The sequence below is a fragment of the Trichomycterus rosablanca genome, chromosome 24 (assembly GCF_030014385.1).
Source record: "Trichomycterus rosablanca isolate fTriRos1 chromosome 24, fTriRos1.hap1, whole genome shotgun sequence".
Taxonomy (NCBI): Eukaryota; Metazoa; Chordata; class Actinopteri; order Siluriformes; family Trichomycteridae; genus Trichomycterus; species Trichomycterus rosablanca.
This window is the reverse complement of record NC_086011.1, coordinates 11,792,374-11,934,859: the sequence shown is the minus strand read 5'-3', so window position 1 is coordinate 11,934,859 and position 142,486 is coordinate 11,792,374. Positions and strand designations below refer to the sequence as shown.

The following is a 142,486-nucleotide window of genomic DNA, read 5'->3' as shown; positions in this document are numbered from 1 at the left end:
CACAAAAAAACTACTTAAGTATAGTAACTAGTTACATTTACTTAGTTACTGTCCACCACTGCTAATGTATGCCTTAATGCAGGAGCAATATATTAATTATTTTAGTAACTAAGGTACAAGTGTCATCAGTTATTCATGAGATTCATACAGGTCATCAGGATAACCATCACAAATATTACCTCATGTCATGTTTGTGGTGCTTAAACTGAAAAGTTAAATATTCCTTATTTAATAATGTTCTGTTGTGGATTAAATAACTGAAGATCTGTCATGAAATCACTGAAAATGCTTGCTAAGTAGTGGAAATGAATGTGGCTCTATGGGTTGAAAGTCAATGTTTGGAACTATTCACAGCCCCACAACCTGGAAGCTGCGCAAGGTTAATCAGTTCACAAGGTTATATCGAACACAGTCATGGACAATTTTGTATCTTCAATTCACCTCACTTGCATGTCTTTGGGCTGTGGGAGGAAACCGGAGCATCCGGAGTAAACCCACGCAGACAGGTTGAACATGCAAACTCCACACAGAAAGGACCCGGACCGCCCCACCTGGGGGTGGACCTTCTTGCTGTGAGGCGACAGTGCTACCCACTTAGCCACCGTGCCGCCTGCAGATTGTTATCAGCAACAACAAAAGTCAGGGTCTGTCATGGTATGGGGTTGTGTCAGTGCCCTTGGCAAAGGTAATTTACACTTCTGTGATAGCAGCATTAATGCAGAAAAAGTACATTAAGATTTTAGAGCAACATTTTCCCTTCAAGATTACATATTTTCTTTGGATGTCCATGCATGTTTTTAACAGGACAATGTAAAACCACACGCTGCACACATTACAAAGGCATGGCTGTGTTAAAATAAAATAGAGGTACTAGACTGGCCTGCCTGCAGTCTTGACGTGTCCCCAACAGTGAATTTAACTACAACCCTGTACTGTTGCACACCTAAAGATATGTTTGCAGAAAGAATGGGACAAAATAACACCTAAAACACTTTATTGCCTTTATTGCTCTGTGCCAAAACAAGTTGTTTTGAGAAGAAATGGCAACATTACAGAGTGGTAAGTGCAGTTCTGTTTTGTAAAAGGGTGATATAATGACATGACTGTAGAGGGGAGAAAATTATGCTAGGATAAAAAGTGTGCCTGAGAGTCAAGTGTGACTGCACATACTTTACGTGGACAAAAGCATTGAGACACCCCTTCAAATGACTGAACTTGTGTGTTTCAGCAAAACAATTGCTAATAGGTGTAATAAATCAATTATATAAAGAAAATTAGATGCAACTTTGCAGCAACAGTTTAGGAAAGGCTTTCCTGTTCAAGCACGACTGTCCCTGTTTTGGTTTAAAGAAAGCCCTGAGCTTAGCCCCACTGAACAGCTTTGGATGTTCTGCAACATCAGGTGAGGCTTTCTTGACCAACACTAGTGTCCAGCTATACAAATGTTCTTTTGAATGAATAAACACATTCTCACAAACATACTTAAAGTTTTGTAAGAAGCCTTCTCAGAAGAGTGGCTGTTGTTATAAATGAAAAGATCATATAGATGACTAGTCTATTTTAATACCATTTGTTTTTTAAATAAAATGTTTAACAAGCTCATGGCCTGGTGTCCAAATATTTTTGACCATACAGTGTACAAACAGCTGCTGGAAATATTCTGTCTCCATCCTGCTTTCTTTTATAAAAATAGTGATTCGTAAAGAACCCCACACTTAAAGTAGTAATGACAAAAGTGCTCTTCAACCGATGACCTTTGCTGATCGGGGCTAAATCAGGGACTATCCCCTGAGGTAAGGAACATCTGGTCACCCAATATCACAAGATGTGCTCTACACATGTGCAATTACTTTTTAACATTTACAGATTGTTTTTAAATTTACAGATTAAAAATAGGATTACAAAACATCTTTGTAAACAATGGCCTGTGCTAACACATTTTTTTTTTTAATTTACAAATTACAAGTCAATCGATCAATCTTTATTTTAACTTGAAAATACATTAAGGTAGAGACAAAAAAGAAACATTAAAAATAAAAATAAAACAATAACAGACAAGTGAACAATTGCAATAACAAATAATAACAATGATGTAAAGCTTTAGATTTTTCTGCATGTTAATTTAGGTAACATGCACAATGAGTTAAACCGGATATTCCAAAATAAGTAAAAACATCCAGCACCTACACTAATTCAGTCATTTAAATGTGTAAGGGTAGGTCGGTCCTTCAAATCCAGTGAAGTGGGTCTGTCTAAAAATCTAGTGAGCTCTTTACATAGACAGCATTTTACGTCATCCTACGCGAGCTCCTGAGAAAAATGCTGTCTAAATTCGTAGATACCTTAACATGCTGCCTAATAAGGTGCTTCAATTCTGAGTAATAATATGACTGAATAATGAGAGGGCAGCCAAAGCTTTCTTAGCAGTAAAGGAAATGTTAGCATTCAGTGTGGCATTACTTTTCTCACAAAAAAATTACAAATATGGCGGATGAATGCAGAGCAACGAACGGAGTTCTTCTCAAATGTAAATAAATTCTTATTGATTTTAAATGTGTAAATGTATTTACATGTGTAATTTATTTACAAATTCTGGCTTGTCAGTGACAATCTAACCATTTTCGGTACACAGAGGGAGATGTTAACTGGCTGACGTGTAAGTAATGCGACTAAATAATCTGCTTTATGAGTTCATTGTCATTAGAATCCTCTATATTTAAACAGCTGCTTAAGTAGCAACCTAGCAAGGCTGCTTATTAGGTTTACAGACACACCCTATGACACCTTCAAAATTGAGAGACACCACAATGTTTAGTATAATAATTAGCACCAGTAAATCTTAGAGCAGAGTAACAAATGGAGTACAAGTGTCTGAGAGCTGAAGTTGAAGCATGCATGTAAAAAAGGTCACAAGACTTAGTAAGCATCCTTTTACAATGCAGAGGGAAATGTTTCATTGCCATTGCTATAAAAGAAACAATTCATCCCTTAACTGCTCACAAGTTTTGTCAGATGACATTTTGGATTTATCAATCCAAATTTTAAGATACTTATACAGTGTAGCTCCATAAATATTTGTACTATTTCACAGCATGAAAGTCCTGGGTTTGATTCCCAGATGGAGTGGTCTATGTCCTTTCTTTGTGGACTTCGCATGTTCTCCCCATGCCTGTGTGGGTTTCCTCCAGGAGCTCCGGTTTCCTCCCACAGTCCAAAGACATGCAAGTGAGGTGAACTGGAGATACAAAACTGTCCATGACTGACATTCAAGACTTGAACTGATGAATCTTGTGTAATGAGTAAATTACCTGTTCTGGTATGAATGTAACCAAAGTGTGTAAAACATGACGTTAAAATTCATAAATAAATAAATCCTCGGGGAGATCCGGTTTCCTCCCACAGTCCAAAGACATGCAAGTGAGGTAAATTGGAGATACAAAATTGTCCATGAATGTGTTTGACAGTAAACTTGAACAGATGAATCATGTGTAATGAGTAAACTACCTGTACTGAATGTAACCTAAGTGTGTGAAACATGACGTTAAAAATAAACATTTCTGGTAGAGATGGTGAGATCTTTATAAGCGGAATCTGGAGCGTGTTTATTTCCAAATTCAAACACCTGGCCAATGATCTACTGCGCTACGTTTACCTGTGCAGGCTTGTTGTAGCAGCCTATAAAATAGAAACCACACCTATATGGCAAAATCGGCCCATGTGCCCTTAGGATACTGGAGCGTACCCTGTGTTGATTTCCAAATTCAAAAACACTTGGCCAATCAACTACTTCCCAACAAGTGACGCAACGAACTTGACCAATAACATTACAGTGAACGAATGTCATTTGAAGTGTACTGGTCTTTTAAGAATTGCAGGGGAGTTTACCTTTATTTACAAGCAAAGGACCGTGGAAGACGTTTTGCTGCAATCCTGATAACTATGGCTATGTCGCAATGTCTAGAGGACTCACCGGGCTGGCGGACACCAGTAACCCGACAAAATTCAAATGTTAAAGAATTGTATAATGAAAGGCACCGTCTCGCACTGGAAACGCTGATTTCCGATGGAGTGAACTGCTTTGTGGACTTTCTGAAGAAGGAAAAAATGCCGAATTTCCTTTCTGATGAAGAGATGAAACGAATCTTATGTGCCGCAGTTGTTCCGAGGTGCGTTTCATTAACTGGAGATGATTCGCACTTTGAGCAGTCCGGCACTTTGGACTGTTCCTCTGTTACTTATTTTCCAGAGATTTCCGATGTGGAGCCCCCAGTTTTAGAGCTGGGTTGGCCCGCTTTCACGACAGGTTCGTTTCGCGGAGTGACGCGTGCTGTGGCTTATTTTCAGCCAAGTTACGGCGAGTGTATCTACAGCTGCAAAGAGGCAGTTAGAAGGATGATCAAAAATGCGAAGGAGGTAACAATTTTTGATTTGCTCATATTGGTGAAATCCCAATAGTATTTTCCCCACAAAACAGATGTTGCACAAAATCATGTTACCGTTTGATTTTAAAAGGCACTGTTTCGCAGATTCAATCACAGGAACAGACACACCACTCCATAACTTTTCATTTCCCTGAAAAACACACTTAACAGATGTTTTATGTTTTTGGTGTTATATCCACAACAATATTATTTCTGCAGCCTGGGGTAAAAAAGGAAAATGTTTGGAATTTTTTCCAACTTAAAAGCTTTTACTGCCAGGAGCTAAGCGAAGAGCTGCAGAAATGCCATAACACACACCGTCAAATGTTAGATTGTACAGTTTGACATATATTCTGAATTGCAGCTTTGCTGACATGTTGGTTTAAATGCCAAGTTTGTCAGAAGACCGTTTACATTTGCTGCTTTTAGCAGAAACCTTTATCCAGAATTTTTAACAGATGTATTTACTAGTAAAGATTTGCTTAGTCCAGTACAAGTAGACAAGTCTGAGAACAAAAAAATATTGAAACCCTGTTAGTACGAAATACAGGTTAATGAACAGAAGGGTTTTTTAATCAGCAGACAATATTAAATGATAGTTTCTATTTAAGAACGTATTAAAAAGGTGGGCCTTTAGTCATTTTTTGAAGATGGCAGGAAATTCAGCTGCTTGAACAAACAGGAGAAATTAATTCCACCACTGTTTCCACCCATTAATTCCTGGGTGTTAGTAGAGAATAGAGTCTTGATGCCTGTCTTGCTTCAGTTCTAAGGAGTTGGATCAAGATGAGCCAGACTGTGACTGGGGGTATAAAGTACATAGCAGAGTTTGATATTGTTATTAAAGCTTATATCTGGTTTTTAACATACACAGTTGTTCAGTTTTTTTTTTCTTATTTCGTTTCCTTGCCCATGGTAAATGTTTCCTCTAATACAGGGGTGTATACGGCCCGCGGGCCAGATCCGGCCTGGCAAAACTCTCGATCCGGCCCGCCAAATGAAGTGCTGATGCATTTTTAAATAAATGATGCTGTCACTTTAAATTCACCGGGTAATTCCATGAACTTGCGACTGAAAAAGTAAATGATGTAAATACAAGTTACTTCAGCGGCACCATGTGTTTGTCCAAACCAAGTACGAGTAAAAAAAAGAAAAGTGGATCTCGAGCATATGAAATGTAACCCTGAATGGACAAACAGGTATTTTCTCATGTCTGCTGTGCTTGCGACCACATTAATCAGTTAATGTCAGAAAGACGCTGCAGTATCTCCCACTGACCAACACATTTCTTCTAACTACTTGATGTTATGTAACTGTATTTAGTGCTGGGCGATTTTCACGATTAATTCTGTTAGTTAGAATGAACGTTTTCACATGATGTTAGAAATGTGACAATCGCGATTGTTTACATACTTTATATTTTAATTAAAATACCAACATGTCACGAGGCAGAAACTGAGCAGACGCTCGCGGAATATAAATCAGGGAAAGTTTAATATTAAATGGGCAAAAACAGTGTACAAAACCCTGCAGAGTCCAAAAACAGAGGATAAACAGATAGGCAGGAAACGGAAGACAGCAAGGATTATACACGGTAATGGTTAGATTCAGAAATAAAGACACAAACACGATCAGCAAAACTTCACAACGAGACTCAAACAGAAGAGTTTAAATAAGATTCATGGAACCGAACACAGCTGAACTGAATCAAAACTCCTGAGACGGTGAGCGCGATCAGGATTGGCTGACCGGGGACATGTGATAGTCACGTGACAGTCCAGGGGCTCATGGGAATTGTAGTCCATATGGTTAGACGTGCAATGTGCCCCCTCCATCCACCCCCCAATCACAAGAGGACAAAGCTGAGCTGAGTGCTTATTCGATGTCCCCCAGTGTAGATACTGATACAGACTCACTTATATGGCGGAAACAGTAAACAGGCTCGAGTTCCTTTTAAAAAAACCTGTAAAGAACTGTTTGTGGACAGATCTGTAAAAATGAAATGTGTGGCCCTCTGGTTTAGGTGTTTGTGTGAAATCGGCCCTTGGTAAAAAGAAGTTGTGCACCCCTGCTCTAATATTTCTGGGCACAATGCTCCATTCACCCATGTCTTTGGACTGTGAGAGAAAACCTGTGCTGCCAAAAGAACCCCTGCAAACACAGGGAGAAAGAGCAGGAAATGAAAAAGTGGATCAACTAGCCAGAGAAAAAACAAGACAAAATACAACAAACATCAGAATTCCCCTGACAGATATACAGTGGGGAAAATAAGTATTTGATCCCCTGCTGATTTTGTAAGTTTACCCCCTTACAAAGACTTGAACAGTCTATAATTTTTATGGAAGGTTTATTTTAACAGAGAGAGACAGAATATCAACAAAAAATCCAGAAAAAAAACATTAAATAAAAGTTATAAATTAATTTGTATTTAATTAAGGGAAATAAGTATTTGATCCCCTACCAACCAGCAAGAATTCTGACCCCCACAGACCGGTTATGTGCCCATGAGGCACACAAATTAGTCCTGTCCCTGTATAAAAGACACCTGTAACAGAATCAGTTTCTTCCATTCAAATCTCTCGACCACCATGTGCAAGACCAAAGAGCTATCAAAGGACGTCAGGGACAAGATTGTAGACCTGCACAAGGCTGGAATGGGCTACAAGACCATCAGCAAGAAGCTTGGTGAGAAAGAGACCACTGTTGGTGCGATAATTCGAAAATGGAAGAAATACAAGATCACAGTCAAATCGCCCTCGCTCTGGAGCTCCATGCAAGATCTCACCTGGTGGGGTAAGAATGATTCTGAGAAAGGTGAGGTCAGCCCAGAATTACACGGGAGGAGCTTGTCAATGATCTCAAGGGAGCTGGGAGCACAGTCACCAAGAAAACCATTAGTAACACACTTTGCCGTAATGGATTGAGATCCTGCAGTGCTTTTGCACTGTCCCTTGAGCAAAAGTCCCTTTGCTCAAGAAGGCTCATGTACAGGCCCGTCTGAAGTTTGCCTGAATGATTCAGAGAAAGCTTGGGAGAATGTGATATGGTCAGATGAGATCAAAATTGAGCTCTTTGGCATCAACTCCACTCGCCGTGTTTGGAGGCAGAGAAATGCCCAGTGGGGATGGTGTTCTTGGGGTCATATCCAGCATTTCTCTGCTCCCAGCTCCCTTGAGATCATTGACAAGCTCCTCCCGTGTAATTCTGGGCTGACCTCACCTTTCTCAGAATCATTCTTACCCCACGAGGTGAGATCTTGCATGGAGCTCCAGAGCGAGGGCGATTGACTGTGATCTTGTATTTTTTCCATTTTCGAATTATCGCACCAACAGTGGTCTCTTTCTCACCAAGCTTCTTGCTGATGGTCTTGTAGCCCATTCCAGCCTTGTGCAGGTCTACAATCTTGTTCCTGACGTCCTTTGATAGCTCTTTGGTCTTGCACATGGTGGTCGAGAGATTTGAATGGAAGAAACTGATTCTGTTACAGGTGTCTTTTATACAGGGACAGGACTAATTTGTGTGCCTCATGGGCACATAACCGGCCTGTGGAGGTCAGAATTCTTGCTGGTTGGTAGGGGATCAAATACTTATTTCCCTTAATTAAATACAAATTAATTTATAACTTTTATTTAATGTTTTTTTTTCTAGATTTTTTGTTGATATTCTCTCTCTGTTAAAATAAACCTTCCATAAAAATTATAGACTGTTCAAGTCTTTGTAAGGGGGTAAACTTACAAAATCAGCAGGGGATCAAATACTTATTTTCCCCACTGTACATACATTCCCTCCTAATAAATACCTGCATCAGAGAAAAAAGGCAAATTGAATGGAACACTCAAATGTGGAACACACAAATGTGTTAAACATGGCGTTAAAATCCAAACAAATCTTTTGGTATTTGTTGTAAATTCTTCATAATTGTCTTAACTTTAAAGTGAATGCAAGTGCAATTAATTGACATTTCTTTTTGCTTTTTGTTTGCAGCATTTGTAACTAGATTTTTAATGTATAAATACTTTTTATCCTATTAATTATTTAAGGTTTTTAAACATGTTTGTGCTTATTAATGCACAATTTTTCTTCATGTGTTTAGGTACAAATTCATTAGACATTGTGTGTAAATTAAAAATGTACATGCACTTTTGTTTTTCCTTTGCTGTGTGTTACACCCTTTTTTATCCATCCTTGATTTTGTATAGCCAAAATTTTGTTTGATTATAAAAGTAATTTACCATATTGTTATTTTTTCCTTTTTATTTGCAGGTAATTGCCATAGTAACAGACTCACTGACAGATCTGGATATTTTCTGTGACCTGCAGGAGGCATGCACTCGCTGTCGAATCCCTGTGTACATCCTATTAGATCAGTCCTGTCTTCCATCATTCCTTCAGATGTGCAAAAATCTTAATGTACATCTGGAGGACCTTCAGGTAGATGTTGGAATAGAACAATAGTCATTCTATCAAAAGTTTAAAGTTTTGTAAAAATGCAAGTTTGAGAATCTACTGTGGTATGTAAAGTCATTTGCGTCTATTAGTAAAACTGCCATATGGCATTAAAACAAGTGCTTATTTAGGTTTTGCGGATGAATTGCTTTAAAGGGGGATATTTGACATACTTGCCCTTTTGTTTGCATAATTTTCTTAACATTTACATATTGATCAACTGACAGGGGTGTGGTATGTTGAGTGACATCATAACAAAGATTGTTGAGGATCATCCTCATTGGTGCCTACAGGAGATATGACAAAACTTTCTGTACACCATATTCAGTTCTGTTCAGTGAGCTGTTTAGACAGCATTTGGCACAAACCTCAGTACAAGAGCAATAAACTCTGGCAGATTGTGCAAGAAAAGGCATCTTTAAGTAGGAAATTAGCAAAAACTGAAAATTAGTCATAAGACTAGCATTAACTATTAAGTACATTCATGGGGGTCTACGCAGCTGCAGCCACAGTTAAAATATAGTCGATATTCTGGCACACAGATATTAAGTAAGACAGTACACATTAAAAGCTAAACACTGTAAGGACTGTTGTAAATTTAGTTTAATATGCAACATTCATTTGACAGTCAGCATTTCAGTCCCACTTGTAGAAATAACTACTAATTTTACAATTTTGTAGGCAAATAAAAATGGTCAACACAATCCAATTACAAATTTATGTAAAATTACATTTATTTATTTTAAAAAATGGCAGTTCAAGCTCCCACTGCTGCCAACGAGTTATGGACCGTTGAAAAACAACAGTATACTTTGTTGATAGTGACATTGCAAATGCATTTTGAGTGTCAGACAAGCTCAAATAAGCGTTTTTAAGCACTTAATTGTTAAATTGCACAGTTTTTAAGCACAATTGTTAAATAGGTTAGGTACAACCCCAAATCAGACAAAGTTGGGACAGTATGAAAAATGCAATGTTTCTTACATTTTGTTTTATTGCAGACACTATAAACCCAAGATATTGCATGATTTGTCTGGTCAACTTAATTTCTTCTGGTAATATACATCCATTTCTGCATTTCAGGCCAGCAACACATTCCAATAAGTTGGGACAGGGGCAATTTAGGGCTAGTAAAGAGGTAAAAAATAAATAATTATGTGATTTCAAACAGGTAATGTCAACAGGTGATTGTAATCACGATTTGGAACAAAATTAGGTATACAAAAGTCTTTAAGGAGCAAAGATGGACAGAGGATCTTCAGTGTCTACAAAAGCATAAGAAAATAAAATGTGTAAAATCAGTGTTCCTTAACAAAAGATTGGAAGCGAATTGCACATTTCTCTCTCTGTGGTGCATAATATTATTAAACAATTTAAGGAATCTGATGAAATTTAAGTTCATAATGGGCAAGGGTGCAAGCCTAAGCTGAAAACCTGTGATCTCCAATCCCTCAGAACATTAATCAGTAGCTGATACAACCACATGGGCAAATGATTATTTTTGCAAACCTTTGTTAAGCACATCAATACAGAGTTACAACCACAAATGCCACTGAAAACATTACTGTGCAAAAAAAGAAGCCTTGTGTTACCCATATCCAGAAGCTGTGTCAAATTGTCTGGGCTTGAAGGCATCTTGAATGGACCAGCACACAGTGGAACTGTGTATTGTGGTCAGACAAATCAGTATTTCAGATCTTTTTTGAAAGCCAAAATGGGTCTGTTATGGTATGGGATTGTGTCAGTGGCCTTGGCAAAGGTAATTTACACTTTTTTGATAGCAGCAATAATGCAGAAAAGTACATTGAGATCTTAGAGCAACATATGCTGTCTTTAAGCTGACATCTTTTTCTAGGACATCCATGAATTTTTAAAAAGATAAAGCAAAATCAAATGCTGCTGTCATTACAAAGGCATGGCTGCGGAAGAAAAGGTTATGGGTACTGGACTGGCCGGCCTGCACTGCAGTCTTGACTTGTCCTCAATAGAGAATGTGTGGATTTTGAAACAAAAAATGTGACGACACGTTTGTAGGAAAAATGAGACAAAATTACACCTGAAACACTTCATCGCTGTGCAAAAGCATTTTTTAATCTGTTGTGGGAAGGAATGGCAAAATTACAAAGAGATGCTTTACTATCCCAACTTTTTTGTAATGTGTTGAAATGTACAGTATATTAAATGTATATTCAATCATGAAATTAAGTTAACCAGGCAAAACATGAAATATCTAAGATTCATATTGCAGTGAAACAATAATCTTAGAAAATGTAAAACATTTGCATTTTCCATCCTGTCCGAATTTTTTGAGTTTGTAACTTGATTTGGGGTTGTAATTAGAAGCACCAGGTATAGCCACAGATTACCTTAAAGGGCTTTAACAGCAGACACCAATGTGTTTGCATTCTTCTACATATCCTGAGCAGAGGGTAAAAGCTGGGCCAAGCAAGTAGCACTGGAGAGTGAGGATCGCCCAGGGGTTTTTGTAGCACTGGAGAGCAAGTAGCACTGGAGAGTGAGGACCGCCCAGGGGTTTTTGTTCATGTATCTGTTGGTCCTGGATTCTGTAAAGTTGCTTTGAGACAATGTCTATTGTGAAAAAGTGCTACATAAATAAACTTGACTTGACTTGACCGCCCACTTCATGGCAGAGCTCTGCTTCTCTGGTGTTGCACTTACTCTTTTGCAACAAGAGTTTCCTCCGAATGCATAGTGCTGGCACGACCTCCACCTCTTGGGACAAAACAGCCCTCTGTTTGATGTATCTAACTGCAACACAAAGTGGGGATAAAGGTTAGGGCAGATTAAGGGCCCCCAGAAAAAGCTGCTTTAATGTTTATGAACATTGACACTGCTCAGTCCACTGCACTGGATCTGCTGCTGCCTTTTATTAAGGCAGTGGGCTGACAAGGTCATAGGTAATAGTACATCTCCAGTCTCAGAAACTGTCTCACCTTCTTGGACATGGGTTATGGGTAGGCTGTAATAGCAGCTGTTTTGCCATTTTGTAGTCACGCCTGTCCCTGCCCTAAGTGGAAGTCGAGATACCGCACCTTCACCCATCTAGTTTAACACTTCTATGAAATTTTGGTGAGAATTGCTAGTATTTTATGACTGCCCACTTATATTGCACATGCCGCTCTCATTCACTGCAATAGATGACCGCCCACAGGGGTTCATCAGTGTATGCTGCAGCATATGCTTAGTGCAGGTGCAGGGCCCTATCCAACAGCTGTTGAAACCTGGCTGGTGCCCCAAACAGTCTGAAGGAAAGCATGATAAACTGGAGCAATCCAAACTGGGTGGAGATTTTTTTTTACCTTTGGACTGAGGAGATAAGGGAATGTGCCAATAGTCAAGTCAAATTTATTTGTATAGTGCTTTTTACAGTGGACATTGTCTCAAAGCAATTTTACAGAAACCAGGACCTACAGACCAAAAACCCATGTAGAGCAAGCTGAGGGTGACAGTGGCAAGGAATAACTCCTTTAAAATTACAGGAAAAAACCTTGAGAGGAACCAGCAGGGACCCATCCTTTTTGGGTAGCCTGGAGAATAATTCAAATGAATAGGATTTACACAAATCATACATACACATTGTCTGGTTCCTCTTAAGGTTTCTTCCCATTTATGATGGTTGGTATTGTGCTGCAAGCAGGCTGGTATTATGACTTGTTAAATTGTTGTTAGATGGCTGTAATAGTCTCCAAAGCTGTTGCTAGGGTATTGTAAGCTGATTGCTAACCTGGTATTCCAGTTGTTTGCTAGAATGTTTCTGGTTGGCTACTAGTATTCCAAGTGGTTGTTAGGGTGTTACTACATGTTTTCTAGGGTATATTGCAAATATTCTGAATCTCAGGCAAACTAGTGAACTAAAATCTCTCAGAATAATAAAATGTTAAAAGAAAAATAATATAAGCCAGATAAGAATAGTAGTGAGCATTACAAAGCACTCAGTCAAAAAATCTTGATCTGTTTTTAATTATTATTTTAGCAAACGCCATAATGTCATATTAATGTCAAGTGGTTGAGTTACTGGGAAAAAAAATTCTGTGTTGATAGTTTGGGTTTTGCAACTAAAAGTCACATAAACAGTGTAGATTTACACTTCCTAAATGTCAAGAAGCTAGATATAAAGACTCTTTTGACAGGCAACCAAATAACTTAAGTTATGAAGTTTATTGTGGATGTTAGTAGTTCACAATAGCAAATTGTGAACTTTGCTTAGAGCGAGATTAAGCAGAAACTTCTTATAATTTGAAAATATTGCTGTTGACCAAGGCAACGCTCCATAATCAATTTTGCTTTTAGTAACTCTGACATTTGCCTTCAACAGCATGTTAACATTTGTATTGAAAAAAGTAAAAGGCAGCATGAAATGGATGAGTCATAAAGGCCACTATTAATGTAAGGAAAGTTAGATGGGCAGAATGATAGTTGTACTTGTCCGATTACAAGGTATGTTGTGTAGTATCTGTTTCAACTGAAAACATACCAATGCTACAGATGGCATACATAAAAAATGCGCTGTTGCTGTAGTTGTGTGTAAATGATCTTTAGAGCAGTGCTTTACAATAAGAAAGAAGAAAAATTCACAATAAGAAAGACACCAGGCAAAAATGGCATTCATGGCAAAGTTAAAAGGTGCAAACCACTGCTGAACAAAAAGAACACAATTACTCGTCTCAGGTTTGCCAACAATCATCTAGGTGACCCTCAACCATAAATGATGCTTTCTATCAGAAAATCTTAAAGGAGAAAATCCATCAGTCAGTTTGTGACCTAAAGCTCAACCCCTTTTAGGTCATACAGCAGGACAATGATCCGAAGCTTGCAAGCATGTCCAACTCTAAAGCTTCTGAAGCACATATCACAGAAGCTTGGTATAAACACAATTCAACTCTATATGCAGCTTATGCAGAAACAATTTCAGGGTTTCTCTAAACAGAGCCCTGAATTCTTCAACCTTCATTAGTTTTTGGTGTTGTTAAAATAGTCGTGTGTTGGCATGTGGAAAGAGCTTTATTATATAGAAGTGTTGCTTAGTGAATCTTACAAACACGTGCAGACATGGGAAGAAACAAGTTAGAACAAGCATTTCAGACAAAGGTGTTCGATTGCAATGGAAAGTCTCAGGCAATTTCAAGCTTTTTTGAGTGAAAGGAAAAAGTATAAGTGCACAAGTTCAAACATTATAAAGATCAAACATTATAATTATCTGAAACCCAGACACAACCATTTTGTTTTATGCTTTTAAAGTAACTGTGCTGAGCATTTACACAAACATGATTGGCTATGTCTTGAGGATGGATAGACAAAGCCCCCTAATGGATCCAGGGTATTACTGCCTTCCACCCAGTGTTTATTGGACATTGGAATTTAAATAGCAGCTGATACCATGAAATGGGAGACTGCTATTTCTCAGAAACTTGCCAGAAAAAATTTACAGGAGAGCTTGCAGAAGAGAGCCACTAGTATCAACTAGTATACTGACTTTACAGTAAATGTACACATGGTTATTCTTGACACAATGTAAAACATGTTGTTAAAATCCTAATAAATAAACAAACAAACGATCTTGACACTAAAGGGTGATAGTTATTGTAAGGGTCTAGAAAAGCAGTCAGTTCAAGTGAAAATGGGCTTTCTGTCTCGGCTCTAAAATAAATAAGCAGATTTTGTCCCATTTGATGCCAAGCATAGCCATGGGGGAAAACTTGGAAAAGGTCTCCTCAAGTTTTAAATTATCCATAGTTGGTAACATGCAACAAGAAGATGAAACAATAATTTATAGAGAAGTAGGCTACATTACTATTGAGCAAAACACATAAAAATTCAAGCCATTTGTGTTCATCTTATTCCCACTTTTAATTAATTCCCAAATTGTGATTGGGTGTTCCTACAAGTTTTGTTACCTCTTTTCTTTATATGGATAGCCTGTAAGATGTGCTCCTTATTATTTAAGTGTGTAAAAACAGATTCAGAAGCGTTTTAACCTCGGGGCATCTGGAGGCCCAAATGCTCATGTGCACCAATAGTAAAAATCTTGAATTTGCAAATTGGCTGAGTATTACTGTAAATTGCCAGTAAATTTCTTCAGAGACAGTACACTACTCAGATGTTTGTCAATGATGTAAGAAAGGTTGTCTTCAGCTGCAAAGCTGTGTTTGTTTGTCATGTTGTATTATCTCATTTTACTTCCTAAGTATCCTTTATGCATTGACTTTTACAGGGCTACAATGCTATGTCTTAAAGCAACAATACAGATGAAATGTCTTTATTTGACTTATAGACATACAGTTCTGTCAAAAAGTATTCGCCCACTTCCCCGTTTCTTATATATATATGTATATATATATATATATATATATATATATATATATATATACAGGGGTTGGACAAAATAACTGAAACACCTGGTTTTAGACCACAATAATTTATAAGTATGGTGTAGGGCCTCCTTTTGCGGCCAATACAGCGTCAATTCGTCTTGGAAATGACATATACAAGTCCTGCACAGTGGTCAGAGGGATTTTAAGCCATTCTTCTTGCAGGATAGTGGCCAGGTCACTACGTGATGCTGGTGGAGGAAAACGTTTCCTGACTCGCTTCTCCAAAACACCCCAAAGTGGCTCAATAATATTTAGATCTGGTGACTGTGCAGGCCATGGGAGATGTTCAACTTCACTTTCATGTTCATCAAACCAATCTTTCACCAGTCTTGCTGTGTGTATTGGTGCATTGTCATCCTGATACACGGCACCGCCATTGGATGCACATGGTCCTCCAGAATGGTTCGGTAGTCCTTGGCAGTGAAGCGCCCATCTAGCACAAGTATTGGGCCAAGGGAATGCCATGATATGGCAGCCCAAACCATCACTGATCCACCCCCATGCTTCACTCTGGGCATGCAACAGTCTGGGTGGTACGCTTCTTTGGGGCTTCTCCACACCGTAACTCTCCCGGATGTGGGGAAAACAGTAAAGGTGGACTCATCGGAGAACAATACATGTTTCACATTGTCCACAGCCCAAGATTTGCGCTCCTTGCACCATTGAAACCGGCGTTTGGCATTGGCACGAGTGACCAAAGGTTTGGCTATAGCAGCCCGGCCGTGTATATTGACCCTGTGGAGCTCCCGACGGACAGTTCTGGTGGAAACAGGAGAGTTGAGGTGCACATTTAATTCTGCCGTGATTTGGGCAGCCGTGGTTTTATGTTTTTTGGATACAATCCGGGTTAGCACCCGAACATCCCTTTCAGACAGCTTCCTCTTGCGTCCACAGTTAATCCTGTTGGATGTGGTTTGTCCTTCTTGGTGGTATGCTGACATTACCCTGGATACCGTGGCTCTTGATACATCACAAAGACTTGCTGTCTTGGTCACAGATGCGCCAGCAAGACGTGCACCAACAATTTGTCCTCTTTTGAACTCTGGTATGTCACCCATAATGTTGTGTGCATTGCAATATTTTGAGCAAAACTGTGCTCTTACCCTGCTAATTGTACCTTCACACTCTGCTCTTACTGGTGCAATGTGCAATTAACGAAGATTGGCCACCAGACTGGTCCAATTTAGCCATGAAACCTCCCACACTAAAATGACAGGTGTTTCAGTTATTTTGTCCAACCCCTGTATATATATATGACTATATTGACTATAATTGACAAATACATAATTAAAACAGCTTAATCAAAATAGTTACAACTGGCAGCATTACTGAGGTTGTCCCATCGTCCAGAGTGGGATGGTCAAATAAATTAATCTTCAGGGATTAAATCAGTTGCACATACAATCTCAAAAACACCAAACCCACAGTGAAGTATGCAGATGGGCTAAATATGACAGCAGTTGAACATGTAAAGAGTGCAAGGTCATTACACATTATTGAAAGGTAAACATGCAATTAAAGTCCATTGTTCCCTAAATAGCCTCTGGATCCAAATTGTTTCTTATTATTAATATTATTATTTTTAATTCAATAATCTTCCAGAACTGCATACTCTTTCTCAGAGTCTTTGTGGGTTGTGAGGGAGTAGTTTTCATGTTGTAGGAGGTGGGAGATAATGTACTTAAAGAAAAAAATGCTTGTCCTGAGTTTGACTATCCTAAAATAATATTAGCTTTGTTAATAAATATTGGAAATATTTGTTTTTGTAGCTGTGTTGTAACACAATTTGCTTTTCTTAAAGCATATGAGAGTAAGGACTATAACAGGTTCTACTTACTACATGAGATCTGGTGCTCGAATTACTGGAAAAGTTCATGAGCGATTCATGTTGATTGATGGAAACAGAGTTGCAACAGGCTCCTACAGGTAAGGATAAGACTCTGTTACAATTATTCACATTCACTTTCTTTGGGAAACAGATAGTAACTGTGTTTCTACATTCTTTTGTTTTCTGTTAATTTTTCCCATTTTAAAAAGGTAATTGTAAAGGTTAAAACCTAAATCTTTAAAACCAAATCTGGCTCCTGACAACATTACCAACATTACCAAGCGACCTTGGGTTTTTGTGAAAGGTGCTATATAAGTGTAACTTATTATTATTATTATTATTACTGAAACTAACCATAATCTTCTGCCAAAATACAATAAAGATTTTTTTTGACACTAACAAAGCTTTTTCTTTAGTAAATGTGGACAATTTACTGCAGAGTATAGCTCATTAGCAATCATTTTATGGTAAAATTTGATTGTCTGGTCAAACCTGACAGATTGGGGCACAAAATAAGGTTGTGGTGTTAGACAAAGGAAATGCATTTTATAAAACATCATGGAAACAAATCCTACTTTTGGTATTGCTTTGGGTGTGTTATATCAACATTTGCAGTGCTTATATTTAGAGGAAACAATAAGATAATTCTTAATTTTTTCAACTTTAGGTTCAACTGGACTGATGGTAAAATCAACAGTAGCAATTTAATGGAGCTGTCTGGCCAGATCACAGAGAACTTTGATGAAGAGTTCCGCATCCTCTATGCCCAGTCTTTTCCACTGAACACAAGAGCTTTCATTACTGTTGGAAACTGCGGCAACTATGACTGCCTACTCCAAAAGCCCCCAGGAATTCCTACTTCCCAGCTTGCAAGGGCAGCCATTGTGTCTGACCAGCCATCATCGTACCTGACCAGCACACCTAACAGATGTCAGGCCACAGAGATACAAAAGCTTGGTAAGGAAAGGAAGAATGAGAGCAAGAAAAGTTGTTCATTTTCTGATAGTTTAGCAGTTGAAGAGAACTGGATGGAACAAGGTGTTAAACAAGATCTGATTACTGATGAACATTCTGCAAAAACTGAGAAAGTTGATGACATAGCTAGCACTCAAATCTTTGAAACTAGTGCATCTTTAGTTGTCAAGTCCCGCCACACCTCCACCCAGACCGTTTGCCTGATTTCAGACAACATAATGCAAACAGAAACAGACACCAGCCCTCAGCATTTCTTACCCATATCCCCAAGCTTCTCTTCTAGTGATAATGCTAACAGCTCCAATGATTCCTCTTCCTCAAACTCCACACTATCCAGGGATTGCCCGGTCTTATTGGAGGTAAACCACTGCCCATCCAGCCATCGCAGCACTCTCTCCACAAGCAAAAACATGAATGAGTACTTTTGCAAACTGACAAAAGAACGCCAGTATCATTACTCCAATATCCGCTCCAAGTTGGACAACATGATAATGTTGCTCTCTCACAGGAGGGAGCCGATGGATCTTGCTGGTCTTGTTTATGGACCTGGACTGCACAGGGGCCAAAAAAGTCATGCAGAGGGCAGACCGCTCTGTGGCATAAAGGACAGTGTGTTTATGGGGACTTGGCCAAGGTCAAGGGGTCTGCAATGATGAGCATGTGTATACAGCATTTTTGGTGTTGGGCTATACATTTGCAGTGGTTTTATCATTTGTGCATCAAATACGGTTTAAGGGTCTTACTCTCAAATGCCTTATAAGTTAATAAAATATATTTATGGTTAGATATGCAGCAGGGAAATGTACTTCTAGTTTCTTTCAAGTGAGCTGACTTAAGTAGTTTAACATATTTCGTTCTATTTCTCATTCATTTAACAAAAGCTACTGCCTTTATCACATTTGTGTTTATTTTTGTTACCAGCAGTTACTAATAAATAATTAAGTACAACTTTTGCTGATTGCTAATAATTTATGAGCCAGAATACCAGGCTTTAGCTGGTCAGGTGTACCAGGTATAAGGTTAATTGTAAGACTGACCTTACTGTAAAAATAACTTGTATGGTGAACTCATTATTATCTTCATCAGATCAAAAATCCAATATGTTTAATCGTAATACTATTTACCAGCCATTGGGCCCTCATTCTGTGTGAAAAGGTTTTTTCAAGAATGTGCTCATTTTTTCCAGTTTAATACTGTCAACCATATGTAGGTGTGGAATTTAATACTGTTGGACAGTTATTTGATTAAAATGTACTTGAATACACACATTACATATCTGAGTCTTTAACCCCAAGTTTTGGAACACCCTAGCTTCCACTTGTATTTCCTTAGCAACTGAATGGCTTTATCATCTTATTAACCATGTGAAACACCCTAGCAACCAACTGGAACCCTCAAAGCAACCATTTATTTGCTGTAGCAATAACCTAAGATACCATAGCAACCACCTGACACATAGTAATCACCAACAAACACTTATCAAAAACATTTCACCCCACACATTTGGAACACCCAAGCAATCATCCATCATCACACTAGCAACCACCTAAAATTCCATAGATAACATCTAGCAACCACCTAGCCACTCAAACGATAATTAACCCTTTTTAGCAACATCATGCAAGCACCATGTGTAATGTCAGTTGAGCCACAGAGCTGGAGGAAGTACAAAAAAGTGACATTACACATGTTTACACACAACCCCACACATACATACTTACATACAATCACATATCTAACCAAAAGTATTTATCTCTATACATACACTTTTACATAACTAACTAAAAGCAGTCACCTCCACACATATAAATTACATACACCTGCTTGCATGACTGACCGAAAGTAATCAATCCCACCCATTTAGAATACCCTAGTAATCATGCAAATCACCAAAGCAACCACTTAGCCAAACACCTGGAACACTATGCTAACACCATAGAAACCACCTGAAGCAACATACTGTAGCAACCACCAGAAAACCAATGTTTGTCATATCTACCAAACACAAGTGTTTCAAAATTCTTCACACATTCTTTATTGGGGACAGGTCAGGACTGCAGGCAGGCCAGCTCAGTACCCGTACCTTCTTCTTCCGCAGCCATGCCTTTGTAATGTGTGCAGCATGTGGTTTTGCATTGTCTTGTTGAAAAATGTCCCTGGAAAAGATGGTGACTTGAAGGCAGCATATGTTGCTCTAAGATCTCAATGTACTTTTCTGCATTAATGCTGCCAACACAGAAGTGTAAATTACCTTTGCCAAGGGCACTGACACAGCCCCATACCGTGACAGACCCTGGCTTTTGGGCTTGCTGATAACAGTCTGGATGGTCCTTTTTAACTTTGGTCCAGAGCACACAGCGTCCATTTTTTCAAAAAAAAGACCTGGAATGCTGATTCATCTGACCACAATACACATTTCCACTGTGTGATGGTCCATCCTAGATGCTTCCAAGCCCAGAGAAGTTGACGCCGCTTCTGGACATGGTTAACATAAGTCTTCTTTTTTGCACAGTAAAGTGTGAAGTGGCATTTGTGCACGTGACTCCGTATTTTATTGCTTGACAAAGCTTTGCCCATGTAGTTATATCAGCCACTGTGGAGTGGCGGTTCTTTATACAGTGATATCTGAGGGATTGAAGATCATAGGCGTTCAGCTTAAGCTTGTGCCCCTGGCCTTTACGGACTAAATTCCTCCCGATTCCTTGAATTGTTTAATGATATTATTCACTGTAGAGGGAGAAATATGCAAATCCTTTCCAATCTTTCTTTGAGGTACATTGTTTTTAAACATTTCAATAATTTTCTCACGCATTTGTTGACAAACAGGAGATCATCTGGCCATCTTTGCTCATCAGGCTTTCCTGGATGCTGCTTTTGTACCAAACCATGATAACAATCACCTATTGACATCACCTGTTTGGAATTACATCATTTTTTACATCATTTAGTTTTTTTTTACCTTATTACTAGCCCTAAATTGCCCTCATCCCAACTTTGTTTGGAATGTGGTGCAGGCCTGAAATGCAGGAATGGAGGTATATTAACAAATTAAATGCAGTTAAGCAGACAAAACTTGAAATATCTTGGGTTCAAACTGTCTACAATCAAATATGCAAGTCAAAGCAAATTCATGGAATAATGCATTTTTATTTTATTTGCATTTTCCATACTGTCCCAACTTTTTCTGATTTGGGGTTGTACATATGCACCATAAAGTAAAACAATTACAATGGAAAATATTTTTTTATTTACTGCATTTTGCTTGCAAAGTACTGCAACACATGCTGTATATACTGTATGAGCAAAAAATAGGCTTGTAACTGACAAAAAATTAGTGTGCATCGTGTCCTTTATTTAAATCTGGCCACAAGATCTCATTGACTTTACAGGCGATAGACAGCAAGGGAAGGACTGTCTGGAGTGACGTATCCACCCCTGGCAGGCTCCCTCATCAATGTCACCACAAGCTTCGTCCATGGCCTGGAGAAGGGGTATGCGCTGGTGGGATTGGTGATCATAGACCTTCTACCTCCATACCTGTACACAAGGACGGATTAAGGATAGTCTGGGCCCCTGGGCAAAGAGTTGCAGGGGCCCTTGATCTAATGGTATGCCCTGCTCTTCTCTAGGGCCCCCTGGTAGGGGCTCTCATAACCAGGGCCCTCTAAAAATATGCCCCCCTCTTTCCTAGGACCCCTAATAGCCAGAAGTCGAAGTCAGAGCAGTGCCACAACGCCTCATCCATTTTCATAAGGGGCCCAAAAGCATGGCTAGGGCCCCCAAAAGCATGGCTAGGGCCCAAAAGCATGGCTAGGAGCCCCAAAAGCATGGCTAGGGGCCCCAAGAGGCCCTGGGGTCAAAGTCCCTAATAGTCAGAGGATCCTTAAAATGAAGGGCCCTCGGAAATAAAAATATATTGTATCATAAATGTTGATAGGCGTCGCAAAATGTTTTGGGCCAGGGCCCCCCCGGGGCCCCCTGACCTCAAGGGCCCCTGGGCGCTGGCCCCACTGGCCCGGTCAGTAATCCAGCCATGCCTGTACATAATCATAGTGCAGTTGTTTGACACCATCAGAGTTGCACTGAAATAGTACCCTGTATAGCTGCTTCATGCAAACTTGATGTCTTTTCAGGAGATGACCCAGAGCAAATAAGCTCAACGGTTGGATGGTTTACTGACATTGTCAGTAATGATGTGCTGTTGTAGTTCTCGTAAACGTATGCTATTGTTCGCTCTGGCCATGTTTATTTGCCATGGCGATTAGCCATCTTACATAATTACAATCACATTCCTAATCAAAAGTATTTAACTCCACACATACAAACTTAAATTCACACCTAGAGTGTTCACCATAATTTATGTACCCTGGTAACCACCTTGGTTGCCCTAGCAAACACTTAAACACCATAGCAAACACACATCTCACCACCACCTCAGCAACCAGCTGAAATACAATGGCAACCACTGGAAAACCCAGTTTTCAATGCCATGTTAGAGGACAACAATAACAGTGACAATAACTAGTATGGCTTTAGCAACCATAGAACACACCCTAGCAGCCACCTGTAACACTTAGCAATGTACAGACCAAACTGTAAGTCATACGAACATGAAACTTGTGTGAACTGATGAACCTTGTGAATGAGTAACTACCGTTCCTGTCATGAATGTAACCAAAGTGTAAAACACAACGTTAAAATCCTAATAAACAAACAAACTCAAGTCAAAATTCAAGTCAAATGTATTTATATAGTGCTTTTTACAATGAACATTGTCTCAAAGCAACTTTACAGAATCCAGGACCAACAGAAAAAAAAACCCTATTGAGCAAGCCAAGGGCAACAGTGGCAAGGGAAAACTTCCTTAAAATTACAGGAAGAAACCTTGAGAGGAACCAGACTCAGCAGGGACCCATCCTCTTTGGGTAGCCTGGAGGATACTTTAAATAAATAGGATTTACACAAATCATACAAACACAAAATTAAATTGAACTGAAAGTTGTAACTAGCAAAAAAATAATTGGAGTTCTTCATTGTTCAGTCCAGTCTGTGATAAAGTCTGTTGTAAATTCTGGACATTTTGGTGCAAACACGGCAGGTTTCCATCCCATTTAGTAGGAGCAGCATTGTTGGCAATGCAGTCTCGATTTGCAGTCTTTACCCTCTAGAGGGCAAACAGGTTTCCATCAGAACCACCTCGGGGTAAAACAACAGAAGGTGTAGTTACAATGTGAAATCGTTAAGAGTAAAATGTCAGTTTTACAGAGAGTAGCTTTAGACTCCGGCACCTAGGGCTGAAACATTTGAGGAATTCGATTACTGAAAATCATCGATGCAAATTTTTCACATCGTTTAATCCATACAACTACATACAGCTCACGGTGTTTCGCACTTTTGCACAACGCGTTTACCCTGTGGGGAGGTGACGTGAAGAAGCCGAGGGCTGCATTCAAAATCTCAAACTTAAACAGTACTTCCACAAATTAGAGGCAATGTTTATGTATTATTGTTTATTATTACTTATGCCTTAGTTTTAGGTTGCCTGTTTACATTTTAAAAGTAATTTGATTTATTTTTGATGTATTTGTTTTTGCATTTCAAAAATCGTCTCTTTAAACTGCACTGTATGCAAGGAATAAAAATGTGCAGTTTGTTTTAAGAGACGCATCTTATTTAATCATATATGTATTTATTTTTGCTCTTTATTAAAGCAAAAGTATTTCTTATCCGATTACTTGATTAAACGCTGAAATAATTGATAGAATACTCGATTACAAAAGTAATCGATAGTTGCAGCCCTACCGCACCCATAATTATTACAGCATAACTAAGTTTGCTTGTTTGGTTTGACAAGACTTTTTTTTATCAAAAGCCTGAGTAAATATATATGTTTTCAATCTAGACATCGAGACTGTGTCTGAGTCCCAGACAGAGGCAGGGAGATTATTCCAAAGTTGTGGAGCTTTGTAAGAAAATGCTCTTCCACCAGCCGTGATCTTTTAAATTCTAGAAACTATCAGTAACCCTGCATCTTGTGAACGAAGTGAACGTGCTGGGTTGTAGTGCTTAGTAAGTTCACTCAGATACTGTGGAGCCAGACCATGTAGCGCTTTATAAGTTAGTAGAAGTATTTTGTAATCAATGCAGAATTTAACTGGTAACTGGTGTAGAGATGATAGAACAGGACTAATATGATCACATTTTTTAGTTCTAGTTAGCACTCGAGCTGCTGCATTTTGAACCAGCTGGAGTTTGTTTATGGATCTACCAGAGCATCCAGTTAGAAGAGCATTACAATAATCTAACCGAGAAGTTATAAACGCATGGATCAGTTTTTCAGCGTCATTTACAGATATTATATTTCTTATTTTAGAGATATTACGCAAATGAAAGAAAGCAACTCTAGTAATATTATTAACGTGTGCATCAAAGGAGAGATCTGAGTCTATTGTGACACCCAAGTTTTTTACATCTGAGCTGGGCGTAACAGAGAGTGTTTAGGTTTAGCATCAGGTTAGACAACTTGTCTCTCGCAGCCTTAGATCCAACAAGTAATACCTCTGTTTTATCTGAATTAAGTAAAAGAAAGTTACATGACATCCAGTTTTTTACAGTGGGGTCAAAAAGTATTTAGTTAGCCACTAATTGTGCAGGTTCTCCTACTTAGAAAGATGAGAGAGGTCTGTAATTTTCATCATAGGTACACTTCAACTATGAGAGACAAGATGAGAAAAAAAAATTCAGGAAATCACATTGTAGGATTTTTAAAGAATTTATTTGTAAATTATGGTGGAAAATAAGTTTTTGGTCAATAACAAAAGTTGAACTCAATACTTTGTAACATAACCTTTGTTGGCAATGACAGAGGTCAAACGTTTCCTGTAAGTCTTCACCAGGTTTGCACACACTGTAGCTGGTATTTTGGCCCATTCCTCCATGCAGATCTCCTCTAGAGCAGGTATGTTTTGGGGCTGTCGCTGGGCAACACGGACTTTCATCTCCCTCCCTCAAATTTTCTATGGGGTTGAGGTCTGGAGACTGGCTAGGCCACTCCAGGACCTTGAAATGCTTTTTACGGAGACACTCCTTCATTGCCCGAGCGGTGTGTTTGGGATTATTGTCATGCTGGAAGACCCAGCCACATTCCATCTTCAATGCTCTCACTGATGGAAGGAGGTTTTGGCTTAAAATCTCACGATACATGGCCCCGTTCATTCTTCCCTTAACACGGATCAGTCGTCCTGTTTCCACCCCCATGCTTCACAGTAGATATGGTGTTCTTGGGATGCAACTAAGCATTCTTCTTCCTCCAATCACGACGAGTTGAGTTTTTACCAAAAAGTTCCATTTTGGTTTCATCTGACCTCATGATATTCTCCCAATCCTCTTCTGGATCATCCATATGCTCTCTGGCAAACTTTAGACGGGCCTGGACATGTACTGGCTTAAGCAGGGGGACACGCCTGGCACTGCAGGATTTGAGTCCCTCTCGGCATAGTGTGTTACTGATGGTAGCCTTTGTTACTTTGGTCCCAGCTCTCTGCAGGTCATTCATCAGGTCCCTCCGTGTAGTTCTGGGATTTTTGCTCACCGTTCTCATGATCATTTTGACCCCACGGGATGAGATCTTGCGTGGGGCCCCAGATCGAGGGAGATTATCAGTGGTCTTGTATGTCTTCCATTTTCTTACAATTGCTCCCACAGTTGATTTATTCACACCAACCTGCTTGCCTATTGTAGATTCACTCTTCCCAGCCTGGTGCAGGTCTACAATTTTCTTCCTGGTGTCCTTCGACAGCTCTTTGGTCTTGGCCATGGTTGAGTTTGAAGTCTGACTGTTTGAGGCTGTGGACAGGCGTCTTTTATACAGATAACGAGGTCAAACAGGTGCCATTAATACAGGTAACGAGTGGAGGACAGAAGAGCTTCTTAAAGAAGAAGTTACAGGTCTGTGAGAGCCAGAAATCTTGCTTGTTTGTTATTGACCAAATACTATTTTCCACCATAATTTACAAATAAATTCTTTAAAAATCCTACAATGTGATTTCCTGGATTTTTTTTTCTCATTTTGTCTCTCACAGTTGAAGTGTACCTATGATGAAAATTACAGACCTCTCTCATCTTTCTAAGTAGGAGAACTTGTACAATCAGTGGCTGACTAAATACTTTTTGGCCCCACTGTATGTCGTTTACACAATCTTCAATCTTACTGATCATGTTAGTATCATTTGGTTTGGCTGATATATACAGCTAAGTGTCATCTGCATAGCAGTGAAAATTGATGCCATGTTTATGAATAATTTCTCCTAATAGAAGCATATATAGTGTAAATAATAGAGGTCCCAATACTGACCCCTGTGGAACACCATATTTTACTTTTGTAATTTCCGAATAGGATTTAAACCAAGAAAGTGCAAGTCCTTTAACACCTATTGTATTTCCTAGCCTATCCAGTAAAATGTTATGATCTACAGTATCAAACGCTGCACTAGATCTAATAGAACAAGAAAAGAGATGCATCCATTATCAGAGGACGTTAATAAATCATTAACTACCCTAATTAATGTGGTTTCGGTACTATGGTTGGGTCTAAATCCTGATTGAAATTGTTCATTAATACTGTTTTCATGTAAATAAGAACATAACTGTTGGCCTATAATTAGACAGAACATGTCGATCAAGATTTGTTTTTTTAATCAGGGGTTTAATAACAGCACATTCGAACATTTTGGGTACATACCCAAGGCTAAGGGATGCATTCATTATATAGTAAGCAGGGGCTCTACAATGGCAGGGAGTAAATCTTTAAGTAAACTAGTTGGAACAGGGTCGAGTAAACATGACTATGACATTGACGATTTAATCAATGCAGATAGTTCATTTTGAGAGATTGGTTTAAAGCAATTTAGTTGGTTTACCTTGTTGGATTATCACTATTATCACACATGCTGCGCAAAGTGAATTGATACTTAACATTGGCAAGTGTAGCACTCTGACTTTGAAGTTGTAATTTTTCTATCTTATCATTAGATAATTTTAAAAAATCATCGCTGGTACAGTCGGGTGGTATATAGGATTCAGTTTCATTGACATTTTTAGTTAGTTTGGACACTTTTTCGAAAAGGAATCTAGGATTATTCTTATTATTCTCTATTAAGGAGGAATAATATAAAGCTTTAGCTTTTACATATAAGGGCATGTTTACTGGGTTAGAGCATCTTTCCATGCAATTTTATACACTTCCAGTGTAGTGTGCCGCCACTTGCATTCTAATTTGCGTGCTGCCTGTTTTAGCTCACGTGTGTGTGGTCATTGTACCAAACAAACAAACAAATTCCTTCAGATTCCGTTGTTTATTGATATTATGTACTGTAGAAAAATTATGCAAATCCCTTCCAATCTGTCTTTGAGGAACATTTTAAAACATTTCAATAATTTTCTAATGCTTTTGTTGACAAACTGGAGATCCTTTAGCCATCTTTGCTCTTCGGGGACCACTGATGCTGTGGCTTTACTTTGTTAATCATTCTTAACTTACATCAGTGTGTTTCGTCAGGTTGGAGGGGGAGTTCTGTTCTGAAATGCTGATATTTCCGTATGTTTGGGTAAAGTTAAGAGGAACTTAATCCGAACAATCTTTCACTCGGATCGCGTTTAGAGAACTTTTGATCTACGTTTAGAAGACAAAATATTCTCACCGAACTGCACTGACGAATGTCGATGTTGACATTGTAAAAAAAAAAAGAAAAAAAAAAGTGCCTTCTAGAGTGTCAAAAGTCGACGAAGTGCTTGCCTTCCAGTGGAGAAAATATGATGTGGTACCCTCACAATAGGATAAACTTGACGTTTCCTACAAGTGCGTTTCTTGTTATCAATTATGAAAATGTGCCCTCTAGAGCAAAAAATGCAATAGTTTGTCTTAACAGGTGCCCTTTCAATAATAAAGGGCTACATTATAAAGTGTATTTTATGCCGCCCCTGCTTCCCAAAGGGTGTCCTTTATTGTAACTAGAATGAGACGCAGTGCTGTAAAGGGTGTGTTTACATGTGTGAAAATGTGGAAAAGTTTCTTACTAAAGGAAACACGAAAATGTCACTCATAAAGTGCTCTCTTAGATGCTCTTCCATGTGAGAAAACATGATGAAGTTCGCTTGCCATGGACAGAGAAAAAAACCCATTTAAGAAAATGAGAAGTAGTGTACTAAAGTCTCCCTTACAACACGCTCTTTAAGACAAGCCTCCCACAAGTGGGTTCCTTGAAAGTCTATGGATGCAGCTCTATCTGTCATAGATATGTGCAAATTTTATTACGCTGTCACCAAACATAAGATAGTCCACTCATTCCATGTTTTCCCTCTCAGAAATGTCAAAGCTTAAATAACAACATCCTTTTCTCGTTTTAACGACATCTTTTCTCGTTATAACGACATCTTTTCTCATAATAACGACATCCTTTCTCGTTATAACGACATCTTTTCTCGTTATAACGACATCCTTTTCTTGTTATAACGACATACTGACGGTATTTTTTTTTATCTGTGTGGCAGCAATACGCTTTCGTTATTTTAGTTTTTATTTTTCTATTCTAAACGATTTCACTTAGCTTTTCAATTGAATTGCTTTCGCATTGACTTAATCATGTGTGTGAGTGTAAAACAAATGTTAATAGTTCCTTCTCTGTTTTACCTCAGATGTGTTTGTGAAAACAATTTTTGAAGGTTTATAGTTAACTGTGTTTTCTGGATCGCCTTATAATGTAATGTAAATCCTAATAAAGAATGGAGACTATTTGTGCTTTTTGTGCGCGGATGGGACACCATGTCGTGCAGTAGGTGCCCTTTTTTTCACTCCTGCACTTCAAACAGTCTGGCTCTGTCACTGATAGCAACCACCTACCAACATTTTAACAAACATGTGGACAATCCATATCACCCACCGATTAACACCATAGCAACAACAGACTTATACAAATACCAAAGTAAAATTTGGTACACCATATCAATCAACTACAAACACTATAGCAACCACCTAGAATAAGACAGCAGCCACCTTGAACACCCTAGTAGTAACAGTAGTATTTTACCAACCACATAAAACAGAATAGCATGAGTACACTGGCCCAAAGTTTGTGAACGTCATCACCATTGCACATTGAATTTTGCCGACAGAAAAACATTGGTTTATTTTTGGCTGCAATTTCACAAAGTTAGTTGGTCATAGTGGTTGTTAAACAACAGAAGGTCAGAGTCCAAAAACACTGTTTACTTGATGTTGGGTCAATGTTGTTATATGCCCACACAATTTAAATGTATGTAAATAATTATAATATCATGTTTTTACTGTTGTCAGCTGAAATCACACAAAGGGATGTGGGAGTCAGGTACTGGTTTAGCACTTTGTTGCCACCACATACTCCTTATCATTGGGCTTGGATCGCCATAAAGAGCTGTTTTTTTAGCTACAAAACTCCTCTTCTTTCAGGAATGTTGCCAGTTTGTGAACTACTAAATTTCCAAGACACAGCCGAATAAGCATATGAACACTATTTACAATAATCTATTTGATCTATGCTCAACAAAGGTACATTTTAGATATATACACCGATCAGCCATAACATTAAAACCACTTCTTTGTTTCTACACTCACTGTCTATTTTATCAGCTCCACTTACCATATAGAAGCACTTTGTACTTCTACAATTACTGACTGTAGTCCATCTGCTTCTCTGCATGCTTTGTTAGCCTCCTTTCATGCTGTTCTTCAATGGTCAGGACTCTCCCAGGACCACTACAGAGTAGGTATTATTTGGGTGGTGGGTCATTCTCAGCACTGCAGTGACACTGACATGGTGGTGGTGTGTTAGTGTGTGTTGTGCTGGTATAAGTGGATAAGACACAGCAGTGCTGATGGAGTTTTTAAACATCTTACTGTCACTGCTGGACTGAGAATAGTCCACCAACCAAAAATATCCAGCCAACTGCCTCTCTGTGGGCAGCGTCCTGTGACCACTGATGAAGGTCTAGAAGATGACCAACTCAAACTGCAGCAATAGATGAGCGATCGTCTCTAACTTTACATCTACAAGGTGGACAAACCAGGTAGGAGTGTCTAATAGAGTGGACAGTGAGTGGAGTATTTAAAAACTGCAGCAGGGCTGCTGTGTCTTATCCACTCATACCAGCACAACACACACTAACACACCACCACAATATCATTATCACTGCAGCGCTGAGAATGATCAACCACCTAAATAATACCTGCTCTGTAGTGGTCCTAGGAGAGTCCTGACTATTGAAGAACAGCATGAAAGGGAGCTAACAAAGCATGCAGAGAAACAGATGGACTACAGTCAGTAATTGTAGAAGTACAAAGTGCTTCTACACTGTAAGCCCGGATAAGTTCAATCTACATAAAAAATTTGAGGAAACCGGTTGCCTTAAAAAAGTTAAGTAATGTATAATGAAAACTTGAGTTAGCATAACTTAAAACATTAAGTTATTACACCTAAAAGGCAAGTTGATTAAACTTAATTTTTAACCATGAACCTGTACTCAGTTTCACACAGCAAGCTGATTTCTTAACGTTTGGCTGCAGCTCTCTAAAACAAAACAAAGAAACAAGAAACAGAAGTATTAATATCAACATTAATACCATTCATTTAAGGATTAAAATAAAGCAAGCCAGCACACTCTTTGCTTCGTATACGTATACGTCAAATAAAGCAGCGCTGTTTGATGATTTATTTAGTGTCAACATTAAGATCATTTATTTTAAACAAAATTGTTAAGTAAAGTACAACACTTACCAAAATTGGACGGAAGATGAAAAAGTCCCATCAGACTGGTGTACATGCTACTCAAAAATAGCATAATGAGTAAGAAAATGTTTGTCCATTTAGTTTAACAAAGGTTCCACTTCACAAAAGACAAGTTTACTTTCGCAAAAAGCCTTAAATGAAAAGTACAAAGTAATTTGCAACAACAGGTTACAAAAGTTAAAACAAATGGCTACCCGAACACAAGAAAATCATTTTTGCCTGATTCACCAACAGCAAGCTGAAAAAAGGCGGGCTTACATGAAAATGGTGGACGTTTTTCTGTTTAATTACCTTAACTTAACTTTTTTAAGTTAATCTGATAGAAAAGTATTTTTTTTGTTTAGTAAACTTAAATCTTTTAGCACATTTAAATGTGTACTCAAATGAGTACATTGTACTCTGCATTTTTTAGTAGAGCAAAAAATTTTAAATAATTTATGTAAGTTGTACTAAAAATGTTTGATTAGATATAAAGTCCGGGCTAACAGTGTATATGGTAAGAGGAGCTGATAAAATAGACAGTGAGTGTAGAAACAAGAAAGTGATTTTAATGTTATGGCTGATCAGTGTATTTATGTTACATTATATAATTGATATAATTGTTTTTTCATGGGTTTTAGCAAGTTTGTTGCATGATTCCTTTTTTACAAAGCCTGTCTCATGTAAATAAGTTCATACTTATTTAGATGATTGTAAAAAAAAAAACACTACTGCAGCAACCAGTGAGATGTTGCAACAAAAACATAAAAGTGGTACTGACACAGAATCTATAGATGAGTTTTTTGAATGTCATGATCACTGGCAAGACCGTTTTAAATCTGTTTCAGGGGAGAGAAGTGCATTTATTGCTTTTAATTTACTGATTTTAGAGAATAGTCAGTTGCAAGTAAAATCCCACTTAATCACTTGTCCAGCCTTCTGCTGGATCTTAGGAAACATTTTCTAAAATCAGACCTTCCTAAAGATGGTCACACTTTGTTGGTAACATCAAAATACATTGATGTGCAAACAAAAGCTGGGGGAATGATGCACTATTTCACCACTTCCTTAACAGGATCGGAGACCAAGCTGTGCAATTACAGTTTTTGCAAAGTTTTTTTTTTTTATTTATCCAAACTTGACAAGTACTTCTGTGTGTATTAATCACACCAATATTTGGAACAATAAAAATTGGAAGAAGAGATATGGGAAATACCAATTTAACACTTGTAATTATTTACCATTAGAGTGAGTGGTTCTTATAAAGTACTTTTTCAATTATTCTACTGTGTTCTTCTTTAAAACATTTTAACAAAAAAAACAACAACAACTGTAAATCCCACAGGACAATACATGCATGCTTAAAATGTGACCTGTTAAAGAAACTTATACAGTTAGATGACTAAAAAAAGGCACTACTGCTTTGTAGTCTCATGAGAGAGCTGCTCAGCTGGCCATATGGTGCAGAGATAAGACCATGCATTCATGGAAACCACTTTCCCCTGAACTGGAGGCCCTATTTTAAGGACATTACTCCTTTAACAGCACTTTTTCTTCTCCAGCTTAAACACAGGAGCTTTGTACTAAATGTGTGTGATTTCAACACATTTACTTTTTGGTCATTGTCATGCCTTTGACAGCAATATAAAACAATGCTTTTAAAATTTCTGTAAATAATTTGGTAGTGAAAATGATATTATTATTATTATTTTAAAAAAAATAATTTTTAGGGCAGCACAGTGGTGCAGTGGGTATCACTCTTACCTTACAGCATGAAGGGCTGTTTGCCTGTCCTTCCTTGTGTCCACGTGGGTTTCCTCACAATGCTTTGTTTTCCTCCCACAAGGCTAATTGAGGCTATTAAACACAACCCTAAGTATGAGTGTGTGTGTGTGTGTGTGTGTGTGTGTGTCCTATGGACCTGTGTTTTTTGCCTTTCATTGCGTGACCTTCTGCGATCCTGACCAGGATAAAGCAGTGGTAAAACAGACAATGAAGGAATAAACATTAGTATTTACAGTATATGTGACAAACACAACCTAAGCAAAACCTAAACAATGACTAAAATATTTATTTAACACTAGTTTAGTTTATAAATCAACCAATTACAGTTTTTTGCAGTCAACAAGACCCAAAAACTGAGATTTTGGAAACCACTAAATCATGTCATCTATTATATTAAAGCGCATTCTCTGCCCTACACTCATTTAGCAATTCTACACTTTTTGGTAACCAGTAAACACAGTTTGTTACATTAGACACATCATTAAAAACTGAAAATCCTTTGTTTCTTTTGGAAAACTATGAAAACACCACACCCACCTACCAATTACTCAAAACCCAATTATCACAGGTGAAAATTCTTCTGACTAATTACTACAAACCTTGTTACATATGATGGTTTGCACAACATTGGAGGCCGGTACTGGACAGAGAGGACACGGAAGAAGAAGCAACCATCACAGATGAGAGCTGGGCCACTGTACATGTGGTCAACCATGGGTTGAGTTTTCGGAAGGCTGGGCAGAGGATCCAGCCTAATCTGAGCCTATAGCCTAAGTAAACCTTTCCCCTATACTGTAACCACTGAAATCACAGAGCTAAATTGTGTATACCACTGTACATTACATGCTGAAAGGCCATTCACATCATGTTCAATTTGCAGAACTGCCAGTCTGTCTATTGCTGGTGAAAGAAGATACCCAACATCCCTAATCACCACAAATTTCTATAACCTAGAACCCCCAAGCTCTACGCCTTTATCTATAATCGGGGTGTGCAGATCCGGTCCTAGGGGTCAGAAATCAGCCACAGCCAGAAGCCGCAGCAAAGTCAGCAAAACTGACAAACATGAGAGCCCCAGACTGCCCAGACCCCAGACCTCCAGGACTGGAGCCACACACCCCTAGTTTGGAAAGACTAATCAAGAGCCGAAGTAAACATATACACTGCCTGGCCAAAAAAAAGGTCACACAATCTAATATTTCGTTGGACCGCCTTTAGCTTTGATTACGGCACGCATTCGCTGTGGCATCGGTCCCACAAGCTTCTGCAATGTCGCAACATTTATTTCTGTCCAGAGTTGCATTAATTTTTCCCCAAGATCTTCTATTGATGATGGGAGATTCAGACCACTGTGCAAAGTCTTCTCCAGCACATCCCAAAGATTCTCAATGGGGTTGAGGTCTGGACTCTGTGGTGGCCAATCCATGTGTGAAAATGATGTCTCATGCTCAGAGGCGATTTAACCTGCCTGTGGGCCCAGGGGCTACAGCTGGTTGTGGGCCCCCACGTATAGTTTTCATAAAATCAGTACACAACGCAAGACAACAGAGTTCAGTGGCGTAACTAGGGGCTCATGGGCCCTCCTCTATATATATATAGGTCTAGTAACGTTAAGCAGGTTACACAGATTCCCAAAATCACTTGCTGTGCACTCACTGTGTATTGTGATTACATGTATTCTGATATTTCATTGTCTTTTAGTTATTTTAATATTTTACTTAACGAAAATATTGTCGTGTTTTTACTTTTGTTATCGCTGCACTTTACCGCTAGCATTAGCCACTTGCTACTGTAGAGGGTCGGCTCACCTAGCCGCAGTCCGGTGGGGATGCATGGGTCTTTTGCTGTGCGGTGGTGAAGGTGTGGGAATAAAGGCACACGACAGGGTAGAGTCACTTTAACTGTTTAGTCAGGACTTCAATGAGCGTTACAGCACTTTAGACTGCATAGCTCCAGAACCCGAACTGCAGAACGTCCGAACGCACGTGTATAAACCTGGTGCTGCATTCTGATTGGCTGAGCTGAATGTCAAGTCAAGTCAAGTCAAGTCAACTTTATTTATATAGCGCTTTTTACAATAGACATTGTCTCAAAGCAACTTTACAAAATCCAGGACCAACAGATACAAAATCCCCTGTTGAGCAAGCCGAGGGCGACTGTGGCAAGGAAAACTCCCTGAAAATTACAGGAAGAAACCTTGAGAGGAACCAGACTCAGCAGGGCCCATCCTTTTTGGGTGGTCTGGAGGATACTTTAAATAAATGCACGATTTACACAAAGCATACAAACACAGAATTAAATGATCTAAAAGTTATAACTGGTAATAAATAGATAAATAGATTAATAATAATAGAGTTGTTATTCGCTCTAGTCTTCAATAAAGTCTGTAGTGATTTCTTGTCATTCTTGGCGCAATTACTGTCAAGAATAGCATCGTTGTCACTGCAGTCTCGACTTTAATCCTTAACCTCGGCGGGTAAACAGGTTTCCATCAGAATGCCTTTGGAGTAAAACAACAAAGAATGTAGTTAATAATGTACAATGCTAGTTGAGTAAAACAGTTTTACAGAGAGTTTTAGACTCCGGCAGCCCTAATTATTACAGCATAACTAAAAGAAAGAGCAAGCAGGTAACAAGGTCATGAAGGCTTTCATAGGACATCAGCGCCCACCTCTCCTACCCAAACCGGAGTGATCGGACAAGAGAGGCAGAACGACAGCAACCCAACATCCCTGATCACCACAAGTTTCTATGACCAAGAACCCCCAAGCTCTGCGCCTTTGTCTATACTAATCAAAAGCCTTGAGAAAATAAATATGTTTTCAGTCAAACATTGAGACTGTGTCCGAATCCCGAACAGAGGCAGGAAGATTATTCCAAAGTTGTGGAGCTTTGTAAGAAAATGCTCTTCCACCAGCTGTGGTCTTTTTAATTTTAGGAACTATAAGTAACCCTGCATCTTGTGAACGAAGTGGACGCGCTGGGTTGTAGTGATTAATAAGCTCACTCAGATACTGTGGAGCCAGACCATGTAGCGCTTTATAGGTTAGTAAAAGTATTTTGTAATCAATGCGGAATTTAACTGGCAGCCAGTGTAGAGATGATAGAACAGGACTGATATGATCAAATTTTTTAGTTCTAGTTAGCACTCGAGCTGCTGCATTTTGAACTAACTGGAGTTTGTTTATGGATCTACCAGTGCATCCAGTTAGAAGAGCATTACAATAATCTAACCGAGAAGTTATAAACGCATGGATCAGTTTTTCGGCGTCATTAACAGATAGTATATTTCTTATTTTAGAAATATTACGCAAATGATAGAAAGCAACTCTAGTAATATTATTAACGTGTGTATCAAAGGAGAGATCTGAATCTACTGTGACACCCAAGTTTTTTACATCTGGGCTGGGAGTAACAGAGAAAGTGTTTAGGTTTAGCACCAGGTTAGACAACTTGTCTCTCGCAGCTTTAGAGCCAACAAGTAAAACCTCTGTTTTATCTGAATTAAGTAAAAGAAAATTACACAACATCCAGTTTTTTATGTCGTTTACACAATCTTCTATCTTACTGATTGTGTCAGTATCATTTGGTTTGGCTGATATATACAGCTGTGTGTCATCTGCATAGCAGTGAAATTTTATGCCATGTTTATGAATAATTTCACCTAGTGGAAGCATATAGAGTGTAAATAATAGCGGTCCCAGTACCGACCCCTGTGGAACACCACACTTTACTTTTGTAGTTTCCGAGCATTTATTATTTACATAAACAAATTGCGAGCGGTCAGTCAGATATGATTGAAACCAAGAGAGTGTGAGTCCTTTAACACCAAATGTATTTTCTAGCCTCTCCAGTAAAATGTTATGATCGACCGTATCAAACGCTGCACTAAGATCTAATAGAACAAGAAAAGAGACACATCCATTATCAGAAGACATTAACAACTCGTTAACTACTCTAATTAATGCGGTTTCGGTACTATGGTTGGGTCTAAATCCTGATTGAAATTTTTCATGAATACAATTTTCATTCAAATAAGAACATAATAGTTTGGAAACGACTTTTTCTAATATCTTAGAGACAAAAGGAAGGTTTGAAATTGGCCTATAATTAGATAAAACATGTGGATCAAGATTAGGTTTTTTAATCAGGGGTTTAATAACGGCACTTTTAAACAGTTTAGGTACATACCCAAGGTTAAGGGATGCATTGATTAATGTAAGCAGGGGCTCTACAATAGCTGGGAGTAAATCTTTAAGTAAACGAGTTGGAAAAGGATCGAGTATACACGATGATGACTTCGATGATTTAATCAACACAGTTAGTTCATTTTAGTATGTCACTCACATACTAGTATGTCACTCACATACTAGCTCTAACGTTCATGTTGCTTAACTGAAACCACCAATCAGAATTACAGCAGCTTGTTAGAGTTTATCTGGCCAATCAAGAGTCAGAAATATGAATAACGTGTAAATGATTTACAAAATCTTTGGTTTGTAAGCTTCCCCATTCTTATTAACCAAAATAACTAACAAAAAATAAAAAAAATAAAACAGCCTATCCAGGGCCCTCAATTATTTGGGGCCCCTGGGCTGAAGCCCAGGTAAGCCTGTGCATTAAATCGCCCCTGCTCATGCTCCCTGAACCACTCTTTCACAATTTGAGCCCAATGAATCCTGGCATTGTCATCTTGGAATATGCCCGTGCCATCAGGGAAGAAAAAATTAATTGATGGAATAACCTGGTCGTTCAGTATATTCAGGTAGTCAGCTGACCTCATTCTTTGGGCACATAACGTTGCTGAACATTTACATTTTACATTTACATTTTCAGCATTTAGCAGACGCTTTAATCCGAAGCGACTTACACAATGAGTGGAACACGATGAGCAATTGAGGGTTAAGGGCCTTGCTCAATGACCCAGTGGCAACTTGGTGGTGGCGGGGCTTGAACCGGCAACCTTCTGTTTACTAGTCCAGTACCTTAACCACTGAGCTATCACTGAACCTAGACCTGACCTGACTGCAGCAACCCCAGATCATAGCACTGCCCCCACATGATTTTGGTGGGCACTAGGCATGATGGGTGCATCACTTCAGCCGCCTCTCTTCTTACCCTGATGCACCCATCACTCTGGAATAGGGTAAATCTGGACTCATCAGACCACATGACCTTCTTCCATTGCTCCAGAGTCCAATCTTTATGCTCCCTAGCAAATTGAAGCCGTTTTTGCCGGTAAGCCTCAATGACAAGTGGTTTTCTTAAGGCTACACAGCTGTTTAGTCCCAATCCCTTGAGTTCCCTTTGCATTGTGCGTGTGGAAATGCTCCTACTTTCACTATTAAACATATCCCTGAGTTCTACTGTAGTTTTTCTACCATTTGATTTCACCAAACGTTTAAGTGATCGCCGATCACGATCATTCAAGACCGACCACATTCCTTTTTAATAATGCGTTGGACAGTTCCTAACCCGATTTTAGTAGTTTCAGCAGATCCTTAGATGTTTTCTCTGCTTGATGCATGCCAATAATTTGACCCTTCTGAAACAGATTAACATTTTTTCCACGACCACAGGATGTGTCTTTCGACATGGTTGTTTAACAAATGAGAAGCTACTCACTGCATCAGTTAGGGTTAAATAACTTGTTGCCAGCTGAAACATAATCACCCATGCAGTAATTATACAATGGGAGGCTCTTACCTATTTGCTTAGTTAAATCCAGGTGGTGACCTTTTTTTTGGGCCAGGCAGTGTATGTTTTCAATCTAGACTTGAACATTGAGACTGTGTCTGAATCCTGAACAGAGGCAGGAAGATTATTCCTTGAAGTTGTGGAGCTTTGTAAGAAAATGCTCTTCCACCAGCTGTGATCTTTTTAATTCTAGGAACTACAGTATAAGTAACACTGCATGTACTGAACAAAGTGAACGTGCTGGGTTGTAGTGCTCAATAAGTTCATTCAGATACTGTGGAGCCAGACCATGTAAAAGTAAAAGTATTTTGTAATTAATGCAGAATTTAATTGGCAGCCAGAGTAAAGATGATAGAACAGGACTAATATGATCAATCGTTCTAGTTCTGGTTAGCACTCGAGCTGCTGCATTTCAAACCAACTGGAGATTGTTTATGGATTTACTAGAGCATTCAGTGAGAAGAGCATTACAATAATCTAACTGAAATGTTATAAACTTTTAGTATATTTCTTATTTTACAGATATTACACAAATAACAGTATGCAACTCTAGTAATGCTATTAACATGTGCATCAAAGGAGAGATATTAATCTAACCCAAGTTTTTTTTACATCTGAAGTGGAAGTAATAGAGAAAATGTTTAGGTTTAGCACCAGGTTAGATAACTTGTCTCTTGCAGCCTTAGTTCCAATAAGTAATACCTCTGTTTTATCTGAATTAAGTAAAAGAAAGTTATACTTACCTTGTGGAACACCATACTTTACTTTTGTAGTTTCCGAGCATTTATTATTATTACATAGACAAATTGAGAGCGGTCAGTCAAATAGGATTTAAGCCAAGAGAGTGTGAGTCCTTTAACACCTACTGTATTTTCTAGCCTATCCAGTAAAATGTTATGATCTACAGTATCAAACGCTGCACTAAGATCTAATAGAACAAGAAAAGAGATGCATCCATTATCAGAGGAGATTAATAAATCATTAACTACCCTAATTAATGCAGTTTTGGCACTATGGTTGGGTGTAAATCCTAATGAACATTTTTATGAACACTGTTTTCATGCAAATAGAACATAACTGATTAGAAACTGCTTTTTCTAGAACACTGCACTGTGTATTTGTACAGGTATGCTATGCTATCTTCTCTTCTGTACTGTATTCCAGTGTCCTGTGCAACACAATATCGACTATGCCTCTTTCACACTGTAATACCATACTGTATTGTTTACAGTTTACAGTCACTAAGACCCACTTTCTGAAACTGTCTCCTACTGAATATACATAGATATTTATTTGTGAAAACTCACGAACTCACATTAAACTCACATTAAGAAGGGCAGCACGGACTTGTGGCTCATGACAAGTTTCTCAAAGCACTTCATGACAAAGAGCGTGAGTGCTAGGCTGGCTTCTTTGGCACATGGACATTGTGCCCTCCCATACACACATTATTGCCACACACAATCACAATTGCACACACACACACACACACACACACACACACACACACACACACACACACACACACACACAATCACTGTAGGTTGATTAATAATACATTCATTCCAGTCAATGTAGAATTTAATTTGCAAAGAGTGAAGAAAAAACAAAGAATCAGTCTATTGTAGTTGTAGTTGTAGTTAGCCCTTGGGTGAGTGTATGTTTATTAGAGAAGGGGTTGGGGTGGGGCAGAATTGTGGCTAGGGCTGGCCTTACAATTCCCCAGCCCCAAACTGATCTTGATATCAGCTTATCACTATACAGCAGCTCATACAGCCCTATACTAAGTGTTTTTTTTAGCCATGCCCCCTCCCTTTCTGTAGGTTTGTCTTGCTCACTTTCTTTTAGTCTCTTCTGCCCTAATTGAATGAGTATTACTGTGGTCATCTGACATAACAAACAGCAACACAAACTGTGGCATGATATACATTTAATAGAACTTTATCAATATTCTGAGAAAAAGTTAAATAATTAGGACAGGATGAGGTCTTTGTGCAGCCTGTCTGTGCTAGGTTCTCATCTTTAACTATTTTTGCAATGTTTGACCGTTTGCATTACAGTTTGTTGCCACTACAATGTTTATTATTCATATTTTATTAATTTATATTAAATTTACTATTTATATATCAATGGACAGTGAATAGGAATGAAAATAAATTTCTAATTTTAACATTTGTGTCAACAATGTAATTCACTGTGTGTATTAGTAATCACTTCTTACCTGTGTAAACGCAAAATGTCTTGTTGAACAACTCATTGGTGCTTTTGTTTTAAATTACCTTCTACATCTCCTTTAGGATGTGCCTTCTACGTTCTACCTCCCATTACCGTCTCCTTTAGGACTTGCAAAAAGAAAAAAAAAGGATTTACATCAAAAATGTCCCACAGTGCTTTTTTAGTTTTATGCCAGTTTCCAAGAAGTTTCATACCTATCAGTCCAGAGAACGTTGGGGACTATCAAGGTGATTGTTTGGCAAATGTGAAAAAAACATTTTGGTTAGTGGTGGTTTTTGCTTTGCAACTCTTCTATAAATATAATTTTTCCCCATCTCATTCTAATGGTAATATCAAAAGTACTTACATTACCTAATGCAAAAAAAGCATGTAATTTCTTAAATATTTATCTGGGTTCTTTTTTATGGATTACTGGATTAGATGACAATTTTTGTTTAGAATTTCATTTGATTAGAGCAGTAGTGTGCTGCTTGTTCTCTTAGCTTACTTTTAATTGCTGAAACAAACAATAGGGCTGTCAGTAATCAAGTCTGGATATGCTTAATGTAACTGAACCTAATCATTAATTACATTTAGTTAACTGTTTGATTTTTTTACTTTTTTCATTTTTCATTTTTTCATTCAATTAATAACATTATTTTCTTATGTAGTGTTAATAGTTTCTACATGCATATGTCTTTATTTAGAGAAAGGTATAGTTATTCAATTTAGTGGTAACATTTGCTGTTGTACTTTTGTTGAATTGAACAATTATTCTGTGTTTGTCCACTTCTCAGTGAGCTCTGCATTTCAAGTTTGACAAACTCTGTTCTTTTGGTGATAGGGATTTCGTCATTTCAATGTTATTGTTGTTTTAAATTTATTTTTAAGTTATCCACCACACACAGTCACTGTCCACTTTATTAGGAATTCTTGTGCACCTGGTCATTTATGTATTTATCCAGACAATTGGCAGCAGTGCCATGCATACAATTATACACATGGGACAAAAGCTTTAGTTAAACAGGACAATGTGAAGAGACTACAGTTTATTATAATTGTGCATTTAGTGAGTGGCAGTTCTGCATGCAAATTACCCTGATAATGAGAGAGGTCAGAGGAAAATTGTTAGACTGGTTTAAGATTACAGAAAGGCTACACTAACTCAAAATAGCACTCTTTTCAACCATGGTGAGCAAAAAAGCATCTTGAATGCATAGCATGTTAAAACACGAGGCAGATATGCTAGAGCAGTGGAAGACCACTTTAAATTCCACTTCTTTAATCCAGGAACTATAATCTCAAAATAGTTAAATAATAAAGTTGACTGGTCTAATTGACCTGATTTGTGCTGTAACATGCAGATGTTAGTTTTAGGACTGGCATACACAACATAAATTTATAAACAATAACTTGCCTGTGTTAAAAGTTTAGACATAAAAAAAGTTTTTTGATAGTTGACACAAAACAGACAGTTGACAAAACAGGTAGTTCAGTACAACTAACTACAACTACATTATTTGACTGGCCTATCAAAGTATTGTTGCTTACTACATGCATTCCTTTATGATAACAATACTTGTAGCATGACAATGTATACTGATATGATCTAACAGTGCACATTTGGTTGATCTGACAAATCTAAATTCATTTCATTCATTTCTAAAATCATTAAATTATTGTTTAAAAGTATTTCTTTTATTAAAGCTAAAATTAAGCCCAGCACAGTACTGAATTATTTTTGAAAACAAATACAGTTTCAGCTATTCTTTTTATTCATGCATTAAACACAGATGGGTGGGTACATTCAATGTTAGTTTAAAAAATGATAATGTGTCTTATCTAAGCACTGTTTTTAACTTTTTATAAAAATAGGTACATTTGCTGTGAAACTTCCATGTTATGTTTTGTGCAACATACAATATTCAAATCTTTATGCATGCCAGCTGGAGTGGGAGTTTTCTAAAAAATGGCCACCCCTTCCCAACTGCACTCCTTGGTCTGCTTCAATTTCTTACTAATTGAATAGCTGCATAAGCTCAAGGAAGATAAGAAAGAGAGAAGTTTAGCCTGACACAGCCAATACTGCTGGCACCTGTGTATTCATATCCACTCCCTGTAATTAAGAATTCCACAGTAAAGCAAGACAGCACATCTAGGTAAGTCCTACAGCCTATACATATAATATATTCTTAATTATAAAAAAACACACATTAATGATATAAATAAAAACAGTTAAGTGCATGATCAATGGCACAGCTACTATTTATTAGTTTTAAAATGTCTGCAGTTATAACCCAGGTTAGATTCAGGCTAAACAAAAGAATTATGGGTTATATCTCATAATAAAACAAACATAAGCTTAACATCGGTATCAGTTTTAAACAAATATTTAAAATGTTTTTATATAAGGTTTAACCTTTGTTATACATAAATAAAAAAAGTCAATAGGTTAATAGCATGTTTAATATTAAATAAAATTTACCTTAATAAATCTAGAGCAGCAGTACCTGTATTGATATTGTGATAAAATAAAGTTTACGTAACAAATAAAGCCAGCATCATCTGGCTTTGAACTTTAATTACTTTAATTTGTCATAAGCTGTAATATGTTTGAATGATTATATTAATATATGACATATACTACTTGTATTTGTTATCCTCCTTTTCAAGCTGTTGTGTGTTTCGTGACTGTTACTGCCTCACTGTAAAGTTTGGTTTTCAAGTAAATGAATCTCAAGTTAAAAAAAGTTATTTGTAATCCTTGGACTGAATCTTTACATTTCTTTATGCAGCCACAAATATTGTAAAACAAATCTGTAAAATAAGTAATATTTTTAAAGTTATGCAATCTGGTCATATAATAATATAACAGTAATAACATACACTTTATATTGTAAAGTAATACAATATAAGGAAAAGCACATTGAATAGATCAGAGGATAAATGGCTATTTATCCTCTGATCTATTCAATGTGCTTTTCCTTACCCGAAAATTGCTATAAACATGTTGCTTAGTTGGTGGTTGGTAGTAGGTGGTCAAAAGTATGTGGACACCTAAATCTATATTTTAATTCATCCCAAACTTGTGTTGTTGTGTGCATAAGAAATTGATATACTAAAACAAGAAAATTCTATATAATTATATTATTAAATTCTATATCAATTATATGATTTATTTTAAACACCTGATAGCAGTGTGTGTAGTTAAAAAAACTCAATCATTAGAATGTGTCCAAATTATCTTACATGTAGAATTGATATTTACCTGAAAGTACTGATTACAAATATTTAGTGCTTATTTGCTTTTACCTGATTGTTCACAGACAGTAAAAAGACATTTCCAAAAAATGGTGAGAATGGAAAAACAGCCTAGCCTTTGGGAGGTGCACTTGTCAGTGTACTCTCGATGCTGGTCCCAAGCCTGGATAAAATGTGGGTTTTGTCAAGTAGGGCATCTGGCATAAAACTGTGCTAAAGCAAGTATTCATACCTAAAAGGTGGCAGCCACAAAAAATACAGACACAGTAAAAAATGTCTAAATACATTGGCATAGCGCAACTTTATATACACAATACGGCTCTGTACGAAAAGTTGTCAGCATCTAGGGCGTGTGCTTAGTGGCCAGCGCGAGGGTGGTGCAATCGGGAATTGGAAACTGAAAAAGGGGGAAATGCAAATGTCAATCCATAGTGCCTCTTCCTGAACTTTGAGTTCACATGTAGCCACAGATAAATATATTTTGAAGAAAAGCTGCCTGTCCAATGACCTTAATGAAAGTTTCTACACTTAAAATAACACACACACACACACACACACACACACACAAAGGATACAGACAGTTGGATTTTTTAATCCAGCAACACAATTTAGTTTATCATTTTGCGCATATTTCTTACATTGTTATTTAAATTCACTAATTTTTATATTTCAGAAAACTGAATGAATCATGGAAAATTCATTAGAATCAGCTCAGTGGGTCTCTTCCAGTGTGGTTAATTCTGACCCACTAACCAGCTTTTCAGTGGAGCAAGAGCTACTACCACCTGCTGAGGAGGAAGAAACCTTCTACTCCAGCTCAGACACAGACTATGCCAGCTTGCCATCCTATCTCTCCAATAACCACAGTCATGCCTCTTCTGCATTCAGAAACAGCCCAGGTTAGAATCAGACCTTAAAATAAATACAATGATTAATGCATTTTATACATCTCAAATTTTCACAACTACAGCTTTAAAAACACTTTTGCCCTACAAACTTTGAATTGGTAATGAAAGCATTCATCTTTTTCTGTTTTACTGCAGTTCAGCAAGTGTATACATCACCATCCCTGCTTGGTAATCTCCAATGGCTTGACAGCTCAGGGGGGCATGCTTTGACCTCACCTTACAACACTGCTTCCACAGCATGGACAACGAACCCTTTTACAAAAACACAACTTTACCCCCACATCTCCCCACCCCTATATCCTACCAACAGTACATCTTTTACTTCATGCCATCATGGCAAGGAAAGCCACAGGTCCAAAGAGGACCTCAAGGTTGAGAGTCCGATCAGTGGAGGGTCGTTTTTCAATCTGAGTTCATCTGCTAGCAGTTTGTACCCTCCATTTTCACACTCACACATGCTAGGACCCTACAGCTCCTATATGGAACAGGAATGTGGTACAGCAGCTCTCTATTCCACAGCTGGGGCCTGGATGAGTCCTACCTCGTACTCGCCCAAACTATGCAATTCACTGAGACTCTCTCCATCAGGTGAGCTGTAAAATGACAATAGTGAATTTTTGACTACATAATAAAGTTTAAAATGGTGTAAATAACTGCTGACTTTTTAAACAGAGGCTCGTGAGTGTGTGAACTGTGGAGCTACTGCCACCCCTCTGTGGAGACGGGATGGAACAGGCCATTATTTGTGTAACGCCTGCGGCCTGTACCACAAAATGAATGGTCAGAACAGGCCACTTATTAGGCCAAAAAAAAGACTTGTAAGTCTTTGATAAACTTCATTAAATTGGCTGTGGTACTTCAGTTTAAGTATAAAAACTTAATGAACTGTTTTGAATGTTAGATTGTGAGTAAACGTGCTGGGACACAGTGTGCCAATTGTCAGACCAGTACCACCACATTGTGGAGACGCAATGCTAATGGTGAACCTGTATGCAATGCCTGTGGTCTTTACTTCAAACTGCATAATGTAAGTATGTGCCATCAGATCTAAGTTCTTCCTACCATGGTTTGAAGTTAAAAATATAATTACTTACAAAAGATTAAACTAATTAATTTTAACTAATGCTCAGAGTGCTTTCTACAGGTCAACAGGCCACTGACCATGAAGAAGGATGGAATACAGACACGCAATCGCAAAGTGTCAAACAGAAACAAAAAAGTAAAGAAGTGTGGTGCTGCAGTAGTTTACCCTGAACTTGGTCATATTGCAGGCCCGGAGGAGCATGCAGGAACCCTGCTTGCCTACAGTGACACCCCCCACCTACTATCTCCCTCCAACTTGCCATATCCTTATAACCAAAACTCCGGAATAGTGCAAACACTGGTGTGAGACGCTGCTAAAAGACAGTACCTAGACATGGTCAGGTGTGTAAACCCATTTAAAGTCTAACACATTTCCGAAGGCTTAAATGAGTAATGATATTGCTGTATACAATGTGTTGTATATATTGATTAATGTTGATTTTATTGATGGGTTGTCAACATATATGATTTCTTCCTGTGGTATAAAATTAAAAATATTGTAATGATGCATGTGCTTTAAAATTTACTCAGGTTTTGACTATTGTATCTATTGTATGTAAATTTAAATTTTTGTCATGAAAAAAATGCAGTAAAACCTTTGTTCAACAAAGGGTAATTTTCATTATGAGTAAATGTTATGTAATTTTAGGAACTGTACTAGTGGTGGTTTACAAATCACTGTGTGCACATTGTAGTGCCTTTATTATACTTTTTTGAACATTATTTTAAAACATTAACATGCAAACAAACCTTTTTTTTTAATAAAGCTGGGTGGGACAAAAACATTTCTAAACCTAAGTCTATATAAAGTCCCAATTTTAAACTGATGCTGCTTTAACTTTGCTTATAATGCTACAACAAGGCACACATGGCTGCAGGTGCAATTAACATTCATAAAATATTTTTTTAAATTAAATGTGTTTAAATGTGTGAAGAAAGTTGTTTTTGTTTTTGCTGAGAACCAAGTGGGTTTCTATTTTCCTCTGACAGAATTTATTAGCTGGAAAGCAAGCTATGGATTGGGGAAATGGCACCAAATGACAAAAAAGATTAGCAACCACAGGATCAGCTCAGCACGGTTTAAGAAACATCCGTTAACACCCTTGGTCTCAGTTTCTCCTCTTTTGCTTGACACCACTGACATTTCAATTAAACTAAAGAACAAACCAGTATTCTATTGTATTAAACAAAACCAGCTAAATTAAATACATTAAAAACTACACCAAAGAATGCATTTTTATGTTTTATCTTTTTGGAGTGCTTTATGCACTTAAGCATGCTACAAATTTAAGGACAACAAAACTGTCTGTTTCTCACCATCAACCTCTCACTGACCACTTTGGCCACTGGGTTTACCTATTTTGTACGGTACATTCACGGGTCATTTTATGAGCTACTTTTAGCTTATTCATTTCGTGGGCATACAATTTCTGATTGCAGTCCACTTGCTTTGTTCACTTTGTTACCCCTTCTACAACATTCATCAATAGAAAAAGACTCTAATTGGAGCCCCAAAGACCAGATATTAATCGGGCGGTGGGCCATTCTGAGCACTGCAGCATATTTCAGATGTTTTTAATTACTTTTTACACCTACTGGTCACACATCAAGCACACATACCCACACATACCCATAGCACACAATGAAGATGTATAGTTAGAGACTACAGCTATTTATGTCAAACTTCTAACAGAAAAGACCCGGGGCACCCAAACATGATTGGAGCCCAGGCCCTTCTTGCTGTGAGGTGAAAGTGTTAGGGTTAGGGTTTTCAAACATATTAAAAATATATTAATTTCATACTTTGATCAAGTAAACATCTATCATACTTTTCAAAAATTATCAAAAAGTATACTTTTAATAAATACATTACCATGAAGTATACTTTTAGTTAAATTTAGGTTTCATTTAATTTAATATACTTCTTAAATACCTGTTTTCAAATAGATGTGTAGTATATTTTTGTTAAAGTATGTTAAAGAACTGCTGTAGTAATTCATTTAAAGCACACTTTTAATACATTATACAAAGGTTTACTTAAGTGTATTTTTTCATAAAGTTACTTCCCTGGTGAAAAAGTAGACTTAACTATACTAATCTTCAATAAGCTACAGCGCATATACTGTATATCAATATGCAAGTGTATTATTGTCACACTAATGATTAATGCACTTAAAGAGTGCTAATTATACTGTAATTGTACATAAATAATACAAAAGCTCAACTTTAATTGTATTACGTGTACTAAACTGTACTAAATTGGGACTATTCTAAGTATATTTAATTTAACGTAAGTATACTACTGCATGTGTATTTAACTTCATGTTTCACATACACTTCAAGCACATATAAAGCACATTTAATCAGTATTCCAAGTGTATTTTTTAATTAATTCTAATACGGAAAATAAATTAATCATATTAAAGAACATATTCGGGTACTTTTTAATACCATGTTATGTTTTTTTACTTTGCATGTAATTAATGGATTTCACATGATGCTGTAATTATACTCACAAAGAACACACTACATAAATATTCATTCAGTGTACTTGAATGAACGAGTTAAAATATACATTTCAAGTGTATTTTCAAGTGACTAGAGCTCACAATAAAGCTAAACATTTTTTTATTTAACATACCTTTAGTATTACAGATCAACCTCGTGTCTGCTAAAAAACTTTTGCTATGAACTACAAAGAATCAGGTCTAGAAAGACAGGAAGTGGAAGTATATTTTTTACTCTGAAATAAATATATTTGAAGTCTATTTTTAAAATATTTTTTATGTACTCCAAGTGCACTTGGAATACTGATTAAATGTGCTTTAATTTCACTTGAAGTGTATATGAAACATGGGGTTAAATACAAATGCAGTAGTATACTTAAGTTGAATTAAATATACTTAAAATAGTCTCAATTTAGTGCAGTTTAGTACACTTAATACAATTAAAGTTGAGCTTTTGTATTATTTTGTGCAACTAAAGTATATTAAGTACAACATAGCTGTTCCATTTTAGAACTCTTTAAGTGTATTAATCATTAGTGTGACAATAATACACTTTAGTGCACTTTAGCATATTGAAGATTAGTATACTCAAGAAAATACTCAGGTAAAACAAACTATGGTTTGTATAATTATATACAAACCAACTTAGGTGTCACACTAGATTCAGATCTCTCCTTTGATACACACATTAATAATATTACTAGAGTTGCTTTCTATCATTTGCGTAATATCTCTAAAATAAGAAATATACTATCTGTTAATGACGCCGAAAAACTGATCCATGCGTTTATAACTTCTCGGTTAGATTATTGTAATGCTCTTCTAACTGGATGCTCTGGTAGATCCTTAAACAAACTCCAGTTAGTTCAAAATGCAGCAGCTCGAGTGCTAACTAGAACTAAAAAATTTGATCATATCACTCCTGTTCTATCATCTCTACACTGGCTGCCAGTTAAATTTCGCATTGATTACAAAATACTTTTACTAACCTATAAAGCGCTACATGGTCTGGCTCCACAGTATCTGAGTGAGCTTATTAATTACTACAACCCAGCACGTCCACTTCGTTCACAAGATGCAGGGTTACTTATAGTTCCTAAAATTAAAAAGACCAAAGCTGGTGGAAGAGCATTTTCTTACAAAGCTCCACAACTTTGGAATAATCTTCCTGCCTCTGTTCGGTATTCGGACACAGTCTCAATGTTTAAGTCTAGACTGAAAACATATTTATTTTCTCAGGCTTTTGATTAATATAGACAAAGGCGCAGAGCTTGGGGGTTCTTGGTCATAGAAACTTGTGGTGATCAGGGATGTTGGGTCGCTGTCGTTCTGCCTCTCTTGTCCAATCACTCTGGTTTGGGTAGGAGAGGTGGGCGCTGATGTCCTGTGAAAGCCTTCATGACCTTGTTACCTGCTCGCTCTCCCTTTTAGTTATGCTGTAATAACTAGGGCTGCCGGAGTCTAAAACTCTCTGTAAAACTGTTTGTCAACTAGCATTGTACATTATTAACTACATTCTCTGTTGTTTTACCCCGAGGGCATTCTGATGGAAACCTGTTTACCCGCCGAGGTTAAGGATTGAAGTCGAGACTGCCGGGACAACGATGCTGCTCCTGTCAGATGTGACGGGTCTGGAGTAATTGCAACGACAAGAAATCACTAGACTTTATTGAAGACTAGAGCGGATAACAACTCTATTATTATTTAATTGTTTATTTATCTATTTATTACCACTGTATGCCTTTTAGATCATTTAATTCTGTGTTTGTATGATTTGTGTAAATCGTGTATTTATTTAAAGTATCCTCCAGGCCACCCATGAAGGATGGGCCCTGTTGAGTCTGGTTCCTCTCAAGGTTTCTTCCTGTAATTTTCAGGGAGTTTTTCCTTGCCACAGTCGCCCTCGGCTTGCTCAACAGGGGTTTTTGTATCTGTTGGTCCTGGATTTTGTAAAGTTGCTTTGAGACAATGTATATTGTAAAAAGCGCTATATAAATAAAGTTGACTTGACTTGACTTGACTATAATGTACACAAGTAAGGTACTAAATGCGCTTAAAGTTAAAAAATATTTATTTAAAAAGCATTTCTAACTTGACTTTTGAAAAAGGACGTCTTATTCAAAGCAAGAGTTCATGACAGTGGGGGTACGTAATAATTTGCACCACAACTGAGCGAATCGTATGCAAGAATCATACAAAAGACATTGTTGTCTTTAGCTAACCACAGCAAAAAAAAAAGTATTAGTATTAGGACCCATATAACTGACCCAATGCACCCTAATTTGTCAAAGTTAAAATCCTATATTTTGTTTGTTTATACAACATGCATTGCAATACTTTTCATGCAAAATACAATAAAAATGAACATTCCTATTGTAATTGGTTTGCATGGCACCGGGATGCACTATGGGAAGAAGGCAAGCCAGCGGAGGTAGTGTGATGCTTTGGGCAATGTTTTGCAGGGAAATCTTGGGTCCTGCCATCCATGTGGATGTTACTTTGACACATACCACCTACCTAAGCATTGCTGCAGACGATGAACACCCGTTCATGGAGTTTGAGGTCTTGACTTGGCCTCCAAATTCCCCAGATCTCAATCCAAGTGAGAATCTCTGGAATGAGCTGGACAAACAAGTCCGATCCATGGAGGCCCCACCTCGCAACTTACAGGAGGTAAAGGATCTGCCGCTAACATCTTGGTGCCAGATACCACAGCACACCTTCAGGGGTCCAGTGGAGTCCATGCCTCCACGGGTCAGGGCTGTTTTGGCAGCAAAAAGGGGACCAACACAATATTAGGAAGGTGGTCATAATGTTATACCGGATCGGTATAAATAGCCTGTTTATTTATACAAAATGCATGTACACATGAGTACTATGACAGCTAGTAGTGTTTTCCATTTATCACAAGAGCTGAAAGAGTTTTGGAGGAAGTGTTTTTTTTCCCAGAAGTGAGATATTTTGCATGTTGTGCTTGTGGCTTTGGATGCTGTGTGTTAAGTTTTTACAAAAGCAGATACTGTTTCAGAAATTGGGTCTTAACAACTGCAACAGATTGCAGTTATGAACTGGCTTATGTAATTGATTCTGTTCTTACAACTAATGAATTAGTCTTCCTGACCACCTATAAGCCAAGATAATTTGGCAGATTCTCCAGACTTTAATCTATTCCGAGACTGGCCCACAGATTAGTAAACAATTACAAAAAAATTTGTCCATTCACCTAAACATCTGTTTTAACAGGTTTTCAGCAGAGTTGTGTTCTTGTGTCTATTTGTAAAAGAATAAAAAATTTTTATTGAAGAAGCATTTTAGCTCTGGATAAAAGTTTCTGCTAAATGCTGTAAATGCATACGTTTGTCATTTCTCAGTGTTGATATGACTTTTGCCCTGTTAAGCAACGTCTTAACTTATATTTGTAATTAGAACGATGGGTAGCACTGTTGCCTTACAGCAAGGAGGTCCTGGGTCTGATTCCCAGGTGGGGTTTGCATGTTCCCCCAGTGTCAGCATGGGTTTTCTCTGGGAGCTCCGGTTTCCTCCCACAGTCCAAAGACATGCAAGTGAGGTGAATTGGAGATACAAAATTGTCCATGACTGTGTTCGACATTAAAAATTTTAACTGATGAATGCTGTGTAGCGAGTTATTACCTATCCTGTCATGAATGTAACCAAAGCTTTTACCCATGACATTAAGATTTTAATAAATAAATTAATAATTTGAGCATTTTATTAATGTTTCTTTTATTCCCATGATATTACTTATTTACTTGCTTTGATCATTTTACAAACACCTAAGTCTTACATTGGGACAGTCAAGGCCCCGCAATGGATTGCCGTCCTGTGGGTGTGTTACTGCATTGCGGCAAGTGTTTCCTGGGAAACTGTACCTATTGTGAACTGACCAGAATAGTAAAACATGAAAATAAATGAAGACTAAAAGTTAAAACATAAAATAGCAATTTTGTGCTGTTTTCAATGACATATCAGTACCAGAAATTCAACTGCTTTCTGTTTTTATTTGAATTTCACCTACTCAGTGATGTTGGGTTGCGCCACATTGGCAAAATGATCAAGAGCTTTGTGTGTGCATGTTTTTAAGCTGGTTTGCAAACACCTGTCAAATGCATGATTGGCACAGTTAAATTAAAATAGTCATATAAATTATTGCATTTATTATGTAATTAAAAAAGCTTTATTACAAATCCATCCACTGTGTAAGCACATCAGCCTAAAATTACTAAGAAAACTATGTGTACAGAAATATTAAATATTTCTTTGTATTGTAAATACGCTTGTTTCAAGCAGAAACATTACCAATAAACAGTTTAAGTGATCTTTTACTCGTCCCAGAAGTTTTCTGTATTATCTCATTTGGGTTTAACCCTGGTGGACGGGTTTTTGCCGTCAAGGTGAGCATCACCTACCCAGTAACCCAACCTCCTTCTCCTTCTCTTCAAACCGGCCAGCTGAACTATAAGTGTTCTTGTCAGGGGGCATTTCACCTGACCATGTTGTTTCTTCAGGACTGGAACTATACACAGAACCATCAAAACACATCGCATCTCCTTTGGTACAATTACTACTCATCTTTTCATCTCTTTTACGTATCAAATTGTCTTTCAGCACAGTCCCTTTTATCCGGGCCTGAACAACTGAAGAACAAAATGTAGCTGCTTGCTCCAATTCACCATACGACTCAAAAGTCAAGGAATCTAAAGACGACCCCAGGAGTGGCTTACAGGCACATTTGATTTGTGTATCACTGCCCTCTTCAGCTGAAAAACCATAACTCTTTAGCCTTATTTTTGAAGTTCTTGCTTTTTCACTTTTCTTCATGTCACTGACTGTAAACACCCATTTAGAGTCAAAGCTTATATTATGCTTTAGCTGGTTTACTGCTTTCATGTTAAAGCCAAGTAACACTACTGGTTTACGAGTAGCAAAATCCTCTTTGCATAACTGTCTGTTGTTAGCAAAGTGATTTGATACATCTGACTTCCAAAGCCATAGGCTTGTAGCAAGTTTTTCGACCTCTTGTTGACATGGATAGGGCTGAATGTTGAAATAGGAAGTGAGGAAAGACTTCCGTGCATTATAAGACTCATCTGCATGACCTTTGGGGTCCAAGGCAAGAACAATAGGTTTTTCCAGCTTGTCCACAAATATTGTGGGATTGTACCTACCTTGGTTCATCAGCTTCCTCTTTTTTTGATAAGATGTATCTGAGGCCGCTATGTCCCGTTTAAGAGTTGAAATGAACTTACTGCAATGAATCTCTGAAGTCTGTCCAGCCCCTCGACAGTGCACCAGATGAAGCTTGATCATGGAAGCAGTCATGTTACTTGTGTATACACCCAAACAATGGATGCACCTGTAAGTCAACTTTTTCTCCACAGGGTGAAGTGTCTGAAGCACCTGGTGCTGATTTTGGAGATGGTGTGCAAATGCATCAGAAATGGGACCCTTAAGAATAGTGAAGCACAATGGACAGAGGGTTTTGCCAGCTTCCTTCTTCTGGGGTCTCTGAGATGCAATCCTCATCAGTGGTTCATTGAATTTATCTTGTCCCTTATTTGCCAGCATTGTAGACCTGGCTATAGCACTGTTCGGTGGTTGAACAGTTGTAAAGGATAACTCAGGTGCTTCCTTCTTGCTGTAGGTGGTAACAATGAGCTGTACATTCTTAGGATTGCCATGCTGAAATGTGAGGTCAAATATTAGCAGGGAGCCTGTGGGATGATCTTCTGGCTCATTTAGGTGTGCTTGCTGCTTGTGCGCTATTATTTTCTCCACCTCATAAAATGTAGAATGGCACTGTGGACATGCCAGACCATGTACAAGAATGTGGTTTAACAGAGAGTCACTCAAAAGATAAATATTACAATACAGACACTTACTTGTAAAACTGTGAATTTTCATTATGTACTTAGCCATAGCTTGCACCTTTTTTGCCTGGTGTTCCTTTTCAAAGTGAGTGCTATACACACTCTCAGGGAAGAGTTTATTGCAGATAATGCAAATCTTCCAATTCTGTGTTTGTGAGGTGTTTAGTATATTAGCTGAGGCCTTTTTGGCCTGCAATGATGTCAATGTGGCAGTACCAACATGGACTGATGACAAAGGTAAAGACTTTATTGTGGGGGAGAAAGAGGCATTACGACGTGATGTGAACCCTAAGCTACCTAAGCGTTTTCCTGCATGTGACTGAGAGACTGTGCAAGACAAAGTTTTTTCAGGTAGCATAATGCTTAATGGTTGACCCGATTTACCAGTGTGTTTAAGTTGCTTACCCACAAGCAACCCCATTACTTTTGGCATGTTAATGCAGTTCACTGGTTGTACCAAGTGATGTGATACACCAGGGGGAACTGTTGTCCCTCTCTGAATCAGGTTGGTTTGTGAATGGGCCACTGTAACGCTGGTGTGGCCAATCATGGCAGTGACTTGATGGCCAGTGCGTTCATGGATCTCAATGACATGTTGAACCAGAGTCTCATATGAACGAGAAACAAAAAAGCAACTTTTACAGTGAAGACCATGACTGCTGACCTGGGCCATCTTATTGTTTTCCTGCTTCTCGGAGCTCTTCGTTACATAAGGAGCAGCCACATGTTGAAAGTGTTCCCTGTAAATGTGCCTGCGCACTACATTGTAAAGTCTGTCTCTGTAGTTACATTTTTTGCAGTAATACACTGGTCGTTCATTTTTGTCAGGGAACATAGACTTGTGTATTTGTAGGTCTCGACCACCCACCACAGCTTGGTGAGAACTAGCTATGCCTTGTCGCACTAGGTTATGAGGCATGTGAAAAAGCCTGACATGAGTTTCCAGTGTCCACTTGTTTCCACTGTACATGCAATAGGAACAGTTGAGCAGGATACGGTTTTCAAAGTCTTCTCTGTGAACATTGCGAAAGTGATTCTTGTAGGCTGAGAAGTACTTAGAAGCAAATGGGCAATCGGAGCAGCAAAACTGCTTTGTTCTGTAATCCTAGAACACAAATAAGGAATATATTAACCTAAAGAGGTTGTTATTAATTCCAGAACTAAGAGGCCAGATTTCAAAATAGTTTTGGCTTACCCTGTGCTAACACACTTGAGGTTCAGTAAATTTGTTGAAGCAAGGGACTTACCACAATGTCAGCACAACCTTTTAATCTTCAAACATAAAACTGACAACCTATGCTACAGCTGCTAATATGCATAACATTTTTCTTCATTTATTAAATAACAGCTCTAAATAAATAACACATTTATTTTAAAAAATGTCTTACCTGGGATTTCGTCCAGGACGGATCCCACATACATACATCAAGGTAAAGATGTTTTATACTGAACTCATCAGGACCAAACTCTTTGAAATCCTAAATGAGAGCAGAAATTAAAAAAGGGAAAAGAGAAAAGAGAAAAAGAGGGGAAAAAAAAAAAAAAAAAAAAAAAAAAAAAAACCCCCGACACATCCACATGCATATTCCTCGAACACAGTAGTGTATTACTCCACTCCAGGAGGGCAGAGTTTGGTGTTTTCCTTGTTTCCTACTATACTTAGCAATTGACTGGTGATTTAAATCAGACTTTAAGCAGCATATGTCAATATCCCAATAACAAGCCTCTGTGTAAACATTACCTTTAAACATATGCAAGTCATCCATGCACCCCAGTCATAACAGTCGGGATGGCCCTTTTTTGTCTTTGGCACAGAAAACTTAAAAAAGTTTTTCATTCAAAAATCTGAGATGAGGTTAAGCACCAAAAAAACCCCAGTAATATTTAAATTACTTAATTAATTAATTCAAATATGGCTATATCCTTGCATTATAGAATTTTAGTTAACATTTCTTGATGTTGTGGCACTATGTTAAGTGGCAAGGTTTTTCCAAAACATTACTGATCTCATGTGACATCACAGTAGCATGACAGTTTCTCTTGCAATGACATCTGAGGGCTTGACGGTCATACACATTCAACAGTGGTTTCTGGTCACCAGAAATGAGGTTGTCAATATGTCAGTAAAAAAGATTTGGTCATTTGGACTCCAGAAGAAACCAAACAGATTATGTTTCTTGCTTGTTAGAAATGAAGGCAAAATTATTCCACCACGGTTTCTAGTAACTGGGACAGCTGATCTGAAAGATCATTTTTTTTTACGTTACTTTTTTTAGCAGTCTAGGAAACATGTTGAGACCTCAAAAAATCTGCAATTCTGTTTAACCACATAAACTACTGAATTGGTGGTTACTTTATCATCAAGTGAAAAAATGTTTTTTAGCTTAAGTTAAAATGAGATATACCAGCAAACAAATCTGGCACATGAAGTTTGGGAGAGGCCAATCATCTGGGATAAATGTAAAAAAGTGCTCAGGCTTAATCAATGTTTACATTCTACTTTACATTTACATTCTACAGAAAAGACTCAGACTCACATACATGCAAGAAAACATTTGTAAACTCTGGATAACTACAGTACATTAATTAAATAACATGGTATGATTCTTCATCTAAATAGATTAAGCCTTTACTCCCACTTTTGTACATTCGTCTAGGAGTTTATTTAATAGAATAACACGTAAATTAATAACATGTATAAATGTGTTTCATTTAATTAGCGTCCTATAAGATTTGTTTTACACACATGCACAAAAATTAGGGCAAAAATGTGAAGGACTCTTTTGTAACAGAGCAATGGAAGGTTAACTGGTTTGATGAATCCTGATTTCGCCAAGATCATATGAATAGCCAGACATGCATTAAAACCCCACAGAAGACATGGCACTGGGATGCACTGTAGAATGACCCACCTCACAACATACAGAAGTGGAAAGACCTGATGGTAATGTCGAAGTACCAGGTTTGTTTTTGTTTGTTTTGTTTTTTTACATAAATGATTCGGACATTATGCAAGTACAGCAGTAAACATCAAAATCTTTATTATCAAACTCTACATTTAGAACACTGCACTAGTTGTGCTCATGGTGTTTGTTAAAGATAAGAGTGAGATAATAAGGTTTTGAATGTGGGCAATTTTGAAGTAAAGCAAAAAAATTTTGCAGGCTATATTATACCAATATAATATTAATTATAGAAATGAGTGTGGCGGAAACAACTAAAATTAATAACTATAGGGGTGCCCACACACATTTGAAGACATGGTTTATACATCTAATAGATATTAATTCTAAACTATTAAAACTTATGTTAAGTAATAGTTGCTCAGCAGTGATTTACCTTTACATGCTCCTTGCAATAGTCTAAGCCAATGTCACTTAATAGCCTCTTGACCCTTTTCCTGGCTTTTCTTAGCCGAGAAAGGTTGTTCACTGGAAGCTGAAACATCTCCCCTAGACATGAATAAGAAATAAGGATAAATAATTATATTAACACAAACAACAAATAAGTCATGAAATATTTCTTATGAGTAAAAATGTAAAGCATTCATCATAGTGTTGCATAAACCTTAAATACACAATGAAAAGACAAATACCATTTGCATTGTGTATTTGTTAGATATTACTCAAAAAATCCAAACTATTTTGATTGAATGTGCAAAATACTGAAAGAGCAGTAGGAGACAAAACCAGCAGCAGTTCATTTAAAAATTACAATAATTATAAGGGACGGCATTAATGATGAATGATCTGGATTAGCTGACACTCTAAGGACTCCGGTCAACAATGTTTGGTGTTTAGTCAGTAAGTCAGGCAATGGCAATTTGCTTAAAAACCGATTAAAATCCCTAAGATATTCATATCACAACGGGTCTTAATAATAAAAGAAACATGCGAAAATGCCGTTTCACACCAATACCGATTTAAAATTCGAAAGCTATTAATTTAGTAATTAATATAGACAAAACATTTAACGGCTGGTTTAAAAACATTTTTTTTTTTAATCTGATTTGATACATTTTGAGTCAAGATTATTGTCCTATTTGTAATTGAATCCCCAATGTGGTTAATTTTAAACAAATAAAAAAAACAAGCCATTAAATCTTATCAGATAAAACACTGACATTGTTAACGTAGAAATCCACATGTCCCATACTAATAATAATTAATCCTAGCCATACATGTTTTTACTGCTCATAGTTACTGCTTAGGTATTTAATTACATTAAATAAACAAAATTTGTCGAGCACAATCACTTTGCGTTTTAAGTTGTGAACTGACGGAGAGACCGATAGGTATTGCAGTTGTAGTGACGGTAAAAAAAAATATTTAAAAAAATTTACAATTTTATATTGTATTTATAAGTTAACTGTCATGAGCGTTCACTGTACGGAACTCAGCGACTTGAATGCAGCAAACTAGCTATTATTTGTTTCCAGCTAGCTTTTGTTAGCAAAATAATTAAAGGCCTCGCATCAATCGGATTCTAAAAAACTCTGTCTTTGACAGAGTAACGGCCAAACCAAGAGATAAAACGTTTTTTAGTTCTCGTTTGTAAGCTAACAAAAAAGGTGCTTGGCTCCCAGCCATTTACCTGTAGGTTTGTCTGATGGTGTTAGCCAGCAAGCCAGCTGATACAAAGCGCTTGTGGTGGCAAAGTAAAAGAAACTACTTCATTTTGTTGCCCATACAGCATGAAAAGTATTTTGCTTGTTGGCCCAAAAAATTACAGGATAACCGGTTCAAATCAGATGCTGTAGTCCTTCACTTTAGTTTTGATGCAGGTTGATCTTTACAACTTGTCATTAGGTTCCGCATTTTTCTTATTATCAGCAAAATATGCTTAAGAAGCTTTCGAAGCTCACATTATTAACTGCCGCGTCTATAACACAATCATTTCTTGATAAATATGAGCCAGAACAGATCTTTTTTTAAACTTATGGACCACACCAACCAAGCCTGTACAAAATGGCGAACGGGTTCAAGCGGAAGTGACTTTTTTTTTTATAACGTTTATGTATAAAAATGAGTTATACGCAAATTACTTCACTATTATATCATTCATGTATTGTAGTAAAGTACCTCTGAAAAACAATGACACAGTATTACAAAAACAATAAATAAAATAAGGTATCAGTTATAATAAAATAAATGGCAGTGAAACAAACTATTATTTATTTATATATTATTTATTTATTTTTGTAAATCACTCTATTAACCAAAGGAGGCACACAAAAATATCTTCTTGGTAGTAGCATTTATTATGTTCAAAGCCAAAGCAACAGTTTAACCATTAGGTTATTTGAAATTAGTGTAATGTGCAACTGTGAAAACTGAAATACCTCCAAAGCTCTTAATATTATTTCGTTTGGGTTTGTAAGCATGCCTTCCCAGTGCATTATCTTTATTTCTATGCGCAAACAGGCAATACTAACTAATACTACTAAAAACCAGTGCACAGCATTTTGTTTACCTATGAATCTGAAAATTATAAATAATGTGCAAGTGCAAGAATGTTTATAAAATACAGTTACCTAGTAAATACATATACATCTATAATTAACAAAGCATAAAATCATTTGAGAACTAGTTGTATTGAAAACACAGGTTATAATATTTATTAGACTACTTACAAAGGTTCTTTGGCTTTATTCTAGTTTATTCTAGTTTTAGCAACAACAATTTTTGTTCGTCTTACACCTGCTCAGCACAAACAAAGTGAAAAGATGGGATTTCAGCTTAATATGAAGATGACAAAAGAAGTTATGACAACAGAAAACAAATAATCAATTTGGTTTGACTTTGGTTTTCTCTGTGGTTTTTTAAGGTTGTAAAAGAAGAACAATTAAAAGGCAGGACAAGAACAATATCAATGCCTTTGAACTGTGAAGCTGACAAAGACTTTTGAGGACAGCATGGTGGCTCAGAGGGTAGCAATGTCACCTCACAGGTACTGGGTTTGATTCCCAGGTGGAGCAATCTGGGCCCTTTCTGTGGGAGCTTGCATATTCTCCTGTGCCGACATGGGTTTCGCCTCACAGTTTTGTCTCACAGTGAAAAGACATGCGACTTAGGTGAACTGGAGATACAAAATTGCTTATGCCTGTATTTGACATGAAACCTGAACTGATGAATCATGTGTAACAACTACCTGTCCCATCATAAATGTAATTATAACATACAAACACATTTACATACACACAATCACATCTTGTTAATGTTTGCAACATTGTGCAAGCACATAGTTACTTCAAGAGATGCATTTAAATTACATTACATGCAAATGTCTAGTTGGTCTAGTTATTGTTCTGCTTGTTAATGACTTATGCTGCTTAAATAAATCTGCCAATGAGGTAAGCAAAAATTAGCAAGATTTCCTAACATAAGCAATATCAATTTTTTTGCCCTCTTAAAACTAGAGAACGTGTAAATTCAGTACTTTAAACTCTATTTACAGTAATAAGCAACAAGGACTTAAAACATGAGTTTGACTACCAAATGAATCAACAAATTAAAATTTTGCTTATACGTTTTTAGTAACACCTTCAAAGAACACAATGCTTGCTCATTACTAATTTTGACAAATTTCTTTAACATCATATATCTGCCAATGTAGTTGGAGGTTAACAAAGAAGCAACCTAAATTAAACAAATAAGTGCTTGTCATCAAGGCTATACTGTATAATACATTAACCACTATTAGTTTGTTTCATCTTTCATTTGCAAAATTGACACAGTAGGAGCACATATCTTCTCGCACCGTAACCCCACTGATTTACCAAAATGTTCATTTTTAATCAGTTTGAGCCTGGATCAACATCTTAAGTAATCAATCTTATTTTCTTTTTTTGGCCACTTGCTCCCAGGATGCGTTTCTTATAGCATTTTGTTAGAGATGTTAGATGTCTATGGTCCTCAACAATTTTGGACCATTTAACCTTACTTAGAAACTTAGGACATATTGTTATAATGCAATAAAACAAGAAAAATCTGAAGAATGATTTGTTAAGTCTCGGCTCTCCTCAACCAGGGTGAAGATCAACATTGGAAGAGAGGAAGCATTATGCAATCAGGTAATTGGATACGACTAGATTGGGAGGCAAAAAACTGATTTTTAACATAAAACAAAAAAAACAAAAAATTGTTGTTAACATAATTTTTTTCATTAGCATTAGTAAACAATCAGTGGGTATATGTTTTACAGTGTCAGTTTATTAATAATCAAAGTTCAATATAAGACCTTAAAACCAAACTTTTACATGGCTATACAGAACTCATTCATTCATTGTCTGTTTTGCATTGTCGGCTTTATCCTATTCAGGGTCTCGGTTGGTATAATTCACTGGCCAAAATGCAAACACACATACAGTAATTTTGGTTGCTGCAATTAACCTGACTGCATGTCTTTAAACTGTGGGAGGAAAATGGACCTCCCAGAGGAAACCCAAGCAGACATGGGGAGAACATGCAAACTCCACATAAAAAGAACCTGGACCACACCACCTGGGAATCAAACCCTGGACCTTCTTGCTGTGAGGTGACAGGGCTATCCAATGATCCACCATGCCACACTGTTAAACAGAATTACTAAAATATATTTTGTGTAAAAACAAGCTTTTAGTAATGGGCAAAAGAACAGCTCAGAGAATTTTTTGTTTTTGATCACAGAGATGGACACAGCAATGCAATGTGGACCCAAATTGTCAATTAAGTGTCAGTAAATTACGTTTGTAAAGAATAAATCAGTGCCACTGAGCTGTCTGTCTGGCTTTGATTTTAGCTTTTCCAATTCATATTTCATTAGCAGTTGCATTACTTCAGTAATTTTTACATTTGTAAGAATTACCAAAGATTAATTGTGTTTTTGTGGGATATTGGTAATTTTTTGCCAAATGTTTTGTATTGCAGCTTTAATGTTGAGTTAATTTAGATAAATAAATAAACATCACAATTCTGGAGTATCATTTGCAGCAAATTTTATTTGTAACAGAAAACGTAAAGGTAAATGTTCCTATTTTTTAAATCATTTTTTTTATTTGCAAATCTACCTATATTTAAAAAAAAAAATAGCATTAAAATGGATTTTGAGGTGATATTGAAATAAACAAAAAAATGAAATGGCTTATTTTAAAGTCATGCATTATACAATGTAAAAATAAAATTGTATTGAATGGTCCTTACATCCAGTGTAGCTCACCTTTGGATTGTGGCAGCATTCGCTTCTTGTTATAAAATACCTTAAAGCAACTATGTACAGCTGATACAATACTTACTTTAATTTTACAACATTAAATTTTTTAGGGTTCTTTATTCTTCAGGTGTTTATTGTTACAGTAAACATATTTGAAGTTTAGGAAATGTAGTGATTATCCACAAATTTAATATTCTACATACCCTAAGTCTCTTTTTGTAGTTGTGAGTTGAAAGACATAATTTATGCAGGTGCCACAGAGGAGACCTCTGTTTTGGATGTTGAAGATACCTCAGAGCCATCATCAACTTTCTTTCCAAAGAGCTGCATAATGCAGGAACGGAACTAAAATGCAACATATTATATTTGTTATGAGTCTTCTATTTGAAAAATAAAGTTACAATAGATAGTAAAAACGCAAGTCATTTGCCACACATATTGATTTCCTACCTGTCGGTTCATGAAGACATAGATAATGGGGTTGTAGATAGTGGCGCTCTTGGCAAAATAGGCAGGCATGGCTGCTGCCAGTGGGTGAAAGGAATAGCCAGGGTTAGCAGCTGCAAAACAGGCAAAAAAGGTGTATGGTCCCCAGCAAAAAACATAAGCAGCAATCATGACCACCACCATTCTGCTGACTTCCTTCTCAGCTTTCTGTGTTGATTCAGATTCCTTTTGTTGTGCTGCAACCTGTTGGAAGTGCCATTGATTACAACAATATGAAAAATGTAAAGTTTTCTGTAGAATTATTTAATCTCTAATAATTAATTTTATTCACTAAATAATGAGTTTTCTTACAGCACGAATGGCCATCCACACAGCAATGTAGCAGAGAATGATAATGGCCAATGGAATAAGGCAACAGGTAATCATCAGTACAATCATGTATGATTGGACACCTGGATCTTCACTTCCACTAAATACATCAGGTCCACAAGAGGTCTTCAGTCCATGGGGCCAATACCTGCACAGCATAAAAATTTTAGAAAATTCTTTGCATTTATTTTCAGCTCTTAGAGTATGGTATTGTTGCATTACATCCAATCCTTAATACAATATACAAGGTTAGAAAGAAGATCCTACCTGCTCCATCCAAAGACAGGTGGTGCACACCAAAAAGCAGACCAGGCCCAGGTAAAAACAATGCCAGCAGTTGCCCATTTACCATCAAACTTTACATTTCCAAAAGGTTTACACACAACCACCCATCTTTCAAACGATATGAAAGTCAGAGACCACAGGCCTGCAATACCTAATGAATAAATTAATACAAAGTTTTACATTAACATATTTACAAATCAGTTACATTGCTAAAAAGTCTACTTTTGCATTTCATAATTTTTTAAATGTTTCTATATTTGACTTAGTCAGTTCTTACCACAACAAGCAACTGTGTACCCCTCAAAAATACACATTGGGTGTCCAAGTATGAAATAGCCAAACATTTGATTGCAGACACTAATCGAACTGGCAAGCATTGTCTCTAGGAGATCAGCTATAGCAAGGTTGACCAAGATCCAGTTCAAAGGGTGACGGAGCTTCTTGAATTTGGCTGTGGCCACTAGCACCAGGCCATTGGTAAAGGTTGAGGCAACAACTACAATAAGCATCCACAATGTGGACAGGTTGTAGACCCATCTTGGGGCAATATGGTAGTTGGGTCCCTCAAATGGATCTATAAAAGAAAGATTTTTTAAACATTAAACATAGAAGTTTTTAAACATTTTTAAATATTAAGATGATACAATAATTTGTTAAGCAGTTTCTCTGTCTTTGTTCTTAAGCATTTAAAAATAATAAATTTTTATTTTTTTTTATTTTTTTTGACCAGTAATTCCTTTTGTCAGTTTTGCATTTTACAACCTACAAGCTGGGAAACACTGATTTTAACCATTTTAGCATTCTTACCTTTGGTGTTATTGCTGTTTGTATATGTAAAGGCAGCTTCTCGTGTTGTGTCATCACCCCGTCGCCTTGCTGCAAAGACTGCTTCTCCCCACTGCTCTGCCATTGTAAGAGCTTGTACTTTGGACACTCTGATTATCTGCCCAGTCACGCCCGTTTTTTCTTACTGCCCTTACTATGTTAGTTTGCGCTCTGCTATCTCTTACCAAAAGTAGTACTGACTCTACTTTTATACTTAATCTGATGATGACTAGGTGGAGTCAAGTTATCACACACACGGGGTCAGGATCTCTCACTGCAGGAAGTATGTGAAGGCTTGTCTTGCTGAAAAAAGAGGAAGAATAAGAAAAGGAAGAGGAATGCAATTAAGATATATTGGCTTACAAAGATCTAAGCTACTTTTCCTTCCTGGCAGTGGGATTGCTATGTTACTGATAAAGTTTAAACATCATCACATAGAGCTTTATCCTGGCCTTTTAGAATCCTTTACACTGATTAAGTGTTGAGCAGCAGTCTCCAAGGTGAACATATGTGCTCCACTATAATTACTTTGTACTTTGTACAGATAAAGTCATTTACTGTAGGTCTTGTGGCATGCGTTTTATGCCTCAATATTCTAATGATCTTCTGGTAGTTCTAAATTACTGCATATTTTATTTCAATTCTAAAAAACAAGATTTTTTTAACCTGATGTCCACAATAACTAATGTTGTATTTACAAAGGTTTTGATGATGAACCTGTTGGTCATAGTGATACATACTTAAAGTCTTTATGTACTGTTTTCCACATGGCACATACATATTTTTATAAATGTAACAAATTTCTAATATGTGTGGGTGGACAATTAAATTCTGTCCTAATTCAATTACTTTAGACATGTAGGTTAAGTTGTAAAATAGTTCAAGTTAGCTAGAACTTAATTACAATTGACAGGGATGCCGTCACATCATTTGAATCCTTAGGAAAGTATCCTAATACCACCGTTTTAAATAAAAGGCATTGTTTGTTACAAACTTAAATGGAATTTATGTATTTCCTAAAAATTACTTCTGTCTGACTTCTGTCAGCAATCTGTCAACAATCATAGTTGACTATCATCTGTGCTTTATATCTCTTTGTGCAGCTTAGTTAGGTCAGCATATGGGGTTAAAGAGCTCAGCTGTGTTTGATCTGTCAATCTCTCTTGATTAACAGACACTTGTGCCTCATAAGTTTTAACTCACTTCAGGTAGGAGGTTTCTCATATTTCATGGCTTCTCACTGTCTTCTTCACTAGCCCCTCCTGTAACAGGGTTGGACGTGCCTTTCTAAAGAGTGAACAAGGTGGGATCTTTAAACACCTGCAAGTTAAGAAAATAGAACCCATTCTCAGATATTCGTTAAATTAAATGTTAAATTCTGTAATGTTTGGCATTTTGAATGGAATAATGTCACTGAAAGCTACTCTTATAAATATTAGCAAGCTATGTGACATGTGCGTGCTCAGGCATGTCCATTTAAGTTTAAGAGAGCTAGGTTAAAGTATGGGTAAAGTACAAAACATGTATACACACTTAAACAAAAAAACAAAAACGTTATAAAACTTAGTACTCATCCAAAATGTATACAGACACCATAGGATGAATATAAGTCACCTTGGAACATCGTACTGCACATTGCTACTGTTATTTGACTAACCTTCGACAAGTATATACACTGCCTGGTTGGACCGCCTTTAGCTTTGATTACGGCACGCATTCGGGTGCATGATGGGTGCATTACTTCACCCGCCTCTCTTCTTACCCTGATGAGCCCATCACTCTGGAATAGGGTAAATCTGGACTCATCAGACCACATTACCTTCTTCCATTGCTCCAGAGTCCAATCTTTATGCTCCCTAGCAAATTGAAGCCGTTTTTGCCGGTAAGCCTCACTGACAAGTGGTTTTCTTAAGGCTACACAGCTGTTTAGTCCCAATCCCTTGAGTTCCCATAGTGCGTGTGGAAATGCTCTTACTTTCACTATTAAACATATCCCTGAGTTCTACTGTAGTTTTTCTTTCACCAAACGTTTAGGTGATCGCTGATCACGATCATTCAAGATTTTTTTCCGACCACATTCCTTCCTTGAAGATGATGTTTCCCCACTGTCCTTCCACTTTTTAATAATGCGTTGGACAGTTCTTTACCCGATTTTAGTAGTTTCAGCAATCTCCTTAGATGTTTTCTCTGCTTGATGCATGTCAATAATTGACCCTTCTGAAACAGATTAACATCTTTTCCACGACCACGGGATGTGTCTTTCGACATGGTTGTTTAACAAATGAGAAGCTACTCACTGCATCAGTTAGGGTTAAATAACGTGTTGCTATCTGAAACATAATCACCCATGCAGTAATTATCCAATGGGAGGCTCTTACCTATTTGCTTAGTTAAATCCAGGTGGTGACCTTTTTTTTGGGCCAGGCAGTGTATATGAACCTCCGTTATCTCCGATCCCTCAGATAGCACTGCACCAAGAACCAATAATCAATAGCTGATATAACTACATGGGCAAGTGATTACTTTGGCAAACTTGTCCCCAATAGGCAATGTGTGGAAAATTTTTAACTATGACAATCGCGTATTCTTGTACACTTTAAGGAGTGTTTGCAGGGAAAGTGAAACATAATAACATCTGAAACAATTCACTCCTTGATGTCATCGGTGGCAAAACTTGTTTTAAATGCTGTGTTGAAGGAATGGCAACATTACAAAGTGATGAATGCTTTCCCATCTTAACTTTGTTTGGAATGTGTTGTAGGCCAGAAATGCAGAAATGGATGTATATTAACAAATTGCATGAAATTGACCAGACAAAACATGAAATATCTTGGGTTCATACTGTCTGCAATGAAATAAAAGTCAAATCGATAGACAGACAGACAGACAGACAGACAGACAGACAGATAGATTGATAGACAGACAGACAGACAGACATTGGTAAATCACTACAAAAATTTTCAGTCTTATTAAGATAAACATGTTTCTTTTATTCTATGCACTTAAGACATTTCTTCCAAGTTTAATCATTTAAACATTAATTAAATTTTATTATTATTTATAGAATTTATTTGCAGAAATGACAACTGGTCAAGATAAAAAAGATGCATGCTCAAACAAAGAAAACAAGCTCATATTCTTTTAATATAACATAAAACTGGCGCTCAGTTGTTGAGGTAGTAAAACATGCTAGCACACCAGAGCTGACATCTCACAAGTTTAAATCTTAGCTCTGCTACTGGCTTACTGGGTGCCTACCGATGGGCCTCATCACTGTTGCAATTATGACTGATGTCACCTGCACAGAGATGGGGGATCATTCAGATTGGTGTGTGACTTTCTGTACACAAGACCAAGCCCCATATGAACCCGCCTTGTGCAGGTGAAAAGAGCTATCTGTAGGAGTGGACATGTGTCAATTACGACTCTCCTTGGTCAGAGTGAAAGTCTGCAGCAGTAAAGAGAAAGCACAAGGAAATCAGGACAACAACCCAAAACTAAGGACTGCCTTCAAAAAAGGCAAACGTGCTTTGCATGGCTTGCTGCAAAGTACTGATTTTATTTAATTTTTATTAACCAGTTTATTCCGGTCCCCCAGGAAAAAACTGGGCGTAAAGCAAGAATACATACATGGTACATTGTTATTATTATATAAAATATAAAATTATTATTTTTTATTATTTTTTATTATTAGTATTATTTATAATTTTTATTTATTACTAAATATTCATTAATTCAGTGTCTGTTTTACCACCATTTTAGGGCGGCACGGTGGCTCAGTGGGTAGCACCTGTGCCAGGTGAATTGTCAAAATTGTCCGTGACTGTTTGACATTAAAACTTGTGAACTGATTAATCTTGTGTAATGAGTAACTACCGTTTTTGTCATGAATGTAACCAAAGTGTGTTAACATGACATTAAAATCCTAATAAATAAAATGAATAAATAAATACCACCATTTCATCCTATTTAAAGTTGTGGTGGGTCAATTTCACTGGGCTAAGGGCAGTCCATCACAGGGCAAACACACTTGTATTGATTTTGTATCTCCAGTTAGCCTGACAGCATGTTTTTGGACTGTGGGAGAAAGCACTCAGAGGAAAACCACATAGACATGGGGAGAACATGCCAATTCCACACAGGAAGGACCTGGACATCTCCACCTGGGAATTGAACCCCAGGACCTTCTTGCTGTAAGGCGACAGTGCATCCCACTGAGCCACTGTGATACCCACTAATTGTTATTATTATTATTATTAAAAATTTGGCTGTGTACTATTCCCAGTGTGGGACAGAGACCATAAGCCATTTCAGTGTTGGGTTAAGACCATAATACTTTCCTACTCTTCGGATAATTTTTATATCATACATTTGTGTTCATGGTAAACATTTTCGCATTTCTTCCAATTGCTGTGTTTGTTAAAGTCATTTTTAGATACTTGAGTTCATATATTTTCGCTCACTGGGTTACACAGTCATAGGTTACGTTTTGGCATTTTAGCTGGGTGCAAAGCTGCTTATTGGGACACTTGGGGTCCCTGGTTACTCTCCACACAAGAAACTAATTACTATTGACAAGGACGATGGCCAAACCTTGCTAATCCTTCAAGATTGATGGTTCAGGTTAGGGAAAGCAGGGTTTATCTGGAAGGCTTGATGGGGTCAGGTTTAATCTTTTACAACATCCTGCTTAAAGTATTTTTTGTATCTAACCTATATCTCTATGACAAAGAGAGAAAAGTTACGACAGATTTCTGAGAAGCAGATCATGTTGAAGAACACAAAAAGAACAGTCTGTAAACTTTTTCCATTTTATTTCATTTTTTAGTTTCTTTATACGCTTAATTTTTTTGTTGGTAAAAAAGTGTCCTTTTTAAGCTGAGGGTTCACAGAGTTAGCCAGTACATGCATTTCTAATGCAGTAGTAGCATTATTTATTTACAAATTATTAAATTAAATATATACAATAATATTGTGCTCTTTTCACTAAAATTTATTTGGAAAAAAAGCCCAAAAGTTTAATGAAAATGGACTATGGACTCAACAAAATTCTGCAAAGATTTTTCCAACTGCTGTGTGGTACACAACTTAATCAGGGGTAAGTTTGGAATTCCACTAGTTTTGAACTATTTAGGACCAGTAAAAGTTCACTACTAGCAGAACTCATATTTACACCTGAATTTCAACAAAATAAAAAAACTAGACTAATGGCAAGGCAAACGGAGGCTTTTACCAAAGCACCTTACAAACAGGACAGACATAATACTAGTCCAGTACTTCTGAGCTACCACTGCCCTATGTTATCATTTTTTATTTTTTATTTTCCCTTGTATATTGTGATTTATTAAATATATTCTTTATTTTTAGCATCATTTTTATGTTAAATACATAACCTTCTTATACGCAGTCTACATTCTGACCTATTTTTGTGGGAAAAATATGTGAAAACATGTATATGTATATGTATATGTATATGTATATGAAAACATGTTCATTTCTGTTCTCTATAGCTGAGAGGCATTACAGTACTAACACTAAATATAAAAATTATAGATTTTTATAAATATATTGTTATTTATAAATATTGTTTTAGGTTTTAAAGAAGGTAAGAAATTTTATTTTGTATTGATATTACTACTATTTGTATAAATACAAGAAGTAAGTTTGCAATAGAGGAATTTAATGTCTGTAAATCTGTGGGATCTTAATTAAGTGATTTGTACATATTACTGGTTAAAACTTTATTAAATTATTGTGTACCTTAAAATAAATAAACAAATTAATTAAATAATTAATTAATTAAAAAATAATAATATGGTGCTTTTGTGGATCTGACCAGTTCTTGGAATCTAACCAAACTTGATTTGAAAATCTCAAATGATACTTGTAGTCTATCCTTCTTCCATTTGTACTCTGCCATCCTACACTCTTTTCTAACTGTCCCAATCGAATCGTTCAGCCAAGGTTGGGATTTAAAACTTGGGGTGTCTCACTCTGAGAGGGGCAACCGAATCAAGCACAGTTGTACAGAAGGATTAAAAAGAAACAGTTAGGTCTTCAACATTCGAGTGTGGAGCTGTAGAAGAGAGATAATTTGCATAAACAAGCACAAACTGAGTAGCTGTAGTGGGGCCAAACTTTCTACAGAGTTGTTCTAATGCTCTAGCCTGAGGTTGTGAAGCTAGCAGTAAATTAAACATGACAGGCATGTGGTCAGACAGTGCAATTTCCACCATTTTTAAATCATCCACATTAAAACCGTGAGATAAAACAAAATCAAGAGTGTGCCCATGCTCATGAGTAGGACTATTTACATGCTGAGTAAAAGCAAATGAATTGAGCACAAGGTTCAGTTCACTGACCATGGGTTTATTAGAGGAACATGAATGGATATTAAAGTCTCCCAAGATCAATATGTGGTTGGACATCACAGTTACTATGGAAAACAGGTCACAGTATTCTTTAATAAAGTCTTTTTTCCTTTTATGTCACCTGTATTTATTTATTTATTAGGATTTTAACATCATGCTTTACACACTTTGGTTACATTCATGACAGAAACGGTAGTTATTCGTTACACAAGATTCATCAGTTCACAAGTTTTATTGTCAAACACGGTCATGGACAATTTTGTATCTCCAATTCACCTCATTTGCATGTCTTTGGACTGTGGGAACCCATGCAGACAAGGGGAGAACATGCAAACTCCACACAGAAAGGACCCAGACCCAACTGGGGATCGAACACAGGACCTTCTTGCTGGGAGGTGACAGTGCTACCCTCTGAGCCACCGTGCCACCATGTGGCCTGTAAATAAGAATGCAGGGGAAATGATCCACAGATTCAACTTCAAAAATAAGATATTGAAAGCTGGTAAACACACCTGTAATAGAAACAGTAAATCATTTATTTCCCTTTTTTTTTATTACTGCAACTCTTTCCCCTCTTCTGGTGTTCCACAGACAGTTTAAATAACTATAGTTTGTAGGGCACAGATCAGAGAAGTGACTCATAAGCTCGCAGCCATGGTTTGAATAAAAATAAGAAGTCCAGCTCATGTGATATAAAAAGGCTGTATTATTTGATATTGATTGTACATTGGCCAGGGCCATTTTAACTGTTGGAATGGATCAGATGTCCAAGGTATTTGATTTTGTTGATCGATGGATATTCTCCTGGAAACAGGTGTTCTCAGAGTCATAGGGTGTTTTGTCTGCACTGATGATAAACACGGGTGAACAGGGACCAGGAGAGCATGGTTTAGTGTGTGGTTTCCCACTTTCTCTTGCAATTCCTTTTCTGAATAGAGCAGTAGTACAAACAACGAGAGCAAGTCACTGGGGAAAACCAAGGATGCAAAAAATGATCTTCACCATTCTTAAAGGTGTTATGTCAATAGCAGATCGTATACTAAGCAAGGAATTATTTTAGGCATCAACAATTTTATCTGCCACTTAAATTCATGGAAATCATGACAGGAAGTCTCACTGGTTTCTGGGCGAGGGTTGATTGGGGGGGTGGGGGGTCAAGTTCAAGGTCGGCACACAGAAGGGGGCGCATGTCCAAAAAGGTTAAAAACCCCTGCTGTATAAATTATGTGGCCAAAATAAAAAAACATAAAAGAAATTGCGCAGAAATGAAAACTGATTGTCACAGTACGACAAACTACTCAGCACCTGTGCCAGAAGAAAGGCAACTCAGAACAAGCCAGGGAAGGCAATGCAAGAGCAGCACCTTACCTCACCGACTGCTGGCCAGATATGAGTGAGTCAGATGGACATAATCGTGCCATGCCACCAATCTCAGGTGGGCTCGTAAATTTAAACATTTGAGAGTGTTTCAAGCATCCAATTCTAAATTTGTGTAGGTTGTTCAGTGAAAGTATTTAAAGTCTTTTATGTGTTCTTTTGTTGGTTGAAAAATAAAAAGAATGACCAAATCACAGATTCTTGTTTTACAGTTTTTGCAGACTCAAAAACTGGTACTTGTAGCACAGTTTTGGAAACCACTAATTCATGTAGTTTATCTATTGACCTGGTAGACTAAACCATAAGCACACATTCTCTGCCTTACACTTATTTAGCAATTTTAAAACACATTTCCGGTGTTCCAGTCTTTTGAAAAACACTGCCATGAAACTACCACACCCACCTACTAATCACCCAAAAAAAAAAGGCATGTGGCATATGTTGGTTTGTACAACAATGGAGGTCGGCACTGGATAGAAAGTACGAGGATCAGGAAGGAGACAAGCAACCATCATTCAACCATGAGTTGAGTACTTGTGAGGCTGGGCAAGCATCATGCAGACATTTCAAAATGAGAATAGATAAGTAGACCTGTCCTCTATACCGTAACAACTAAACTCACAGAGCTGAATTGTGTATACCACTGTACATTTCATTTCATGCTAAAAAACCATTCATATTATGTTTTAGCAGAACTGCTAGACTACCCCTTGCTGGAGGACGAAAACGGCTATTTACCTTTGAGCAGAAAGAGACCATAGTAAACATGGCATAGCAAACAATAGCATTCATTTACAAAAACTATAACGGCACATCATCGTTTACAATGTCATGTTTAGCAATATCCAAAAGACATCAAGTTTGCATTAAGCAGCCATACAGGGTACCGTTTTAGCGCAACTCTGACAGTGTGAAACAACCCTGCTATTAATATGTACAGGTATGCTATGCTATTCTCTCTTTGGTACTGTATTCCAGTGTCCTGTGTGACACAATATACTGTATTGTTAAATGTAAGTATATAAATAAGTGATGAAGATAGATGCTGCTACAGTGAACAAAAGTTCCTTTACATTGATAAAGCTGGGCTTCAACCTTGCCAAAACAAGGCGCAGTGGAAGGAACATCATAGGGCACTGTCTGGCCAGAGAGGACATTGCCTATGAAGTTGATGTGGCAGGACCCAAATAGAAGACATGATGCAACCTAATTTTTTTGTCAGAGTTAAAAGCCTGTTTTTGACAGCCTCACAGCATATTACAGCAGACTGCTGCACACTGAAAACTTAAAAAACACAAGCTAGTAGTGTTTTCCATGTATTACATCAGTGTGTAGTTGTTATGTAGCAAAAGCTGTTCATTTGATATTTGTGTGTAGAGTTTGGATGCAAAAATACCATTTTGCCAGAAGTTGAAAGAGTTTTGGATAAAGTTTGGATAAGTTTTCAAAAGTGTAAGACATTTTGCATGTCGTGTGTGTGTGTGTGTGTGTGTGTGGCTTTGGCTGCTGTGTGTTAAGTTTTGACACAAGGAGACATAGTTTCAGAATTCGGGTCTTAGCGACTGCAAGAAACTATAATATAATCATCACAACAATCAATTATAGAGAAAATAGGAGCAAAAGTGCAAGATGTGTTTGCAGGTGGCTGTGCAGCAGGAGTACAGAGTTGTCATTGTCCCATTTTTTTTTTTGAAAATCTAGGGTAGACAGGCAGGCCAGTCCAGTACCCGTAAACTCTTCCTCCTGCCATGTCTTTGTAATTGTGCAGTATGTGGTTTTGCATTGTTCTGTTGAAAAATGAATGGATTTCCATGGAAAAGATGTTGTCTGGAGGGCAAGGTATGTAAAAAAAACTTTCTGCATTAGTGCTGCTATTACAAAAGTGTGAACTACTTTTGCCAAGGACACTGACACAACCCCATATCATTATAGACCCTAAACTCCTAGCCTAGAGAACTTAACGCTGCTTTTGGACATTGTTAATATAAGGCCCATGTGATTATATCAGCTATTGATGAATGACGTTTCTTGATGCAGTGGCGTCTGTGGGATTGGAAATAATGGGTGTTCATCGACCTTGCCAGTTACGTACCAAAATTACTCCAGATTCCCAAAGTTGGGGAGACTGTCTGGCTTATTTAGCATATGAAAAAGGAAGAGCAGCGACAGCTCTCACAAGTTCTAACCAACTTAAAGGGATTATTATAATGAGTAATCAACAACCATCACAGACAGAGGGAACTGGGCTAGACATGACAGTGATTAAAGACACTTAGATCAATTAGAACTGAGGTGACAGTTCCATCTTGTCTGCACTTCTTTTGGTAATACACATCCTTCACAGAAAGCCCTTAAATGGTAGGCGGTATTTTCAAATGTATACAGTGGGGAAAATAAGTATTTGATCCCCTGCTGATTTTGTAAGTTTACCCCCTTACAAAGACTTGAACAGTCTATAATTTTTATGGAAGGTTTATTTTAACAGAGAGAGACAGAATATCAACAAAAAATCCAGAAAAAAAACTTTAAATAAAGGTTATAAATTAATTTGTATTTAATTAAGGGAAATGAGTATTTGATCCCCTACCAACCAGCAAGAATTCTGACCCCCACAGACCGGTTATGTGCACAAAAGGCACACAAATTAGTCCTGTCCCTGTATAAAAGACTCCTGTCACAGAATCAGTTTCTTCCGTTCAAATCTCTCGACCACCATGGGCAAGACCAAAGAGCTATCAAAGGACATCAGGGACAAGATTGTGGACCTGCACAAGGCTGGAATGGGCTACAAGACCATCAGCAAGAAGCTTGGTGAGAAAGAGACCACTGTTGGCACGATAATTCGAAAATGGAAGAAATACAAGATCACGGTCAATCGCCCTCGCTCTGGAGCTCCATGCAAGATATCACCTCGTGGGGTAAGAATGATTCTGAGAAAGGTGAGGTCAGCCCAGAATTACATGGGAGGAGCTTGTCAATGATCTTAAGGGAGCTGGGAGCAGAGAAATGCTGGATATGACCCCCAAGAACACCATCCCCACTGGGCATTTCTCTGCCTCCAAACACGGCGAGTGGAGTTGATGCCAAAGAGCTCAATTTTGGTCTCATTCTCCCAAGCTTTCTCGGAATCATTCAGGTGTTCATTGGCAAACTTCAGACGGGCCTGTACATAGGCCTTCTTGAGCAAAGGGACTTTGCGGGCACTGCAGGATCTCAATCCATTACGGCGAAGTGTGTTACTAATGGTTTTCTTGGTGACTGTGCTCCCAGCTCCCTTGAGATCATTGACAAGCTCCTCCCGTGTAATTCTGGGCTGACCTCACCTTTCTCAGAATCATTCTTACCCCACGAGGTGAGATCTTGCATGGAGCTCCAGAGCAAGGGCGATTGACTGTGATCTTGTATTTCTTTCATTTTCGAATTATCGTGCCAACAGTGGTCTCTTTCTCACCAAGCTTCTTGCTGATGGTCTTGTAGCCCATTCCAGCCTTGTGAAGGTCTACAATCTTGTCCCTGACGTCCTTTGATAGCTCTTTGGTCTTGCCCATGGTGGTCGAGAGATTTGAACGGAAGAAACTGATTCTGTGACAGGAGTCTTTTATACAGGGACAGGACTAATTTGTGTGCCTTTTGTGCACATAACCGGTCTGTGGGGGTCAGAATTCTTGCTGGTTGGTAGGGGATCAAATACTCATTTCCCTTAATTAAATACAAATTAATTTATAACTTTTATTTAATGTTTTTTTTCTGGATTTTTTGTTGATATTCTGTCTCTCTCTGTTAAAATAAACCTTCCATAAAAATTATAGACTGTTCAAGTCTTTGTAAGGGGGTAAACTTACAAAATCAGCAGGGGATCAAATACTTATTTTCCCCACTGTATATGCTGTGTTCTTCAGTCACTAAATGTTCAGTCCAGCTTCGCTGATCATAAGTTACATCCATGCTTCTGCTTCTTGTAATAAAGATTGACCATTTTCATCAACAGAAATGTTTTTTTCTTTACAAAGTATACAAATCTTTTCCAATCTTTGTTGTTGTTTTTATCGTTGTTTTTAAACATTCCAATATTATTCTCACACTTTTCTTGACAAACTGGAGAGCCTCTGCCAATCTTTTTACATACTGCTATTGTACCAAATCATAATTACACTTGTTGACATCAACTGGTTAAAATTACATAATTATTTTTTTGTATCTCATTGCTAGTGTAACTATTACTAAATTACCTTATTACCACATTGCCTCCATCCCAACTTTTTTTAATGGGTTGCTTATGCTTCAGGTATTTTCGCTGGTGTGTTGTCCTTTGTTTTCTTTAAACATTCCACTTGGAGTTCAGTCCACAAAGTTCAATCATCATCTCATCTGAACATAAAAACCTTTTGCTATATGGCATTACATTATCTTTGAAGTCCTTAAGCATGGCAGGGGCACATTCTTTCTTGTCAACCTGTCATAAAGGTTGTAAGATTGTTTTCACATGCACAGACAGACCAATCTCAACCATACAGTCTTGTAAGTCTTTCAAAGATGTCATTGGCCTGTGGGTAGCTTTCCTGATGATTATCCTCCTGTCATTCAGTTTAAAGAAATGGTGCAGTCTTGGCAAGGTGTCAGTGTTGGCTTTTCACGACTATATTAAGGAGCAATTTTAAAACACCTTTTCCAATATAGTAAGTTTTTATTTAACTATGCACTACTAGAAGTGGAATCCAAATTAACAAAATCATTACAATAAATGTCAGGTTTGGGCCAGTTAGCCAGGTGTGTGATCATGATTGGTTGTACCTGAGCAAGTTTATAATGGTTACTCTAAGGGACTGGTTTCTTATCCAAACCAGGGTTTTTACTAATTAAATTACAACCCCAAATCAGAAAAGTTGGGACAGCATGGAAAATGCATTAACCACTTTGTAATGTTGCCATTCCTTTTCACCACACTTAAAAGACGTTTTGGCACCAAGGATACCAAGTGATTTAGTGTTTCAGGTTTTATTTTGTCCCATTCTTCCTGCAAACACGTCTTAAGATGTGCAACAGTACAGGGTTATCGTTGTCGCATTTTTCATTTCAAAATTCGCCACACATTCTCTATTGGGAACAGGTCAGGACTGCAGGCAGGCCATTCCAGTACCCATACCCTCTTCTTTGCAGCCATGCCTTTGTAATGTGTGCAGCATGTGGTTTTGCATTGTCTTGTTGAAAAATGCATGGACGTCTTTGAAAAGATGACTTCTTAAAGGCAGCATATGTTGCTCTAAGATCTCAATGTACTTTTCTGCATTAATGCTGCCATCACAGAAGTGTAAACTACTTTTGCCAAGGGCACTAACAGAGCCCTATATCATGACAGACCCTGACTTTTGGACTTGTTGCTGATAAAAGTTTGGATGGTCCTTTTTGTCTTTGGTCTGGAGCACACGGCGTCCAAATAAAAGACCTGGAATGCTGATTTATCTGACCACAATACACATTTCCACTGTGTGATGGTCCATCCTAGATGCCTCTGAGCCCAGAGAAGTTGACGCCGCTTCTGGACATGGTTAACATAAGTCTTCTTTTTTCACAGTAAAGTTTTAAGTGGCATTTGTGCATGTAACTCCATATTGTAGTGCTTGACAAAGGTTTGCCAAAGTAATCACTTGCCCATGTGGTTATATCAGCTATTGTTGAGTGGTGGTTCTTGATGCAGTGCCATCTGAGGGATGGAAGATCACGGGCGTTCAGCTTGCGCCCTTGTCCTTTACAAACTGAAATTCCTCCCGATTCCTTGAATCGTTTAATAATATTATGCACTGTGAGGTACAGTGTATTACAAAAGTGAGTACACCCCTCACATTTCTGCAAATATTTCATTATATCTTTTCATGGGACAACACTATAGACATGAAACTTGGATATAACTTAGAGAAGTCAGTGTACAGCTTGTATAGCAGTGTAGATTTACTGTCTTCTGAAAATAACTCAACACACAGCCATTAATGTCTAAATAGCTGGCAACATAAGTGAGTACACCCCACAGTGAACATGTCCAAATTGTGCCCAAATGTGTCGTTGTCCCTCCCTGGTGTCATGTGTCAAGGTCCCAGGTGTAAATGGGGAGCAGGGCTGTTAAATTTGGTGTTTTGGGTACAATTCTCTCATACTGGCCACTGGATATTCAACATGGCACCTCATGGCAAAGAACTCTCTGAGGATGTGAGAAATAGAATTGTTGCTCTCCACAAAGATGGCCTGGGCTATAAGAAGATTGCTAACACCCTGAAACTGAGCTACAGCATGGTGGCCAAGGTCATACAGCGGTTTTCCAGGACAGGTTCCACTCGGTACAGGCTTCGCCAGAGTCGACCAAAGAAGTTGAGTCCACGTGTTCGGCGTCATATCCAGAGGTTGGCTTTAAAAAATAGACACATGAGTGCTGCCAGCATTGCTGCAGAGGTTGAAGACGTGGGAGGTCAGCCTGTCAGTGCTCAGACCATACGCCGCACACTGCATCAACTCGGTCTGCATGGTCGTCATCCCAGAAGGAAGCTGACGCACAAGAAAGCCCGCAAACAGTTTGCTGAAGACAAGCAGTCCAAGAACATGGATTACTGGAATGCCCTGTGGTCTGACGAGACCAAGATAAACTTGTTTGGCTCAGATGGTGTCCAGCATGTGTGGCGGCGCCCTGGTGAGAAGTACCAAGACAACTGTATCTTGCCTACAGTCAAGCATGGTGGTGGTAGCATCATGGTCTTGGGCTGCATGAGTGTTGCTGGCACTGGGGAGCTGCAGTTCATTGAGGGAAACATGAATTCCAACATGTACTGTGACATTCTGAAACAGAGCATGATCCCCTCCCTTCGAAAACTGGGCCTCATGGCAGTTTTCCAACAGGATAATGACCCCAAACACAACCTCCAAGATGACAACTGCCTTGCTGAGGAAGCTGAAGGTAAAGGTGATGGACTAAACCCAATTGAGCACCTGTGGCGCATCCTCAAGTGGAAGGTGTAGGAGTTCAAGGTGTCTAACATCCACCAGCTCCGTGATGTCATCATGGAGGAGTGGAAGAGGATTCCAGTAGCAACCTGTGCAGCTCTGGTGAATTCCATGCCCAGGAGGGTTAAGGCAGTGCTGGATAATAATGGTGGTCACACAAAATATTGACACTTTGGGCACAATTTGGACATGTTCACTGTGGGGTGTACTCACTTATGTTGCCAGCCATTTAGACATTAATGGCTGTGTGTTGAGTTATTTTCAGAAGACAGTAAATCTACACTGCTATACAAGTTGTACACTGACTACTCTAAGTTATATCCAAGTTTTATTTCTATAGTGTTGTCCCATGAAAAGATATAATAAAATATTTGCAGAAATGTGAGGGGTGTACTCACTTTTGTGATACACTGTACATTGTTTTTAAACATTGTACTTCAGTATATCATATAAAAAACCAAAAATCATTTAAGCAGTAAACTTTGTTAAAACCTAAATTTGTGTCAGTCTCAAAACTTTTGGCTTTAACTGTATTTAAATGTTAGAGAGGAGTCACAAAGAAAAGGGGAGAAAGTAAGAAGCTGCTCTGAGTGTGTGAAATTCTGTCAATTTATTTATATGGGAGATTTTTTAATTTTGAAACCTAATTTATTTTTACAAACGATAAATCGGATCAACTAAAAAAATATCACAGGTCATGTAATGAATTCCTATGCAACCGTGTTTAAATGGTGTCTGTACATTAAAAAGTTCAGGCTGTATTAATCACACAAATGTGTGGAAGAAGAATAACAACTGCACTTGTATTTTCCAAAGGACTACAAAAGTGCTTGAAAAATAAAATAATGAACATTTGGCTTTGGGAGTATTTATGGTTGACATTTGGTTTCCAGGGTTTTTATGCTATTGCTATGGCATTTCAGGTTGTTGCTAGAGTGTGTGGATGTGTATCATGTTCCAGATGGTTGCATTGGTGTTTCACGTAGTTGTTCTGGTGTTTCAGGTGGTTGCCAGGGTGCTGGTGGGTGGTTGCTATGGTGTTTTAGGTGGTTGCTAGTGTGTGGCTAAGTGGTTGCTATGGCAATCCAAGTGATTGTTTTGGTGTTTCAAATGTGGGGTGAAAGGTGGTATGTGTTGTGCATGGGGTTTCATATGGTTGTTAAGGCATATAAGGTGGTTACTATGGTGATCAGGTGGCTGCTATGGTGTTTCAATTGGTTGCTAGGGTGCTGATGGATGGTTGCTATTGTTCTTTAGGTGGTTGCTAGGGTGTGTCATGTGGTTGCTAAAGTATGATAAGTGGTTGTGTCAATGCATTTTAGTGGTAAATACTTAAACTAGGGTGACCATACCAAACCATACGTTCTCTTTTTTCCTGACATGTCCTTATTTTGGGACCTAAAAAATGTGTTTGTAAATCACCAAAAATTCTCGCACTTTTCTTAAAAATGCCCAAGCGCAAATGTAAGTTCACAGACAAATTACAGAAAAAAATCTGTGTTTTTGTTTTTAAATAAAATATGGTCACCCGGTTAAAACGTACATTTTCCCGAAACCTTCCAAAAAAAATCATTGTCTCCAAAAATATATAGCACAGGTCACGGCGTACCTATGTTGTGTTGTTTCAAAGGTGTCTGTACATCAGCGGTTCGGACTGTGTTAATTTAAAAAATATGTGGAAGAACAATAAGAAAAAGAAGTGTGAGGAATACCAGTACAGTGTTTTTAGATACTGTAATTAGAAGCAGTATTATGGATAACAATACAGTGCTATCAAGCCCTGTAATAAGAATAATGAAGTATGATGGACAATACATTGTGCTTGTGTGTTAATATAAATATGTGGAGTTGAACACCTGTGGTTAGTTATGTGATTGTGTGTATGTAAGTTTGTATGTGTGGGGCTGAATACATTTGGTTAGGCATGTAACTGTGTGTATGTGAGTATTCATGCGTGGAGTTAAATTATTTTGTTAAGTGTGAGATTATGTGTATGAAAGTAGGCAGGTGTGGCGTTGAATACTTTTTGGTTTGACACATTGCGTGTCGCGCCAGGAAGCGCATTCGTCTTAAAAACTAACAAACACGTATGCGGACCAGAATGATCTGCTGTGGCGACCCCTGAAAACGGAGCAACCGAAAGAAAAAAAAATACACTATTGTTGCTTTTATATAATTACACGAACCCTGATGCGTCTCTTACAATTACTATTTTTTTTTAACTTTCCCCCTATTGCTTTTTTAATTAACAACTTTTATCAAAGGAACAGTTTTTGCACCGTTTTCCAAAATAAAAGTCCATTCGTTTAGTTTTAAGAATTGTACAAATATATTGTATTATTTAAAGCTATTGTTATTTATAACATTACATATTGTTATTTATAACATACATAGCGGACATGCCATCATCAATTAACCTTTAAGAGAGATAAAATGTCTATAATTTTTTGGAGCTTTTATGCTGTACAACGGACCAAAGTTGATTTTTGTTTTGTGGATGTGTTCACATTATTACTTTCCCATGAGCTCATGCGTGTACAACATGTCCAGAGAGAGTAAGACATATTTCTTGGTTCTTTCTCTGGTTTACCTTTAATAGAAAGACACGTTATGATTAGACACATTAGATTTTGTTTTATTGTGTGTGTGTTCTCTCATTTCAGAGCAAAAGCAAGCAAAACGACGGGTGTTTGGTAGGAAAAAGGTGCGTATGTAAACACGCAATTTCCTTTTACTTTTCTGCTAACTACGTTGATTCCTAAAGTATTGGTATTTAGTAATGTGTTTTAGAAAAAATATAGAGGAAATAACTGTCACATGCTGTCTAATACTAAAGGGATAGACTACGGCTGCATAGTTTTACCGTAATAGGCAATGTGGATTGCGCTAAACATTCTACTGTACATTCGACTGCGGTAAAGTTAGTTTAATATTTAACATTCGTTTGACATTTGGCATTCCGGGTTATATCAATGTTAGAAATAACACCTTTTACAAATCCTTACACAGATGAAAATGGGCAACACACGTTACGTTTGTTTATTCGAAGGAAAGCTCTCACTGCAGCTACCGAGTTAAGGACCGTAATAAAACGAAGAAAACGCAGGATTTCCTTAACATACTGTGCATTTAATCAAATCAATAAATACATTGAAGTCTGGTATGATTTGATGTAATTTTTTAATTCTATTTTAATAAAGGCATTACAAGCAGTCTAATATAAACAATCTAATATAAACAGCTATACATTTAAATTCCATTGTGATCAAAATAATAAACATCTTAGTTGTTACCTTCTGTACATATTCTTGTTATCACATCTGCTCTCATTTCTGCTCAGTACTTTATCCATTTATTCCAATGCTTTTTGAATACATCTATTCTAATATTTACTGGAATAGTTATCTTCTCCATTAAATAAACTTCTTTAGTTAGTTCGATCTATTCTGTCCATTACCCATCTATAGTTGGTCCTGATTGCAACCATTTTCTGGTCAGTGCCTTTTTACTAGCTGCTAAAAGCACCGCCATTTAATTATCAACTCGTCCCATATCAGGGTGAATACATCCCAACTATAATACCTTACTACACCTAGGATATATGCTATAGCGGTCCCCTTGTGTCTTTTTAAAATTTTCGAATATTTGGACATCCCCAAAAAATGTGATAGTGCTTTGCTTCTTGCCATTCGCATTTCCTCCAACACACTGTGGCATTAGCATCTATACGAGCTGTCTGCTGAAAAAAATCTAATGATGTTTTTCCAGGAAAATTCCTTCAATTTTATAGATTTGGTGCTTTTCCATTGAAATCTCCACATATTTGTCCATTCGCTATCTGTAATTATCATTACTCCTTTCCTTTCCCATTTTTGTTTCACATAATCTGTTGAGTGTACACCGACTAGGCATAACATTATGACCACTGACAGGTGAAGTGAATAACACTGAACTGATTATCTCTTCATCATGACACCTGTTAGTGGGTGGGATTTATTAGGCAGCAAGTGAACATTTTATTCTCAAAGTTAAAATGTGTTAGAAGCAGGAAAAATGGGCAAGCGTATGGATTTGAGCGAGTTTGACAGGGGCCAAATTGTGATGGCTAGATGACTGGGTCAGAGCATCTCCAAAACTGCAGCTCTTTTGGAGTGTTCCCGGTCCAAGGAAGGAATAGTGGTAAACCGGTGACAGGGTCATGCAAGCTACTGTAGCTCAAATTGCTGAAGAAGTTAATGCTGGTTCTGATAGAAAGGTGTCAGGATACATAGTGCATCACAGTTTGTTGCGTATGGGGCTGCATAGCCACAGACCAGTCAGGTGCACATGCTGACCCCTGTCCACCTTTGAAAGCACCAACAGTGGGCATGTGAGCATCGGTCTGATGAATCACGTTTTCTTTTACATCACGTGAATGGGCAGGTGCGTGTGTGTCGCGTATCTGTGGAGCACATGGCACCAGGATGCTTTGGGTAATGTTCTGCTGGGAAACAACATTGGGTTCTGCCGTTCATGTGGATGTTACCCTTTGCAGCTAAACAGCTTCAACTCGTCTGGGATAGCTTTCCACAAGGTTTAGGAGTGTGTTTATGGGAATTTTTGACCATTCTTCCAGAAGTGCATTTGTGAGGTCAGACATTGATGTAGGACGAGAAGGCCTGTCGCAGTCTCTGCTCCAATTCATCCCAAAGGTGTTCTATCAAGTTGAGGTCAGGACTACACCAAACTCCACCAAACACCAGGTCTTCCACACCAAACTTGCTCATCCATGTCTTTATGGACCTTGCTTTGTGCACTGGTGTGCAGTCATGTTGGAACAGGAAGAGGCCATCCCCAAACTGTTCCCACAAAGTTGGGAGCATGAAATTGTCCAAAATCTCTTGGTATGCTGAAGCATTAGGAGTTCCTTTCACTGGAACTAAGGGGCCGAGCCCAACTCCTGAAAATCAACCCCACACCATAATCCCCCCTCCACCAAACTTTACACTTGGCACAATGCAGTCAGACAAGTACCGTTCTCCAGGCAACCGCCAAACCCAGACTCGTCCATCGGATTGCCAGATGGAGAAGCGTGATTCGTCACTCCAGAGAACACGTCTCCACTGCTCTAGAGTCCAGTGGCGGCGACACTTTTCATTGCGCTTGGTGATGTAAGGCATGGATGCAGCTGCTCGGCCATGGAAACCTATTCCATGAAGCTCTCTACGCACTGTTCTTAAGCTAATCTGAAGGCCACATGAAGTTTGGAGGTCTGTAGCGATTGACTCTGCAGAAACCTATATATATATATATATATATATATATATATATATATATATATATATATATATATATATACAGTGTATCACAAAAGTGAGTACACCCCTCACATTTCTGCAAATATTTCATTATATCTTTTCATGGGACAACACTATAGACATGAAACTTGGATATAACTTAGAGTAGTCAGTGTACAGCTTGTATAGCAGTGTAGATTTACTGTCTTCTGAAAATAACTCAACACACAGCCATTAATGTCTAAATAGCTGGCAACATAAGTGAGTACACCCCACAGTGAACATGTCCAAATTGTGCCCAAATGTGTCGTTGTCCCTCCCTGGTGTCATGTGTCAAGGTCCCAGGTGTAAATGGGGGAGCAGGGCTGTTAAATTTGGTGTTTTGGGTACAATTCTCTCATACTGGCTACTGGATATTCAACATGGCACCTCATGGCAAAGAACTCTCTGAGGATGTGAGAAATAGAATTGTTGCTCTCCACAAAGATGGCCTGGGCTATAAGAAGATTGCTAACACCCTGAAACTGAGCTACAGCATGGTGGCCAAGGTCATACAGCGGTTTTCCAGGACAGGTTCCACTCGGAACAGGCTTCGCCAGGGTCGACCAAAGAAGTTGAGTCCACGTGTTCGGCGTCATATCCAGAGGTTGGCTTTAAAAAATAGACACATGAGTGCTGCCAGCATTGCTGCAGAGGTTGAAGACGTGGGAGGTCAGCCTGTCAGTGCTCAGACCATACGCCGCACACTGCATCAACTCGGTCTGCATGGTCGTCATCCCAGAAGGAAGCTGACGCACAAGAAAGCCCGCAAACAGTTTGCTGAAGACAAGCAGTCCAAGAACATGGATTACTGGAATGCCCTGTGGTCTGACGAGACCAAGATAAACTTGTTTGGCTCAGATGGTGTCCAGCATGTGTGGCGGCGCCCTGGTGAGAAGTACCAAGACAACTGTATCTTGCCTACAGTCAAGCATGGTGGTGGTAGCATCATGGTCTTGGGCTGCATGAGTGTTGCTGGCACTGGGGAGCTGCAGTTCATTGAGGGAAACATGAATTCCAACATGTACTGTGACATTCTGAAACAGAGCATGATCCCCTCCCTTCGAAAACTGGGCCTCATGGCAGTTTTCCAACAGGATAATGACCTCAAACACAACCTCCAAGATGACAACTGCCTTGCTGAGGAAGCTGAAGGTAAAGGTGATGGACTAAACCCAATTGAGCACCTGTGGCGCATCCTCAAGTGGAAGGTGGAGGAGTTCAAGGTGTCTAACATCCACCAGCTCCGTGATGTCATCATGGAGGAGTGGAAGAGGATTCCAGTAGCAACCTGTGCAGCTAAGGCAGTGCTGGATAATAATGGTGCTCACACAAAATATTGACACTTTGGGCACAATTTGGACATGTTCACTGTGGGGTGTACTCACTCATGTTGCCAGCCATTTAGACATTAATGGCTGTGTGTTGAGTTATTTTCAGAAGACAGTAAATCTACACTGCTATACAAGTTGTACACTGACTACTCTTAAGTTATATCCAAGTTTTATTTCTATAGTGTTGTCCCATGAAAAGATATAATAAAATATTTGCAGAAATGTGAGGGGTGTACTCACTTTTGTGATACACTGTATCTCTAAAATAGTGCATCTTGATCAAACAGGTTTTATACTAAATAGATTATCGCTCTCCGTCGAATGGCTACTCCTAAACGTGCTCTACGCAGATCATAACGATAGGCCTCCTGCTGCAATTGTTACACTTGATGCCCCAAAGGCATTTGACCAGATTGAGTGGCCTACATGTTTAAAACGTTAAGCAGGTTTGGGGAGTTGCTATACTTGTGTCTAACCTCTGCAACATTGACGAATGGCGATCATTCTGATCCATTCAACCTTCATCGAGGGGTGAGACAAGCTGACGCCTTGTCTCCACTGCTATTTGATATAGCTATAGAATCACTGGCTATTGGAATAAAAAGCCATGAACGGTTAAGAGAGTTAGATTTGGTGATTTTGAATGTAAAGTCAGTTTGTATGTGGACGACTGTATATTTCAGATCCGGTTGCCTCTGTTCCACATTTGTTAAATTATATTAAAGTGTTTGGTGGATTTTCCGGGTACAAAATCAATTGGTCGAAAAGCGAGTATTACCTATAGGCAGAAATTTAGATGCCTCATTAACTTGTTGCTATTCAAACTAGTGGGGGAATGTTTAACTTATTTTGGGATAAAATTTTGAAGAACCCCAAATTGTTATTTGAGCTGAATTATTTGGGAGCACTACACAAGCTCAAAGAGACTGTTGAAAGTTACTGCCTATATCTATGATTGGACGCATTAATGACATTAAGATGGTGCCACTCCCAAAATTCATTTACCTTTTTCAAAATCTTCTATGATCTAATGATCTAATTTTGCATTTACATTTACATTTTCAGCATTTAGCAGACGCTTTTATCCAAAGCGACTTACACAATGAGCAACTGAGGGTTAAGGGCCTTGCTCAGGGACCCAACAGTGGCAACTTGGTGGTGGCGGGGCTTGAACTGGCAACCTTCTGTTTACTAGTTCAGTACCTTAACTACTGAGCTATCACTGGCCCTTTATCATTTGTTTGGGCATATAAGATATCACATATCTCAAAAATTCACCAGCAAAAGTCTTCTTAGGTTGGAGGTCTGGTATTACCTCAATTCAAATATTGCTACTGGGTGGCAATTGTTAGATCCTTCTCTTTTTTGAAAGAATCTCCAAAGGCCGGAGAGTATCAGGCTTCGAGAGATTTCTTATTGTATAGACATGGAAAAATGGTCCATAACTAAATCCTCACTTTCAGCCTTGCTTTATTGCAACTAAGACTGTGTGATTCCCTATTGCGGACAAACTTTGTTATTAAAAACTAAATTAAAATGTTATATCAAATCAAAACACACTGTAAGGTTTAGCCTGTTTTGATTTATAGCCCTATTCTGCACAATCATACCTTTTTGCCCTCACAAATGGACAAGGTTTTTAGTATTTGGGCTACTAAAATCTGTTCTGTGACAGATTTGTATATTGATAAAGTTTTTGCCTCGTTTGCTCAATTAAAGGACCAATATGACCTTTCGAACACTCACTTTTACCGCTACTTACAGATTAGACAGTATGTTCAGGACAATTTCCCAAATTACTCTTTAAGGCCTCACCCCATTTTTAAGTTCTGTTAGGTATTAACATTTGTTAGGTAGTTTCTCAAAATGCACTCAAAGTCCTGTCCCTTAAACTAGACTAGAACTTAACCAGGAGAAGAAACATCAGAGAAAAGCACCCAGACCAGACACCAAGTCAAAGTATGAATGCCTTAGTTTATTGAAAGAAAACAGAGTTTTTATAAAGACCAGAAAAGTGTGTGTGTGAGAGAGAGTGTCTAAATACTAATCATACCATAAGTATATGGACATAAGCGTAACTAAGATCTAACAAGTTCTTTTACAAAACCTCTCCTTTCACGCTCCGCACTGTGGCCCACTTTGTAACACTACTGTCTTCAGCTCAGGACACTAATAAATATAGCGAAGATTGGATTAAGTAGATTGGAGGGTCTTTGTCCGAGCAAGACTGGAAAGAAAGTTTGTCCAGAATCTCATGTTGCTTCATCAATTTTAAGTACAGACTAATACAATTTAAAGTGCTAAAACCAGACTAAACAAGAAATATCCATCTGTCTCCTTGGTCTGTGACTAATGTAAAATTGCAGAAGGCAATTTTCTGGACTAGCATATTTTTCTTACTGTCAAAGGTGCTTAATGTATGTATCTATCCTAATGTCACCTTAGCACTTTTTGGATATAGTGATTCTATAAATATTTTTTCAAAATTACAACAACAGTTCTTGATGACGAGTATGGTGGCAGCTAAGAAGACTATACTTCTTTGTTGGAGATCTCCCCAACCCCCCCTGTTTTGGAAGATGGCTGTCTGAAATTGCTCAGCTGTCGAGGATAGCTCAGCTCGAGAGGTTGAGGGGCTGTAGTGTAGCCACACTTGGGTGTGCTGAGTCAATATGAAATACATTTATGGATGTGTTGGTGAGGCCATAGGGATTTTTTAAATTGTATTTTACTTAGTTATTTATTTTCTTTGTTGGGCTGCCTATGATTTGGCTTACTTATTTTATGTTTTATTGTAATTTCATGTAAAATATTATATCTTAGACTTTTTGAAGTACACATTAAATTGGCAGTTTTTTCGTCTGAGTTTGGAGATGCGTATGTGCAAAAAAAAAAAAAAGGGAGGGGGGGTGGGGGGTTCATTTGCATGGAAACATTGAGAACCATTGCCCTGACCATTGTTAGTTGACGATTAATCATTAAAATACAAGCTTATATCATAGTTGTTCATTGCTTATTGACAAACTAGTTCAGAATTCTTAATCTAGGGTACATGAAATGCCTTTGTCATATGCACAATATACATGTGTACAGTAAAATGTTTATTCTGCATATCCCAGCTTGTCCAATTTATTTCTGCCTTGCAGTGAGTGGTTTTCAGTTAAAAAGGATCTGCAGCAACCTTGGCCAGGATAAAGCAGTTGATTAAATGAAAATCAAATATTTAGTCAGGAGTGTGCCATTGTATACTAATGTTTAATCAAACCATATGCAGTGTAAATGTCTGTGAATTGTATTTCTCTTTAAAGAACAAAGATGAGCAGCAGATAAATTCAAAAGGACAAAAAGACCACGGCTTGCCTAATGTTTGTGCCTTTAAAGAACATGGTCAGAAACAGGCTGAACTTCGAAAAAAAAGAGTAAGTGTTGCTTCTTTTTCCAAAAAAGAAAACCTTGTAGAATACTTAATTAGTAATAAAGTAAGTGTATATGGACCATCAAGGTCTAAAATGTTGTAATTTTGCTAATTTTTGTGAGTACATTATATTCTTTAATAATTGCATTCTAAATCATGTCAGCTGGAGGAGAAGCAGGAGCGGCAGCGGCTGTCAAGGGAAAAAGAACTCATGAAGAGAAGAAGTCTTGACAGCTTTCAGAAAGACATCCTGCAGCGACAAAGAGATTTTGAACAAAGGGTGTGTGGCAGTTGAATTTTAAATTAGACAAAAATGCACTTAAAGAAGACATGGTGTTTCTTGCTTTATTTTGTTTGACTATGGATTTTTACCCTTCAAGCAAACTAAACACTTTTTGCTTAAACTAGCAAACATAACAAATTGAGGTAATCGACAGCCACCCCAACATGTTTCTGTAAAAACATCTTACATCTTTCATTTTTTACCTTAATATAGGCAAGCTCTTTTAATCATGAATGAATGGTTTAATATTCTCATACAAAATGTAATATAGAACAAAAAAAAACTAAGAAAACACAAAACTATAAATGCCTATTAAACATTATACACACTCAGAGTGCTCGCAAAAGTCTAAGGTCACCATTAGACTTATTGTTTTAGCAATGGTATAATGTCCATATAGAAAACATAAGAAATTTGTTTGAAGTTTAACAAAACTGTAAAAGATGTCAGACAAAACTGCTTCTATAGGCTGAACTGGCAAGTATTTAGTGTGACCTACAAGTAATAGCGGGAACCTGGCTTACAAATGGAATAAAACCCTAATTAATGTCATTGCAAACAATTTTCTTTGTTCTACTGTTTCATATCAATGTGATTGCATTGCTGTGTAGGTCTGTTACAGCAGGTTTGTGTAAGACATGCTTGAATATTACATACAGATGTATGTTTTTAAATCATTGTAAGCTTGCGTAAGTCCATATATATATATATATATATATATATATATACACACAAATATATATATATATATACACACAGACATATATACACAGACATACAGTGTATCACAAAAGTGAGTACACCCCTCACATTTCTGCAGATATTTAAGTATATCTTTTCATGGGACAACACTGACAAAATGACACTTTGACACAATGAAAAGTAGTCTGTGTGCAGCTTATATAACAGTGTAAATTTATTCTTCCCTCAAAATAACTCAATATACAGCCATTAATGTCTAAACCACCGGCAACAAAAGTGAGTACACCCCTTAGTGAAAGTTCCTGAAGTGTCAATATTTTGTGTGGCCACCATTATTTCCCAGAACTGCCTTAAGTTTGGAGGCAGAGGGAGTTTACCAGAGCTTCACAGGTTGCCACTGGAATGCTTTTCCACTCCTCCATGACGACATCACGGAGCTGGCGGATATTCGAGACTTTGCGCTCCTCCACCTTCCGCTTGAGGATGCCCCAAAGATGTTCTTTTGGGTTTAGGTCTGGAGACATGCTTGGCCAGTCCATCACCTTTACCCTCAGCCTCTTCAGTAAAGCAGTGGTCGTCTTAGAGGTGTGTTTGGGGTCATTATCATGCTGGAACACTGCCCTGCGACCCAGTTTCCGGAGGGAGGGGATCATGCTCTGCTTCAGTATTTCACAGTACATATTGGAGTTCATGTGTCCCTCAATGAAATGTAACTCCCCAACACCTGCTGCACTCATGCAGCCCCAGACCATGGCATTCCCACCACCATGCTTGACTGTAGGCATGACGCACTTATCTTTGTACTCCTCACCTGATTGCCGCCACACATGCTTGAGACCATCTGAACCAAACAAATTAATCTTGGTCTCATCAGACCATAGGACATGGTTCCAGTAATCCATGTCCTTTGTTGACATGTCTTCAGCAAACTGTTTGCAGGCTTTCTTGTGTAGAGACTTCAGAAGAGGCTTCCTTCTGGGGTGACAGCCATGCAGACCAATTTGATGTAGTGTGCGGCATATGGTCTGAGCACTGACAGGCTGACCCCCCACCTTTTCAATCTCTGCAGCAATGCTGACAGCACTCCTGCACCTATCTTTCAAAGACAGCAGTTGGATGTGACGCTGAGCACGTGCACTCAGCTTCTTTGGACGACCAATGCGAGGTCTGTTCTGAGTGGACCCTGCTCTTTTAAAACGCTGGATAATCTTGGCCACTGTGCTGCAGCTCAGTTTCAGGGTGTTGGCAATCTTCTTGTAGCCTTGGCCATCTTCATGTAGCGCAACAATTCGTCTTTTAAGATCCTCAGAGAGTTCTTTGCCATGAGGTGCCATGTTGGAACTTTCAGTGACCAGTATGAGAGAGTGTGAGAGCTGTACTACTAAATTGAACACACCTGCTCCCTATGCACACCTGAGACCTAGTAACACTAACAAATCACATGACATTTTGGAGGGAAAATGACAAGCAGTGCTCAATTTGGACATTTAGGGGTGTAGTCTCTTAGGGGTGTACTCACTTTTGTTGCCGGTGGTTTAGACATTAATGGCTGTATATTGAGTTATTTTGAGGGAAGAGTAAATTTACACTGTTATATAAGCTGCACACAGACTACTTTTCATTGTGTCAAAGTGTCATTTTGTCAGTGTTGTCCCATGAAAAGATATACTTAAATATCTGCAGAAATGTGAGGGGTGTACTCACTTTTGTGATACACTGTATATACAGTGGGGCCAAAAAGTATTTAGTCAGCTACTGATTGTGCAAGTTCTCCTACTTAGAAAGATGAGAGAGGTCTGTAATTTTCATCATAGGTACACTTCAACTATGAGAGACAAAATGAGAAAAAAAATCCAGGAAATCACATTGTAGGATTTTTAAAGAATTCATTTGTAAATTATGGTGGAAAATAAGTATTTGGTCAATAACAAACAAGCAAGATTTCTGGCTCTCACAGACCTGTTACTTCTTCTTTAAGAAGCTCTTCTGTCCTCCACTCATTACCTGTATTAATGGCACCGGTTTGACATCGTTATCTGTATAAAAGACACCTGTGCACAGCCTCAAACAGTCAACCATGGCCAAGACCAAAGAGCTGTCGAAGGACACCAGGAAGAAAATTGTAGACCTGCACCAGGCTGGGAAGAGTGAATCTACAATAGGCAAGCAGGTTGGTGTGAATAAATCAACTGTGGGAACAATTGTAAGAAAATGGAAGACATACAAGACCATTGATAATCTCCCTCGATCCCGTGGGGTCAAAATTATCATGAGAATGGTGATCAAAATATCCCAGAACTACACGGAGGGACCTGATGAATGACCTGCAGAGAGCTGGGGCCAAAATAACAAGGCTACCATCAGTAACACACTACGCCGAGAGGGACTCAAATCCTGCAGTGCCAGGCGTGTCCCCCTGCTTAAGCCAGTACATGTCCAGGCCCGTCTGAAGTTTGCCAGAGAGCATATGGATGATCCAGAAGAGGATTGGGAGAATATCATGTGGTCAGATAAAACCAAAATGGAACTTTTTGGTAAAAACTCAACTCGTCGTGTTTGGAGGAAGAAGAAAAACCCAAGAACACCATACCTACTGTGAAGCATGGGGTGGAAACATCATGCTTTGGGGCTGTTTTTCTGCAAAGGGGACAGGACGACTGATCCGTGTTAAGGGAAGAATGAACGGGGCCATGTATCGTGAGATTTTAAGCCAAAACCTCCTTCCATCAGTGAGAGCATTGAAGATGAAACGTGGCTGGGTCTTCCAGCATGACAATGATCCCAAACACAACGAAGGAGTGGCTCCGTAAAAAGCATTTCAAGCTCCTGGAGTGGCCTAGCCAGTCTCCAGACCTCAACCCCATAGAAAATTTGTGGAGTCCGTGTTGCCCAGCGACAGCCCCAAAACATCACTGCTCTAGAGGAGATCTGCATGGAGGAATGGGCCAAAATACCAGCTACAGTGTGTGCAAACCTGGTGAAGACTTACAGGAAACGTTTGACCTCTGTCATTGCCAACAAAGGTTATGTTACAAAGTATTGAGTTGAACTTTTGTTATTGACCAAATACTTATTTTCCACCATAATTTACAAATAAATTCTTTAAAAATCCTACAATGTGATTTCCTGGAATTCCTTTCCATGTTGTAATATACATAAGACCAAGGCCAAGGATCACATATTTATAAGGCCAAAGGTAAATCAGCAATCTGTTATAAAGGAATTTTTGGAGAATCAAGAAAATTCAAGGACAGAAAAAGGACTGAAAGGTCAAGAACATTTTCAAAATCTGATAAATCTGAAAATTGCCAAGTTGACCCTTCTACAGTCTAAAGAAGCTTGATCAGGAATAGTCTTTTTGGAAGGGAAGCAGCCAACAAACCACTTTTACAAAAGGAAATGGGGTAAAAAAGGCTAAGATATGCTGAAACTCACAAAGAACTGAATAAAGATCAGTGAAAAAGAGCATTCTGCAGTGACAAATCCAAGTACCTTAATCGCTGCGGTTAAGGTACTGGACTAGTAATCGAAAGGTCGTGGTTTAAGCTCCACCACTGCCAGGTTGCCACTGTTAGGCCCTTAAGAAAGGCCCTTAACCCTCAATTGCTTAGACAATATACTGTCATAATACTGTAAATACTGAAATTCTTGGGTCAAATTATTGACAGTATGTGAGAAGAAGCATTGGAGAGATGGAAGAAGTGCTTGTGGCCTTCAGTGAAACATGGTGAAGGGTCAGTCCTGGTTTGAGGCTGCATTTCAACCAGTGGTGTTTGCAATATTGTCTGAATTAATGGGATCAAAAATGCAAAGACTGGTTTTAATTTATCATGTCATTCCTTCTGTAAAAGCCAGATTGAGAGTGGTTTTATTTTTCAGCTTGATAAAGATCCCAACACCGCTAATACAGTGAAATTTTAAATGGAGAGAAAAGCAGCTGATAAAACACTGACAGTCATGGACAGTCACTGACAGGCTAAATCTACAAAATATTTCTGGGAAGTGCTGAAAGAAGCCTGGTATAATATACCAGATGAGTACTTTCAGGACAGTCCAAGAAGAGTTCAAGGTGTGCTCAGTGCCAAAGGAGGTCACACTTAATACTGGTTTTGCTTGTAGAAGCATTTATTTCTTAGTATTTATAGTAATTCTACAGCTTTAGACAGGTTTATCTTTCACACAATGTACATCAGATTTCCATTGTAAATATTGAAAATATTAAGTATTACGTTGCTATTAGCTGTGTTTGGCTTCAAACCATTGTCTTCTATGTACTATCTACTGGCACCAATGTCGGTTGCAATTTGAACATACGTTTTATGTGTATAGGAAAGAGAAATGAACCTTTTGGAAAAGCATGAACATTTTGAAAATGAAAATTCTAAGAAGGCATATTACAGAGAATTTAAAAAAGTAAGTGTTCACACATCTGATCTAATTATAATGAATCTCTTACATTTTTGCCAATGCCAATTACAGATTAATAAGAATTTTTTCTGCTTATGTTTAACAAGGTAATTGAAGCTGCAGATGTTATTTTGGAGGTTTTGGATGCGAGAGACCCTTTAGGGTGTCGCTGCCCTCAGGTTGAGCAGGCTGTGGTCCAGAGTGGAACAAACAAGAAAATTATTCTTGTTCTTAACAAAATTGGTAAGCAGAAACTGAATGAGTCAAATTAAAGAATAAACCATGACATATATCCTATATTACCAAAAGTATACACCTATTGAAAAAAAAAATAGGAAGTACTGCTATTTCTGGGTAGATCTTAAGTGAATTGGCATTCAAAATTGAGAACAAAAACATGTTCTAGCCTTGTGCCCTTAAGGGTTTGCATAACAAAGCTAAATGGTATGTCAACAAAATCCTCACACAATAGGAGGCAAGGAAGGAATTCTGCTGATATTCAAAAATGTGCATCTGTACAGCCAGTCATGTCTAGTCTTTCAAATTTATCTGCCACTTGTACCCACTCTGGCCATTGAAAATAGAATAATGCATATTTGCATGTTACATTCTATATGATTTAGCATGACTGTAAAATTCAGTGGAGAAGTTTTTAATACTTTGACTTGGTTTTGTTATTTCAAACTACGAGGTCAGCAGAATCCTATCTTCATATTGTAGCATAAGACAAACTACTCTTATTGATTCTGTTAAAAAATAGTTAAATGTATACGTACACGCATACTTGGTGAAATATACAGTGGGGTCAAAAAGTATTTAGTCAGCCACTGATTGTGCAAGTTCTCTTACTTAGAAAGATGAGAGAGGTCTGTAATTTTCATCATAGGTACACTTCAACTATGAGAGACAAAATGAGAAAAAAAATCCAGGAAATCACATTGTAGGATTTTTAAAGAATTTATTTGTAAATTATGGTGGAAAATAAGTATTTGGTCAATAACAAAAGTTCAACTCAATACTTTGTAACATAACCTTTGTTGGCAATGACAGAGGTCAAACGTTTCCTGTAAGTCTTCACCAGGTTTGCACACACTGTAGCTGGTATTTTGGCCTATTCCTCCATGCAGAGCAGTGATGTCACTGGGCAACACGGACTTTCAACTCCCTCCACAAATCTTCTATGGGGTTGAGGTCTGGAGACTGGCTAGGCCACTCCAGGACCTTGAAATGCTTTTTACGGAGCCACTCCTGCGTTGCCCGAGCGGTGTGTTTGGGATCATTGTCATGCTGGAAGACCCAGCCACGTTCCATCTTCAATGCTCTCACTGATGGAAGGAGGTTTTGGCTTAAAATCTCACGATACATGGCCCCGTTCATTCTTCCCTTAACACGGATCAGTCGTCCTGTCCCCTTTGCAGAAAAACAGCCCCAAAGCATGATGTTTCCACCCCCATGCTTCACAGTAGGTATGGTGTTCTTGGGATGCAACTCAGCCTCCAAACACGACGAGTTGAGTTTTTACCAAAGAAGTTCCATTTTGGTTTCATCTGACCACATGATATTCTCCCAATCCTCTTCTGGATTATCCATATGCTCTCTGGCAAACTTCAGACGGGCCTGGACATATACTGGCTTAAGCAGGGGGACACGCCTGGCACTGCAGGATTTGAGTCCCTCTCGGCGTAGTGTGTTTACCGATGGTAGCCTTTGTTACTTTGGTCGCAGCTCTCTGCAGGTCATTCATCAGGTCCCTCCGTGTAGTTCTGGGATTTTTGCTCACCGTTCTCATGATCATTTTGACCCCACGGGATGAGATCTTGACCCCAAGGGAGATCAATGGTCTTGTATGTCTTCCATTTTCTTACAATTGCTCCCACAGTTGATTTATTCACACCAACCTGCTTGCCTATTGTAGATTCACTCTTCCCAGCCTGGTGCAGGTCTACAATTTTCTTCCTGGTGTCCTTTGACAGCTCTTTGGTCTTGGCCATGGTTGAGTTTGGAGTCTGACTGTTTGAGGCTGTGGACAAGTGTCTTTTATACAGATAACGAGGTCAAACAGGTGCCATTAATACAGGTAACGAGTGGAGGACAAAAGAGCTTATTAAAGAAGAAGTTACAGGTCTGTGAGAGCCAGAAATCTTGCTTGTTTGTAGGTAACCAAATACTTATTTTCCACCATAATTTACAAATAAATTCTTTAAAAATCCTACAATGTGATTTCCTGGATTTTTTTTTCTCATTTTGTCTCTCATAGTTGAAGTGTACCTATGATGAAAATTACAGACCTCTCTCATCTTTCTAAGTAGGAAAACTTGCACAATCAGTGGCTGACTAAATACTTTTTGGCCCCACTGTAATTGCTATGTACTCTTTGTTTACCAGCAACTCCATTCATTGGTAGTGATGCACAGATTTCATGTTCCCATGAATTCATCAGGCTTTTAAAGTCTATCATAACACTGAGTCAGACATGAGTTAAACGTGTGCAACAGCTATCTATGAGTGTCAGGTTTCCAGTTACTCTCTGTTTACTGTTCTTCTGATCTATAAATCTCTTCTTAATTTAAATCCACTGTTGGCTGTTTTGAATGACCAATTATGTTTCAGTTAATTTTTTGGTTAATCATAACTAAATGAGATGTAAAAATAGTTTTTAAATTGACACATTTCTGAAGACCTGGTTTCCAAAGATGTCGTGGAAAAGTGGATTAAGTACCTTCGCAATGAGTTCCCCACTGTGGCCTTTAAAGCTTCAACCCAGCAGCAAAACAAGAACCTGGTGAGTGTGTGTAAATGTAACAAATAATTTCCTAAACAAGCTTAATTTTATTAAATCAGTAGATGTGTTGGGTATGCTTTACACAGAAACGCAGTCATGTGCCTATTAATCATGCCAGTCAGGAGCTTCTTAAGAGCAGTGCATGTGTCGGGGCTGACTGTCTCATGAAACTGCTTGGAAACTATTGTCGCATCCAGGATATAAAGTCTGCCATAACTGTAGGAGTAGTGGGTGAGTGGCTCTCCTTTTACATGCATTAGTTTGTTTGAATTTGTGTTATTTGTTAATAAGGTCTTTAATTAATAGCTTCCTTAATTATTTAGGATTTCCCAATGTTGGAAAGAGCAGTTTGATTAATAGTTTAAAACGGGCACGAGCATGCAGTATAGGTGCAACTCCTGGTGTAACAAAGTAAGTTAAAGTCATTGGCTTTTGTAATTTTTGTATTGTTTGTTTTATGTTCCATTTTTATTTTATTTGGGCTTTTGTTCCTAGGTGTCTACAGGAGGTGCATTTGGACAAACACATTAAACTTTTGGATTGTCCTGGTATTGTCATGGCAACATCAATGAGTGATGCTGCTATGATTCTTCGGAACTGTGTAAAAATTGAGCAGTTAGTGGATCCACTACCAGCTGTTGAAGCAATTTTAAGGCGCTGCAATAAAAAACAAGTAGGTATTCAATTGTTTTGATACAAACAAACCTCATTTTCAAAAAAAGTTGGGACATTTTGTGAAACAAAGTAAATTAAGTATCTGTGATTTGTTCATTCTCTTGAATTTGTATTTACCTGAAACAATATAAATTATTTGCAGTGTTTTACTTATCAGGTTTATTGTATTTTGTAAATAGAAGTACATTTTAAATTTAATGTTGGCAACGCAATCCAAAAAAGTTGGAAGTCAGCATCTGTCATGGTTTAAGAATGCATCAGTGCCCATGGCATGGGTGACTTGCAAAGGCACATATTGGAATTTTAAAGAGACACAAATGATGTCAAATGACGTTTTTCCCTGGGAAGTTCATGATCATTTTAGCAAGATGATGCCAGGCCTTATTCTGTATGCACTTCAATCCTAGACACATAATGTGTGCTTGACTGGCCTGTCTAAAGTTCAAGTATGTCTTCTATTAAAATGCATGGTGCAGCGTGAAGAGGAAAATCAGACGACAACCACATATTTCTAAGGGGATCAATAAAGTCTTATCTTATATGGTTGAGCAATTGAAGTCTCATATCAAGCAGAAATGGACAAAAGCTCCACTTGCAAAACTGCAAGAACTAGTGTCCTCATTTGCCAAACCATGGAGCTGATGGAGCACAGTAAACATACCTGTCTCAACTTTTCTTCTGTATTGATAGGTATAAATTTATAAAGATGAAAGAAAATTACCAAATAACCTTCTTTTTATTGCTTTTACAAAATGTCCCAACTTTACTGGAAACAAGCTTTGTACTTTTACATGTTTTAACCAAATTGACCCTAAAACCAAGCATTTAGAGACTAGCTTGTATTGACTTTAAATATTAAAAAAATTGTTAGGGTGTTTGACGATGTAAAAAAAAAACAAAACTGCCACCTTTTCTCATGCAATCAATGTTATTTTTGCCTAGGTCATTGATCATTATGGCGTGCCAGACTTCCACACAACACTTGACTTTCTGGCATTGCTTGCTCATCGTCAGGGCAAGCTAAGAAAAGGTGGGCTGCCTGATAGCGATAAGGCCGCTAAAAGTGTCCTTATGGATTGGACAGGGTGAGTTTAAAGTGTCAACAACATTTATTGCTTTAAAACAGGGGTGTCAAACTCATTTTCACCGAGGGCCACATCAGCATTATGGTGGCCCTCAAAGGACCGATTGTAACGTATCCTGCTGTGATTGCAGTCACATTGCTGTTTTTCTTGGAGGCTGAATTCTGCATTTATATTGTTCTACTTTACCACAGACACAGTCTCATAACACAAGAGATGCACCGGTTTCTCTTCCTGAAGCCCAAACTTGTTTTCACTTTCATTAAATTTCCTCCTTATGCTTAATTTTCTTAATTATCTTTTTGTACATTTTAGGATCATGTGTAAATATGTGTCTCATATGTAACATCATCTATTGGCAGGCTGTGTCACTTTGCAGGTCACAAAATCAGCCTGCATTTTGAAAGATGCAGTTTATTTAGGATTTTACAGTGTATTTTTAAGACAATCATTCTGCCCTCACTAATAGTTTATCCTCCTTTCTCAGCTAGACAGACAGACAGATAGACAGCTCCCCTCAGAATACAGTCGGTTTATTTGCTCCCCAGCTGTTTGCATCAAAATGAAGTAAAAATACAAACAATAAAAACAATAAAGAACCTAATACAGTAAAAGCACACAGCTGTAGTCAAGTGTTACATCTGGTACAATATGAGATTTAACCAAACGTAAAATAAGGAGTTAAAATTGTGTGTAAAGATACTAATTGCTATAGTAACGTAACAACAGTATTTAATTACAGTAAATTTGTAACTAAAACGCTGTGATATACTCACTAAACATTTACTAACAACTGAGAATATAAACGCCACTACTTACAGACAATGCTTGGGTATTATATTGCAATATAATTATTTGTATTTATTTATTATTGTTTACATTACTGACTACGCTACCCTGCGTTCTTTTGCCGTAAAAGTCACATGGCTTCTTAGCGAAGGTTAAAGTTAGTTGCCATGACTACGATGTCACGTTGTCTCTTAAAGGCGCAGGAGCGCATTAAATAATAAGCGCGTCTCTGTAACGACTCGAACCATCACAACAATCATACAGTCGTTTAAGCTCTCGCGGGCCGGATCAAATGACGCGGCGGGCCGGATCTGGCCCGCGGGCCGTGAGTTTGACACCCCTGCTTTAAAGCATTCAATGTTTTTATAAAATTTTTTGGTAAAATCAGCAAAAAATAATGTGCCCTAGAAGCTGTTTAAGTAATTGTCCATCTGTTTCTTTATAGGGGGCGTATCAGCTATTTTACGCACCCTCCAGAAACACACACTCTACCGACACATGTTAGTGCTGAGATTTTGACTCAAATGGGAAATGAGTTTGACTGGGATGAACTAGAGAAGGACAACCAGATGACATTAGCTGGTAAAAAGTTATTAAGATGAACTTACCCTAAAAATGCTGTATGTATATTTGTAATACCAAATCATTTTTATATATAATTTTTTTTAAATATATATTATTATTCTTGTGTGTACACTGATCAGCCATAACATTAAAACCACCTTTTTGTTTCTACACGCACTGCTCCACTTACCATATATGAGCACTTTGCAGTTCTACAATTACTGACTGTAGTCCATATATTTCTCGACATACTTTCTTAACCTGCTTTCACCCTGTTCTTTAATGGTCAGGACCCCCACAGGACCACTGCAGTGCAGGTATTATTTAGGTGGTGAATCATTCTCAGCACTGCAGTGACAATGACATGGTGGTGGTGTGTTAGTGTGCGTTGTGCTGGTATGAGTGGATCAGACACAGCAGCACTGCTGGAGTTTTCAAATACTGTGTCCACTCACTGTCCACTTAATTAGACACTCCTACCTAGTTGGTCCACCTTGTAGATGTAAAGTCAGAGACGATCACTCATCTATTGCTGCTGTTTGAGTTGGTCATCTTCTAGACCTTTATCACCTGCCCATGGGGCGCTGTTGGGTGGATATTTTTGGTTGGTGGACTATTCTCAGTCCAGCAGTGATGATATGTTTAAAAACTTCAGCATTGCTGTGTCTTATCCACTCATACCAGCACAACACACACTAACACACCACCACTATGTCAGTGTCACTGCAGTGCTGAGAATGATCCACCACCCAAATAATACCTACTCTGTGGTGGTCCTGGGAGAGTTCTGACCATTGAAGAACAGCATGAAAGGGGGCTAACAAACCATGCAGAGAAACAGATGGACTACAGTCAGTAATTGTAAAGCTACAAAGTGCTTCTATATGGTAAGTGGAGCTGATAAAATGGACAGTGAGTGTAGAAACAAGGAGGTGGTTTTAATGTTTATGGCTGATCAGTGAATATTAGGGCTGTCGTTAATCGCGTTGATTAATGCGTAAAAATTTTAATCGCGATTAAAAAAATTAATCAGGATTAACATTTTTAATCTAACTATTTTTATTTGGCTGTTTGTGCCACATACATGTGTGTCTCTGTGGTAATTAACTGTATTTCAGATGAATTGGGATGTAAAGCGCATGAACTGTCCGATGATAAACTACTTTTAGCGGTTTTCACTTTTTTTACGTGTTGATGAAAAGATTAATGAAATCACGCAAGTGTAACGAGTATCTCCATTGGCTGCCAGAGCTGTCCATCAAAACCGTGTAGCTCCGCCTCCTCCCCCTCTGGTAAAAAGGGAAATTCTGTGTGATGTTTCATAACTGTTAAAATTTTGCTTAATTATTAGTTTGCGATTAATTGAGATGAATACATACAGTGCCTTGCAAAAGTATTCAGCCCCCTTGAACTTTTCAACCTTTTGCCACATTTCAGGCTTCAAACATAACGATATGAAATTGTAATTTTTTGTGAAGAATCAACAACAAGTGGGACACAATCGTGAAGTAGAACGAAATTTATTGGATATTTTAAACTTTTTTTAGAAATAAAAAACTGAAAAGTGGGGCGTGCAATATTATTCAGCCCCCTTGCGTTAATACTTTGTAGCGCCACCTTTTGCTGCGATTACAGCTGCAAGTCGCTTGGGGTATGTCTCTATCAGTTTTGCACATCGAGAGACAGACATTTTTGGCCATTCTTCCTTGCAAAACAGCTCGAGCTCAGTGAGGTTGGATGGAGAGCGTTTGTGAACAGCAGTTTTCAGCTCTTTCCACAGATTCTCGATGGGATTCAGGTCTGGACTTTGACTTGGCCATTTTAACACCTGGATAAGTTTATTTGTGAACCATTCCATTGTAGATTTTGCTTTATGTTTTGGATCATTGTCTTGTTGGAAGATAAATCTCCGTCCCAGTCTCAGGTCTTTTGCAGACTGCAACAGGTTTTCTTCCAGAATGGTCCTGTATTTGGCTCCATCCATCTTCCCATCAATTTTAACCATCTTCCCTGTCCCTGCTGAAGAAAAGCAGGCCCAAACCATGATGCTGCCACCACCATGTTTGACAGTGGGGATGGTGTGTTCAGGGTGATGAGCTGTGTTGCTTTTACGCCAAACATAACGTTTTGCATTGTGGCCAAAAAGTTCGATTTTGGTTTCATCTGACCAGAGCACCTTCTTCCACATGTTTGGTGTGTCTCCCAGGTGACTTTTTATAGATATCTTTGAGAAATGGCTTTCTTCTTGCCACTCTTCCATAAAGGCCAGATTTGTGCAGTGTACGACTGATTGTGTCCTATGGACAGAGTCTCCCACCTCAGCTGTAGATCTCTGCAGTTCATTCAGAGTGATCATGGGCCTCTTGGCTGCATCTCTGATCAGTCTTCTCCTTGTTTGAGCTGAAAGTTTAGAGGGATGGCCGGGTATTGGTAGATTTGCAGTGGTCTGATACTCCTTCCATTTCAATATGATCGCTTGCACAGTGCTCCTTGAGATGTTTAAAGCTTGGGAAATCTTTTTGTATCCAAATCCGGCTTTAAACTTCTCCACAACAGTATCTCGGACCTGCCTGGTGTGTTCCTTGGTCTTCATGATGCTCTCTGCGCTTTAAACAGAACTCTGAGACTGTCACAGAGCAGGTGCATTTATACGGAGACTTGATTACACACAGGTGGATTCTATTTATCACCATCAGTCATTTAGGTCAACATTGGATCATTCAGAGATCCTCACTGAACTTCTGGAGTGAGTTTGCTGCACTGAAAGTAAAGGGGCTGAATAATATTGCACGCCCCACTTTTTAGTTTTTTATTTCTAAAAAAAAGTTTAAAATATCCAATAAATTTCGTTCCACTTCACGATTGTGTCCCACTTGTTGATTCTTCACAAAAAATTACAATTTCATATCGTTATGTTTGAAGCCTGAAATGTGGCAAAAGGTTGAAAAGTTCAAGGGGGCTGAATACTTTTGCAAGGCACTGTATATACAGTCCCTGACAGAAGTTCTGTCGCTTATCCATGTTGTGGAAACAAAAGCTTATAACCTGACTTTAAATTCATCCATTGGTTTTAGAAATGACTCATATGAAAGCTGAAACCCTCCCAAATGAGGTTTAATTTACGAAAATAAATTTGCTTCACTGCAGAAATATTGATCATTTAATGAACACAGAAAGGTCAGATTTTGGCAAGACAAAAGTTTTGTCGCCCACAGAAAGTAATGTGAAAATCAAACAAATAATTTTCTTCAAATACAAAGATATGTTTCATAACATTGGTGAATGAAGTTGTGGTGCTATTATAGCCATATTTAATATTTTGTGTGACTTCCATGAGCTTTAAGGACTGCATCCATGCGGTTCGACAATGATTCATACAATTTATTGATGAAGTCATCAGGAATAGCAAAGAATGCAGTCTTACATGCCTCCCAGAGTTCATCAAGATTCTTTGGTTTTGTCTTCCAAGCTTCCTCTTTCATCCTACCCCAAACATGCTCAATGATGTTCATGTCTGGTGACTGGGCTGGCCAGTCCTGGAGCACCTTGATCTTCTTCGCCTTGAGGAACTTTGATGTAGAGATGGATGAATGAGATGGAGCACCATCCTGCTGCAAAATTTGACCCCTTTTATGATTGGGAATGTAAGAGGTAGCTAATACTTCTTGATATTTTAGGCTATTGATATTGCCTTCCACCTTGCAAATGTTTCGCACACCCCCATACTGAATGTAACCCCAGACCATGATCTTTCCACCACCAAACTTAACAGTTTTCTGGGTGAATCTTGGATCCATACGGGCTCCAGTAGGTCTCCTGCAGTATTTGCGGCGGCTGTGGTGTAATTCAACTGAAGATTCATCTGAGAAATCCACCTTCTGCCACTTTTCCAGCGTCCATCCGTTTAGCAGGCTGTGGGCCTTGGCAAATGCCACACGGTTTTTTAATTGCCTTTTGTTTAGTGCTGGCTTCTGGGCACTGATTCAACCATGGAGGCCATTTCGAGACAGAATCCTACAAACTGTTCTAGTTGACACAGGGACTTGAGGTGACCAGGCCTGGTGGAGCTCTGCTGCAGTGAAAGAGGGGCTGGCTTTGGATTTTCTAACCAACAAACGTTCCTCCTTAGCAGTTGTCTTGCGGGGTCTGCCAGACCTGGGCTTGTCAAAAACATCTCCAGTCTCTTCAAATCTTTTTTTAATTCTTTGTACTTGACGCTGGACACATTAAAGGTGCCAGCCACCTCTGCAGTGGATCTGGTCTTCAGCCTCTTGATAATCAAGGCTTTGGTCGCAGGGTGGATTTTTGGCATGTTGTCAGAGGTGAAGTTGCAGTTCAAGTGAAGGTCTGGGGTGCTGGGGGTTCTTTTTATACACACCCACTAATTAACCGATCAATTAGTGAGCACAGGTGAGGCTGTAAACTAGGATTGGGTGTATTATATGACAAGGCGACAAAACTTTTGTCTTGCCGAAATCTGACCTTTCTGTGTTCATTAAATGATCAATATTTCTGCAGTGAAGCAAATTTATTTTCGTAAATTAAACCTCATTTGGGAGGGTTTCAGCTTTCATATGAGTCATTTCTAAAACCAATGGATGAATTTAAAGTCAGGTTATAAGCTTTTGTTTCCACAACAGGGATAAGCGACAGAACTTCTGTCAGGGACTGTATTAGGGCTGTCACACGATTAAAAATTTTAATCGAGATTAATCGCGATTAATTTTGTTCTTTAATCTCGATTAAAAAAAATTATCGTGTGACAGCCCTAGTGAATATATATACAGTATATCAGCCACTATATCAGCCACTGATTGTGCAAGTTCTCCTACTTAGAAAGATGAGAGAGGTCTGTAATTTTCATCATAGGTACACTTCAACTATGAGAGACAAAATGAGTAAAAATCCAGGAAATCACCTTGTAGGATTTTTAAAGAATTTATTTGTAAATTATGGTGGAAAATAAGTATTTGGTCAATAACAAACAAGCAAGATTTCTGGCTCTCACAGACCTGTAACTTATTCTTTAAGAAGCTCTTCTGTCCTTCACTCGTTACCTGTATTAATGGCACCTGTTTGACCTCGTTATCTGTATAAAAGACACCTGTCCACAGCCTCAAACAGTCAGACTCCAAACTCAACCATGGCCAAGACCAAAGAGCTGTCAAAGGACACCAGGAAGAAAATTGTAGACCTGCACCAGGCTGGGAAGAGTAAATCTACAATAGGCAAGCAGGTTGGTGTGAATAAATCAACTGTGGGAGCAATTGTAAGAAAATGGAAGACATACAAGACCATTGATAATCTCCCTTGGGGTCAAAATCTCATCCCGTGGGGTCAAAATGATCATGAGAACGGTGAGCAAAAATCCCAGAACTACACGGAGGGACCTGATGAATGACCTGCAGAGAGCTGGGACCAAAGTACAAAGGCTACCATCAGTAACACACTACGCCGAGAGGGACTCATCCTGCAGTACCAGGCGTGTCCCCCTGCTTAAGCCAGTACATGTCCAGGCCCGTCTGAAGTTTGCCAGAGAGCATATGGATGATCCAGAAGAGGATTGGGAGAATATCATGTGGTCAGATGAAACCAAAATGGAACTGGTAAAAACTCAACTTGTGTTTGGAGGAAGAAGAAAAACCCAAGAACACCATACCTACTGTGAAGCATGGGGGTGGAAACATCATGCTTTGGGGCTGTTTTTCTGCAAAGGGGACAGGACGACTGATCCGTGTTAAGGGAAAAATGAACGGGGCCATGTATTGTGAGATTTTAAGCCAAAACCTCCTTCCATCAGTGAGAGCATTGAAGATGGAACGTGGCTGGGTCTTCCAGCATGACAATGATCCCAAACACACCGCTCGGGCAACGAAGGAGTGGCTCTGTAAAAAGCATTTCAAGGTCCTGGAGTGGCCTAGCCAGTCTCCAGGCCTCAACCCCATAGAAAATTTGTGGAGTCCGTGTTGCACAGCGACAGCCCCAAAACATCACTGCTCTAGAGGAGATCTGCATGGAGGAATGGGCCAAAATACCAGCTACAGTGTGTGCAAACCTGGTGAAGACTTACAGGAAACGTTTGACCTCTGTCATTGCCAACAAAGGTTATGTTACAAAGTTATGAGTTGAACTTTTGTTATTGACCAAATACTTCTTTTCCACCATAATTTACAAATAAATTCTTTAAAAATCCTACAATGTGATTTCCTGGATTTTTTTTCCTCATTTTGTCTCTCATAGTTGAAGTGTACCTATGATTAAAAATTACAGACACCTCTCATCTTTCTAAGTAAGAGAACTTGCACAATCAGTGGCTGACTAAATTCTTTTTGGCCCCACTGTATGTATGTATATATACTGTATATATACAGGGGTTGGACAAAATAACTGAAACACCTGTCATTTTAGTGAGGGAGGTTTCATGGCTAAATTGGACCAGTCTGGTGGCCAATCTTCATTAATTGCACATTGCACCAGTAAGAGCAGAGTGTGAAGGTTCAATTAGCAGGGTAAGAGCACAGTTTTGCTCAAAATATTGCAATGCACACAACATTATGGGTGACATACCAGAGTTCAAAAGAGGACAAATTGTTGGTGCACGTCTTGCTGGCGCATCTGTGACCAAGACAGCAAGTCTTTGTGATGTATCAAGAGCCACGGTATCCAGGGTAATGTCAGCATACCACCAAGAAGGACAAACCACATCCAATAGGATTCACTGTGGACGCAAGAGGAAGCTGTCTGAAAGGGATGTTCGGGTGCTAACCCGGATTGTATCCAAAAAACATAAAACCACGGCTGCCCAAATCACGGGAGAATTAAATGTGCACCTCAACTCTCCTGTTTCCACCAGAACTGTCCGTCGGGAGCTCCACAGGATGAATATACACGGCCGGGCTGCTATAGCCAAACCTTTGGTCACTCGTGCCAATGCCAAACGTCGGTTCAATGGTGCAAGGAGCGCAAATCTTGGGCTGTGGACAATGTGAAACATGTATTGTTCTCTGATGAGTCCACCTTTACTGTTTTCCCCACATCCGGGAGAGTTACGGTGTGGAGAAGCCCCAAAGAAGCGTACCACCCAGACTGTTGCATGCCCAGAGTGAAGCATGGGGGTGGATCAGTGATGGTTTGGGCTGCCATATCATGGCATTCCCTTGGCCCAATACTTGTGCTAAATGGGCGCTTCACTGCCAAGGACTACCGAACCATTCTGGAGGACCATGTGCATCCAATGGCGGTGCCGTGTATCAGGATGACAATGCACCAATACACACAGCAAGACTGGTGAAAGATTGGTTTGATGAACATGAAAGTGAAGTTGAACATCTCCCATGGCCTGCACAGTCACCAGATCTTTTGAACTCTGGTATGTCACCCATAATGTTGTGTGCATTGCAATATTTTGAGCAAAACTGTGCTCTTACCCTGCTAATTGAACCTTCACACTCTGCTCTTACTGGTGCAATGTGCAATTAATGAAGATTGGCCACCAGACTGGTCCAATTTAGCCATGAAACCTCCCACACTAAAATGACAGGTGTTTCAGTTATTTTGTCCAACCCCTGTATATATATATAAATGTGCGCGTGTGTATAAAAAAAACCGCACATTTGCTGTAGCTATTATGTAATTGTACAGTATGACCATAAGTTATCTCATGTTTTGTCTGGTCAGCTTAATGTTTTATCTGTTTAATTTAGGGCTAGATATAACATCAACATTGTAATGATTGTAATCATGATATGGTACAAAAGCAGTACCCACTAAAGGCATTGAGGAACAAATATGGCCAATATAGGATCACCAGTTTGTCAACGAATACATGGGGACATTAATAAAATATTTTAAAACAGTATTCCTTATGGAAAGATTGGAAGGTTTTGCATATTTCATTGACATTATAGACGGAAAAAATATGCTGCCTTCAAGACAGCATTTTTTCCAGGGATGTCTTTGCATGTTTCAACAAGGCAATACAAAACCACATGCTGTTTACAATACAAAGGCATGGCTGCTGAAGATAAGGTTATTGTGTAGAGAATTTTAAAATGAAGAACGTGACAATGACAACCTTGTACTGTTGCACACCTTAAGACCTGTTTACAGTAAAAATGAGACAAAATAACACCTGAAACACAATCACTTGGTATCCTCAGTGCCAGAACATCTTTTAAGTAGGAAGGCATGGTAACATTACAAGGTGGTAAATGCTTAATAAATTTCAAAATTTCCTACATGAGATCTTGGGTTCATACTGTCGGCAGTGAAATAAGAGTCAATGTGAGAAACACGTTTTTTTTCATACTGCCCCAACTTCTTCTTTTTCCATATACTGGGTGAGTCAAAAGTCGCAGGACACTCTTTTATTTCAGAAACGAAAGGGAAAATGACATATCTGAATACCCCAGCAAGTAATGTGTGAGGGGGCTATGTCCGGAACATGGCCGCCATCTTGAAAGCCGCCATATTGGATCAAGAGCAAGTTTTTCCAATGGGAAGGTGGTCATGTAGCATATCAATGAAGACTTGATCTTGACCTTCTGAGAATTTTCTCAGAAATCGATTGCCGCAAGATTTGCAATATCTTTTGTGGTTGAACACAGAGCTGAAGGCGTGGATCCAATCGTTATGAACCCGCATGAGAATCTCTGGAGAAATGCTGTCACAAGCCTCCACGATGCGGTGCTGAAGGTGGTGTTTGTTGCGGATTTTCTCAGCATACACAATTTGTTTGAGATGACCCCAGAGCTGAAAGTCGAGTGGTGTGAGGTCGGGTGATCTGGGCGGACATTCCACAGGACCACGACGGCCAATCCAATGACCAGGGAATTGAATATTCAGCCACTGACGAACACCTGCTTCGTAGTGTGGTGGAGCCCCATCCTGTTGGAAATAACAGGAGAAACTGCCATCTTCGGTCAGAATGGATGGGAACACTGTTTCCTGTAGCATTGTCAGGTAGCGCTGAGCATTTAGGGTCGATGAAAATGGGTCAGATTACACGGGTGCCCCATATTCCACACCACACCGTAACCTTCACATCACCTACGACTTTGGTGTCCGCTGTCCTGTGAGGGTTTTCGTCACTCCAGTACCTCACGTTCTGGCGGTTGACCTCACCACTGACACAAAAATTGGCCTCGTCACTGAACAGAATGCCCTGTGCGAATGTGGGATCCCGTTGATGCTGGTTTAATGCCCAGGTGCAAAACTCGACACGTCTATCAGGGTCATCCTCTGATAGTTTCTGCTGCAGCTGCCACTTATTGGTATGAAGAATCTGTACAAGGGATGACTGGCTGACACCACATTCTGCTGCGAGACGTCGCGTGCTGCGTCGTGAACTTTTCGCAAAGGCTGCCAAAACCATTGTTGAGGTTTCTTCGTCGGTAGCGGTCTTCGGGCAACCACTACACGGCTTGTTGTCCACAGTCCCTGTTTTTCGGAATTTGGCTATGAGGAATGCAACAGTGCTGTGTAAAGTTGGTGGTGTTTCTGGGTGTCAGTTGTTGAAGTCTGCGGCTATGATACTGCAGCTGCGTTTCCCGGACATCAGAATCACCTCAATCCTCTTCTTTTGTCAATTTCATCTTCAGTGACCTGTAACGAACAACAAAACTTTTGAACTTTCTGTGTTGATAACTTTTGAACCACAAGAGATATCTCTGTTTTATTTCTGAGAAAATTCTGGTCTTCTTTGATATGCTACATGACCACCTTCCCATTGGAAAAACTTGCTCTTGATCCAATATGGCGGCTTTCAAGATGGCGGCCATGTTCCGGACATAGCCTGAAAGATAGGCCCCCTCACCCATTACTTGCTGGGGTATTCAGATATGTCATTTCCCTTTCGTTTCTGAAATAAAAGAGTGTCCTGTGACTTTTGACTCACCCTGTATATGTTATGTTACAACCATCCACATATATTTGTTTTCAAGACATCTTTGTAACCTAGTAACCGACTATATATATATATATATATACTGTATATACAAAAGTGAGTACACCCCTCACATTTCTGCAGATATTTAAGTATATCTTTTCATGGGACAACACTGACAAAATGACACTTTGACACAATGAAAAGTAGTCTGTGTGCAGCTTATATAACAGTGTAAATTTATTCTTCCCTCAAAATAACTCAATATACAGCCATTAATGTCTAAACCACCGGCAACAAAAGTGAGTACACCCCTTAGTGAAAGTTCCTGAAGTGTCAATATTTTGTGTGGCCACCATTATTTCCCAGAACTGCCTTAACTCTCCTGGGCATGGAGTTTACCAGAGCTTCACAGGTTGCCACTGGAATGCTTTTCCACTCCTCCATGACGACATCACGGAGCTGGCGGATATTCGAGACTTTGCGCTCCTCCACCTTCCGCTTGAGGATGCCCCAAAGATGTTCTATTGGGTTTAGGTCTGGAGACATGCTTGGCCAGTCCATCGCCTTTACCCTCAGCCTCTTCAATAAAGCAGTGGTCGTCTTAGAGGTGTGTTTGGGGTCATTATCATGCTGGAACAATGCCCTGCAACCCAGTTTCCGGAGGGAGGGGATCATGCTCTGCTTCAGTATTTCACAGGAGTACATATTGGAGTTCATGTGTCCCTCAATGAAATGTAACTCCCCAACACCTGCTGCACTCATGCAGCCCCAGACCATGGCATTCCCACCACCATGCTTGACTGTAGGCATGACACACTTATCTTTGTACTCCTCACCTGATTGCCGCCACACATGCTTGAGACCATCTGAACCAAACAAATTAATCTTGGTCTCATCAGACCATAGGACCTGGTTCCAGTAATCCATGTCCTTTGTTGACATGTCTTCAGCAAACTGTTTGCGGGCTTTCTTGTGTAGAGACTTCAGAAGAGGCTTCCTTCTGGGGTGACAGCCATGCAGACCAATTTGATGTAGTGTGCGGCGTATGGTCTGAGCACTGACAGGCTGACCCCCCACCTTTTCAATCTCTGCAGCAATGCTGACAGCACTCCTGCGCCTATCTTTCAAAGACAGCAGTTGGATGTGACACTGAGCACGTGCACTCAGCTTCTTTGGACGACCAACGCGAGGTCTGTTCTGAGTGGACCCTGCTCTTTTAAAACGCTGGATGATCTTGGCCACTGTGCTGCAGCTCAGTTTCAGGGTGTTGGCAATCTTCTTGTAGCCTTGGCCATCTTCATGTAGCGCAACAATTCGTCTTTTAAGATCCTCAGAGAGTTCTTTGCCATGAGGTGCCATGTTGGAACTTTCAGTGACCAGTATGAGAGAGTGTGAGAGCTGTACTACTAAATTGAACACACCTGCTCCCTATGCACACCTGAGACCTAGTAACACTAACAAATCACATGACATTTTGCAGGGAAAATGACAAGCAGTGCTCAATTTGGACATTTAGGGGTGTAGTCTCTTAGGGGTGTACTCACTTTTGTTGCCGGTGGTTTAGACATTAATGGCTGTATATTGAGTTATTTTGAGGGAAGAATAAATTTACACTGTTATATAAGCTGCACACAGACTACTTTTCATTGTGTCAAAGTGTCATTTTGTCAGTGTTGTCCCATGAAAAGATATACTTAAATATCTGCAGAAATGTGAGGGGTGTACTCACTTTTGTGATACACTGTATACTGTATATACAAAAGTGAGTACACCCCTCACATTTCTGCAGATATTTAAGTATATCTTTTCATGGGACAACACTGACAAAATGACACTTTGACACAATGAAAAGTAGTCTGTGTGCAGCCTATATAACAGTGTAAATTTATTCTTCCCTCAAAATAACTCAATATACAGCCATTAATGTCTAAACCACCGGCAACAAAAGTGAGTACACCCCTTAGTGAAAGTTCCTGAAGTGTCAATATTTTGTGTGGCCACCATTATTTCCCAGAACTGCCTTAACTCTCCTGGGCATGGAGTTTACCAGAGCTTCACAGGTTGCCACTGGAATGCTTTTCCACTCCTCCATGACGACATCACGGAGCTGGCGGATATTCGAGACTTTGCGCTCCTCCACCTTCCGCTTGAGGATGCCCCAAAGATGTTCTATTGGGTTTAGGTCTGGAGACATGCTTGGCCAGTCCATCACCTTTACCCTCAGCCTCTTCAATAAAGCAGTGGTCGTCTTAGAGGTGTGTTTGGGGTCATTATCATGCTGGAACACTGCCCTGCGACCCAGTTTCCGGAGGGAGGGGATCATGCTCTGCTCAGTATTTCACAGTACATATTGGAGTTCATGTGTCCCTCAATGAAATGTAACTCCCCAACACCTGCTGCACTCATGCAGCCCCAGACCATGGCATTCCCACCACCATGCTTGACTGTAGGCATGACACACTTATCTTTGTACTCCTCACCTGATTGCCGCCACACATGCTTGAGACCATCTGAACCAAACAAATTAATCTTGGTCTCATCAGACCATAGGACCTGGTTCCAGTAATCCATGTCCTTTGTTGACATGTCTTCAGCAAACTGTTTGCGGGCTTTCTTGTGTAGAGACTTCAGAAGAGGCTTCCTTCTGGGGTGACAGCCATGCAGACCAATTTGATGTAGTGTGCGGCGTATGGTCTGAGCACTGACAGGCTGACCCCCCACCTTTTCAATCTCTGCAGCAATGCTGACAGCACTCCTGCGCCTATCTTTCAAAGACAGCAGTTGGATGTGACACTGAGCACGTGCACTCAGCTTCTTTGGACGACCAACGCGAGGTCTGTTCTGAGTGGACCCTGCTCTTTTAAAACGCTGGATGATCTTGGCCACTGTGCTGCAGCTCAGTTTCAGGGTGTTGGCAATCTTCTTGTAGCCTTGGCCATCTTCATGTAGCGCAACAATTCGTCTTTTAAGATCCTCAGAGAGTTCTTTGCCATGAGGTGCCATGTTGGAACTTTCAGTGACCAGTATGAGAGAGTGTGAGAGCTGTACTACTAAATTGAACACACCTGCTCCCTATGCACACCTGAGACCTAGTAACACTAACAAATCACATGACATTTTGCAGGGAAAATGACAAGCAGTGCTCAATTTGGACATTTAGGGGTGTAGTCTCTTAGGGGTGTACTCACTTTTGTTGCCGGTGGTTTAGACATTAATGGCTGTATATTGAGTTATTTTGAGGGAAGAATAAATTTACACTGTTATATAAGCTGCACACAGACTACTTTTCATTGTGTCAAAGTGTCATTTTGTCAGTGTTGTCCCATGAAAAGATATACTTAAATATATATATATATATATACAGGGGTTAGACAAAATAACTGAAACACCTGTCATTTTAGTGTGGGAGGTTTCATGGCTAAATTGGACCAGTCTGGTGGCCAATCTTCATTAATTGCACATTGCACCAGTAAGAGCAGAGTGTGAATGTTCAATTAGCAGGGTAAGAGCACAGTTTTGCTCAAAATATTGCAATGCACACAACATTATGGGTGACATACCAGAGTTCAAAAGAGGACAAATTGTTGGTGCACGTCTTGCTGGCGCATCTGTGACCAAGACAGCAAGTCTTTGTGATGTATCAAGAGCCACGGTATCCAGGGTAATGTCAGCATACCACCAAGAAGGACAAACCACATCCAACAGGATTAACTGTGGACGCAAGAGGAAGCTGTCTGAAAGGGATGTTCGGGTGCTAACCCGGATTGTATCCAAAAAACATAAAACCACGGCTGCCCAAATCACGGCAGAATTCAATGTGCACCTCAACTCTCCTGTTTCCACCAGAACTGTCCGTCGGGAGCTCCACAGGGTCAATATACACGGTCGGGCTGCTATAGCCAAACCTTTGGTCACTCGTGCCAATGCCAAACGTCGGTTTCAATGGTGCAAGGAGCGCAAATCTTGGGCTGTGGACAATGTGAAACATGTATTGTTCTCTGATGAGTCCACCTTTACTGTTTTCCCCACATCCGGGAGAGTTACGGTGTGGAGAAGCCCCAAAGAAGCGTACCACCCAGACTGTTGCATGCCCAGAGTGAAGCATGGGGGTGGATCAGTGATGGTTTGGGCTGCCATATCATGGCATTCCCTTGGCCCAATACTTGTGCTAGATGGGCGCGTCACTGCCAAGGACTACCGAACCATTCTGGAGGACCATGTGCATCCAATGGCGGTGCCGTGTATCAGGATGACAATGCACCAATACACACAGCAAGACTGGTGAAAGATTGGTTTGATGAACATGAAAGTGAAGTTGAACATCTCCCATGGCCTGCACAGTCACCAGATCTAAATATTATTGAGCCACTTTGGGGTGTTTTGGAGAAGCGAGTCAGGAAACGTTTTCCTCCACCAGCATCACGTAGTGACCTGGCCACTATCCTGCAAGAAGAATGGCTTAAAATCCCTCTGACCACTGTGCAGGACTTGTATATGTCATTTCCAAGACGAATTGACGCTGTATTGGCCGCAAAAGGAGGCCCTACACCATACTAATAAATTATTGTGGTCTAAAACCAGGTGTTTCAGTTATTTTGTCCAACCCCTGTATATACAGTGTATCACAAAAGTGAGTACACCCCTCACATTTCTGCAAATATTTCATTATATCTTTTCATGGGACAACACTATAGACATGAAACTTGGAGTAGTCAGTGTACAACTTGTATAGCAGTGTAGATTTACTGTCTTCTGAAAATAACTCAACACACAGCCATTAATGTCTAAATAGCTGGCAACATAAGTGAGTACACCGCACAGTGAACATGTCCAAATTGTGCCGAAATGTGTCATTGTCCCTCCCTGGTGTCATGTGTCAAGGTCCCAGGTGTAAATGGGGAGCAGGGCTGTTAAATTTGGTGTTTTGGGTACAATTCTCTCATACTGGCCACTGGATATTCAACATGGCACCTCATGGCAAAGAACTCTCTGAGGATGTGAGAAATAGAATTGTTGCTCTCCACAAAGATGGCCTGGGCTATCCAACCATGAATTCCAACATGGCACATATCCAGAGGTTGGCTTTAAAAAATAGACACATGAGTGCTGCCAGCATTGCTGCAGAGGTTGAAGACGTGGGAGGTCAGCCTGTCAGTGCTCAGACCATATGCCGCACACTGCATCAACTCGGTCTGCATGGTCGTCATCCCAGAAGGAAGCTGTCGCACAAGAAAGCCCGCAAACAGTTTGCTGAAGACAAGCAGTCCAAGAACATGGATTACTGGAATGCCCTGTGGTCTGACGAGACCAAGATAAACTTGTTTGGCTCAGATGGTGTCCAGCATGTGTGGCGGCGCCCTGGTGAGAAGTACCAAGACAACTGTATCTTGCCTACAGTCAAGCATGGTGGTGGTAGCATCATGGTCTTGGGCTGCATGAGTGTTGCTGGCACTGGGGAGCTGCAGTTCATTGAGGGAAACATGAATTCCAACATGTACTGTGACATTCTGAAACAGAGCATGATCCCCTCCCTTCGAAAACTCCCTTCATGGCAGTTTTCCAACAGGATAATGACCCCAAACACAACCTCCAAGATGACAACTGCCTTGCTGAGGAAGCTGAAGGTAAAGGTGATGGACTAAACCCAATTGAGCACCTGTGGCGCATCCTCAAGTGGAAGGTGGAGGAGTTCAAGGTGTCTAACATCCACCAGCTCCGTGATGTCATCATGGAGGAGTGGAAGAGGATTCCAGTAGCAACCTGTGCAGCTCTGGTGAATTCCATGCCCAGGAGGGTTAAGGCAGTGCTGGATAATAATGGTGGTCACACAAAATATTGACACTTTGGGCACAATTTGGACATGTTCACTGTGGGGTGTACTCACTTATGTTGCCAGCCATTTAGACATTAATGGCTGTGTGTTGAGTTATTTTCAGAAGACAGTAAATCTACACTGCTATACAAGCTGTACACTGACTACTCTAAGTTATATCCAAGTTTCATGTCTATAGTGTTGTCCCATGAAAAGATATAATGAAATATTTGCAGAAATGTGAGGGGTGTACTCACTTTTGTGATACACTGTGTATATATATATATATATATATATATATATATACAGTGTATCACAAAAGTGAGTACACCCCTCACATTTCTGCAGATATTTAAGTATATCTTTTCATGGGACAACACTGACAAAATGACACTTTGACACAATGAAAAGTAGTCTGTGTGCAGCTTATATAACAGTGTAAATTTATTCTTCCCTCAAAATACCTCAATATACAGCCATTAATGTCTAAACCACTGGCAACAAAAGTGAGTACACCCCTAAGAGACTACACCCCTAAATGTCCAAATTGAGCACTGCTTGTCATTTTCCCTCCAAAATGTCATGTGATTTGTTAGTGTTACTAGGTCTCAGGTGTGCATAGGGAGCAGGTGTGTTCAATTTAGTAGTACAGCTCTCACACTCTCTCATACTGGTCACTGAAAGTTCCAACATGGCACCTCATGGCAAAGAACTCTCTGAGGATCTTAAAAGACGAATTGTTGCGCTACATGAAGATGGCCAAGGCTACAAGAAGATTGCCAACACCCTGAAACTAAGCTGCAGCACAGTGGCCAAGATCATCCAGCGTTTTAAAAGAGCAGGGTCCACTCAGAACAGACCTCGCGTTGGTCGTCCAAAGAAGCTGAGTGCACGTGCTCAGCGTCACATCCAACTGCTGTCTTTGAAAGATAGGCGCAGGAGTGCTGTCAGCATTGCTGCAGAGATTGAAAAGGTGGGGAGTCAGCCTGTCAGTGCTCAGACCATACGCCGCACACTACATCAAATTGGTCTGCATGGCTGTCACCCCAGAAGGAAGCCTCTTCTGAAGTCTCTACACAAGAAAGCCCGCAAACAGTTTGCTGAAGACATGTCAACAAAGGACATGGATTACTGGAACCATGTCCTATGGTCTGATGAGACCAAGATTAATTTGTTTGGTTCAGATGGTCTCAAGCATGTGTGGCAGCAATCAGGTGAGGAGTACAAAGATAAGTGTGTCATGCCTACAGTCAAGCATGGTGGTGGGAATGCCATGGTCTGGGGCTGCATGAGTGCAGCAGGTGTTGGGGAGTTACATTTCATTGAGGGACACATGAATATGTACTGTGAAATACTGAAGCAGAGCATGATCCCCTCTCTCCGGAAACTGGGTCGCAGGGCAGTGTTCCAGCATGATAATGACCCCAAACACACCTCTAAGACGACCACTGCTTTATTGAAGAGGCTGAGGGTAAAGGTGATGGACTGGCCAAGCATGTCTCCAGACCTAAACCCAATAGAACATCTTTGGGGCATCCTCAAGCGGAAGGTGGAGGAGCGCAAAGTCTCGAATATCCGCCAGCTCCGTGATGTCGTCATGGAGGAGTGGAAAAGCATTCCAGTGGCAACCTGTGAAGCTCTGGTAAACTCCATGCCCAGGAGAGTTAAGACAGTTCTGGGAAATAATGGTGGCCACACAAAATATTGACACTTCAGGAACTTTCACTAAGGGGTGTACTCACTTTTGTTGCCGGTGGTTTAGACATTAATGGCTGTATATTGAGTTATTTTGAGGGAAGAATAAATTTACACTGTTATATAAGCTGCACACAGACTACTTTTCATTGTGTCAAAGTGTCATTTTGTCAGTGTTGTCCCATGAAAAGATATACTTAAATATCTGCAGAAATGTGAGGGGTGTACTCACTTTTGTGATACACTGTATATATATATATATATATATATATATATATATATATATACATAAATACAGTGTATCACAAAAGTGAGTACACCCCTCACATTTCTGCAGATATTTAAGTATATCTATTTATGGGACAACACTGACAAAATGACACTTTGACACAATGAAAAGTAGTCTGTGTGCAGCTTATATAACAGTGTAAATTTATTCTTCCCTCAAAATAACTCAATATACAGCCATTAATGTCTAAACCACCGGCAACAAAAGTGAGTACACCCCTAAGAGACTACACTCCTAAATGTCCAAATTGAGCACTGCTTGTCATTTTCCCTCCAAAATGTCATGTGATTTGTTAGTGTTACTAGGTCTCAGGTGTGCATAGGGAGCAGGTGTGTTCAATTTAGTAGTACAGCTCTCACACTCTCTCATACTGGTCACTGAAAGTTCCAACATGGCACCTCATGGCAAAGAACTCTCTGAGGATCTTAAAAGACGAATTGTTGCGCTACATGAAGATGGCCAAGGCTACAAGAAGATTGCCAACACCCTGAAACTGAGCTGCAGCACAGTGGCCAAGATCATCCAGCGTTTTAAAAGAGCAGGATGCACTCAGAATAGACCTCGCGTTGGTCGTCCAAAGAAGCTGAGTGCACATGCTCAGCGTCACATCCAACTGCTGTCTTTGAAAGATAGGCGCAGGAGTGCTGTCAGCATTGCTGCAGAGATTGAAAAGGTGGGGGGTCAGCCTGTCAGTGCTCAGACCATACGCCGCACACTACATCAAATTGGTCTGCATGGCTGTCACCCCAGAAGGAAGCCTCTTCTGAAGTCTCTACACAAGAAAGCCCGCAAACAGTTTGCTGAAGACATGTCAACAAAGGACATGGATTACTGGAACCATGTTCTATGGTCTGATGAGACCAAGATTAATTTGTTTGGTTCAGATGGTCTCAAGCATGTGTGGCGGCAATCAGGTGAGGAGTACAAAGATAAGTGTGTCATGCCTACAGTCAAGCATGGTGGTGGGAATGCCATGGTCTGGGGCTGCATGAGTGCAGCAGGTGTTGGGGAGTTACATTTCATTGAGGAACACATGAACTCCAATATGTACTGTGAAATACTGAAGCAGAGCATGATCCCCTCCCTCCAGAAACTGGGTCGCAGGGCAGTGTTCCAGCATGATGATGACCCCAAACACACCTCTAAGACGACCACTGCTTTATTGAAGAGGCTGAGGGTAAAGGTGATGGACTGGCCAAGCATGTCTCCAGACCTAAACCCAATAGAACATCTTTGGGGCATCCTCAAGTGGAAGGTGGAGGAGCGCAAAGTCTCGAATATCCGCCAGCTCCGTGATGTCGTCATGGAGGAGTGGAAAAGCATTCCAGTGGCAACCTGTGAAGCTCTGGTAAACTCCATGCCCAGGAGAGTTAAGGCAGTTCTGGGAAATAATGGTGGCCACACAAAATATTGACACTTCAGGAACTTTCACCAAGGGGTGTACTCACTTTTGTTGCCGGTGGTTTAGACATTATTGGCTGTATATTGAGTTATTTTGAGGGATGAATAAATTTACACTGTTATATAAGCTGCACACAGACTACTTTTCATTGTGTCAAAGTGTCATTTTGTCAGTGTTGTCCCATGAAAAGATATACTTAAATATCTGCAGAAATGTGAGGGGTGTACTCACTTTTGTGATACACTGTATATATACAGGGTGGGCCATTTATATGGATATACCTAAATAAAATGGGAATGGTTGGTGATATTAACTTACCGTTTGTGGCACATTAGTATATGGTAGTATAGGGCCAGTGGTAGCTCAGTGGTTAAGGTACTGGACTAGTAAACAGAAGGTTGCCGGTTTAAGCCCCACCACCACCAAGTTGCCACTGTTGGGTCCCTGAGCAAGGCCCTTAACCCTCAATTGCTCATCGTGTTCAGCTCATTGTGTAAGTCGCTTTGGATAAAAGCGTCTGCTAAATGCTGAAAATGTAAATGTTTATGGGAGGGGGGAAACTTTTCAAGATGGGTGGTGACCATGGTGGCCATTTTGAAGTCGGCCATTTTGGATCCAACTTTAGTTTTTTCAATGGGAAGAGGGTCATGTGACACATCAAACTAATTGAGAATTTCACAAGAAAAACAATGGTGTGCTTGGTTTTAACATAACTTTATTCTTTCACGAGTTATTTACAAGCTTCTCTTTGTTTACAGCCATTGACATGTCGCAGAGGTTAACACGTGAGGAGCGGATAGAAATTGTGTTGATGTCTGGTGAACGCAGTACCCGGGTCATTGCAGCAGATTTCAATGCAAGACACCCTACGAGACCACCCATCTCCCATGCTACAGTTAGCAAACTGCTTGCCAAGTTTCGTGAAACTGGTTCAGTGTTGGATTTGCCAAAATGTGGACGCATGAAAACTGTCACTAATGAAAAAACATCAGTGGCTGTGCTAGCTTCATTCAGCAAGAGCCCACAGCGTAGCACTCGCCGCATGTCACTGGAGAGTGGCATCAGTCGAACATCCCTTCGGCGGATATTAGCTACTCACAAATGGCACCCTTACAAACTCCAGCTGCTGCAGCATCTCAACGAGGATGACCCAGATCGGCGCACTGAATTTGCAGAATGGACAAAACAAAAATTGGAACATGACCCTTAGTTTACACAGAACATTTTGTTCAGTGATGAGGCAAACTTTTATGTGAATGTTGAAGTTAACAAACAAAACCACCGCTATTGGTCTGACACTAACCCACATTGGATAGATCCCTCCAAGACTGTTGGAACACAAAAATTGATGGTATGGTGTGGTATATGGGGTACAAAGATAGTGGGGCCATTCTTCATCAATGGAAACCTCAAGGCCACTGGATATTTGAAATTGCTACATGATGATGTGTTTCCCTCTTTATGCACTGAAGCTTTATGCACTGAGTTTTTCCAGTAAGATGGTGCACCACCACATTATGGGTGTCAGGTCCGAGCATTCCTAGATGAACAGTTTCCTGGAAAGTGGATTGGTCGTCGTGGGCCAGTTGAATGGCCCCCAAGGTCTCCCGATCTGACCCCCTTAGACTTTTATCTTTGGGGTCATCTGAAGGCAATTGTCTATGCTGTGAAGATACGAGATGTGCAGCACCTGAAACTACGGATACTGGAAGCCGGTGCTAGCATTTCTTCTGCGGTGTTGCTATCAGTGTGTGAAGAGTGGGAGAAGAGGGTTGCATTGACAATCCAACACAATGGGCAGCACTTTGAACACATTTTATAAGTGGTCAGAAACTTGTAAATAACTCATGAAAGAATAAAGTTACGTTAAAACCAAGCACACCATTGTTTTTCTTGTGAAATTCTCAATAAGTTTGATGTCACATGACCCTCTTCCCATTGAAAAAACCAAAGTTGGATCCAAAATGGCCGACTTCAAAATGGCCGCCATGGTCACCACCCATCTTGAAAAGTTTCCCCCTCCCATATACTAATGTGCCACAAACAGGAAGTTAATATCACCAACCATTCCCATTTTATTTAGGTGTATCCATATAAATGGCCCACCCTGTATATTATATCTTAATATAATCTATTAATAATCTCTTAATATATTATTAAGATATATATATATATATCTTAATATATTATTAAGATACAAACAGGATATACATAAACAAATAAAAAACACATCTTGAACTCTTTACTGAAGTACTTTTTGGTATACTATACCAGGCTTTTTCAGCACTTCAGCACCAGAATTTTTCTTTAGATTGTATTCCATTTTCTTTACATGATGCCTCTATAATATTCAGGTGTGGAGTCCAGTCCATGACCGTCAGTGTTTTATCAGCTATTTCTTTATCCAATTATGATTTAGTAGTGTGCTTGGTATTGTTGTCATGCTGAAAATACAACCATGCCCAATCCCATTTTCTCACACATTTTTTTTCTTCTTTTAAGTGCTGAATTTTTTTTTCTATATTTTCTGGTTGTATTCTAATAACAGATAACAATGTGAAATAATTAGAAATGGTCATTTTACCATTGTTAAAACAATACACATGCATATATTAATTAATACTACAAATGTCTTTTTGTTTTTGTTTAGAATGTAATTTAGGTAATGTTGAGATGGGTATATGCATGACTACATTAGGGATGACTGAAGTTGGTCAGAGAGAGGCAACAGATCTAGATCTGGAAACTTTAGATGAGACTGAATCCCACACCACTGGTGAATGTATGGATGAAGATAAGAAGGTATGCAATTTTTGCAGTTGCCTGCTGCAGCTTTTTTTAATGCATACATTTATTGTATTTTTTGCCAAATGTACAGCTGTTTTTTTTTCTTTTAACTGTTTGCAGTTTAATAGCTCAAAATATTTAACAGGTGGTTTCTCCAAATTCAATACAAAGTGTCACTTGTAATGACTATCACAGTATTATTCAATCCTTTCATGACAAGCACTTAGTAGAGCTCTCTTGCTGTTATGATCCAATGCAAATGTGATGAATACCCAGGCACAAGCTACTGGCTGCTTTCTTGAGTTCACTAATATTGTTGGGTTTGCATGCTGCAACACCTTCTTCAAATCCAACCAAAGGTTTTCGGTGAGGTACAAGTTACGAGACTGTGACAGCCACTTCAGAATCTTCCAGGACTTCTTCTGAAACCCAGCCTTGGTGGAACTTAATATGCTTGAGATCATTGTCCTGTTGAAAGGTCCAATTATGCCCAAGCTTTAATTATGCACAAAAGGCATGACATTTTCTCTTTAGATTTCCTGATACTTGATTGTATTTTTCTTGCCCTCCACACAATAAACAGTGGCAGAGGAAGAGCATGACTGAGCCACTGCCATGCTTCATGGTAGGCAGGGTTTTCTTTTCAGCATATGCTTTGTTCTTCCTTCTCCAGACAAAGTGCTGATCTATAGTTTAGTTCACAGAATAAAAGCTTCTGTGGCCTATTCATGTTTTTGAGCATATTGGACCTGACTTTTTTGTGCTTTTGCGTAAGTAGAGGTGTACGTCTTAGAGTTTGAGTATGGTGATTTAATATTTGTCTCACTGTGCAAACTGAAACGTAGGTGCCTGCTGCCACAAATCTTGCTGCAGGTCTGTTGCAGTCTCTTGAGGGTCAACAGAGAGAACAGCAGCTCAAATGTTAGGAATTTATGATTTTTTTTTTTTTTTTACATTTTTCAAAATTTTCTTTTAAAAATTAATGCTTTCAGGTTGTTTCTACATATTACTAATTAAAAAGATGCTACAAAACAGACAGTTAAAGTAATTATCAATTTTGACAATATTTGTTATTAAATTTGTTGTTAAGCAGCAAATCAAAATGACAGCTAAATTCTGTTGAGCAGATATCCACTGCTTAAAAAAACATCTGTCCTTCCTATCTGTAAGCAAATTCAAATGAACTAATTTAAAATTTTTACATTTTCTTTTGTCAAAAAACTTTTTAACTTTGTTCTATACAAAAGTGATATGTTTTGCTTAGAATTGTAGTGCCCTTAAACCTTTCAGACAATACAGGAATTGTAATATGAAATTTTTAATTTGCTGTAAAAGCTACAGTTTTGCGGGTTCTGCATGTTGCTTACACAAAACCAAAAATTGTGTCTGCACAAACTCGTCCACAAAACACTAAAATGTATCTAAAAGGCTCAACAGTTAGCACACTTGCCCACAATCTAGAAATCTTGAAAAAGATAAATATCTGTGCACTAAGTTCTGGGACACCAACAAATCATAGTGCATATAATCTTCAGATAAAGAAAACATTTAAACCGTTGAAATCATTTCCATAGCGGACAAACGTATTAGGAGCTTACCTGCCTTAGATAAGATCTAAGTTCATGTTTTCACCATTGGTGAGAGAGGTGTTGCATAACCCAAATCCTTCAATAAATAAAAAGGTTTATTTATTTATTTTGTTTCCCCACATTTCATTTTATGAAAAGACGTTTTCATTTTGACAATAACCACTCGGTGATTCAAGACTCAAAGTGATTCAGTCTTTATTATAATTTATACAACATTACAGTAAATTCATAAAGTATTCAGACCCATTAACGTTTTGCACACTTATTTGTGTTGTGGATTTGGTTTTGAATAGATATAGTTGGCATTTTCGATTAAAGCAATAAGTCACTCGAGACCATGCGTTACTGCGATTTTATCTCGGGAAGGCTGTTTTGGCACGACGCGAAGCGGAGTGCCTAAAACGTCTTTCCCCGTGATAAAATCATAGCAGTAATGCACGGTCTCGAGTGGCTTATTGCTTTTATAAAACGGCGGTCAACATAAAATATAATAAAATACAACAATGTTCAATTTATAAATGTTTTTATTTACAAAAACACTTACAAAAAGCATTCTTCCGCAAAATCAGGTAGTCACAGTGTTGCTAGGCAACATGAGGGCGAACATAACATTCGTAATAAACAATCCTCCACAAACACTATTACACGATTTCTTGGACGAAACACCCGCTTAATGATTAAGATTACTGTTTATATTAATCTGGACATTTCCATGTATAGTACATGACTTAAAATAGTGTTCAACCAAGTTTGTACTTTTTCTTTTCAGTGGCGTATTAATATGGAATGATGTGAGGTGGTCATAGGTGTGCGTATATCGGTGATTTTACAACGGCTTTGAATGCGGCTCAGCCAATCAGATTTTAGGACCGGAACTATCCGTTTTATAACAACACTTATTTACCAATAATGATGAAGTAAAAAAAAATTTTAAATAAAAATTTACATAAACTGAAATTACAAGACCCATTATTTAAAACCTTGTAGAAGCTTCTTTGGCAGCAATTACAGTCTTCTTCGGTATGTCTCTACAAGCTTGGATTTTGGCAGTTTATCCCATTCTTTATGACTTAAGTTCCATTACATTGGATGCTGAGTGTCTGTGAATTGCCATTTTCTGGGCTCTCTCCCATAGCCTGATGCTGTTATCATCATGTTTCACCATGATTGTATTAACCAGGTAATGTGCAGTGCCTGTTTCAACCAGATATAGTGTCTGGTATTCAAACCAGATAATATTTTACCTAGTGTTCCTAGAGTCCTTTATTTGCAAACTCCAAGCATGGATAGGCCCCATCACATTAGTAAATCCAATCCAAGTAAAATATGCTTATTTTAATAGTAAATATTATGTCTTCCAACAATCAAAAATGTGTTGGTTGGGAGGGTGCCCAGGTGGCGCAGCGGGATATTCCGCTAGCTCACCAGCACCGAGTTACTGAACTCCCCGGTTCGAAGCTCGGTGTTGCCACCGGCCGGCTGGGCGCCATCTGGCGGGCATAATTGGCAGTGCCTGCAGCAGATACAAATTGGCCACTATGTGTGGGTGGGTGGGTCTTCATATGCTGTGTAAGAACCCCGATTGGTAGAAGAGACGTCAGTGCAGAAAGCATGGGCATGAAGAGGAGGGGCTGTACACGTGTGAAAAAAGCGTGGGCGGCGGTGTGCTCTCCTTGGATGCAATCTGGTGTCTCTCAGCAGCGGAAGACAAGAATTGAGTGCAGCCCTGTTTGTTTGAGCAAGACAATGCAAGGCCACAGTGCATGTTTCTGGCTGATTGGCTCTGTAGTGTTCAGGTGCTAAAGTGTTCAATCTGTAGTCTAAATCTGTCAACTACTAAAAACCTGTGGCACAATTTACCACAACTGAGACCCAAACTGTTGAGCAGCTAAAGTGTTAGGAATTAATGGCTACTTTTAAAACTACAACAATTAGTCTTCTCAGTTCTCAGTGAATAGCAGAGTTGTTAAAAGCAAAGGTGTCATTATGTCTAGTTACAATAACAACCTTTTTTAGAGGAAAAGGGGACAATGATCGACTAGAAATTATTAGCTAAACTAAAATGCAATTATTAACTAAAATGCAATGCACCACTCAGAGAAACACAACACTTTATAGTAGTTATGATAAGGGAGATGTATTGTGATCCTGAATAGATATTGAGTGACTAAACAAAAACAGGTTAAACAACTGGCATGCAGCAGTAAAACATGCTACCATACTCACAAGTTGGAATCTCAGCGCTGCTGTCGGCAGGCCAGGTGCTTATACAGATGTTAATTAGCTCGTCCTCAGGATAATAATAAATAATAATAATACATTTTATTTATATAGCGCTTTTCAAGATACTCAAAGACGCTTTACATAAGACAAATAATCAAAACAAATACGTACATACACCATACAAATCATAGTACAAAATCAAAATAGTACATCAACATCAAGAATAATTAAGATAAAAACAAAGAGAGCAGCATAAGACAGTTCATTAAAAATTAGCTAAATTATGAGAGAGAACAACAAATATAGAACAATTTCTTAAAATTAGACAGAAACAGGACAGATTCACATGCAATCAGGAAACTGAAAACTTTACAAGTTTTAGGATCTAGGACTTCACATTTCTGTCGTGATCTAAGTATAAAAACTATTAAAAAGAATAGCAAAAATAAAAGCATTTATTTCGTGTTGTTACAAGTTAAATGCCATTTTGAATAGATGAGTTTTGAGAAGTGACTTGAATTTGGACAGGTCAGGACAATCTCGTAGGTGTTTGAGGAGAGCATTCCATAAAGATGGAGCAGCTATGGAAAAGGCCCTGTCACCCCAGGTCCGGTGCTTGGTCCTAGAGGGTATGGACAGTAGGTTAGCCTCAGAAGAGCGAAGGCTACGGGAGGGAATGTGATGATGGAGCAGGTCGGTGAGGTAGGATGGGGCCTGATTATGGAGAGCTTTGTGAGTGAATAGAAGAATTTTGAATTGAATGCGTTGAGCAACGGGAAGCCAATGAAGTTTTTGGAGAACAGGTGTAATATGATCACGGGAGCGAGTATGAGTAAGGAGGCGAGCAGCTGAATTCTGGATATACTGAAGTTTTTTTAGGATTTTGTTAGATGTACCATAAAGGATGCTATTGCAATAATCAATTCTGGATGTAATAAAAGCATGAATCAAGGTTTCGGCGGCAGAAAAGGAGAGTGATGGACGTAGACGTGCTATGTTTTTTAGATGAAAGAAAGCAGTTTTGGTGATGTGATTTACATGGCGGTCAAAAGAGAGGTTGCTATCAAAAATTACACCAAGATTTCGGATGTTAGAAGACGGAGACAAAGTGTCATTATCAATGGTAATTTGAAAATTTTTTGTGGTTTTTGCCAGGGTTGTAGGACCTATGATGATCATATCTGATTTTTCACAGTTTAATTTGAGGAAATTAGCTTTCATCCACAATTTCATTTCAGTGATGCAATTTGTCAGAGTGGAGTGAAGTTCAGTATTAATGGATTTGGAGGAGATGTAAAGCTGAATATCATCAGCATAGCAGTGGAAATGTAAACCATGCCGACGTATGATGTCACCAAGGGGGAGCATATAAAGAATAAACAAAAGGGGACCTAACACTGAGCCTTGGGGAACGCCTTGGGACAGTGGAGCAATGGCAGAACTACAATTGTTGATATTAACAAACTGTTGTCTGTTTACGAGATATGACCTTAACCACAAAAGGGCAGTACCAGTGATGTTGACAGAGGATTCAAGGCGGGACAGAAGAATGGAGTGGTTAATGGTGTCAAAAGCTGCAGTAAGATCAAGGAGGACGAGAATATTAATTTGTCCAGAGTCTGAGGAAAGAAGAAGGTAATTTGTGACTTTGAGGAGGGCTGACTCAGTGCTGTGCTGGGGGCGGAAACCAGACTGAAATGATTCAAATAGATTATTGGAATTTAGGTGATCTTTGAGCTGTGAGGCAACAACACGTTCCAGTATTTTCGACAGAAATGGAAGATTGGAAATGGGCCGAAAGTTACTCATAATGTTAGAGTCAAGTCCAGGTTTTTTAAGTATGGGAGTAACAGCAGCCAATTTGAGTGATTGAGGGACTGAGCCAGAACTAAGAGAGGAATTGATTATCTCTGTGATAAGTGATGAGATAACTGGAAAACAACCCTTAACAAGTTTGGATGGAGCAGGATCCAAAACACAAGTGGAGCTTCGCATCCCTGTTAAGATCTCAGATAGGTCCAAATGAGACACAGGTGAGAACTGAGACAGAGGCTGGGTAATAAATTGAGGTGAGATAGGCGGAGAAACAGAGATGACAGGGGAAACTGTCAGAAAATTGTGGATATTCTCAACTTTTGTTTGAAAAAATGAGAGGTAAGCGTTACACTTGTCAACTGTAAAGGAATTGGTAGTATTGTCAACTGGTTTAAGAAGTTTATTTATTGTGGAAAAGAGAGTCTTAGGATTTGTTGATCCAGCATGTATGAGTTCGGAATAGTAAGTGGATCGGGCTGCCGTAAGAGCGTCTTTGTAATGTTGAAGATAATCAGAATAAATCTGATAATGTACTGTATGTAGGATGGGATTGCCGGAGAGAAACCTCATAAACTAATGCAGTTATGACCTCTTCTGGCATATTAATGGCACCTGCACAATAAGTTAAGAGAAAATGGAGATCAGTGCATAACTTTCTGTATGCGAAACTGATCCTCATATGAACTCGTCTGAAGGTTAAAAGATACAGTCGGACCTGCACATTTGTCACTGCTCTGTCAGCAGTAGAGCCCTGCATTAGTAGAAGTAAGATAAAGACACAGCTTTTTAAGAGAAAGTTGGGGGAAATCACAAAAAATACACCATTTATAAAAAAAAAAAAGCACAGACTGGTCCTGACAAGCATGCAGTGTAAAGTTCTTGAAGAGAGGATGGGGGCATCTAATGATTTTCTGAGCAGAGTTGATAACCCTCTGTACTGCTACTGGTTTACCAAGTGGAGATGCAGAACATAAGCACATGGATGGAGCGGCGGTAGAAAGAGAGCGGAAGCTGTTCCTACAGGTTGTTCTTTCTGAGAATCCTTTAAAAGCAGAGCAGCTGCTGTGCCTTTTTCAATGCTGCTGTTCACTGCGGTGTTTGTAGTCCTGGAGAGATTCTTAGTAATGTGCGTGCCAAAACTTGAAGGCAGGGACTTTTTGTACGCAAACCCCATTGATATACAGTGGTGTGTAGTCTATCTTGCATTTCCTAAAGTTTATTATGAGTTTTAAAAACGTTCAGGGCCAGATTGTTCTCCATGCACCACCTTGTCAGTTTTTGGACTTCATCCCCGTAGGCTGTCTCGTCACTCCTTGAGATGAGTCCAACCATCATGGGTGTTTAGAGCATATAGAAGGGGGCTTAGTATTATATTTAAACTATTCAGTTAAATAAACAATGCATAGTGCTTTTATTTCTTAACACATTAAGTATTTGATAATTATTTTAACTAAATTTTTAGGTTGTATTATTGATTAATGAAGTACATAATGATTGTTTACATAATCTTTTGTTCCATATATGTTGTATTTAAGGAGTCTTATGCAAAAGTTTAGACACCTGTGATCAAACCTCAAGTTTTGTTGGTTTTCTAAGTGCCAAACAACAAATCATCTACAGTGACATTTTGATGCACTGTTTATTTGCTAAATTTAATATATTTAGGAAAAACTACATTTAGTTTATAAAACTTTTAGTTTTTAAAAGTGTGCTTATTGTACCAAATTTTTACCTAGAAAATCAACAAAACCCTGACTTTGACTAGGGCTGTCTGAAGTTGTACATAATACTATATATTTTAAAATAGTGTTTTTTTTGTTCGATTTTGTTTCCCTTCAAGTTTGAACCCATGACAGTGGAGTTGAAAGCAGCAAAATCAAAATCTGCTGGTGCTGTGGAGGTGTTGGCTCCAAAACTTGTGGACTTAAAAGATATTCTGGCTATTGATCCACTACAGCAAGGACAGGCACTTACAGCTGCTAACAAAAAGAGAAAGAAGCAGCAAAAAAGAGCAGGTATTTATTTTTTCTGTAATTTTGTCATAAGTCTTGGGTCGGGGGTGTAAGGAATAAGAAGTTTTTTAAAAAGATCTATTTATTTAGATCTAGATATTGGGAGTAAAACAAAACGGTAAGTTTATGTAGCACTAGGATTTAAATGTTAGTGATGATATGCTTAAGATATTTATTTATTTATTTATTTTACTTTTTTTATAGACAAACTTGCCATGAAACTCTCAGATTCTCTCACATCTGCCATGAATTTCACCTTCCTGGAATAGCTAAAATTATGAGAAGCTCTTGGGTAAATGATTAAATATACTTTATGTATGTATATTTAATTTGTGTGCATGTGTTTCAATTCAAAAATAAATGAAAAATAATAAAGCATTATTTTGCAGTCTGTATGTTTAATTGTTATTTTATTGCTTTAAAAACACTGACAATGTTTGCATAAATAATATGATTACAAAATAGTGTTAATTTTTTATGAACAAAAACAAATAAACTCCCGAACACCGTATTTTACTTTGTTATTAAACTTTAAGATACTCGAGTATTGCCAGATTCTTATCCTGTTTATCAAGTTACTATTTCATTATATAATAACTATATATGTGTGTATAGAGAGTCATGGCTAAAATATTGGCACATTTTCACTTGTCTCAGAAAATGCACCACTTACAGGTGCACAATGTTGAAATTAGAAATGTTTGCACTGGAACAACACAAAACTAATGAAAATGTCAAAATCCAGGAAATGGACTAGACAAAATTAGTGACACCTTAATAAATTGACACCCTCATTGATGGTCATTTCAGAACTCAGCACTGTCTCAAAAGTATGCTTTAGGCCAGGGGTGTCAAACTCACGGCCCGCGGGCCAGATCCGGCCCGCCACGTCATTTTATGTGGCCCGCGAGAGCTTAAACGACTGTACGATAGTTGTGACGGTTCGAGTCGTTACAGAGACGCGCTTATAATTTTATGGGATTCCTGCGCCTTTAAATTCAACTGTTGACATCGTAGTCATGGCAACTAACTTTGACCTCGCAGTCATGGCAACTAACTTTGACCTCGCTGAGTAGCCATGTGACTTTTACTGCAAAAGAACGTGGGGTAGCGTAGTCAGTAACGTAAACAATAATAAATAAATACAGATAATTATCTTGCAGTATAATACCAAAGCATTGTCTGTAAGTAATGGCGTTTATATTCTCAGTTGTTTGTAAATGTTTAGTGAGTATATCACAGCGCTTTAGTTACAAACTCGTTAGCGCTATTTTACGTTTGGTTAAATCTCATATTGTACCAGATGTAACACTTGACTACAGCTGTGTGCTTGTACTGTATTAAGTTCTTTATTGTTTTTATTGTTTGTATTTTTACTTCATTTTGATGCACACAGTGTATCACACAGCTGGGAAGCAAAGAAACCGACTGTATTCTGAAGGGAGCTGTCTGTCTGTCTGTCTGTCTGTCTGTCTAGCTGAGAAAGGGGGATAAACTATTAGTGAGGACAGAATGATTGTCTTAAAAATACACTGTAAAATCCTAAACAAACTGCATCTTTCAAAATGCATGCTGATTTTGTGACCTGCAAAGTGACACAGCCTGCCAGTAGATGATGTTACACATATTTACACATGATCCTAAAATGTACAAGAAGATAATTAAGAAAATTAAGCATAAGGAGGAAATTTAATGAAAATGAAAATTTGTGCTTCAGTAAGAAAAACCGGTGCGTCTCTTGTGTTATGAGGCTGTTTCTGTGGTAAAGTAGGACAATATAAATGCAGAATTCAGCCTCCAAGAAAAACAACAGACTGCAATCACAGCAGGATACGTTACAATCGGCCCTTTGAGGGCCACAATAATGCTGATGTGGCCCTCGGTGAAAATGAGTTTGACACCCCTGCTTTAGGCTATTGGCCTGCTGGAAAAGGGCTTACATTTGTTAGCTTCAGCCTATGCCATTAGCTATATGAGTTTTACACTCCTTACAGTGTTCAGGACACATATTTTTTAGTTCACATCTGTTTGCCAGAATGTCAGCTGTAATTAAACAGTGGCTGCAGCTCCACAAAGCCTTATGAATGTACTCAGTAATTAATCATAGCTATAGCTAGACCCTCTGCCTAGCCTCCCAAAAACTCAACCCATGGTTGACCAAAGTGGCCCAAATCTCATCTGTGATGGTTGCTCATCGTCTTCCTCATCTTTCTCATCCTCCCTATCCAGTACTGGCCTCCAATATTGTGCGAACAAACATACAGTTAAGGTCAAAATTATTAGCCCCCTAGGAACTTTTGAATATTTCCCTAAAATACTGCCCAATGTTTGCAATATTCATAAAATTTCATATAGTAAATCATTCATCAATGATATGGCCCCATTTTGGTGCACTTTAGAATGTAAAATAAATATTCAAGATTTCTTTATGAAAAATCTGATGAAAACTGAGATGGTCAAAATTATTAGCCCCCATGTGATTTTGTGCTTTCAAAACAAATGAACTGGGTTTGAAACCACACCTGAGCAGTCAATTAGGTTTGAAAACACACCTGAGCAATCAATTAGCACTGAACCTTATTTAAGTGACTCCAAGAAGCAGAGTTAGTATCATTTGACTGCTTGAATGAAAGGGATACTCTAGGGTTGCTCAATAATCTTTCTAAGAAGCAATATCATCATGCCAAAAAGCAAAGAAATCAGTCTGGACCTCAGACAGAAGATAGTGGACCTTCATCTTCAGGGGGAAGGATATACTGCCATTTCCAAGCGTTTCATGGTTTCTAGAACAGCTGTGCATTGCATCATCGCAAAGCACGAAGAAACAAAGTCTGTTAAAAATAAACCTGGCCGTGGTCGAAAATGCAAGATTTCCAAAACTTTGCAGCGAAAAATAATCAGAGATGTCAACAAGAATCCCCGGACCTCTGCAAAGATGATTGTTGCTGAGCTGGCTTCCTCTGGACTTGATGTTTCACGCAAGACTGTTGTGAGGGCTCTTCATCGTGGTGGACTTCGTGGTCATCGTCCAAGAAAAACCCCGTTGCTTTTACAGCGGCACACCAAAGCCCGACTGAACTTTGCCAGAGACAATCTAAAACATAAGGGTGAGTTTTGGAAGTCTGTCCTTTGGTCTGATGAAACCAAACTTGAGCTGTTTGGGCATATGGATGCTGCTTTTGTTTGGCGTAGGAAGGGCGAGGCCTTCAACCCTAAAAATACTGTCCCCACAGTGAAGCATGCTGGTGGAAGCATAATGCTGTGGGGCTGTTTTGCTGCTTCAGGGACAGGAAACCTTGTTCGGGTGCATAGGACCATGAAAAAAGAGGATTATGTGGATATTTTGAAGAATAACATCAACACATCTGCTGCCAGTCTAGGGTTAGGTCGTCGCTGGGTCTTCCAACAAGACAATGACCCGAAACATACATTAAAGTTAGTCAAAAACTTTTTGAAAGACACCAAAATCAAGGTTCTGGAGTGGCCCTCTCAGAGCCCTGATCTCAATCCTATTGAGAATCTGTGGAGGGAGCTCAAGGTTCGGGTCCATGCTCGGAGACCGAGCAATTTGCATGATCTTTAACAATTTGCCAAGGAAGAATGGGCTAAAATCCCTCAGGAGACATGTGCCAACTTAGTTAGAAACTACCAGAAGAGATTGTTGTCGGTTTTGGATCAGAAAGGCTACACTATTGACTATTAGTTGTCAGAGGGCTAATAATTTTGACCATTGCATTTTTTGCTTTTTTCTTGTTTCAGTTCAGCAAACCAATAAAAATGTTCATTTGACCTTATGCAGATGTTGTCTTTGTTCTTGTGGACACACACAAACTATAAACACTTAAGGTTATGGCCCATGTCATTGAAAGAATAAGGGTTTTATTTGATTTCATAAGGGGGGCTAATAATTTTGACCTTAACTGTATGTAACGTGGCCTCTTCATAGGGCTCAGACTCTGATTTACAAAGGTTTGTAGTAATTAGCCAGAAGAGTTTTCACCTGTGAGAACTGGGTTTTTGGTAATTGGTAGATGGGTGTGTTATTTTCATGACGGTGTTTTCCAAAAGATACACAGGATTTTTATCTTTGAATTATGTGCTTAATGTAAGTAACTGTTTTGTGTTTTGCAAGAAGTGTGTTTTAGAATTGCGAGAATAAAAATTAGGCAGAGAATATGCTTATGGTTTAGTGTACCAGGTCAATAGATAGGCTACATAAGTTAGTGGTTTTCAAAATTGTTTTTAAATCTTAGCATCTGCAATAAACTGTAAATCTCCTTCTGGCAGTAGGAGTGCAGTGCTAACTGAATGTCTTCTTTTCGTTGCTAGAGGTAGACATTGTCAAGTTTACTTTAGTATATGTGAGAGAAGATATACTGTATAATACTGATGCAGTATCGAGTGAATGTCCACTCTGCAGGAATTGCATTAAGGTTCTCAATCCCTTTCACATGTCTTTTTTTTACCAGAAGACAGTAACGTTAGTTCTTTACTTCTTGATAAGCATTATGGAGAAAGTCAAAGAGAGAAGCATCACCAAAGCCATCTAATCGGAAAGAGCTAAGAGCTTTTGTACAAGAATAATGGGCAAATGTTTAAAAGCTTGTTAGCACTTACCAAAATCAATATCAAAGCAAGGAATGTTCCACAAAGAGGCTGATTAATAGTGCACATGTACATCTGTCCAGAGAACTAGAGGTTTTGTATTTAAACTCAAAATAATGTTTACTTATGTTTAATGCCCTACCTATTTCACGGGCCATGAAAATTGTGTCACGGACCGGGAAATGAGCCATCTCCCATGAAATGAGCAATTTGCTGTAAAAATCTAAATTTAAGGTTTGTGTTTAGCGATTTAACATTTTTCATTCGCGTAGTGTATGAAATATGAGACACAATATGAGGTGGTCCTAGAAGTCATATGGTAATTACGTTGGTGTAACCGACTTTTCTGTGGTATAGTGTGCTGACAATGTTTGATGCACATGTTTATGTATTAAGTGCATTTTGTCCCTTTGAAGATTTATGGATAGTTAATGGATTAATGGAAGTGGGCTTCTCTACACACGGGCCAGTGATAGCTCAGTGGTTAAGGTACTGGACTAGTAAACAGAAGGTTGCCGGTTCAAGCCCCGCCACCACCAAGTTGCCACTGTTGGGTCCTTGAGCAAGGCCCTTAACCCTCAATTGCTCATTGTGTAAGTCGCTTTGGATAAAAGCGTCTGCTAAATGCTGAAAATGTAAATGTAAAATGTGATCATCTCTGTGCTGTGATAGTTTGTGTACAGTTTATTTCTTTCTTTATAAACTCAGCAAACTCTAAAGGTGTTTGGTTACATTAGCAATCGGTTAGACAAAATGTTCTAGAAGTCTAAAACAGCTGAAAACATGACTCTGGTAACTAGGTTTGGAAAACTCCCAACCAATTATGTGAATGCAGAGGATGGTGTGTCAAAACACTAACGAGAATATTCATCTGAGAGGGAGCTATTAAGGTAGGCTGTCTGTGTATTGTATCTCCTATTGATTCTATAATTAAATGTATGAGTGTTATTTAATGACTGCCGTGAAATGTGGCACTTTTGTTTAAAGATCCGTGAAATTAAGCACGTTTTCCCAAGAATTTAGTAGGGCCCTAATGAGGGCTGTTTGCATGAGGGCCAGTTGGTCTACCTTTATGACCATATATGGACTTTTCATGAAACTAACGAGAACATCTGTTTTACCCTGCTTAATCCTGGTCAGGGTCACAGTGGCTCTTATTTATTGGGTGAAGGGCAAGAAACACCTCGCACCAGTTCATCACAGGGCAGACACACATACACACATTCTCACCAGTGTTGCCACTCCTTGGGATTTTGCCAAGTATACTTGGGATTTTTAATTAACAATTAAAATTTGCATGCAATTGTATGATCTACAGTCATAAATAAGGAACAAGGCATCTGATCTGATACCAGGATGGCGGCGCGAGCACATCGCGGGACCCTGCGTCTATACCAGATTTCGCGATTTTGCAGTATTTTCCTGCTCATTTTGAGTCTGTTCATACAGAACAGCTTTACTTTAACATCCTACACCCGACAGGAACTTTTGGACATCGGTCGAAGTTACTCCGACAGTTTTATCACCAATCTTCGACTCATCCCTGAGATCTCCAAAACACCGGAGGCTACGCACTCTAACCGGCCGGGCGGAAGTGCTCGCAGGCGGCGTCGAGAACGTAAACAAAGGCGAGGGAAGCGCGGAGGACTAAAAGCTAAGCTAAAGCTAACACCGCATCGGCTTTCGTTACCCAGCATTTTCCTCGCTAATGTGCGGTCTTTGGTGAACAAAATGGACGAGATACGACTTCGCATCACCTGCAGTAAAAGACTTATGGACTGTAATGTCATGATTTTCACAGAAACATGGCTAAATGGCGGCGTACCCGACAATGCTATCGAGCTAACCGGACGCAACACACTCCGGGCAGATAGAACAGCAGATGACTCCGGTAAGACCAGAGGTGGTGGACTGTGCATTTATATCAACAAAGCTTGGTGCACGAACTTTGTCACTGTTGGGAAACACTGCTCGGCTAACATAGAATTTCTCATGGTGAAGTGTAGACCTTTCTATCTGCCTAGGGAGTTCACTTCTACTATTATAACCGCAGCCTATATCCCCCCCGGATGCTAATGCCAAGCTTGCTATAAACGAACTTTATTTAGCCATCAGCAAACAACAGACTGCGCACCCAGAGGCTGCATTTATAGTTGCAGGTGATTTTAATCACTCTAACTTAAAGACAGCGCTGCCAAAATTTCACCAGCATGTTTCCTGCAATACAAGAGGAAACAAAACTTTGGATCATGTTTATACAAACATTTCTGGAGCTTACACTGCGACCCCCCTCCCCCACCTGGGACAGTCAGACCATCTTTCTTTGTTTCTCATTCCTAAGTACTCTCCACTTATCCAACGTGTGAAGCCATCAACATCAACCATCAAGGTGTGGCCAGCGGGGACAGATGCTGTACTTCAGGACAGGTTTCAACACACGGACTGGAGTATGTTTGCTTCACAGGCTACTTGTGGCTCTCACGGATATCGACACTTACACCTCCTCTGTGCTGGATTATATCAAAACCACCACTGACAGTGTTACCACACAGAAACAGATCACCACGTACCCGAATCAGAAGCCATGGATGAATAAGGAGGTGCGTCTTCTGCTGAAAGCCCGCAACATCGCCTTCAGAACAGGTGACGCACAGGCCTACAGCACATCCAGGGCAAACCTGAGGAGGGGCATCAAAAAGGCCAAGCACTGCTACAAGCTAAAGGTTGAGGAACACTTCAACTCCGACCCCCGACGCATGTGGCAGGGCATCCAGGTCATCAGCAATTACAAGCCCAGCAACTCCATCCCGGTAACTACAGATGTCTCCTTCCTGAACGAGCTAAATGACTTTTATGCTCGCTTTGACCAAGACAACAGGGAGACGGCTACCCAGACCAGACTCTCTGCAGACCACCAGCCCCTCTCACTCTCCTCCACAGACGTCTACACTGCACTGAGCCAGATCAACGCACGCAAAGCTGCTGGTCCAGACGGCATTCCCGGGCGAGCGCTGAGAGCATGTGCGGAGCAGCTGACTGGAATTTTTACAGACATTTTCAACCTGTCCCTCACCCAGGCAACTGTACCTACATGCTTCAAATCCACCTCCATCGTACCAGTGCCGAAACACTCCAGCCCGACGTGCCTGAATGACTACCGCCCTGTAGCACTCACACCCATTGTTATGAAGTGCTTCGAGCGACTGGTCCTGGCACACCTGAAGAACTGTCTCCCACCCACACTGGACCCACATCAGTTTGCATACCGCAGCAATAGGTGTACAGAGGACGCAGTCTCCATGGCGCTGCACTCTGTGCTTACACATCTGGACAATAGCAACACATACGCACGAATGCTGTTTGTTGACTTCAGCTCAGCATTTAACACCGTAATCCCTTCCAAGTTAGTCACAAAACTTGGAGATCTGGGTATTAACACCTTCCTTTGCCACTGGATTATGGACTTTCTTACCGACAGACCTCAGCATGTTAGGTCAGGACACACCTACTCCATCACCATCTCACTCAATACAGGCGTACCACAGGGCTGTGTGCTGAGCCCATTCCTCTACTCCCTTTTCACCCATGACTGCAGGCCTGTGCATGGATCCAACTCCATCATTAAGTTTGCTGACGACACCACGGTGATTGGACTCATCAGTAACAACGATGAGACAGCCTACAGGGAGGAGGTACAGCATCTGGCCACATGGTGTGAGGACAACAACCTGCTCTTCAACAACAACAAAACCAAAGAGCTCATCGTGGACTTCAGGAGGGAAGGAGGAGGCATGCACGACCCCATCCACATAGACGGAATAGCTGTTGAACGTGTCTCCAGCTTCAAGTTTTTGGGGACCCACATTTCGGAGGACCTGTCCTGGACCACCAACACCTCCAGCTTGGCCAAGAAGGCTCACCAGCGCCTCTTCTTCCTGAGGACACTCAGGAAACACCACCTATCCTCGGCCATCCTGGTGAACTTTTACCACTGTACAATAGGAAGTATCCTGACCAGCAGTATCACAGTCTGGTATGGGAACTGCACTGTTGCGAACCGCAAGGCACTGCAACGAGTGGTGAAAACGGCCCAGCGCATCACAGGGACTCCACTTCCATCCATTGAGGACGTCCAGAGGAAACGCTGTCTGCGTCGAGCTCGCAGCATTCTTAAAGACTCCTCCCACCCTGCACACAGACTATTTGCCCTTCTGCCCTCTGGCAGGCGCTTCAGGAGCCTCCGGACAAGGACTACCAGATTGAGGAACAGCTTTTTCCCCAGAGCTGTCTCCATATTGAACTCTGTCCCCCGTTCCACCCCCCGCACTACAAACATTATCATTTTTATCCTTTTTCCGCTTTGTATTTCAATGGTACATATTTCATTTGTACATAAATCTCATATATACTGTATACATCTGTTTATTATGTTATGTTATGAATCGGTGAACAAAAGATTTAGGTTCAAAATCTTTATTGACATTGCAATTTATATATGATATAAATTGTGTAATTTGTTGGGAACAAAATGACAGCACAGCGGTCAGTGGAAACAAAAATCAAAGCCTGGATTCAAAATCACACTGAAAATCAAAATATAAAACTTTATAAAAAATCACAAAATGATCCATTTGCATGAATTTAATCATGACAACTGATAATGTGACTCAGTTGTCTGTATGGCCTTCTGATGGCTAGTCAATGGCATCTATGCCTTAGTCAACTTGGCATCAATAGCAAGTTTGTTCGACCCTCCAGTGACTATAACTGACCCATTGCCAAACCGGTCATGCTGTGTCGCATGTGCTCAGCGTGAACCTGAACTCATCTGTAAGAGAACAGGGTGTCAACCAGGCAATTGAACTGCATGGTCCCACTAGAGCAGGGGTGTCAAACTCACGGCCCGCAGGCCAGATCCGGCCCGCCACATCATTTTATGTGGCCCGCGAGAGGTTTAACGACTGTATGATTCTTGTGATGGTTCGAGTCGTTACAGAGACGCGCTTATAATTTAACGGGACTCCTGCACCTTTAAGAGACAACCGTGACATCGTAGTCATGGCAACTAACTTTAACCTTCGCTAAGTAATGTAAACAATAATAAATAAATACAAATAATTATCTTTCAGTATAATACCAAAGCATTGTCTGTAAGTAGTGGCGTTTATATTCTCAGTTGTTAGTAAATGTTTAGTGAGTATATCACAGCGTTTTAGTTACAAATTTACCATAATTAAATACTGTTGTTACGTTACTATAGCAATTAGTATCTTTACACAAAATTTTAACTCGTTAACATTATTTTACGTTTGGTTAAATCTCATATTGTACCAGATGTAACACTTGACTACAGCTGTGTGCCTTTACTGTATTAAGTTCTTTATTGTTTTTATTGTTTGTATTTTTACTTCATTTTGATGCACACAGTGTATCACACAGCTGGTGAGCAAATAAACCGACTGTATTCTGAAGGGAGCTGTCTGTCTGTCTAGCTGGGAAAGGGGGATAAACTATTAGTGAGGGCAGAATGATTGTCTTAAAAATACACTGTAAAAAACAAACTGCATTTTTCAAAATGCTTGCTGATTTTGTGACCTGCAAAGTGACACAGCCCGCCAGTAGATGATGTTACACATATTTACACATGATCCTAAAATGTACAAGAAGATAATTAAGAAAATTAAGCATAAGTTAATGAAAGTTAATGAAAGTGAAAAGAAGTTTGTGCTTCAGGAAGAGAAACCGGTGCGTCTCTTGTGTTATGAGGCCATGTCTGTGGTAAAGTAGGACAATATAAATGCAGAATTCGGCCTCCAAGAAACAACAGACTGCAATCACAACAGGATACGTTACAATCAGCCCTTTGAGGGCCACCATAATGCTGATGTGGCCCTCGGTGAAAATGAGTTTGACACCCCTGCACTAGAGGATATTAAGCCATTATGAAGTCTCTGACAGTTTGGTCACATGCACACCAGTTATTCTGTCCACTACATTCATGCATCAACAGATACGTAGCTCAACACAGATTTAGAAGACAAATGAATAAAGACAAGTGCTGAAGTTAAGAGTTGTTTACATTAGTTCCCTATGCTTTTTTATCTTGTAAGTAAAATACAGTGTCTTTTTACATACATAGTGTTTGCATACACAAATACTTGCTTTCCTAACATTTTTGCTGGTAGTTAAAATGCATTCTGCTTACCAAGTATTAAAGGTTAAACTGTGTAAGGACCCCGATTGGCAGAAGAGACGTCAGTGCAGAAAGCATGGGTGTGTGGGCGGCCGTGTGCTCTCCTTGGATGCAATCTGGTGTCTCTCAGCAGCAGAAGACAAAATTGAGTGCGCTAAATCGAGAGGAAAATGGGGAGAAAATGCAATAAAAAAAATATACTAAATATACTAAACCCCTCCTCCTTTACACAGACAGGACTGGAAAATCAAAGGATGACCATTCATCAGAATGTGACACTTATTGAATACTGCTGGTTTGTGGGAAGCACCCAGAAAGACTTTGCCAATTACTACCCAGCCGGGATGAAGCCTTTGAGCGTAAGGAGTGTTACACTGTCCATTACATTGGTCTCTCACTTTGCATACTTGAAGAATGCCACACCCTAGGAGGAGAATCTGAGCATTAGCATCAAAGGATGGAATGAGAATAGGATTTTTTCAACCTTGGGAGTTATCTCAGTCTTATTATCTGACGTGCTTACATTATATGAAAGTTAGTAGAAGTATACTTAAACCCCTATCTAAAAGCTGAGCTATGAAACTCATAGCTCTTTGTCATTTCTGCGTTTTTGGCACCTGTGTGTAGGGAGAGTTGTCAAAGAACTTAGGCTTAGCAAGTGACCTATTACTCTGGTCATCAAGAATAAAATAGACTTTCACAGATTTGTCAGGTTGACCTTTGGAAAACACCCTCAGAAGGCATATTTTGGGACAAGACCTATGCAGTGCATTTGGAAATAAAAGACGAGGCCTACTCACACTTCCACGCCATGTCTCCCATGTCACTGGTCCAGGATGAAAAGCATTGCTCTTACATGCCTTGCTGAATGTCTATCTTACACTTAGCCATGTCATTGCTTGATGAACAACATCTAAAACAAATGCTATTTTCTTTGAGGAATGCTTTGCATTCTTTAGAGGCTTACCATTGAAGCCTCTGCTGCAATTTAGTGGATTAGGCCTTTTGTAAATCAGACAATGCCTACCAACAGCTAGCAGACCTGACTGTGGTAGATGTGCAGGATGGTAAAAAGCTCTGTTTTGTGCGAAGAGGTCAGACTTTTGGAGGTAAATCTTTTGGGCAAGTGCTTTTAGTTGCTATGCCACTAGAGGAGCATAGAATGAAGTCAGGGTCATTTTATTTATAAACCATACTAACCAGACAAAGAATGAAAACGGAAGGAATGGTACCTGGTGTTCCAGTTTGTACTGACTGCCCTGACCAATCCATTTCTTTTATTGAGCATATGGTAGGTTATTGAATAAGGGATTAATTCCCCATTCTGTGTCCATATAGGCAAATATTGGTATTAAACCCTCCATTTTTGCTGCTTCTAATTCTCTCAACAGTTCACCAAGGTCCTATAGCCTGACTGTTTTTTTTTTTTTTTTTTATAATTTTGGAAGACTCATCATGTTTCTTGAACAGGGCTCTCTCAATTACTTCTGATGAACCGTAACATTCTTCTAATGAGGTCACTGATGTGAACAGCCCTGGTTCTTCTAACATATTTGGAAGACTGTGGATCTAGCCATTTATTAAAAAGGTCGAGTTCTTTACTACAGGTTAGACTGAGTCCCACCATAGCGTTAACTAATAATGCTTTCCATACCCAATAATTTTCTGGACAGCCATCAAACTTAATGAGCCCAGAGGTGACAAGCCTGTGGCGGGCTAGATATCTAGCTATATCACTAAGGCCTGTGCTGTGTGGGCTTGATGCCTAATGTACAGC

The 142,486-nt window shown here is 39.0% G+C and overlaps 5 protein-coding genes across 8 annotated transcripts; 3 read left to right on the top strand and 2 right to left on the bottom strand.

Moving 5' to 3' along the window:
- The first annotated feature begins 3,891 nt into the window (after positions 1–3,891).
- On the top strand, positions 3,892–19,291 carry fam83d (family with sequence similarity 83 member D). The gene is made up of 4 exons (XM_062986583.1): positions 3,892–4,413; positions 8,685–8,852; positions 17,061–17,185; positions 17,755–19,291. The coding sequence occupies exons 1-4, from the start codon at positions 3,940–3,942 to the stop codon at positions 18,713–18,715; spliced, it is 1,728 nt and encodes a 575-aa protein (XP_062842653.1). The 5' UTR covers positions 3,892–3,939; the 3' UTR covers positions 18,716–19,291.
- A 23,341-nt stretch (positions 19,292–42,632) lies between these two features.
- gata1a (GATA binding protein 1a) lies at positions 42,633–47,463 on the top strand. Of its 3 annotated transcripts, XM_062986520.1 has the most exons (7): positions 42,633–42,714; positions 44,490–44,715; positions 44,860–45,312; positions 45,397–45,542; positions 45,626–45,751; positions 45,869–46,149; positions 46,798–47,463. In XM_062986520.1, the coding sequence occupies exons 2-6, from the start codon at positions 44,505–44,507 to the stop codon at positions 46,112–46,114; spliced, it is 1,182 nt and encodes a 393-aa protein (XP_062842590.1). In that variant the 5' UTR covers positions 42,633–42,714; positions 44,490–44,504; the 3' UTR covers positions 46,115–46,149; positions 46,798–47,463. The 3 variants fall into 3 exon arrangements, with proteins under 3 accessions (XP_062842590.1, XP_062842589.1, XP_062842591.1); XM_062986519.1 differs by having other exon boundaries at positions 45,869–47,463; XM_062986521.1 differs by lacking the exon at positions 46,798–47,463 and having other exon boundaries at positions 45,855–45,969.
- A 4,594-nt stretch (positions 47,464–52,057) lies between these two features.
- adnpa (activity-dependent neuroprotector homeobox a) lies at positions 52,058–59,156 on the bottom strand. Its single transcript, XM_062986518.1, has 4 exons — positions 58,796–59,156; positions 57,542–57,654; positions 55,591–55,680; positions 52,058–55,307 (listed from the first exon to the last, which is right to left on the bottom strand). The coding sequence occupies exons 2-4, from the start codon at positions 57,647–57,649 to the stop codon at positions 52,734–52,736; spliced, it is 2,772 nt and encodes a 923-aa protein (XP_062842588.1). The 5' UTR covers positions 57,650–57,654; positions 58,796–59,156; the 3' UTR covers positions 52,058–52,733.
- A 3,479-nt stretch (positions 59,157–62,635) lies between these two features.
- LOC134302054 (red-sensitive opsin) lies at positions 62,636–64,403 on the bottom strand. The gene is made up of 6 exons (XM_062987051.1): positions 64,301–64,403; positions 63,771–64,067; positions 63,476–63,644; positions 63,191–63,356; positions 62,843–63,082; positions 62,636–62,737 (listed from the first exon to the last, which is right to left on the bottom strand). Exons 1-6 carry the CDS (start codon positions 64,401–64,403, stop codon positions 62,636–62,638), a joined length of 1,077 nt encoding a protein of 358 aa, XP_062843121.1.
- Positions 64,404–81,505: 17,102 nt separating this feature from the next.
- On the top strand, positions 81,506–130,306 carry gnl3l (G protein nucleolar 3 like). Of its 2 annotated transcripts, none has more exons than XM_062986958.1 (15): positions 81,506–81,608; positions 81,717–81,757; positions 89,011–89,121; positions 89,281–89,397; positions 94,432–94,515; positions 94,617–94,752; positions 97,203–97,291; positions 97,378–97,522; positions 97,615–97,702; positions 97,787–97,964; positions 98,909–99,051; positions 100,283–100,419; positions 122,136–122,287; positions 129,740–129,914; positions 130,116–130,306. In XM_062986958.1, the coding sequence occupies exons 1-15, from the start codon at positions 81,512–81,514 to the stop codon at positions 130,178–130,180; spliced, it is 1,758 nt and encodes a 585-aa protein (XP_062843028.1). In that variant the 5' UTR covers positions 81,506–81,511; the 3' UTR covers positions 130,181–130,306. The 2 variants fall into 2 exon arrangements, with proteins under 2 accessions (XP_062843028.1, XP_062843027.1); XM_062986957.1 differs by having other exon boundaries at positions 97,188–97,291.
- Positions 130,307–142,486: the final 12,180 nt, after the last annotated feature.

Coding starts and splice junctions, on each gene's coding strand:
- adnpa (XM_062986518.1), bottom strand. CDS start 57,649: ATGTTTCAGCTTCCAGTGAACAACCTTTCTCGGCTAAGAAAAGCCAGG. Junction 55,681..57,541: donor ATTGCAAGGAGCATGTAAAG/GTAAATCACTGC, acceptor GCTCTCATTTAG/GATTTCAAAGAGTTTGGTCC. Junction 55,308..55,590: donor CGTCCTGGACGAAATCCCAG/GTAAGACATTTT, acceptor TTTGTGTTCTAG/GATTACAGAACAAAGCAGTT.
- gata1a (XM_062986520.1), top strand. CDS start 44,505: ATGGAAAATTCATTAGAATCAGCTCAGTGGGTCTCTTCCAGTGTGGTT. Junction 45,313..45,396: donor ACTGAGACTCTCTCCATCAG/GTGAGCTGTAAA, acceptor CTTTTTAAACAG/AGGCTCGTGAGTGTGTGAAC. Junction 45,543..45,625: donor TTAGGCCAAAAAAAAGACTT/GTAAGTCTTTGA, acceptor TTTGAATGTTAG/ATTGTGAGTAAACGTGCTGG.
- gnl3l (XM_062986957.1), top strand. CDS start 81,512: ATGCTGTACAACGGACCAAAGTTGATTTTTGTTTTGTGGATGTGTTCA. Junction 94,516..94,616: donor ATTACAGAGAATTTAAAAAA/GTAAGTGTTCAC, acceptor ATGTTTAACAAG/GTAATTGAAGCTGCAGATGT. Junction 99,052..100,282: donor GTCCTTATGGATTGGACAGG/GTGAGTTTAAAG, acceptor GTTTCTTTATAG/GGGGCGTATCAGCTATTTTA.
- fam83d (XM_062986583.1), top strand. CDS start 3,940: ATGGCTATGTCGCAATGTCTAGAGGACTCACCGGGCTGGCGGACACCA. Junction 4,414..8,684: donor TGATCAAAAATGCGAAGGAG/GTAACAATTTTT, acceptor TTTTATTTGCAG/GTAATTGCCATAGTAACAGA. Junction 17,186..17,754: donor GTTGCAACAGGCTCCTACAG/GTAAGGATAAGA, acceptor TTTCAACTTTAG/GTTCAACTGGACTGATGGTA.
- LOC134302054 (XM_062987051.1), bottom strand. CDS start 64,403: ATGGCAGAGCAGTGGGGAGAAGCAGTCTTTGCAGCAAGGCGACGGGGT. Junction 64,068..64,300: donor AAACAGCAATAACACCAAAG/GTAAGAATGCTA, acceptor TTTCTTTTATAG/ATCCATTTGAGGGACCCAAC. Junction 63,083..63,190: donor TGTGGATGGCCATTCGTGCT/GTAAGAAAACTC, acceptor CACTTCCAACAG/GTTGCAGCACAACAAAAGGA.